The sequence below is a fragment of the Onychostoma macrolepis genome, chromosome 17 (genome assembly GCF_012432095.1).
Source record: "Onychostoma macrolepis isolate SWU-2019 chromosome 17, ASM1243209v1, whole genome shotgun sequence".
NCBI lineage: Eukaryota > Metazoa > Chordata > Actinopteri > Cypriniformes > Cyprinidae > Onychostoma > Onychostoma macrolepis.
The window spans coordinates 31,263,577-31,407,755 of record NC_081171.1 but is presented as its reverse complement, the minus strand read 5'-3'; the positions used below and the strand labels follow the sequence as shown (position 1 = coordinate 31,407,755).

General features: G+C 36.8%; 1 protein-coding gene across 2 annotated transcripts; it reads left to right on the top strand.

Annotated features, from left to right (window-relative positions):
* The first annotated feature begins 46,172 nt into the window (after positions 1-46,172).
* Positions 46,173-141,683, top strand: dph6 (diphthamine biosynthesis 6). 2 transcript variants are annotated; one of them, XM_058749613.1, is made up of 15 exons: positions 46,173-46,344; positions 46,441-46,532; positions 48,148-48,338; positions 61,689-61,762; positions 64,552-64,670; positions 73,944-74,005; positions 77,641-77,735; positions 77,857-77,950; positions 84,521-84,671; positions 85,781-85,906; positions 86,729-86,858; positions 91,269-91,443; positions 114,767-115,006; positions 131,565-131,931; positions 140,675-141,683. In XM_058749613.1, the coding sequence occupies exons 1-15, from the start codon at positions 46,322-46,324 to the stop codon at positions 140,776-140,778; spliced, it is 2,043 nt and encodes a 680-aa protein (XP_058605596.1). In that variant the 5' UTR covers positions 46,173-46,321; the 3' UTR covers positions 140,779-141,683. The 2 variants fall into 2 exon arrangements, with proteins under 2 accessions (XP_058605596.1, XP_058605597.1); XM_058749614.1 differs by lacking the exons at positions 46,173-46,344; positions 46,441-46,532; positions 61,689-61,762 and having other exon boundaries at positions 48,153-48,338.
* The last annotated feature ends 2,496 nt before the right edge of the window (positions 141,684-144,179 follow it).

Genomic DNA, 144,179 nt, shown 5'->3' with positions numbered 1-144,179 from the left:
TGCAGTTGCATTGATAATATTACTGAATATTAATAGAAACCCCAACTGAGCAATTCAAAGGCAACAGTGGCAAGAAATCCTAAAATCCAGCAGATGACAGAAATCGAGAGAAAAAAAAATGATTATCATTATATTATTATGAAGTGCATCAGTTTTAGATGTGCTGATCCAGAATGTTCGCCGGCTCTATATGTTCAGGAGTTTATAACACCCAAAATAATCTGAAAATAAAAAAAAGTAAATGCTAAATTTCATAAAGCAGACATGAATGCATGTAGTTGTGATGATTATAGGGGCCGCCCATGCACAGGAGTCAGAGCACATGGGGCCGGCGTGACCTGGGCCCTGCGTTCAGTCAGCTGTAAAATGAACCGCAGCCAGTCGCCTGCTGGTAATGAGAAGTGGCGTCTCGTTCAGCATCACCTCGGGAAAATCGCTTCTATAAATACCTTCTATAAATAAACAGTACCTTAGTTAGGCTCGTGCGACGCATTCTCAAAAGGTCATCTGCTGCCCATCTTTAAGTCAGTCGCTCTTCCTCGACCCGCTCACCTGGTCACGAGGCTGAAGCCCGTCTGTTTATTTCCCCGATCAATCAATGCATCGCAGCACACGGAGCTGCTCATGTACATGTCATCTGAGGCAGGCCGGATGCAGTGAAATCACCGCTGGGGGTGAAAAGCTTCTACGTGCTGTTAATTACTTCCCTAAAGGGTTGGCATGTACCCGACCTAGAGCCATATTTCATCATGTCAACACCCGTGAAACATGCCATAGCAGTTTAGGAACACAACAATGACTCGCTAGTAAAAGCACTGACCACGCACGACACATACATGTGAATCTCATATCTGAAATACACCATCAGCTGTCTTAAACAGCCAACAGAGACATTTTCACACGTTCAGAGCACAATAATGCACATAATTCTGCTGCTGCCTTCTGATTGGTCGGTTCAGTGTTCCAGTGGTGATCTACTGTCAGAAAACTTGGAATAATTAAGATTTTTAACTTCTGCTGAACAAGGCTGCATTTATTTAAGTAAAGAAAAAAAAATTATGTTAAACTGTAATTTATTCATAGCTGTATTTTCAGCATCATTACTCCAGTCTTCAGTGTCACATGATCCTTCAGAAATCATTCTAATATGCTGATTTGCTGCTCAAGAAACATTTCTGATTATTATCAGTGTTGAAAACAGTTGTGCTGCACAATATTTTTGTGGAAACCATGATTCGTTTTATTTTTCAGGATTCACAGATGAATAGAAAGTTCAAAAGAACAGCATTTATTTGAAATAGAAATCTACTGTAACATTATAAATGTCTTTCCTGGCATTTTTGATCAACTTAATGCATCCTTGATGAATAAAAGTATTAATTTCTTTTTTTATTTTATTTTACCATAAACCTTTGAATCATAGGTTCCGCAAAAACTGTTTTCAACATAAATGAAAGCACAGCAATAAATTGCATTTTATATTTTATATATTATTTTATTTTATTGTTATTTTAAATTACAATAATATTTCACAATGTTACTCTTTTTACTGTATTTAGACTACTGTAAATAAATGCACTCTTTTGATGAGCAGAGGGGGAAAAAAAACAATCTTATTTATTCCAAACTTCTGACCTGTATTGTAGTAACAGCTGGTCAGCAACACTTTTGTCCTTAAAATATATCTGTTTTATAACATCACTAAGGCTCTTGAGGTTGTGCTGTACTATTCACCATTCAGCACAGCCTCTTAGCACATAAGCGTAATACTACATATTTAGTATATAGTATTTTGGTGAGGTTTTGTTGAGTCAGGAATTATTTTGAAATGTCAAAGAATGTGACTATCAGCCCGTTTAGTGCAGTGTAAGTATAAACCTTGAGCATCACATGATTCGCCTCAGATTGAAATGTTGTCCAATCCCCCTGTGATTGCGGAACCGCTCACCTCTTGCCAATAGAATACATTTACCTCAGCTCTGCCACTCCGCTGCTGTGTTTTCCACATGCTTCGGCTCTCGAGGGCCGTGGGTAATACTCTGTAGTGGTCAGGCCCCCAGGGGCCCTGCTCCTGTTAACCCTCACCCCGACAACCTGATCCAATTAGCCTCATTTGACATGGATCTGCACGCTGAAATCGACACATCACAGAACGCTTATCAATTATTATTCACATTGATTATGCAGCCTGTTTCCGCTCAAGGGGAAGCTCGTATTGATTCGACAAAATTAGCCAGAACAAAAGGAGGGCAATTCAGCTAGACACCCACATCAGAGTGTGTTAATACAGCTAAAGGCTGAGAAATGCACGTGAGCATAATGAGCTAGCGCTGTGTTAAAGTGGGCTGAGTGAGTGCTTATGAAGGCTTGCTGAGGCCGGCCTGTCAAAGTTTGATCGGCCTGCGCCGCCGGTCTGTATCCCTGACCCGAAGCACGCGGTGTGTTTTGGATTCTGACCCACACCTGACTGGTTGACCCTCAGAATTTCTTCAGCGCTGTGCATCCTTGACCCTGTGGACCTTTTGGAAAATGAAATGCGATCACATCAAACGTCCAGGAAGATGGCTGAGCCGTGCTCCACAGGCTCTTGTTAGAATCTGGGAAAACTGTCTGTCTCCCACATGAAATATTTACACCTCACAAAACAGTAAATAAGTCATGAAAATAGAGAAGATGTACAACAGGAGAAGTGTAGATATTCGTACTGCTCAGTGATTCACCCACAGCCTGACGATCTGATGGAGCTGCAAATGACTGAATTACTCATATTTATTGTAGGACTAAATGTTGAGGTGACCGTGGCTGCATTCAGAATAACATACAAACATTCTGCTCATACTACACTCAAGAAGAGATTGGTGTAGAAACAATTTACACTCAGAATTTGCTAGTAAATTTCACAAACAATTACAAAGAAACAGCAAGTAACACATTGAATTAAATGTGAAACTCTGAAGTAGAAAAACTGAAATAGTATTTTCAATTGCCTAGCAACATTCTCAGAGCACCCTAGCAACAATTCAGGAAATTCTAGCAACCCCCTAGGGATTGCTCAAAGGACCCTAGTAACCACCTAGCAACACAATGGAAATTACTTGAAACATTCTAGCAACCACCTAGTAAACCACTCATCCTTGGAGCCTCTGAACAATAACCTGGAAACCATTCAGAACATTATTGCAACCACCTAGTAACACCCTGGCAACCACTCAGAACACACTAGCAACACTCTAGTAACCATTCAGAACACCCACCTAGTAACACCCTGGCAACTACTCAGAACACCCTAGCAACATTCTGGTAACCATTCAGAACAACCACCTAGCAACAACACCCTAGCAACACTCTAGTAACCATTCAGAGCACCCACCTAGCAACACCCTGGCAACCACTCAGTACACTCTAGCAACACCCTAGTAACCATTCAGAACACCCATCTAGTAACACCCTGGCAACCACTCAGAACACCCTTGCAGCACTCTAGTAACCTTTCAGAACACCCACCTAGCAACAACACCCTGGCAACACTCTAGTAACCATTCAGAGCACCCTCCTAGCAACACCCTGGCAATCACTCAGTACACTCTAGCAACACCCTAGTAACCATTCAGAACACCCACCTAGCAACACCCTGGTAACCACTCAGAAAACCACAGCAAAACACTCTAGTAATCATTCAGAACACCCACCTAGTAACACCTGACAACCACTCAAAACACCCTGGCAACACTCTAGTAACCATTCAGAGCACCCACCTAGCAACAACACCCTAGCAACACTCTAGTAACCATTCAGAGCACCCACCTAGCAACACCCTGGCAACCACTCAGAACACCCTGGCAACACTCTAGTAACCATTCAGAACACCCACCTAGCAACACCCTGGCAACCACTCAGTACACTCTAGCAACACCCTAGTAACCATTCAGAAGACCCACCTAGCAACACCCTGGCAACCATTCAGTACATTCTAGCAACACCCTAGCAACCAATCAGGACACCCTAGCAACACTCAAGTAACCATTCAGAACACCCACCTAGCAACACTCTGGCAACCATTACAGACCCCTAGAAACTGCCTAGTGACAACTGATTACACCCTGGAAACCCTTCAGAACACTTTTGCAAACTCATAGCAACCACCTAGCAACACCCTACTTCTGTAACAGAAGAAAAACATTTATAACCCACTCACTGTTTGATCAGAGTTTTTATCATTTATTAAAACAGACAATTATGAGCCATTGTAAAATATTGCTGTTGTTGCAGTTTCATTAAAGCTAGAAATCTCTCCACATTCACGGTAAATCACAGTACTTATCGCCTCTTTATTACATAAAGCATTGCTATATACACATGTTTATTTGTGAGATGGTGTAAGATGGGATGGGATGAGGTTGTATGACAGTGAAGCATGCTTCTGATTGTATTTGTCTCTAAAGCCAGTGTGCAGTATGCAGTATGTACTGGACAGTGAGCATCTAGGGTGTTTCTGTTTTCCATGTCGATTGGCTAGAGCTGATGGGTAATTCAGCTTAAAGACACATGCACCAGCGTCCCTATCTTTAGCCGAGTCTAGAGCAGTCATTGATAATTAGGGTTCTTTCTTTGATTCTCACAGAGAAAAAGCAAATGGATCCTCCTCCCCGAGCTTCCCATGGGCTTTCATCTTGCAGACGTCATTTTTTTGGGTCAGCGAGTTAATGCTAAAAATATGTCCTGCCAAGACCTCTCCATTTATCTGGGTGGGTGTTGAGTGTGATGCTCAGCGGGACTCTCCTCAGCGGCGGAAGCAGCACTTACTGCTGAAGTTAGGCATTATCTGAGCCTCAACGTTTCGCTGCACACTGCTGTGACTCCAGCACTAATTAGACAGCCATACTGCAAGCTGCCGTTCATCTCTGAGTACTCGTGACATTCTGTGACCTGGACACCTTCCCACTTGTGCTTCTCAATAGCAAAAGATTTTTGGCAGACTTGTACTAGTGCTGAGAGTAATGGGGTCAATGGTGTGTGTTGATGAGGAGAGTGTGCTGATACTGCATTGCATTCAGTGATCAGACACACCGGTTTCACCAGAAACAGTAATCTCACAGATAAACACTGAAGAGGAACTCAAGTCACATCTACAGACCAGAAGATCACAGAGTGCGGGACTCTTCAACACCAGCCAGGAACAAAACACTTAGCAACAATGCATGATATCCTATTAACCACCTAGCAACACCCTGGCAACCACTTGGAACAATCTAGCATCCACATAGCAACAATTCATAACACCCTAGCAACACCCTGGCAACCACTTGGAACACTCTAGCATCCACATAGCAACAATTCATAACACCCTAGCAACACACTGGCAACCACTTGGAACACTCTAGCATCCACATAGCAACAATTCATAACACCCTAGCAACACCCTGAAAACCTCTCAGAACATCCTAGTAAAACCCTGGCAACCATTCAGAACTATAATTATACTTTTTATAATATAATATAATTACACATTTTAATTTTATTAGTCACATTAGTAGATAAAGTTAAACTAAATTAAAATCAGAAATGTTTTCTTGGACACTTCCTGAAATAAAATAAGTAAAACTTATATTGTAAAATAAATAAAGTCATAAACTTATGATATAAAATAAAATATTTAAAAAATAAAGTTTCCAAGGCATCGTTTCACACTTTCATTTAGTTTAACTTGACGACCTAAAATAACTCAAAATAAAACTGAAATCAAAATAATAATAGCCATACAGACCTATTCAAAAATGAATAAAAATGACAAAAACACAATAAAATGACTAAACATACTAAGCTACTACTTTAAAATTTAAATTAAAGCATAAAATATAACAGGAAAATATAACAAAAAAAAATTTAAACTATTAATAAAAACTTCAATATTCTCTCAGTGACACTAAAGTAATACTGATTTCAGGTAACAATTTATTTATTTATTTATTTTATGGTTTCAGTGTTAGTTAACTATAATAACCCTGGCTGTGTGTTTAATTTAACCATTTCATACAGACTGCAAACTTACAAAGAGCAATTCTCTTAGAGCTGATCATAACTAGAAAAAAGTATATTGACTATAGAGATTTCCATGCATCTTAATTTCTTGTAAATCCCCTGTTTTTGGGAAGGTGACGGCGCAGGAGGAGGAGCGGGGACGGGGCGCGTCTCCTCTCTGACCCCTCCTGCTGCTGTTACCTTCGTCTTCTGGCCTATTAACAACTGTTTCTGGGGTTTTAATTACGCCCCCGTGATCCTCGTGTCATCGCTCTCCCGGGGGATGGCGTGTAATTACCAGCCACTACCCTCTCCTGTCACCGGCGTGACGATAATCACACCGTCTCCTCCAACATCTGTTCCCCGAGCGAGCGGCCGGAGCCTGTCAGACAAACATCCACCGACTGACCCCCATCAGACACACCTCAGCCTTCAGGACCGTTCTGCTCTGTCACGGTGTCAGCTGCAGAAAATCATCACCGCTTTTAGCACTGTATGAAATGCAACTCATCAGGGGTCCCTTGCATGCAACCCGAGAAGAACTTTTTTAAATATCAGCTTTAAAATGTGGATCTCTTGGATGATGTGGTGGAAAACGTCACCATAGATTCCATATAGTCTTTATAGAACTGATACAGTATGAACATTGTTGTTGCTGTTGTTAAATTATAAACAAAAAAATGTAAACAAAATTAATTAATAATACATTTGAACTGTAAAATGGGATAAAAGTATGTAACATGTATATATATATATATATATATATCTTCATAATCATAATAACAGTATTTTATTTTATTTCAGAACAACCATAAATTAAAACGGAAATATTTATGGCTGTCTTCATTTCTCTGCTTTTATTTTGGTGGAAATCTGCAAGAGCGAGACCTTAAAGGGATAGTTCCTCATTTTTGTCCCTCCACTGAAAGTCCACTCAACCAAAACTTTCAAGCTTCAAAAAGACATGGTAAAAGTAACGGTAAAAATAATTAAGCAGTTTAATCTGAGCCTTCTGAAGAGGCACAATCACCTTATTTTTAATTTCTCAAGCATTTAAGTTGAATGTTCATCTAATGTTTTTTAAATGTAATTTCTTGATTCAGAACATTCAGAGAACATTCAGTACAAAGGTTTCCATAATGTAATATTTAAAAAATAATAATAATTTAAACGAGAACATGCAGAGAACAATCAGAAATAATGTTTTCACAACTTAATGGGAAAGTTAGCAAAACATTCTGAGAACGTTTTTTGTTAGCTGTGAAACATCTATCCATCACCGGCTCCAGCACCAGCACCAGCACCAGCACCAGCACCAGCACCAGCACCGCTGCGGCAGAAAAGATTATAAAAACATCGAGGGAACATTGTTTTGAAATGTTTAGAATGTCCAGTGTTCTTGTTGAGGTTAGAAATGTATTTAAAACTTTTAAAAAGTTTCTTACAACACTCTACTAACTTTATTTTCACCCAATATCACACTCTTGAACATTTATTTTTTTAATATTAAAATATTCATATATTAAAATTTGATTATAACATTATTTAAAGTTCGCAAAAATGCTTCTTAGAACTTTCAAGTACAAAGAACATCATATAACACATTCCTAAAATGTACTCCAGAGTTGGGGAAAGTTACTGTACATTTAAAAGTAATGCATTACAATGTGCCGATTTCTCTCAACATGGGACAGGATAGGTGTCAATGAATGAATGGGAAAACAAAGTAACTTATTGGAAAAAAAGTAAAGTAAAGTATTAAAAAGTCAATTTAAATGTAATTTGTTACTTTACTAGTTACTTTAAAAAAGTAATCTGATTACATACCTTGCGTTACTTGTAATGCATTACCCCCAACACTGCTAAGAACGTTTTCTCTCAACCTCAAGAGAATGTATATCAAATATTAATAAAGTTATAAGAATGTTGCATAAACATAAGTTTAAGAATATTTTGTCCTAACATTTATATATAACTTTAAAAAAACATGCATAAGACCCTTCATGCATGTTATATGTGTAACCTCTTCAGAAAGTGTTTAATTACTGGTCTATTGACACACTTTCACAAACAATGGTGCAAACACGAACCTGTGCTGAATGTGAAGACAGAAAGCACAAAGCTCTTCCAGCATGTCATGCATCTCTGCTGCTGCATTTAAATGCACCGATCAGCATAACTCATATAGGATAACTGTCAATACACCTTTTGACTTATTCATGTCATATCAGTTTCATAACGCTCAACACATGTGATGCCTCGGTGACTGACAGCTCTCAATATACCGCGCTATCGATTTTGGTCAGAGTGTACTGGGATCGAAAGTTTTCCTTGCAAAATACAAAATAAATAAAGCCGGACAGCCGACCAAAAGAACAATATGTGCCGCTGATAAAAAATGCATGAGCTTTTGAAAAGTGTCAAAGTGCAGAAACTTTCAGAATTAAGAGAGCAAAACACGGGAAAGCCATTTGCGCTGAGAGTATGAAGACGCCGCTGCTTTACATAGATAGCACACTTTCACATTAACCCGTCCAGAGATGAAGTCCAGCGCTTCACACAGACTCATGATCTGCTAAAGGAGCCCGCTTTGAGATCTGCTTCAGGTGTGTTTGATGGGGGCTGGAACAGGAGCTTGTCAGGCTCAAGTGCTTTGGTGTCAGAAAGAGCAAGATTCACCAGGTTCATTCTTGCCTAGTTCTTGAGAAAGTCTTATTGAATGAATAGTTCAGCCAAAAATATTAATTTGTGGAAATTTGTTCACCCTCAGTTCATCCGAGATCAGGATGAGTGTGTTTCTTCATCAGGATTTGTAGAAATGTGTCTCTGCATCAGTGTCTCAGCAGTGGATGCTCTGCAGTGAATGGGTGCCATCAGAATGAGAGTCTGATAAAAACATCACAATAATCCACAGCACTCCAGTCCATCAGTTAACATCTGGAGAAGACAAAAGCTGAAACTAATCCAGCATTAAGACGTTTTTAACTCAAATAATCCATAATCCATTCCTCCAGTGAAAAAGTTGTCCTGAATCAGGAGAGAAATCTGCAGATCAAGCAGCGTTTACAAGACAAAACAGCTCTAAACAAATATGTGGCTGGATTTTTACGTGAGAGACAACAGCAAATGCACTTTTTAACTGGAGGAAGCGTTATTATGGATTATGGACTCTATGGATTATTTTAGCCAATTTTGCATTATCCAAAAGATTTAGAATAAATTATAGTATCACATTTGGTAACAACTGTGTAAACACTCAATGCACTATTTAGATAGTCAGCTTGCTGATGATTTTGAAGTTTCAGTCAAATAAATGCTGTGTAAATTACATACAATATGCACCTAATGGTTATATGTATATTTCGATATAATCTACATGACTGCAACAGCAAGGGAAAGCAATACATGACATCAGATCGTTTATATCTCAAATCAGAGCTTGATCTCAGTTGATATGTTTGTGACACTCAGATTCCTCCTTAAGGCTCTCAGACCATGATATCGTCTGTTTGCTGTTTTCTCAGCGTCGACCCGCGGCTGATAATCTCCATATATGTGCCTGCGTTCGGTCAGTTAACCGCACACACACACACACACACACACACACACACACACATGCTCAGACGAGGATTCAGTCATGAACTCCACAGGAAACTCCCACATCTAACTCTGGCCTCCGTCCATCGCAGACATGCCTCTCAAAGAGCCACTTGTCTCAGTTCATTCATTTCTCCTCTCAAACCTTTTTTCCTTCTAACAACTCGAGGCCAGATTTTCATGGGAAGTGAGGGCCTGAACGGCCAGCAGAAGACCAAATTAGGGAGTAATCAGCATCCAGATCTGTAGAGACTATAAATTCATTTCCCCTGTTTCAGTGATGAGACGCAGGAGCCGTCCAAAAAACTCCTTCCCAGAGCTCTGCTGTTTGGATTTCTGTGTGAACGCCGCAGCACGCTTCAGAAAACCAACACACAACCGGCCTCTGAGAAGCCGTCGAGAAACCCTGAGAAGAAACTTAAATGAGGAAAATCCTCTTGATCGAAGTGACAGGGACATCCAGGACATTTATATCATTCACAATGTTTTTCAGAGTCAAAGTGAGTTTTCTGAACACAGAAAGGAGGAATTCATTCCTCAAATCGCATGTTTTTCTTCACACAATAAAATGATTCATCTCTAATCAATAGCTAACAAAAATACGTTCCAAGAACTTTTAGTTATGAAAACATTTCTTTCTGAATGTTCAAAATGTGCAGTTTTTAAAATGTAAAAAATAATAATTTGACCAAACATTAAAGGAAAACATTGGAATGCTCTAGTAATGTTCAAATAATGTTACACGAACATCCAATTAAAACGTTTCAGTAAAACATTCTACAAACAATGTATGAATTGTTATTTCATGATGATGAGCTGCTGACTGCACATTATGTGTTTGTATTTGTGGCAGATATTCAAGTCAAGGTTAGTTCAACATTAATTTTCATACTTGAGAAGTCTAACTCTGTTTTATCTGCCTTGTCAACCTCTATATCCTATGAAAGTGTATTGGCTGTGGATGTGCATTCATTGGATTTATGTCTGCGTATGCTGTCTGTCAGTATTAACATATGAGAGATTTCACTTTAATTCCTTGGCACTTTGATAAAGTCGGGTTAATCTGGATTTTACTTGCATATAATCCGCAGTGTTAAATATTCTAGATTCTGCGAGCATCAGGAAATATCTCCCAGCTTATATGATGACAGAGTTAATAAGGTTTTGTGGTTCTATCTCTCCTGGAATTAATTCATTGCAGTAGCTGAAATATTCAATAACATTGATGTGATAGCAACCGTAGAGCAGTTCTCATGAACCCAGCTAACAAAAGTATGTTCTAAAAAACATTTTGCCAGCGTTCCCATTAAGTTATGAAAACGTTATGTTATTCAAAACACCAGATTAACGGAACATTAAGTGAACATTCCATTTTATGGGAATGTTACTTTTGAATTTTCTCTGAACATTCTGAAACAAGTCATAACATTAAAAAAAAAAAGCTGCCCAGCTAACAAAAACATGTTCTAATGTTATTTCTGAATGTAACAAATATTCAATTTTTAAAATGTTTTGATTTTGTTTTCCTGGAACATTCAATATTATCATTTTGCAAACATTATGAGAATGTTACCTTTGAATGTTCTCTGAGCATTCTCAAACAAGTAGAATTTCTACAGTTTTTTGCTGTAGAACACACATTTTCAAAACTTTGCCTCTTTTTTTTCCAAACTTTACACACAAATCCAAGAATCGCACATACAAAATGCAAAATGCCTCACATCTCTTGCAAACATATCAATTCCTGTTAGATTTTTGTGTTACAGAGAGAATTGTGTGTTGTGTTGTGAGTCAAAGGCTGAGAATCAGTGTCTGGTTTTGCAGATCTGGTGTGTGCTTCTGCTGTTAGAGTGTCAGCTTTCAGAAACTGTGTGACATGTAAAGATTTTGTGTGTAAGTAGATGAAAAAAACTGTTAAAATGTTTTTGTGCTATAATATTTTGAGACCAGATAACTCTGAAACATTCCATAAATGTTACTGCCAGAACGTTCTGAGAATATTGCTTGTTATCTGGGATGAATGTGTTCTCAGGCAGAGTTTGTTCAGGGTCGAGGGTGTTTGGGACGTCCTGCGTGTCATGAGTCCGTCACACCGCAGGACTCCAGCGCTGGACAGATGCTGTAACAAAGGTGTTGTTTACCTGCGTGTTTCATCCGAGCGCATTCTGCTGCTGTTGCACTCCTGCTGCGTCCGAGCCACAGTGTGTGTGTGTGTGTGTGTGTGTGTGAGGCCACGGGTCAGAGCCCAACAAGCTGTGCCGGCCGAGGGCTCACACCTGCTCACTGACTCATGAAGCACACACACACACACAAACTTCAGTCAGGATGTGCCTTTAAAATGTCTTTGAGGACTTCTGAAGCACGTCTGCTTATGAATAAACATCGAGCGCAGTAAACGTGATCTACTCGCGCCTTGTTCTTCAGAAGATAATCATTCAAGGTGAACATAATATGCTCTTTCATCATATTTACAGTGCAGTCCCAGTCCTCTCAGGTGTTTATTGATGCTTTTTTAAAACACATGTATCAGGTTTCTCATGTACAGCCATTACATGTGGATTAGAGCTGTGATTATGAAGCAAATATGCTGAATGCAGTATTTCAGGAAACTGCTTTTCCACTTTCTTTCATTCCAACTCAGTTCAGAAATGCAAAATAACATACAGTATAAAACAAATTAAATGTTTGTTTCTCATCAGATTACCAGAAACAGAGATTAGATATGGAAATTAAAATGCTTTTTATGTTACTGTTTCTGAAAGACTAACATCATAATAGTCTTTTTGACCACATGGTTTAGTACACTGTAAAAAACAAAACAAAAAAAACACACCTAATTAACGTAAAATGGTAAGATCTAAATTAACTGGTTCTATTGAAGTCAAAAAATATTAATATCACTTAATCAACCATAACACATTACATTCAAAACTAGTTTTTATGTGTTAAATCAGGTAGAAATGCCTCTTTAAGTTGAGAATTGCAGGATGCTACGTTCTACAGTGTACATATGAGTTCATATTTCATTATGTTTACATTCATATTAACATCAAGCACAAAGCAGAAGAACACTGACTATAAATATTGTGGTGTTATGATAATTTCTGGCTGTTATTGGACCTTTTGAGAATGTCGTTAGTTGTTCATTTTTGTTTTCTGTTTTAATGTTTGATTTATTACAAGACACACTGAACCAGAATTTAGTTATACATTCAAATTATTAGTAAATGAATTTTAACTTACTGTGTTGAGAGAAAGTATAAAGATTAGTTACCTTTCGAACAATAAGAAATTACACATTACCCTTTTAGACACAAATGGCACTTTTCACGAGACTGATCTTTCCAAGCATCTAAGATGTTTTGTTTTTTTATGCACAAAAATCAACTAAATCAACATTTGTTTCTTGTCTTCTGTGACAGACAGGAATCCAGCGGTTATGCCGGTCAGGGACTCTTACATACGTGCATTGTACTAAACACACTCGGTGTTCATGTCTTAAGAAGCTAAACTGATTCTTGACTGTCAGTTTTAGACTGATTCTGTCACTAGGCTCAGAGCGAGCATTTCCAGTTCATCAGCTACTCAAATATTATTGTGTGTGAACCAACCCTGCTGGCGCATTGGAAATACGTCAAAAACTGCAAAAACATACGTATACATGCATTCTGCAGTTTCCAGCTGAAATGAACACCATTAACAGTAAAACACCAACAACCTTTGGTTCCTTTTCACACAAATGATGATTACAGGGGCAGATTATTAATAAAATGAGCCTGGGTTGATAAAAACATGAATCCACCCTTCTGTAAAATCAACCCAATTAGGAAACTCTCCAGAAATGAGCAACTGAGCAAGTGGATGTGTTTTGCTCATTTCAAAGACACGCTAACAAAGCTCAAGTCAGATTTATTTCTATAGCGCTTTATACAATACAGATTGTTTCAAAGCAGCTTCACATTAAAACAGGAAAATGTTGCAAAATTCATCAATTTGATTCAAATTCGAAAAATTCAATTTTAATTTCAGCTGTAAAGCAGCTCTACAGAAGAAAATAGAGTCCTGATTCAGATCAATTCAGTTCAGTTCAGTATCTGTGCCAGTGTAGCAAAAACAATTAAACAATCTCGATTCATCTGCACAGTGACCTTAACCCTTTACGCAATATGATATCAATGAGGAAGAAATTATTTGTAATGTTTTTCTTGCTTAAAATTGGACACTATAGCAATATCAATAAACATTTTAATCATTTTAAATGTGTTGATTTATTAAAAGTTTGTTGCCTCAAGGCAACACTGTACCACAACGGACACATTGAAACATTTGACATTTTCATGCAGAAAAAAGAAATATATTTATTGAAAACATAAATTTCTTTAGTCAAACACTTGAACAACCAGATTTATCTAGTTTTTAATGTATTACACATCTCATATTTATTAAAAAGTAACATTTCATATCAGGCAACATTGTACCATCGTGGATCACAAATATAACCAATCCATCATATCAAGTTATTGTATCAAAGCATAACAAATAGTGTTGTTTTAAGGTAAAACATTATAAATCACCATAACCTTATCCTAATATGCACCTTATCTTTGCAAGCATGCACACAAACACACAAGGATCTGTATGTGCACAAACAAATGTTAAATCGGCACCTCACTGCTTGGGAAAGTTCAGATAGCAATTCCTCTCAACAGACAAATCATAATATGTGCAGATATAATACGTGATTTACGATTCTTATAAATGCATTACAAAATCAAGCAAAAATGCACATACATTTAGATAAGTCTGACTCTTTTCCTTACAAATATCATGCACTTGTGTTATAATCTAGTATGCCTGAGTGGCCTTATGCAATTCCATTATGATGCAATGTTGCCTTGAGGTAACAAACAGATTTTTGTTATTTCCTATGATACATTTGATAATATATTATGTAAAGTTTTTAAAAAATACTTACCAGTGAAGTTGACAAAATTGTATGCACAAAAACGGATGATAAATGCACTTTTCATTGAAGAAAATATGGATTCATGTGACGGGCACATGTCCTGAAAGTGGAAGCAAAGTGGACTCCTGTGGGTCATGTGACCATTTTTTTTTTTTTTTTGCATTGATTAGTATTTGAGTTATCCTACCCTGTGATAGCATTTATCAATTAAATGGGTGTCTCATTTTATTTAAAAAACCCTAAAATAGGCTATGCATAACCCTAAAACACAGTACCATACAGGGTTCAAGAGCTTTTTCTACCTGATTTTACTCAAAAAGGTTTTTGGTATAAAGTCATGTTGATTCAACAGTATTGCATGATATTTTAACTTCAATAAAAGTAGTTAATTTAGTTTCATTTTAGGTTACCATTTTTGTCAGCTCTACAGAAGATGATTGTGTTGCTATTCAGTTCAATTCAGTGTTCATTCAGTTCAGTTAAATAACAGCGTAGATGCTGCGCAGTTCATCTATTCTTAAACAAATTTGATTTTGCTGTAAAGCAGCTCTTTTCATTATTGCAATAGTGTCATTATTCAGATCAGCTCAGTTCAATGTTGATTCATTTCAATTTAATAACAGCATCAATGTTGCAACTTTCATTAGTTTTAAACCATTTCAATTCATCTGAACATTTACCTGCAAACAGTGTTTTCAGTCAGACTCAGGGCTGCTCGTGAGAGGAACTCCATCCCAGCTTACATTACTCATTTTAATACGTAAGTTTCACTTAAAGAAGTGGTTAATTGAGAGTCAGCATTGTCAACATTAATTGTATAAACTGAATTCTTGTCTTGTCTGCTTTACTAGTTGAGATTTTAAAGCTATATACATGAGGTTGTTGGCTGAGTGCTGATTGAATGATTAAGGCTACTGGTACTTGTCTGTATGCTTACATTATGTTTGCCTTTATATTGATATTATGTTATTAGTGATGCATTGTTGGTTATTTTGTCTGACAGTTGGATTGTGTATGTGTTTGAGTGAGCTGGTATTGACCTGTTGGTTCTAGCTATTGTATCATTTTTAAGCAGATGTTAATTTTTTTTTTTTTAGGAGTGGTGTACATTTTATAGGTATTTTGGAGAATGTATGTATTATGCATTGATTAATTGTTTTATATTTTAGGGTGACAATTTTACCATCAGTCAGATGCAAAATAGCTTTATATATATATATATATATATATATATATATATATATATATATATATATATATATATTATTGATGTGCATTGTCCCTGTCAAATAAACCTGAAATAAATAAATAATAAAATAAATAAACTGCCACCCTACACTGTAAAAAGTGAAAGTTGACTTAACTTAAAAAAATTTAGGAAACCCGTTGCCTTAAAATTATTAAGTACATAATAATAATTTGTTTTTAAAAAAGTTAAGTGAACTTGACAATTCAATAAATTTTTTTTTTTTTTAATTATCATTTACTTAAAATTTTTAAGGCAACAGGTTTCCTCAATTTTATTAAGTTAAGTCAACTTATCACTTTTTACAGTGTAAGGAGCTATTTTGGACTTAAAGTAATGTATTTAAATAGTATTTTTCACTTCAATAAAGCCAGATAATTTAGGAAGTGACATTTTAGGTTACCATTGTCAGCTTTAAAGTAGTTGTACAAACAGTGTTGGGGAGTAACTAGTAACATGTAACGGAATTATGTAATTTAATTACAAAATAAATGTAATTATAATCAGTTACCGAGGGGGGTAATTAGATTACAGTTACTTATGAAAATGAATTATTATTATATATATATATTTTTCATACACACACACACAGATTTAATTGATTTCTTTAATGAATTGCACGGACTGCTCTAAAATATGAAACACCAATGCTTCATGAGTTTAGGACACAGAATAGGAAGCAGGCTTATTCCATAACCGTTTAGATGCCAGTAACCTCAGAATGATCTTAAAGTATATCTGATTTTGTGGTGTCTGTGCTGTAAAATCAAATGATCATAATCTTGATTATAATTTTGTTAACCCTGCCTGGTTTACATGTTTGAAAATGATTAACAGTAGGAATTGAAAACATTAGAAATTTAGAAAAGTAATCAAAAAGTAATCAAATTTAATCAGTTACATTACTTTAATAATCTAATTGAAATAGTTGCACTACTTATTACATTTTAAATAGGGTCATTTTTAATCAGTAACCTATTACGTTTCCAAAGTAACCCTCCCAACACTGTGTACAAAAGACAATAGTGTTTTAATTCAGCTCGAGTCAATTCAAGTTTTGTTTTCATCTGATAGTGTCAGTGGAGTTAGATCCATATTACTGTATTTTAATGGCAATTTAAGCCCCAAAAGTACCATGGTAATGCCCTTTTACACGTGGCACCGTGGTGACAGCTTGTTTGGGTGACATACAGTAGTATCAGAGTGTATTTCTGCTGAAGCTGGGATGTTTCTCTGGCTACGGTGAGAGTTTGTCCTCATTGTTGGAGGGCGACTCTAGATGGACGGCAGACCGGCCTGCTCCCTAAGAGGTCAGCGATCCTCCTCGTGTGGGCGGAGGGAATAAACAGCAGGGGTCCGAGGAAGCGGGAGTCTGTCTGTCTCCCCCACCTTCACAACGCATCTCCTGTATTTATGCTTGGCCGCAGCTGATAGTTTTGGGTCAAGCGTGATGGGTTACTCTAAATAAACACACAGCACTAGTCAGGAGGAGCGGGTGCGTGTGATTAATCAGCGGGCAGATGCAGGGTGACTGTTTGTGTGTGTTCTCAGGTCCCTGCGCAGGGGACAGAATGAGGCCAGCGAGGACGGCGGCGACGCCGAGGTTTTGACCGGACCGAGCCAGAGCGCCGGCGGCCAGACGTGGCCATCCAAGTATGTAATGTACACATGTACTGTGTGTTGTTTTCTATTTTTGGCCAAAGGACAAAAGGGCCGCTGTTAATCATGCAAACAATCTTTGTTTCTGTCCATGTCATACATCAACGTGACACCGCTGACATATTAGCGTGTGCTGATAACAGTGTGTTTCTTAGATTCCATCAGCCCTGCTCCATGAACCGGAGAGTGGAGAAAATAACGTCCTCGCAATCCTCCGATCAGAGATTAAAGGAATATTTCAACCTAACATGACAATTCACTCTTCATTCGGTCTCATTTCTGCCGTCGTTCATCATGGAGACTCTGGCTGGATACAGGCTGTTTTGAGCCAATCACCTGAGCCGCGAATGTCACGTGACCAATGAGGAGAATGATGTCATGGTGACATCACAACAACACGCTTCACTTGTGACGTCACAGATTGAAGACTGGACCAATGGACTATTCACAGACTGCTTATTCACATGACACATTTCCACAGTTATTAAAGGGACAGCTCACCCAGGAATGAAAATACTGTCATCATTTACGCAAACAGTTGGTGGTAGCCATTGGCTTCCACTGTATTTTTTCCCCATACTATTAAAGTCAATGGCTACCATTAACTGTTCAGTTACCATGATTCTTCAAAATATCTTCCTTTATGTTCAACAGCAAAAAAGGACCTGATACAAGTTTGCAACAATATGAGGGCGAGTAAATGATGGAAATTAAAAGAATTTTCATATTTGGCTGAACTATCCCTCAAACATTGTAGATCTTATATTTTCATTTACACAAAATGTAATGTACATTTATAACACTATATTTTGGCATTACATTTCAGCAACACTGCTGCCATGTGAGTATTTCTAACACTGTTTTCCTCTTTTGTAAGGCAATAGAAACACTATTATGGATTATTATTTTTATAGCTATTCACAGCTATTGAAGTTTACCCAACCATGTGAAAAAGGGTCCACTGGAAACTACTACACACTTTAAAAGCCTCCGAAACACAAGGAATTTGTAGTTTGTAGTAATAAAATCCACAGAACCAGCCAGGGTCAGCTGGACTCTGCTAACTAGCCAAACTTTGCATCCCCTAATGAAAAATAAATATAGGCTACTAAAATATGTTTGAAAAACATTTATTTCATGCTAAGTATACTACAAATACATTTACATATTTATGTGCTTCATAAAAATACCCTGCAATTGTACTTTTAGTGTATTAAACTGTATACTTAATGTCTGCTAAACTGGAACAACTAATTTATTTTTTTTTATTATGCACTTTAATTGTGCTGAAGTAGTGCTAAAGTCCAACTAAAGATATGCTGAAGTGTATTTGATTGTGCTAAAGTGGAGCTATTGCAAGTATACTTCAGGTACACTTATCTTGCTTTTAAAGACTAATATTATTCAAAGATCATACAATCCTCATCAGTAGTGACATTAAAATGCATTTTAGGCATAAGGTCCTTGCACACTGAGTCCGAGATGTTCGTATGCGGTTTTTCATGTTTTTTTTTTTTTCCTATTCGTCATCCTTTCCTATCAAAATGCTTGCTACGGATGCAAAAACGCAGAAAATCGAACCTTATCCGAATTTATGATGGACGAAAATTTCTGACTCAGTGTGCAATGACCTTTAATATTAAGAAATGTGCATTGTGCACAAGTAGTACTCCAAATAAGTCTCGAGCGATATATCAGTAAAAATGTTAATAGATTTGAACTATACTTAGTATAAAATAAATGTTTTTTTTATATATATATATATATATTACTTTTGGTCCCACTTTATATTAGGTGGCCTTAACTAATGTACTTACATTTAAATTAATCATTTGGTACAATGCACTTATTGTGTACATACTGTACATGTGTTTACATTGTACTTATAATTTTAAAAATACCTATATGTAATTACATCTGTAATTAATTTATGTAATTACATTTAGAATTACACCTTAACCCACCCTTAAACTGATCTATATGTCCCTAACCTTACCCGTATCCCACCTCAGTAGCAGCAAATGTGTTTTGCAATACAATATGAACACAGTAAGTACATTGTACTTATTTTTTGATCTATTTTACTAGGGTCCATGACTCATGTTTACTAAGCCATGTGACACTCTTACCTCCATGGAACACAAAAGAAGAAATAGAAGAGTCAGTCTGGTTGTCATTTGTCATTAATAACATCATACACAACTGCTCGATGGCTAAATTCAGACACACACATGCATATATATATATATGAGCACTCTGTGAAGAGCATTTTGAGAATTTTTGCATGTTCAGCATTATAGCCAATCATAGACATGTCTGTTGAGCATGTCAATGTGAGTTCACAGAATTATCCACGCTCGTGGATTTCTTTGTTATAACCAACAAAGTATTAGCACAATGTTAATAAGATATGCATTGTTCAGAGTAAAAAGTTTTTTTTATTATTATTATAACAGGAGTTTTTGCAAGAGTGCAGAACTCAGTGAGTTTGCGCTAAACTCATATGATTGACATCTTCAGTGTTTATAAAGGGAGTGCATTTTGCTCCTGTTCTGTTTATAATCCATTCACAATTTGAATGAAAGTTTTATTTTTCATGCTGCTAACTACACACTGCAAAGTTTCAGGAGTGACAACTGTTTTTAAATGTGGGATTGTATCTGAAATCAGAATGATTGACATAATAACCACAATGCAAAATTTAAAAATAGATGCAATAGACCTCCCACCTCTTCTATAACATGCAATGTCTTTCTTTGATTTCATTGGCTCTTCAATGTTTACTTTAGTGAAACATGCTTTTTTAAGGCTACATTCTAACGTTTAATGCATTATTTACTTAACTATTGTTTTCTATTTGCAAATAGAAACTATTAAAATAAACTAGTTCCAATAGCATTTGCTATGGAAGTGAAATTGTTACCAGGAACCGTTAAATTATACCGGTATTGGCACAGACTACAGAAACATAGTTACACTTTATTTTAAGATGATGTTATTAGAGTATAATTACACTGTAATTAGTACTGAGTAATACTAATGAACTGCACGTGCTGACAATAGTTTTAAGGTTAGTTGTTTTCACTCTACTGTTAGCACTGGAGTAAGTACAGGCAACATGTGTAATTACATCACCTCAAAATAAAGTGTTACCTGAAGTTTTGGTAATGTGACAACACTAATTGCACATATTCAAACCTCACATGAGTTGTGAGCAGCAATGATGGTTATTTTTCCATCCGTTGATGACAGAACTATCCCATGACTGCAGAAGATGATTTTGAAGCCCGAGTTTGTCTTTAACCCGTCGTGGATGTGCGGGGGGCTGGTAAGCGGCTCGGTTTTCCGCTCTTCTTGGCTCTCCTGGTCTCTATCCCACATGAAGGGCAGCGTCCTTCACCCAGTGGCCCGATCGCCATGATTTATAGATCTGACTCTGGGTCTGGTCGGCGTCCGCCGCACACCTTGCCCCGCAGCAGCATCATCTCACCTGTCAGATCCACTCTGGCGCTGGACTCGGGGAAGGCTCTTCTGGAAGCCGGCCCTGGGCAACGCTGCCCTTATCCTCAGGCAAGGTGCTGGCCTGCGTCTGCCAAAAAGCTTATCCGTTCTGATCGCGGCAATAGGCTTCAACCTGAATGCCTAGAGGATCAGAGAGAGAGAATAAAGCGGAGCTGGCCGGCGAGTAAAGGGCTTCTGGGAGCGACCGCAGAGACGGCCGAGCTTTGCCTTGAGCGAGGGTTCAGGCAAAAACCAGCCCCTCCAAACCCTGCTGGCGTGAGAGACCACCGCAGGCACAACTTACCTGCGTGCATGTGTCAAAAGCACAGCTTCACGGCTCTGTGTTAGATCTGCAGACTGACCTCAGATCAGCCTCACAGTTACAGGTCAAAGCGCAGCCCAGCGGCTCTCAGACTCAAACTCACACTCAGATCTGATCCAGATCAGGGTTATGAGCGCACACTGAGAGAAGTCAAACAGCAGTTACATTCATTTCAAGTTTATATTGCTCTAATCAAAAATCATGGTTTACTTTTTAAACCAGTGTTGTTAAAAGCAAATAACACTCCCTCGGTTTTATCCTGATTAAAGCTTTAATACAGTACAGCAACCACACGCACGTCCATGTTTAACGCTTGTCATAGCTGTGTGAAAATAAGTGTATAAATGGAACATCTCATTGTTGGAGAGAGAGAGAGAGAGAGAGAGAGAGAGAGATGCAGAGCGTGTGCAGAGCAGGGGACGCGAGGAACAGGTTTGAGAACCGCTGCTTTAGAACATGATTTTGAAATTTGTGAATCCATTAGAATCATTAGAAGACAGAATCGCGATTCATATATGAATAGATTTTTACATGCACCCATAGATTTCTCTTCCTGTTCTCTAAAGCAGCGCAGCATGGCCCCGCCCCCTTTGTTGCATGTTACCGGAGGCGGGGTTTATCTGGGTCAGTGATGTAACGGACCCGGGAAGTAACTGGTTGTAGTCCCTTACCAGTCGTTTTTGTAGGCATTAAAATGCCAGAATTTTAAAGGACATATCTCCGTTTGCACTGAACTTTCAGCGCCGCAACTTTGCAGATATTGTTTATGCTCAAACAGCAACATTACACACTAACTAACGTTAAAAAAGTGAAATCGCAATCAACCACCCATTTAAAGATAATGTGTACCAAAAATCTTTGTCATATCTTTATGTTAACATACTTTAATGGCCTCTTGTTTTGGAGCTTTATTGCAGTCATCATCTTCTCATGGTGCAAACAGGAAATAAACTGCTTTGGTCATGTGACAATTTGCACCAACTATGTGACCCTGCACATATTTCATTGAGACCCTTTATTTATTTATTTTCCATTTTTTGAAGGAAGTGCACTAAAACACCAGTCAATAAGGTTTTAGAGCTTTAAATGAAAATTGGTTTTAATATTACTCAGTACTTAAATGTATAATTACACTGTAACAAGAACACCTTCAAATATAGTGTAACCAAATAAAAATAATAATTTTATTTAAATAGTGGTTTGTTACATACTGCAAAAGTTATTCTGGGTTTGGTACAATGTAAAAACATGTATGTACACAATAAGAGCATTGTATCAAATAAGGTCACCCTGGGTTTTATTTATTTACTTTTTATTTTGTTTATATTTTGTTATCTTTTTTAGTATGCATGCTATATTTTTAAAAAGACATCACAAAAAACATTAAGGTTTAAGGAGAGAATATACCCGTCTTTATATTAATTAAATTAAACTAAATTAAACGTTGACTAAAATCTAAAATGTTTGAGTTTTGTCATTATTAGTAGTATTTTATTTATATATTTTTTATTGTAAGAGAAAATTTGGTTATATTTTATTTTAAGGTGTCTTTGTTACAGTGTAATTATACATTAAAGTTCTGAGTAATATTCATTAACTACATGTACTTACTATATGGTTAGGGTTTGTCTTAGGGTAACTTGCATGTAATTATGCATAATTAATTGTTATTATAATAGTGAGTACATGTAACGTGTAGCAAGGGCACCTTAAAATAAAGTGTTACCTATAATTCTACTTTCATATTAGAGCTATTTGGCTTTTCTGTATGGTGGAAATTAGGTTGTAAAAAGCCCAATTGTTAAATATTATATTGACCTACATACCAAGTATCATTTTCACCCTGTTTAGCAACTGCTACTGCTGCTAACTTTGTCACTGGTCTGGTTGTACTGTGTCTGTTCTCTCCATACAGACGCATGATTACATCCAACATGCTGCATTTCAGGAATTAGTGTTGAACAGCCATATTTTAACTTGAATCTCATGTCACATTTTTGTTGTTATTGTACTGTTTGTGTTTGGGGAATAGAAAAAATTATGTAATGCAACATAGAAAATATAATAAATAATTAATTAAGCGTAATAAATACAGTGTTTAAATACGCTAATGATAAATATTCAGGCCCTGTATGCAATATTAATAAGGGACAATACATGAATACTTACACTGTATAATTTAATGTATTTATTTTGTATGTTTTTAATAGCTGTATAGTAACACAGAGCTGCTGTACACATTTGGATTTGAGAGCAAATGACAAAGTAAGAACACGACACGCTCAGGGAGGCTGGAGAAAGTAACTTATGTAACTAATGTAAATATCATCATATACAGTATGTCTAAAGGATGAAGACGTCACATAAATCATGTTAACAGTCTCAGCGTTCATTATTATAATGGCTGTAATCTTGGCAAGGCTTCCTGATTAGTTTCTATGTGGCGTTATGTTTGAAGTCAGAGCTCACTTGCACACAGCGGGGCTTTGGCTACAAAAACACAAATGTTTGCCAATACTGTATTTAACAATAACAAAATCACCTTATCAGTACATTATCAGCATGTCTTGTGGTTGGTCTGAATATTTGGGACACTTGTCCAATCAAACGAGAACAACTGCAAGTGAAAACTACAGAAGCTCTTTGTTATTATTCTCACTGTATTCAATCATGTTTATTAACTTTATGATATGCAATTTTCACAATATTAAACTACTGGTGTAATTTTCAGCCATAGATCAGCATCTTTGGACCTGATGGCTCCCGTAATGATAAATAATAATAATAATAATAATAATAATAAAAACTTTAGACCAACTTTAAAACATTACTCTAATTTGTTATGACCAAATTTATTAGCTTTTTTTCTCAAGTTATATTTATTTTTATTCAAATAAATCATTTAATTTTGATTGAATAATAAGTAAACAAGTAAAAAGATTATTTACTAGACCGTTTAATCAAGATATTTTCTTTAAACACAAGCCAAAATGTTACTCACTGTAGTTCAACATAATCATTTTTATTGTTTGATTGTTTCATTTTTTATTATAATTTTTAATTACTATGTTTATTTTTTATTTACTATTTATTTATTTATACAACTCAATTTAAACGAAAACAGTGCTGTCAACCCTAGTGAAAAATAAATATACTAAAACGTATTTGAAATACATTTATTTCATGCTAAGTATACTACAAATACATTTACATGTTTGTGTACTTAATAAAAATACCCTGCAATTGTACTTTTGATATACTAAAAGTCTGCTAATGTAAAAAAGTAGCCTGAACAAATCATGTTTAGTAGGAGAAGTCAGTTTAATTTTTTGTGTGAACTGAACAAAAATACTCTAAACGTGTCGCTAGCAAAAGTTGTTTTGTTTACCTTACTTAGATTCTCAAGTATTTGTTCACAACACATCCAAATGTTCTCCCAACTTTTCAAATTGAGTCATCTGAACAAACCATTTTACATTGAACAAAATTGCACAAGTTCCCAGCATGCATTGCAGCTTGAAAATATTTTATGTTAATTATTATTAAAATAGTATCATTGTTTTAAATTTTACTGGCTTAATTCATGCTGCTGCTGCTGCTGTCACTGTCAGGCAGCTGTCATGTGGATCAGAGTTCATATTTTTACTGATTTAATATTTGTTGATCCTCACAGTGGTTGAGAATCGTGTGCTGAGGTACTGTATATGTGCATCTCTTTACATCTTGCTTTATGCATTTGTGTATCAGCATAAATGTTTGGCTTTAGTTTTAAGAGGCAAATACTACCCATATTATGTAAAAGGCTTTGGAAATAAACAAAAGTCTAAAGGAAAGAGGATTGTTAAAAGAGATTAACGTTGCTAAATGCTAAAAAAACAGATCTTTTATCACTCAGTAGACTGACATTTATTCATTAGATGAACTAAAGTTTTTAAGTTGTCGGTTGCTAGTTGAGTTAACTTAACAAATTTACTGCGATAGCTTCCCTTATTTTTTTTGAGTTAGGTCAACTTTTTATTTATTTATTTTTTTACAGTGCTTTAATTATGCTGAAGTCCAGCTAAAGATATTCTGAAGTATATTTGATTGTGCTAAAGCGGAGCTATTGCAAGGGCTCTGCCCCGTCAGCTTTGTCTGTGTTGTCTTTGTTTATGTTTCTTTGTTTGTCTTGTGTCTTAACACATTTCTTTGTCTTTGTGTGTGTCTACCATGTGTTCCTGTGGTCCCACCTCCTTGTTTCCCTTGGTCAAGCCCTCTTGTTTAGCCCTTGTCTTGTCCTCGTTTCTTTTAACTGTGCTCACCTGACCCTCGTGTACTTTCCTCCACTTTATATTGTGCTGTTTTTCCTCTTGTGGGTGCGGGTTCGTCTTGTGCCTTAGAGACAGTTACTGACTTGCTGCTCTATATTCCAGTCGTGCCCTGTTATTGCATATCCTTGCTGCAGTTTTTGCTCTTGATTTTGCATCTCCTGATTTTTGGTTTTGCTTATATTTACTTGTAATATCATCTTTAGTTGTTCATCAGTCTTGTTTCTAGTCTTGAACTACTTGGATTTTATACTGTAGTTATTTCCTTTACTTTGTTTTTTGTTTATTTTGTTTTACTTTTTATTTTCTTGTTATTTTTTCCCCCCTTTTATTACATGTTGTTTCTACTTGTGTTGTTGTTGTTGTCGTGTGGTTTTGAGTGTGTTCTTGTGCTGTGTCTACCAGCCTGAGACTCCTGTCGGGTCCCCGAGGTACTCTGCCAACCAACCCTGGTGCTGAGAATCTATCTCTGATACTGGCCTGCTTTAAGTCCCTTCACTCTGATTGCACGCTCGTATCATTACTGCAGCTGCTGTGATTTAAAGTGCATTTGAAAATAATATTCAAAACACATGAATTTGAAAATGCGCGCTTGCATTATTCCTTAATTTGCGTGCGATATGAGCTCAGTTCGCTGGGTAATCGTTAGGATGTTCTAGTCACCATCACGCTGAACGCAGCACCATATGCCACCGATTGTAGCAAACGGCTCCGTATGGAGGTCAATATAAAAAAGCCGCGAGTGTTTAAAGCACCATTAATTTCTCCTCGCAGTTTTCTTCTTTCCTCATGCGCTGAAATGGCTTGGCACGCCGTCGGCTTCTTATCGTCATCACAGACACGGCAATCAGCTTCCATAATCACAGTTTTGCGTGGCGGAATGGAGCGGGGCCGCGGCCAGCAGCTGCTAATGCGGGCCTCTACGGGCCGGAGAGCAGCAGATGGGCGACCGCCGCTGCTGTCAATTACTGCAGGAATGCGCAGCGCTAATGAGAAGTACGGAAAAACAGCAAACAAGATTGCGATCTGCGATTGATTGCTCCCCACTGCTCGCTAAAACGCTCATGGGAAACTCCTGCTTCAGCGCCAAACAACACAGAGCGCACAGATCACTCCAAACCTACAGATCTGTGTTCTGTGTCATCTACTCAGTCATGTCATTCACATGATTGTAAAGAGCTTTGGGTGTACAGCAATACACAATGAAGCTCTATATAAATGCATCATTCATTCATTTCATAGAAACTAGACCGCAGAAATGTTTTCCACTTTACGCCAAAGTCAAAGAAAATCACTCAAAAACACATTTAAACACGTCTGTGAATGTGAAAGATCTCACCGCTGTCTTATAACTTCAGAAGATGTGGAACAAACTTCATTCACTGATGGAAAAGAACAGCCAAGACGCTTTGACAAATATCACAGTTTCACTGTTTCACAGAAGAAGGAAAATCGCATGGATGTTGAACAATATAACGATGAGAAAATGATGAGCAACTCTTCAAAAGATCAAATCATACACACACAAAAAAAAGAAAAAAACTTTGACCAACTCATATTTATGGTTTGGTTCAAATGTAATATTAATATTTATTCGCTTTGGATAAAAGCATCTGCTAAATGACTAAATGTAAGCGTAAATTTATTTCATATAATTTAATTTTAACCATATAAAATTATTTATAAGGTGATTTATTTACAGTTATTTGTAATTAATTAATTTAGAAATAATCAAAAAATATATATTTTAAATATTATTTTTATATATATTTTTTTTAATTTGCTCTTTTTTTATTTTATATAATGTTATTTCCCCATAAACAACAAACAAATATTAATGTCTATTGTGATGTCTTTTTCAAATATGCCTATGTTTTCTGTTATTTAAAAAAAAAAAAAAAAACAAACAGCAGGGAAATGAATAAAACCCAGAATAATTTATATATGTGTTCCCTCCAACTGTGTAAATATGTGAACTAGATCAACTTTTCTTGGAGGATGACAGGTGGCCATGCAGTTTTAAATGCTTCCCGTGAGCTAAACAAAGAATGTAGAAACAAAAGTCACCTCATCTAAATATTCACAATAAACACCCTTTCAACATGAAACCAAGAAATAAGACCTATACACTTTCACTGCTTCTCCCCACAGCTTCTCAAACATTTGTATACCCCAGGATACATCGCCCCTTTTATTAATGAGTGTTATTTGCTTTTAGACAAACTGAAGGAAATTACGGTTTAAACAGGAAACCATCATTTTGATTAGACCGATATAAAAATGCACTTTAATTAAATGGAATGGTCATTTGGCTTTTTTTCAGTGTGGTGCAGTGATACAGACACACGTCTGATGTGAGAGTGGCGTCCCGACCTGAGCTGAATCCGGTTTAAAATAGAGCCCTCCATGCATTCATAAATCCTGTCCTTCCTTTTCTCCGATTGTTCTTTGTCCGGCTATTGTAGATCTCTGAGAGAGGAGCCACCGGACTGATCTCAGTTCATCTGTTTCCTCAGGGACAAACCCAGACTCGTCAAGGGCCTGAGCGGTATTTCTGCAGCCCTGATACCAAAAGTTCAGTCTGAATAGAGTTCAGAAAAAATAAACATTAAAATAAACACAATTTATGGAAAAGAAAAAAGAAAAAAAAACTGACCTGAAGATGAAGAAGAAGAAAAAGGCTTGAGCAGCATGACTGATCAAACAACTCATTGATAACACGGATAATTGATTATTTGGTCCAGTCTTTCACACTTATTCATTCAGAGGGGCTTTTGACTTACAAATGAGGAACATCTCAAACTATTTGGATTAGGAGCAAACGATTTAATGCGTCTCAATTACAAGTTCAAAGTATAAACCAGCAGCAGGAGAACTTTAACCATTACATTCATTTAAAAAGTTACACATGCAAGGTCCTTAGATGACAAATATGTCAGTGTAAAAAGAGGTTTCACTGACTTTTTTTTTCAGTCCTGATCATAAGTACCAAAAACATTTTTAACCCTTTAAAGGCCAGTTTGTTTACACTGTTGCTCTTATGCAATATATAAATAAAGATTAGTTAATGATTAGCAATAACATGAATCTTGATTAAGATTCTTCTTAAGAAGTATTATTAATTTTTTCCGCAGTGTCTGATTGCAAAACAAAGAATCAGTCTCAAATTTCTCAGAGCACACATATAAACCACGCTCTGATAATCATAATCAGCAGAAAACATGAGAAAAGAGAGTATTTGCTCCAGAGGCCAAACCTCAGAAAATAGTGGAATCAGGTAGAAAACAGTAAAAATTGTAAAAACAAACAAACAAACAAATATATGTTAATGTCACTGTAGGTCGTTGCAGGGAGAACGCAGGAGGCACGGGTAATCTTAAACCGTCTTTACTGACGAAACACAAGGGAGAATCCAACATGGAAACAGGAGCAAACGCACAAACTCAATGAGTAGACCCGACAGGGGAGGAATGAACATACACTGGGTAATTAGGGAAACACAGGTGCATGAGATAATCATCAAACTAAACAAGGACAGGAACAAGACCAAATAAGGCAAGACAGGAACTGAAACACATAACAAAACAGGTCCAATCCTGACAGTTAAAGCCTTGCCACCAAAATAAAGGCCTATTAATAAATTAAGAACGCATGATTTTATGGTAAATATTGCTGGTTTAAATGGGGATATTTTTGTATTTAAGATCATGAAATAGATACCTGAAAGGAAAGGTAGAAGTTGAAAAATTAAAATTCCATTAAAAATACAAATTATGCTTTTTGCATTAACATAACCAAAATGATCAATCAGTCAATCAATCGATAATAAAAAAGACCAAAAACAAAAAGTTGCACAAGGACTGTTTTTGTCTAATCATTTATTTGGCAAATCTTTTGATTGATTTTCTTGATTGATTTGTCCACATATGAAGCATTAGTGAAGTGAATATTCCCGGATTAGACACAGAATCGTTTGGATGAGTCCTGAATCATTTCTATTAACACTAGCTGCAGTTAAACCGGTTTCCCCAAACCACCCAGAGACAAGTCACTTTCATCAAGCGCTTTCAGTCGGCGATGAGAGAGTGATCACGTCATTAATATCACAATTATCATGAGCTGCTTCACACGAGGCCTTTACTAAGCGTATATTTAATGTGCCTTATTAACAAATGAATCATCTTTGTGCAGAGAGCAGAGCTGCAAATGACCAGAACCACTTCATTAAATAGAAAGGAATTAAATGTTCTTTAAAGAAGAGTTTTTAGTAGGAGGTGAAATGAGCTGCTGCACTGATTGTTAAACTTCACTGCTGTATTATTGAGTTAATGGCACAGATAATTGACAGACACTCATAAGTGCTTAATAATGGCCATTTAACGCACTTCCATCCATTCGTTACACTAGAAGCGTCTCTGCTGCTCCTGATTTTGTTACTTTAAGAGCTATTTCTACTTGATTTAACCCCCCTTTGTTTGTATAAATTCATGTATCTTGATTCAGCAATATTAAAGAATATTTTTGACTTAAATAAAAACAATGAATTTAAATGTTACCATATTTATGTATGTATGTATGTATGTATATATGTATATATATATATATATATATATATGGTTACACTTTATTTTGAGGTGATATTGTTACAGTGTAATTACATTAGGATTTGTAGTAACACATTTTAGTGTCCTTGTAACATGTTACATGTTTGCTATAGTAAAAACAGTAAATTATGCATAATTATGTGCAGTAACCCTAAACCAAACACCAATGATGACTCTAACCTTATAGTAAGTGCATGTTGTTAATTTTACTCAGTACTTAACTGCATTGTAACAAGGTCACTGTAAAATAAAGTGTGACCATTTTGGGTTTAGGGTTAGTTGACTGTAATGCAAAATTTACACATAATGTGTAACTGTATAACTTTAAAATGAAGTGTTACTGTTTTTTTGGTTTTGTTTTTTTTGGAATCGAGGCTTTGAGGTTTGCAAATATAAATTGACTCTGTCAGTAAAAATATTGCTCGACAATCAACACAGAAAACACTGGGGTTTAAATAAGTAGGCACAAATGAGCAAACAAGACACAACTGCATTCAAAGACAGCATAATCAAGAGAAAAACTTGATAGATTTCAAAATAAAAGACATGAGCCAGAACACAGAAAACAGACTAAAAATATAACATATGAACTGGAAAAACTTCAAAACAATTTTCACTCAGAAATTGCTAGTAAATTTCCCAATTAATAGCAAAGAAAAGGCATGTAACACATTGAATTGAAAGTGACATTTTGAAGTAGAAAGACTGAAATAGTATTTTCTTGTAAAAGGTCATCTTGGCTGGTAACACTTTATTTTAAGGTGTCATAATACAGAATAATTACCTAATTAAGTTCGTAGTAGTAGCCACTGTACTTACATGAAATAAAATGTAACTTACCATGTAACTAAGTCATGGAACTGCCTGTACTTACAGTTTGTAATTATGTAGATGTAATAGGCAGCTAATGTTACACATATGTAACAGACCGAGTCTGTTACACAGCTACTTGTACACTTAAGTACAATCTTGATACACTTTATTTTAAGTAGCTTATGCCTGTGTAATTTTATGTAATTATAGTGTAATTAGAAAGGTATTACGTGTATTTAAGCTGTGTACTGGTGGGTTAAATCAAACTTAAATACAAGCTTATGTCTGTGTACTTACATTTATAATTACGTTGTATAAAGTCTGCAACACATGTAACAATCTTTTGGTTACATAAGTAGCAGTGTAACAGACTCGGTCCGTTACATATGTGTAACAGTAGCTGCCTATTATATGTGCATAATTTCAAACTGTAAGTGCATGCTGTTCCATAACTTAGTTACATGGTAAGTAACTTTTGTTTCATGTAAGTACAACAGCTACTACTAAGTACTTAATTAGGTAATTACTCTATGATACCTTAAAATAAAGTGTTACCTCTTTGCTTTATTTACAGCTTCATTTTTCATAGAGCTGAAATGGAGACTGGGCTGATATCTATAAAGCAGGTCTGGATTCATTCTAATCCGACACTTACAGTATTTCCCTCCATCACATTTGTGCGTTCATATCCCAGAGGTGAGAGTTTATTTTGTTTGACTGCTTCCCATCCGCTTCATCTGCCGTCTGGACGGATCGCATTAACTACAAGTGACATAAAGCCTCTTTCTGGAAAAGTTCAGACTGCTGAATGATTTTGCTTATTCACTCTGTGTTCTACAAATCCTTAAATAGAGACTAGGGACATGCGAGGTTATCATGTAAATATATACATGGTAATATTGATTAGAGTGTGAATGATTTTATAATATGTGAAGAAAAAGAGCATGGGGTGATACGAGAGACATGAACCAAAAATAATCACTCAACTGAGTCATTAAACACAAATAAATACAGCACATGACAGAACAGAGTCAGGGATCATTTCTTAAATCAACTTACTGTCTTAAAATGCAATGCTGATGCATTTACTCACCCTCGTGTTGATCTCATGTTGATTCTTTTGCTGAACACAGAAAAGATATATTAAAGAGTGTCGGTAACCAAAGAGTTGACGGTAGCCATTGACTTCCATAGTACAGAAAAAAATACTATGCAAGTCACTGGCTACCATCAACTTCTTTGGTTGAATATATTTGGGTGAATGGTCCCTTTAAGAACTGTAATTCACTTATAAGTGACTTTGGGCTTCTTGCTTATAAAATTAAGCAGTCATGCTTTCTTTCAGTGAGGCTTATCCAAAAGTCCAACCGTACACTGAAAATAATGGTAACATCTAAATGAACTGTTTTATAGGTGTCAAAAACCTAATTTAATATCACTGTTTCAACCAAAATACATTAATTTATACCAAGAAAACTAGTTAAATCAGGTATAAAAACCTCTTTAGGGCAACACGTGTTTCTTGAAATTTACTGTTGAAGGTGGTGAATTTGCTGCTTTGATATATGAGTCACTTGGACAACTTTTATGGTAAGATATTTCAATGCTATTTCCACGATCCTTTATTTGGAGTTCACTATCATTGCTCAGCCAAATAATGACGATGTTGACGCGAGACATCTGCACCACGTCTGAAATATCCCTGGTCTTGTTGAGTTTTAATAAACAGCCTGTGGAAGCTTGCGAGAGCGATCTTTACTGGCATGCGTCCATGAACCGGCCGTGAACCGGGGTGAGCCAGAGGCTAATGGCTGAGGTGTGGTGTTTATATACAGTATACGAGTGTGTGAGCATTAGAGGTAACACTTTAGAATACTGTTCCACCATTAATGAACTACACAAGAACACGAGTAATCCAATACAAGCAATCTAACTACTAGTATCTATCAAGAAACTCTGATTTAATGAATTAGTAAGTAATAGTGCTTAGTGGAATATGGTAGTTCACTATTGGCTAATAATCAGTAACTACTCTTTTTTCATACCTCCCCAAGAACTACTAAGAACAACTGTATACGGGTGCATAATAAATATGAATAATGCATAATGTATAATTAATTCTAAAGTGAAGGTTATGGTAACCCACTAATAATGACTCAAATATTACCAAATTCTTCAAAAGGAACTGCTGATTATTTGGATGAGTATTCTAAAGTGAATAACATGATAATGCTCTAGAAATGACTGAAATTATTGTAAGCTTTTGAGGTTTTTGTTAAGTACTGAATAGCAATTATTCAAGTGTTACTACATCCTTCTAAAGGAATTACTCATTATTTGGATCAGTATTCTAAAGTGAAGATCGTGATAACTCCCTAGTAACGACTGAAGTCATTGTAAACTTTTGAAGTTTTTGGTTAGTAATTCATTTAGCTAGATTTGGTAACACTTAAATCATTACTAGTTGGTTACCGTGACCTTCACTTTAAAATACTGATCCAAAAAAGTCATAATTTCTTCAGAAGAATGCAGTAACACTTAAGTCATTACTATCCAAAACCTTTCATCTCAAAAGCTTACAATGAAGTCAGTCAATATTAGAATACTGATCCAAGCAATCAGCAGTTCCTGATAATTACTAGTGGGTTACCATGATCTTCACTTTTGAATTAATTATACATTATGTACAATTCAAGTTAATTATAAACCTGTATACAGTAGTTCTTCAGGACATGTGTGTGTGTGTGTGGGGGGGGGGGGGGGTAGTTATTGATTAGCTAATGGTGAACTACCAGTCTCAACTGAGCACTATTACTTACTAAATCGTTAATTAGAATTTCTTGTCAGTAAAGAAAAAAAAAAAAAAAAAGGTTGACCAAACTTACAGGTTTACGGCAACCAGCTTCAGGAGATCTTTGAGTTTTCTCAACTTCTTATTTTCAGTTTGTACAACAAAAAGTTGAGAAAACTCAAAAATCTCCAGAAGCTGGTTGCCTTAACCTTTTAAGTTTTCTCAACTTTTGATTTTTTACAGTGTAGTAGTTACTAGAATGTCAATAGTGCATTAGTCATTTGTTCCTTTAAAGTTATTAATTATCGATGGAACAGTATTCTAAAGTGTTACCAGACAGATGACTGTAAATGGATGAGTGGTGCATCATGGGCTCAGGTGAGAACCGATCGTCGGAGAGCCATCGTTCACTCAGCAAACACATGGCCTTGTGCGCTCCCTCCTCCTTCTTTCATTTTCATTAGTTCTCCAGCGTGGCCTGAAAGCCCGGTTGGCCTGCGCGGAGGTGACAGCTGCGTAAATCACGCCGGTTTAGTGGAGCACCCTGCTTTTTATACACTTTAATCACAGAACTCCTACGGCAGGGGAGATTGGACCAGTGAATGGAATCCACCAATAAAACGAGCGGGCTGAGGATCCGCCGACGGGCCTCTCAGGGCAGAAAAGCATCGCCTTCTTCCTGACATACTGCTGGGACGGAGCGCTGCTGTTTTCTCTGCTCACAATCAATCGCTGCGGAGCAACAGGTCTGGGTCGTAAACTCTAGGTCACGTCCTGAGCAGTATACAGTTTCTCATATGAAGCGTAGCCGTTAATGCGTCGGCTAGAATTCACAGCGAGGCCTTGGGTTGTGTGTTTTTATGGTTCGTCACAGGTTGAGGTCTGCTTGAAATGACACACAGTATTTTTAAACGGTCACCACTTTAATCAAGTGCAGAGAGGAGTTGAGACAGAAACCGTCTGAAAGGATCGCATGGGTCTTTCTCTGCCGTTTATGACAGCCAGTTTTAGGAATGCTTATTTTTAATGTTTTTCAATGATTATGATTTTTCAAAGACATTTTCCTAACTCATGCACCCAAAGTGCCAGGGACAAAACCTAATGCTAAACTACTGCTATTTCATGTAATAATAATAAGAATAAGAATGTTATTGTTAATGGTTGCACTTACATGTACTTTACAGTGTTCTTACAGTGTACCTACCTAAGAAAGTACTGGTAATATAAGGTTACTACATGGGGTAGGGTTAGGTTTAGGGGTAGGTTCAGAGTTAGTACCTAGATATTACCCAGTTATTGTAATCACTATAATAAGTGCATAGTATGTACATGAGGAACAGGACTGTAAAATAAAGTGCTACCATGTTAGTATTAATATTCCAAATATTAAAATATTGTTGAAGAAGAATAGACCTCAGCAAAAAATAATATCACAGAGAAATTGCAACTGCAGTGATAAGAATGTAGGACGTACAATAGTTCAATAAACAAGACGTTAATACATAGTAACATTTTAGACAATATTGTCAGTCTGCATTTGCTCTGCCAATGAAAATAGTTCTAAATCCACAGTAAAACATCTGCAATATACAGTATTTCTGTTTCATTCATGAATCATCTTTCTTAAACAAATCAGTTGAGTTAATGATTCAGTGACTCACTCATTTCAATAAGTGAATTATTCAATGGCTCAATCATAAAGACAGTCATTTGTTTCATTGATAAATGAATATGATCTTTTGAACGAATGAGTTGAATGAATGATTCAATGACTGATCATAAAGACAGTCATTTTTATTTGTAAGGCTGCAACCTGCAATAAAAAGTCACTATAACCCCCCTATAACTAAAGCACGGACTGGCTAACAATGGCCTTAATTAACAAATTTATTAACAAACATAAATTTAAAATAAATAAATAAAAGCTACACACACACACACATACACACACACAAGCTTCCATAAAAGCTAAATTTAAGTAGAACAATTCTATATAACCCATTAAAATGTAATGATGATGAATGAGAGACAAATATATATATATATATATATATATATATATATATATATATATATCTTAATATAGCTACCATTCTTTATAACTAATAATAACAAAGACAAAATGTTCTACATTAAATGTTAAATTTATAATATGCATAGTTGATTGCTAAATTTAGGGGCTATGTGCGCTATACAGACTGATTTACAACACGTGAATTCAATTATTTATCCCCAAAGAAATAAAAGTGAAAAGGTCTCGGAGAGGTGTTTACAAATAACAATGGAAATGAAAGCACATGGAGTTGGCAGAGTGCGAGGGTCGTGGCGGGATGCGGATCTGTCACTCATGGTGCACTTCGGTGTCGGACAAACAAAAGAAGTGAGGAATATGTTAAGCGTTTAACGGCAGCGGTCACGGTGATGATGAGGCCAGCAGCAGTGATCGCGGCCGCGCCTCCTGTTTCTCACGCTCCGTGTGTCTGCTGGGCGGCGATCAAACGGGCAGAGCAGCGCTTTTCACGAGCGGAGATAGCTACTAGACGAATCATGTCATTTATTTAATTTTTTTGTCATAAGGTATCCTATTACTCCATTAATATATACTAGCATATATACTGTATATCAAGCGCTCCCTGAACGCAGTCTCTGGCTTACTGCCAGTCAAGCGCAAGCACGCTGCACCCGTGATAACGACCCTGATCTGATCATAAAGTCTTTCCGAGTCACAGGACTCAAGTCCAAGTCAAGTCTCGAGTCATTGCTGTCAAAGTCTAAGTCGAGTCTCAAGTCTTCTTCAGTTATGTCGAGTCGAGTCGAGTCGCAAGTCATCAAATTTGGGACTGAGTCTGAGTCAAGTCTCGAGTCATGTGACTCGAGTCCACGCCCCTGGTAAATGCATAGAGTTCAGTTTTTGGACAGTCCTCTGTTGGATCATTCCTCTGTTTTGAATTAAGTCTCTACTCCAAAAGTAATGTTGATGAGAAATTGAGTGACCTGTTTGCTCTGATGACCCTGGATCTGCGCTTGGGTTACATCTGAGCTGAAAAAGAGAAGCATGTGTGAGTTTTCATGCAAAAGAAACATTAGAGAGGAGACAGGCACGGCAAAAACATAGCGGAAAATTACAATTGTCAAAGGTACTGAGATTTTAGACAAGACAATGGGAAAGTGGAAATAACTGTTGTATTTTCAACACTCACATCTGGGCCGTGTTAGATCTTCAAGGCCAGAGTTTTGGATTCAAAAACATTAAAAGTTCAAATAAACAGTCACGTCCAGTATTTTAAGTGCCATTATAGCATTTAAGAGAGCGTTGTCTACGTTGTCTTTGTCTAGCACATCTTTTCAAAGGGTGCTGGTTCAGATAATAACTCTGATTGGGGGAAATAATGTTTCCCATGTGGCAGCTGCTTCTGAAGCAGTTCATGTACGTATGCTGGAGCTCAATTCTGAGAAAGACCCGGATGTGTGCGAGAAGTCAGTAATCATGTTCTGCTCTGGAATCGCTCTTCTCTTCATTGCCTTTGTGTTCTCTCTCTTCATGGTTTTAACAGATTTCTCTCATCCCCTGTGGAGGGAGTTTATCGAGTCTCTGTTGACTTGTGTGGAGAATCGGCCGTGGTTATAAACTACAGGACCACAATGGTTTCAGTAAACTACTTTTAAACGTTTGACAAGATACAAGCTACTGTTATGGAGCTGCATTTTAAAAACTACAGTTGCACTACTCTATATATACTGTGTGTGTGTGTGTGTGTGTGTGTGTGTGTGTGTGTGTGTGTGTGTGCGCGCATTTTTGTGAAAAGTCAGGACATAGATGTGTATAATAACAAAGGTATGACAGGTATTACAAGGAGAAGGTGACATCTCAGGACATTGACCCATGTCCCCACTTTTCAAAACGCTTATAAATCACTCAGAATGAGGTTTTTTGAGGAAAGTTGAAATGCACAGTCTCCTGTAAGGGGTAGGTTTAGGTGTAGGGTTGGTGTAGGACAATAGCACATACAGTAAGTACAGTATAACAACCATTACGCCTATGGAGAGTCCCCACTTTTCACAAAAACGAACATGCGTGTGTGTGTGTGTGTGTGTGTGTGTGTGTGTGAGTGAGTGTGTGTGTGTAAAACCCACAACAAATTCAATATGTTAAAGAAAAGACCAGAGCATAAACTAAGCAATATTACAGAGAGGTTGCTGTAGAATTAAGCAGGTAGGGCATACAATAGTTTAATATACAAGAATTCAGAATATCTTGTTTTGTTTTAATATTGTCACAATATCCAATTATTATTAATATTTAACTTAAACTGGAAAGGTTTCTGTGACATCTCGCAAAATCTCGGCTAAAAGTCTCAGGATTTATTTCCAGAACATGATGGGTGGTATTTGTGAGTGGTATTCGAGATATTTGCTGTTGGAATATTGATATATTGAGGTATTTGAGAGTAGATTTAGTGTGCATTAAGGGCATTGCGCTTTGGTGTTTTTAAGAGCTGGGACAGTCTGTGCCAAGACCATAAGTGTGAGTATTTGGACAGGCCCAGTGTTTTAAAACAAACAGGTTCAGTGATTGATTCAGCGACTCACTCACTCATTTAGCTCTGAATGAAACAGCATTTTAGAACAAATAGGTATAGTGATTAATTCAACAAAGGCAGTTATTTTGGGCCAGGTGCATAAACTTAGACAGTGTCTTAAGTGTCTAGCAGTAAGCCAAAGGGTAATCTGTATTATTTTTGGATTCAACTTTGGATCAGACTAATCTACACTTTTACATAACTGAATTATTTTTTTTTTTAAAAAGACTAGTCTTAAAGAAAAAAATTAGATGATAAACCTTCTATGCAACTGGCTCTTCATTTAAATTTGGCAGATGCTTTTATTTAAAGTGACTTACATTGTTTTATCAGTTCATACATTCCCTGGAAATCGAACCCACAATTATGGCATCGCTAATGCCATGATCTGCTGTTGAGCTACAAGAATATGATCATTTGTTTCACTCACAAATAAATCAGCGCTTTTGGTTGAATGCATGATTCGCTGACTCACTCATTAACGCCACCTACTGGTGTAAAGTTGTAACAACAGCCTCTAGACTCTATAAACTACAGTCACACTACACTGCAAAAGTACAGTAGTGGCTTTAGCCATGTTCTTAAATCTTCTACGATTAATAAACAAAAAATAAAATAAAAATGTGGTTCATATATCCACCGGCCGGACATTTCTCCACTTCACTGGAGAAAGTGTAACTGTTACACTCTTTCTCCAGTGTAATCTCATTCAGATTTCTTAAGAAGATTAAATCATGTGCAAATACCAAAGATCACTGGGATATGAGTGAAGGCTTGATTGCAGCCAAAGGCAGCTGGGACGCTAGTAGTCACGGGCCCCGACAGACGCATATGGGGCCCCGAATGCAGAACAGGTGCCTGTGATTAGAGCGTTCGATTACATCATCCCAGTCCATCCAGACGTACACAAACACGCTGACAACACACAAGCTGACTTGGCATCGAGTGGATGGGGGGGGATCCAAGAAAAGCAAAGCGGGCACACGAGAGGGCCGGGGCTTTTGTGTTTGCGGAGTGTCATACTTGATCACAGGAGAAACCTCTAACAGGCCCCGCCGCAGCTTTGAAGCTCGGGAAAGACCGCCTCTGTGGCTACCTCTGATGTCAGATCCAATATTCTGATTGCGAGCTATTTCCTGGATTAAGATTGTGTTTGTCGGGCAAGAAAGCAACCGTCCTCGGATTGTATATCAGAGAGCAGACGTCCTAATTACAACATCCCACTTCGCTTAGCGGCCTTGAAATGGATGGAGCTTTCTTATCCAGCGGCTGGATAAAATGAGTATTACGGTAACACAAACACAGGATCACCGCAGGAAAGCGATGCCAGTTATTTCCGGATGGTACAAGGTCAAGGCTGATTTTTAACAGGGTTTAATGTATTTGTGACACATTACATAACACTGATCTGCAACATTTAAGGGCTTTATTCACCTGAACCTGTCATCATTTACTAACTGGTATTTATAAAGGCAAAAACGGATGTTCTTGTGTATACGCCAGCTGAAGAGTCACAATATGCATTGCAGCTACTATGTGATAATTACTGTATGTCACTGAAATGTATTAATTATATATGATTTCCTGAAAAATTTATAAAAACAAATATGGAGTTGATGCACGTGTTCACATTGCACTTTTAAGATGAACTGCAATTTAGGAATTTAGGATCATCATCATTTAGGATAATTCTACGCACAGCTTTACAAGAGAAGCCACAAGTCTTCTGAAGTCATTTGATGCGTAGTTTGAAGAAATAGACCTAATTGCAGATGTTATTCACTGATAACATCTGACAACCCAGTTGTCTTCAAAAGTCAAACAGTGCATATGGACCACATCCCTTTAGATGAAACATCCCAACTTCAGTGTGATTCCAGCACAACCAAAGACATCAAATCAGGAGATATATAGAGAAGTCCTTATAGAAGAACCTCATCATGCACCATTGCATTAAATGCATTTCCACATGTTGATGAGACAGATACATACAGTACATACAATTGGTACAGTGTTTACCCCGAATTTAAAATTCTGTCATCATTTCTTCCCTCTCATGTCATTCTCCTATGATTTTATTTCTTCTGCACAGCACAAAATGATAAATATATGTTGTAAACAGTGAAGCTCAATGAAATCTTCAACCTTCATAAAACAAAAATTTCAGGGGCAAGAAACATTTGACTTTTTATTCTACTTTTAGGCTAAATGTAAATGTAGATGAAATCTCCTACTGGGCATCAAAACTAGATTTATAATGTTTGTAATATGTTTAATTATTTCTATATAATATTGTAATATTGCAATTTATTAATTTTTTTTTTTTTTTTTTGGAACATTGTAAAGTTCCTTGCTGATTTTTATTCAAATGTGACAGGCAACAAATAAAGATTTTCTTCTTAAACATAAATATATATATGGAGGGCAAATATATATTTTTAAATGTTTTTTAAAATTATATTTTTATTTTTAATTCCTATGTTTTGACATACCTATGTTTTTAATGTATTAATGCGTTTTCAAAAATATGTAAAAATGTATTGGTAGAAAATACACTCTTAAAAATAAAGGTCCTTTACTGGCATTGATGGTTCCATGAAGAACCTTTCCATTAGTCAAAAAGGTTCTTTCTAGAAGAAAAGGTTCTTTAGATTAATCAAATATTCTTCAAACTTATAAAATAATGGTTTTTTTTTAGTACTGTTCACTGAGAGATTCTTTGAGGAACCCGAAATGGTTCTTCACAAATAGGTTCAAAAAGCAGGGTTTGCAGCAATAAGAACCATTTTTGGTTCCCCAAAGAACCTTTGAGTGAATAGTTCTTTAAAAACATTATATTCTTAATGTGAAGAATATTTTATTTATTTATTGCCAAACACCTTAGTTGTTTGGAATTTGCTTTGGTGAGCACATCAACAATAATAGCAAACATTAAAATACAAACATAAATACATACACATACACAGCTATATACGAAGAGTTCAGATGCAAAAGCCTCTCAGTGCCATCTGAAATTTTCTTCTAAAATTAGCATTTTTATCAGGCTGCTATGTTTAGGTTCAGTAATTTTACTCTAATGGCAATATATAGGTCATTTTCTGTGCAATTAAAGTGAAATAACTGAACATAAATATAGGAGCCTGATAAAAATGCTCATTTTAGAAGAAAATTTCAGACGGCACTTAGAGGCGTTTGAATCTGAACTCTTCATATATCCTATCAATTATAAGGAGTGAAATACAGATGCATAGACACCAGAGGAATTAAGAGCATGAACAATCCTACAATAAGTGTTGTTCAAAAAACGTGTAGACTTAGTTTTAATTGCTCTAAGGTGTCTGCTTAAAGGAAGAGGCGTAAAGAGGTGTCTGGCTGGATGTAAGGGATCTTTCAGGATTGTTAAACCTTTTTTCTGCAAACGTGAGACATGGATCTCATCAATAGTGGGAAGATCACAACCAATAATTTTCGAAGCAACCCGAGTTATGTTATTAATCTGACTTCTCTGTTGAGCTGTGGAGCTACCAAACCACACTATAAGTGAAAAAGTCAGCATGCTTTCAATGACAGCTCTATAAAAACTGAACATACCAACTTTAGATACGCCAAACTTTTTAAGCTGTCTTAAGAAAAAAAGCCTTTGATGAGTTTTTTTGATAATGCCTCTTAGGTTGTCGTCCCACTTTAACGTTGCAGAGATGGTAGTCCCGTGAAACTTAAAACATTGAACATTTTCAATGTCCTGACCATTAATAGTCAATGGCAAAACGGCATTTGTCCTCCGTCTGAAATCAAACACCATTTCCTTTGTTTTTAGGACATTCAACTTCAAATTATGAGTGCAACTCCATTCAAACAGTCCTTCTATAGTCCGATTCCTTATTATTTGTTATTAAACCAATCAATGTAGTGTCATCTGCAAACTTAAAAATGTGCACTGATTTACAATGTGAAACACAATCATTAGTGTATACAGAGTACAATAATGGTGACAGTACACATCCTTGTGGAGCCCCACACAGATTGTCTTGAGACTTGAAAGTGTATTATTAATTTTAACTACTTGCGTTCTGTTCTGCAAAAAATCCAAAATCCAAAAAGCAAGGGAGTGTTGAATCCCCGATTGCTTTAACTTATCAAAAAGTTTAACTGGAATAATTGTATTAAATGCCAATTTATAGTCCACAAAAAGGACTCTGACATAAGTATTGGGGGCTTCAAGGTGTCGCAGAATTGAATGGATACACAGAGCCACAGCATTTTATTAATCTAAAGAACCTTTTTCCACTAAAGAACCGTTTGCCCAATGGATATGTTCCGTGGATGTTAAAGGTTCTTCATGGAACCATCGATGCCAATAAAGAACCTTTTTAACAGTGTATATTTACATATATATATTTGGATATATACACACATATATATATATATATATATATATATAATGTATTATTGAATTAGGTAACAATTCTAAACATTTCAGATTATTGTTTATTGAGATACATTGCGACGGGTGAATGTTTTAAAATGTAACAGCTGCTTTTCCAGTAAAGATCCAAAGTAAGTGCAGTGCATTGTGAGTGCAGCGTCCTGCCTAGTGTTTGAGGGCAAGATCCTGAGAGAAAGCGTGGAGAACACGGCCTGCCAAACGCTCAGGCTTTACTGCACCATGAGGATCTGTAAAGCAGAAGATGTACGACATCTGAACAGACAGATCTGCTGCGTGTTTGCGGCCGCAGGAAGAATTATGAGCTGAACTGATTCCTTCTGAAAGTCACAATCTGGATTTTGTGGTACTTTTGAGGCTGGGCAGACATCTGCCTTAAGTGCGGCTACAAATGCGCTCTCATTGCAGAGGAAATACTTGTCAGATGATGTAAATAGACTCGCAGTTATGACTCAATCATACTGTAAATCTGCAGGAAGCTGAAGTTATTCCTCGGAGAGTTCAGTCCGTCCTGGAGCTTGGAATGTGCTGCCATCAGGACGCCGCGCTTTTCCTCACAGAAGAGCCTAAATCAGGCCGTAATTCACAGCAGACACGCTTTTGGACATCTGTCGTGAGATGTAAAGAAGTGAATTGAAAAAGGCAAATAATAACTTTGTCAGGTCAGCGTGTATGATGGTGAAAATACTTCTATAAAACTGCGAAATTGCTCAAAGTGTAATTTAAGGAGCAATTTGTCCCTGCAACAAGACGAGCATGTCACCGCAAACAGAAGCTGTTTTGTTGTCCTCTTAAAAGAAGATGAATAGATGTGGAGCGCGGCGTCTGTGTGCTAAACCTTGACTGCCGCGACTCTGGACGTCTGTGTCATAATTTCACGGCTTCTTATTAAGTGCAAAGTTTTTGTGTCCTTGTGCGACTAAGATGAGTTTGTGTGTGTGTAAATCAGCTTTGAGATGCCCACAGTCTTTATAGAAAAGACCAAAGACGTCATTCAGTGCATCTGCGCTCCTATACACAGTGTTATTATCACTGACATGTAGCTTTTGTTGAAGGACAAATTTGGCCAGAAATGAAAATCTGCTGAAGATGTGTTCACCATCAGTTCATCTGAGATTAGGATGAGTGTGTTTCTTCATCAGGTTTGTAGAAATGTGTCTCTGCATCAGTGTCTCAGCAGTGGATGCTCTGCAGTGAATGGGTGCCGTCAGAATGAGAGTCCAAACAGCTGATAAAAACATCACAATAATCCACACCACTCCAGTCCATCAGTTAACATCTGGAGAAGACAAAAGCTGAAACTAATCCAGCATTAAGACGTTTTTAATGTCTAAAATATGAGTTCGTAATAACGCTTCCTCCAGTGAACAAGTGTTCTGGTGTGAATCAGGAGAGAAATCTGCAGATCAAGCAGCGTTTACAAGACAAAACAGCTCTAAACAAATATGTGGCTGGATTTTGATGCGGGAGACAACAGCAGATGCACTTTTTAAAAACATCTTAATGCTGGATTAGTTTGAGCTTTTGTCTTCTCCAGATGTTAACTGATGGACTGGAGTGGTGTGGATTATTGTGATGTTTTTATCAGACTCTCATTCTGACGGCACCCATTCACTGCAGAGCATCCATTGCTGAGACACTGATGCAGAGACACATTTCTACAAATCTGATGAAGAAACACACTCTTGGATCTATATCTTGGATGGTTTGTAGCACATTTTCAGCACATTTTCATTTCTGGATGAACTGTTCATTTAAAAACTGAAAAACAGTCTAGCTTTTGGGATCATTCCTTCAGCAAACTTCTGCTTGTGAATGCTGTATAGTAAATATTTTCTAAATCTCCTTTTGGACAAACCCAGTCTCACTTTAATTGTGCCGGATGGGTTTCACAAGGCACACGGTGAAATAAACAACTAGCGTACAGTAGCAGACGTGAGAAAGCAGAGGGCTGGGAAGATATCTCTGTCAGTTGTGTAAATTCAGAGGGAACGCGTTGCCTTTGGCCAGCTCAGGGGCACGAGGTGAGGAGAGCAACACAACCCCAACATCAACACACAGCAAACACAGCATGAAAGGTGTTTGTGTCGGAGTGCGATTCTCCCTCAGAGCAAAACATCACCAGACTCCAGCATCATCATCATCACGGTCAAAGCAGCTTCATCCACGATCATGCTGTGAGATCTCACTCATTTAAAACTAGCTACTTTATTCTCATATGAGTAGGCCAATGGTCTCTTTTGACCTCTGGTTTGATTATGTGCATCTGCATCATTTCCCACATGAAAAAAATACTATAGTGTTTTTGAACCATGCTAAAGTAAAGTGTATTGTACTGTAGCTATATTACAACACTTTGTTAATGTACTGCAGTATTAACTATAGAGAACTGATGAACTGTAATAAATGCTGCAGTAAACTGTAGTGTATTGTAGTATAATATACCCTAGTTACATTATAAAACCTAGTACAGTATTGGGTAAAGTAATTTGTTTATATTACTATAGTCGTTATATTACTACAGCAACTATAGAATTACCACAACAAATTAATTCAAGTACTTTACTATAGTATGGTTGAAAAACACTATTTACTATACTATAAATATAAATGACTATAATATTTTTTCATGTGGGTTAGTCTCATCGTTACAGTCTGATCAATCTTTTATTATGCACACATGAAACACTACACATGTAACTGACTTTCCTTTAATATCTTATACGCAACTCATTTTTATTGAGAACTTAAGTCCAAAAATGCATAAAAACACATTTTACTTATTTTATTTACATAAACTGAATCAATACAATTAATAAACAATGGCATAGGCTTACATTATTTAAAAAATAACTAAGCAGAGACACTGTCTCAGTGGTTCTCTTGTTTTTTTTTTTTTTTGTAATTTGACAAAATCTGAATAATTTACAAAAATGGGTTGTATGAACACTGTAAGACGATTTTTCTTCTAATAAAAAACAAAGAATAGCTACTAGAGTATGTTATGTTACAAGAAAATACCTTCCCAGTCATTCTACTTCAAAACTGTCACATTTAATTCAATATGTTGTTTATTTGTGTAATTTACTAGCAATTAATGAGGGAAAATTGTTTCAAAGCCATTTTTAAGTGAATGAATAAAGCTCTTCATTCAGTATGCAGCAGTGTGCTTGATTTTAGTTAACTGCGTTCATATAACAGCATGTGCTGCACTATAACAGATATTTAAGCAGAGTAGCCCGCGTGATGTTTGACAGGAGAGTTTTGTTTAGCGCTCAGTCAGAGCATTTCGCGCAGGCGGATCATCAGGCAGCCTCCTGTAGGGGTCCTTCAGAACCCGGAAGCGCGCCAGTGTTTACAGCCGAGTGGAAGAAACACGTGTGTGATGATCAGCAGCACAGACTGCGGTCACTGCGTTTGAGTGTGTGTGTGTGTGTGTGTGTGTGTGAGAGAGCAGCTGTGAAATAAACATCATGAGAGTTGTCGCGCTGATCAGGTAACATGACTGTGTTTATAACGACACTTGAATACGACGTAGACAGTTGTGCAGATATTGGAGCTGGTCAGTGATTGTTGTGTGTGTGTGTTTCAGTGGCGGTAAGGACAGCTGTTATAACATGCTGCAGTGTGTGTCTGCTGGTCACTCTATCGTGGCTCTCGCGAACCTCATGCCTCACACACATGGTGAGATCATAATTAGCACATAATAATAACAACACATGATCTGTTATTTCTTTTATTTGCCAGTGGAAGTGAGTGTCCTGCAGTATGACATGCGATAACTTCATCAAAAACTAGTTTTTAATCTCCTCCGGTAAAAACTGACCAGTTATTGACCCCAAAACTTTTGAATGGTTGTGTATAATGTGACACAAGGTTTCTATTACAAATAAATGCTGTTCTTTTAAACTTTTTATTCATCTGTGAATCCTGAAAAATAAAATATATCACGTTTTCCACAAAAATATTGTGCAGCACAACTGTGTTCAACATTGATAATAATCAGAAATGTTTGTTGAGCAGCAAATCAGCATATTATTATGATTTCTGAAGATCATGTGACACTGAAGACTGCAGTAATGATGCTGAAAATACAGCTGCGCATCACAGAAATAAATTACAGTTTAACACAGATTCACACAGAAAACAGCTGTTTTACACTGTAATAATATTAACTGTTTTTACCGTTGTGTCTCGCAATTCAGACTTTTTTCTCTTTTTTGATTATTTTTGTATACATTAATATGTTTAAAAAATGAATATCCACGTGACTTGTGTGAAGTCAGTGATTGTTCTGATGTTTTTCCAGTAACACATGCATTGTGTGTCAGTTCCAGATGAGCTGGACAGTTACATGTATCAGGCGGTGGGTCATCAGGCCGTCGATCTGTACGCCGAGGCCATGGATGTTCCCCTGTACAGGCGCACTATTGAGGGCTCCAGTCTGCACACGGAAGAGAATACAGCCAGACTGAAGGAGACGAGGTGGAGGATCTCTACCAGCTGCTCAAGCTTGTCAAGGTACACCAGTGTCTCGCTGTTAAATCAGGCATCGCTAGCGCTAGCACTCATACTGATCACACCTCCAGTGCTAAACATAACCAGAGAACCGCACTGCTGTAATGTCCAGCACGAATCATAAAACCCCTTGCAGTGGGTGCAATATGTGACCGTCCTGTTGAAGGATGTTTTGTAGCACGTCTGGCTCCTGACGATATATTGAGGTCTTATGAAGCGAAACGATCAGTCTGTGCAAGAAACTGAACAGTATTTATAGGTTACCACTGCATCTGTCTGAAAAAAAAAGTGATTGATTTATAGTTGATTTATAGTTATTTTCAAAGGTTTCTATTACAAATAAATGCTGTTCTTTTAAACTTTTTATTCATCTGTGAATCCTGAAAAATAAAATATATCACGTTTTCCACAAAAATATTGTGCAGCACAACTGTGTTCAACATTGATAATAATCAGAAATGTTTGTTGAGCAGCAAATCAGCATATTATTATGATTTCTGAAGATCATGTGACACTGAAGACTGCAGTAATGATGCTGAAAATACAGCTGCGCATCACAGAAATAAATTACAGTTTAACACAGATTCACACAGAAAACAGCTGTTTTACACTGTAATAATATTAACTGTTTTTACCGTTGTGTCTCGCAATTCAGACTTTTTTCTCTTTTTTGATTATTTTTGTATACATTAATATGTTTAAAAAATGAATATCCACGTGACTTGTGTGAAGTCAGTGATTGTTCTGATGTTTTTCCAGTAACACATGCATTGTGTGTCAGTTCCAGATGAGCTGGACAGTTACATGTATCAGACGGTGGGTCATCAGGCCGTCGATCTGTACGCCGAGGCCATGGATGTTCCCCTGTACAGGCGCACTATTGAGGGCTCCAGTCTGCACACGGGAAGAGAATACAGCCAGACTGAAGGAGACGAGGTGGAGGATCTCTACCAGCTGCTCAAGCTTGTCAAGGTACACCAGTGTCTCGCTGTTAAATCAGGCATCGCTAGCGCTAGCACTCATACTGATCACACCTCCAGTGCTAAACATAACCAGAGAACCGCACTGCTGTAATGTCCAGCACGAATCATAAAACCCCTTGCAGTGGGTGCAATATGTGACCGTCCTGTTGAAGGATGTTTTGTAGCACGTTTGGCTCCTGACGATATATTGAGGTCTTATGAAGCGAAACGATCAGTCTGTGCAAGAAACTGAACAGTATTTATAGGTTACCACTGCATCTGTCTGAAAAAAAAAAAGTGATTGATTTATAGTTGATTTATAGTTATTTTCAAAGCTTTCAATGTACTCTCATTATAAAAGAACTTCATTGTTGTTTATTTAATTTCTTTATTTAAAAGAATTAACCAAAATTAAAAATAATTATTTTCTGCACAGGAGAGACTTGGTGTTGTTTCGAAACAAAAGGAAATATATCGGTATCGGCAAAAATGAATTGGAAAAATATCGGATATTGGCAAAGATACAATATTGTGCATCCCTGCTCCAGACCATTGCCTGAGGCTCTGGATTACAGATAATAATGCTGTAAATAAAGTTCAGTTTTTTGCACAGACCGATCGCTTCACACAAGACCTCAATATATCGTCAGGAGCCACGGGATTAATTTTGTGTTGCCTGATGTACTTTTTGACTCTCAAAGTGCTGGTAGCCAGTGACTCCCGTGTCTGTCTGTTAGCTGCTGAGATCAGACGCCTGATGCCGCTCGCATCACTTCCTGTTGATGAGGGGAAATGAACAGAACGGCTTCAGGAGAGAGATTTCAGAGTCCCACATGTGTGTGTGAAGCCAGACAGCAGCATTTCCCCTTATTTTCTCACAAGAGTGCTGTCAAATATAAAGGGCTTGTTGTTTTGGGCTGGAGAAGGTTAGACTGGGAATTACAGGGAATTTAACGATTCTGGTTCTGATTTCAGACTCCTTTAGTTGTTTTGAGGCAGCAGAACTCAGTCATCGATTCTGACTATATAGCGCACTAAACAACACGCATCTTAAAGCGCTCATATCATGAGGAATCACAGTGTGAACTTTCAGCAACATCAAAAATGGAATGGAAATCAGTGCTGACTAAAACTGTTTGATTACCAGTGTTATTGAAAATGTCTTCCACTCTACAGGACCCTATGAAATCCATTTTATTTGTTCCCAGTTTTTTCTTGTTTTTAATTTTTCTTAATTCCTGAATTCAAACAACCAAAAAGCATGTGCAATTAATTGAAATCGTGAAACTATATATTTTAACAAAAGTATATTAAAAGTTTAACAAAAATAAATTTTTTAGGCCTCTTTTAAATGTTTTATTTTTTCCCAAATTCCATTTTAATGGTTAAAATAATTTTAATAATCAAAAAGCATGTCTAATCAATTGAATTCATACAACTATAACAACTTAATATTTTATTAATTTATACATAAAACGTAATTTTTAAAGAAATTCTGTATTGTCTGTTGTAATTATTCTGAATTTATGATTTAATACAAATTTATTATGAAAACAGTGGTAATCAAACATAAGCACAACACATTTAAAATTGAATTACATTAATTAAATGTAACATTTTTTAATTAAATTAAAATTTAATCGAATAAAATTTTTTATTCCTTTTATTTTTTTGGAAAAGTACTGCACAACAGAGCTTTTCAATTAAAATGTGGAAGAACAATTATATGATAGCCCTTAAAGTATGAGTAGTAGTTGTAGTAATAATAATAATAATAATAATAATAATTATTATTATTATTATTATTTTGAGAAGTACATTCTGCTGTACAATAGTAATATGTTTCTGTCACAGTTTCTTCAATTAAACTTTTATTTTGATGGGTTTTAGTGAAGAGCTTTGAGTTTTTTTACCCATAGTTTTTTTTTAGGGATGCATCGATCCGATTACTCAGTATCGGTATCGGCTCCGATACGGCCATTTTCTGCCGGATCAGGTATCGGTCAGACGAGACCGATCTAAATCCGATATTTGCGTATACTATTCCGTGTTATTGTTAAGCCCCATAAAAGGCACAAAAACACTATAAAGCACCATAAGGTTTCCGTGCACTGTATTTCAAGTATTCTGAATCCATTCCATAGTTTAATGTGAGGTACAGATGAATATTTAAGTCGAGTTCATGTAAACTCACTACACATTAATATCTCTTCTCTTTGTGCTTTGAACTTCTCTATGTGGAGCGCTGTGTGCTGTGACTCCGTGTCGCTTCAAGAGCATCATTCAGCACACGGGATGCACATAAGAGCTTTGTGCCGCTCTATTGATAGTTTTCACGTGACGTCACACCCTTACAGGAACACCCACCTGGAGGGCAAAATGAAGCTTTGCTCCACTGACCGCCAGCTATTTTTACGCAGTTTTCATTAAGTAGTAATGTAGTAAAACGCAGATATTAAAAGGCGAAATTCAGTAAACACCTTATTGATGATGTATATTTTGTACAGGAGAGCAGATGAAGCCACAATATAAATGCAATGTGCAAAGTTTCACGTTAAGTGGTTTCCCATAGAAAACCATTATAAGGAAAACACTGAACCGTCAAGCAGATTGCGTTCATATTCCGGCCTCATCTGCTTGCCTGTGTAAACTACGCGTCATTAATATGGTGAATACTGAATTTGATATTTTAATATTACCGTTTTAAATATATTAAGGCACTTTAAGTGTTTTTACAACATTTCGTTTAATGATTTAAATATTGCCGCGGGTGTCTAATATGGATTGCAAATGGCCAAAACTTGCATTTTGTTCACATACAGTGGGGCAAAAAGTATTTAGTCAGCCACCAATTGTGCAAGTTCTCCCACTTAAAAAGATGAGAGAGGCCTGTAATTTTCATCATAGGTATACCTCAACTATGAGAATTTATTGGCAAATTATGGTGGAAAATAAGTATTTGGTCACCTACAAAATTTCATCTCAATACTTTGTTATATACCCTTTGAAGTTACAGGTCTGTGAGAGCCAGAAATCTTGCTTGTTTGTAGGTGAGCAAATACTTATTTTACCAAGGAATTTACCAATTAATTCTTTAAAAATCCTACAATGTGATTTTCTGGATTTTTTTTCTCATTTTGTCTCTCATAGTTGAGGTATACCTATGATGAAAATTACAGGCCTCTCTCATCTTTTTAAGTGGGAGAACTTGCACAATTGGTGGCTGACTAAATACTTTTTGCCCCACTGTACCTTTGTTTTATTATTTTGAGAAGTGATCTAAATATTTGTGGCTGTGAAACAGATGGAAAATTGACAGGCTTGCCCTGCAGTTCTATGGATGTTTTTCTTATTATAATACTTTTGCGCAATGAAAGATTATTAATAGTCTTTCTTGTTCTGTCCTGTCTATCATATGTTGCTGCCTCCATTACTGTGCTATACATTTAAAAGAAATGTCTTTTAATTTTATAGTACGTATAAATACATTTACTTGTTTTTCATGAATGTATTTTACAACAATACAAAGAGCAATGTGTAACATTTTACCAGATTTAGTCCTTCACTTATTCATTTTTATTTGTTCCCCACTAAATAATGTTATTTCACTAAATGATTAGATTTTATATAATTGTGCACTCATGATTTTTCTAGAATAACCTCTGCTGCTGAATTATCCACTAACCTAGTTTATAATAGTATTTTTGTCATAGATTATGATTATATATTTTTTCATTTATTTTTCTTTAAAATGAAGTTGTCAATATTTAGTAGATTGTGTTTAACACACAAAACAGTGATGATCAGGTCAACACACTGAGGTATAGAAATTCTACATTGAGTATATATAAAAAAAAAAAAGGTATCGGTATCGGCCGATATTCAGAATTTTTGGTATCGGATTTGGAAAAAATGGTATCGGTGCATCCCTAGTTTTTATCAGATGAAACGGTGAGAGTTTGTGAAGTGACTCTCAGAGAAGCCTATTATACTGTAAATGGCTTTATGCGAGTAAATGATCTCATCCTCCACCCTTCGTCTCTAAACACCCCCGGGGTCAGAGGTCAGCAGGTCACAGGTTGTTTTATGAAGGTCTCAGTGCTCTGTGCTGCTGTAGAAGATCTGCCTCGTGTTGAAGGCTGACGTTTTAGAGTGGGTTATGATGACAGACGTCACGTTTGCATGTTGATTGCCACAGAAAACCCTCTGAGCTCCTCATTCAGTGCAGAAGGAGTGTTATTTGAGCTGCTGTAGTTGTAGGCAGATGAATCTGGGTTTGAGCTTGTTTCCACCTCGTAATGTTTACTAACAAAGTGACTTTATACACAACTTTTAAAAAAATAAGTTAATGCATTGAATTGATCAAAAGTGCTAATAAAGACATTTATAATGTTACAACAGATTTCTATTTCAGATCCTGAAAAATAAAATGCATCACGGTTTCCACAAAAATATTGTGCGGCACAACTGTGTTCAACATTGATAATAATCAGAAATGTTTCTTGAGCAGCAAATCAGCATATTAGAATGATTTCTGAAGATCATGTGACACTGAAGACTGGAGTAATGATGCTGAAAATACAGCTGCATCACAGAAATAAATTACAGTTTAACAGATAATCACACAGAAAACAGCTGCTTTAAATTGCAATAATATTTCACTGTTTTACTGTATTTTGATCAAATAAATGCAGCTTTAGTGGGCAGAAGAGACTTCTTTCAGAAACATTAAAAATCTTAATAATTCCATCTTTTAACCAGTATTGGTGTATGAACAGATGTGCTGTCAATGAAACTGTCATTTAAATGATCTGTAGACTTAAAAAAAAAAAAAAAAAAATTATATTGTTAGTTTTGCATCACATTCATCATACCATTAATCAAAGCAATAAATGCTATTATTTGTGCACAACCTAATTAATATTCACAAGGCTTCACGTTTTAAAACGTTTGATATCATTGAGGCTTGTTGATGTAATTTTTGCACAAACAAGGTTAGATTCATTCACACAGTCTTGTGTTAACATGCTTATTTGTTGATTTTGTCCTTTTCCATTGTTAATGTGATTTTTATTCTTATTATCAACATTATTGGACATATAGCATCGATGCATCTGGTAAAGCTTTAAGCTTCTCAAGTCTTTTCTTTTCCAGACATCACAGCCCAAGCTTCCAGCATCAGATCATAGGGAATGATGAATAAAAAGAGAAATCTTCATTTTGATAATGACAAAATTAGCAAATAGAAAGATTCTTTGTCTGGCCGAATGATTTCAGGATATCAGAAAGTTATTTTTTCTTGCATTTTGTAAAAGAGTGTGTGTCAGAAGACTGAGGTTTGATTTGGGTGTCAGGAATAGTGCGATAATGAGCTGTTAAATCTCTCGTAGCGCGGCGAGAGCGCTTTAGCATCAGAAGTGTGTTCTGTTTGGGAAGTGTGATGTTTTAAAAGATTCATCCAGCACTTTGACTTAATTAGATGTTATCTTTTGAGCAAATGACACTTGAACATAAAGGAGCGCTTGTGCTGTGTGTGTGAGTGTGTGTGTGTGTGTGTGATGGTGCAATAGTGCCATCTATAGCTGTACCTGCATGCAGCACATGTGAAGTTTCTCCTTCAGAAACCAGGAGAACGTTGTTTTCTTCAGTATTATAGTCAATAGAAGGGCTGTGTGTATGTATTGTGAGGATGTGCTGTAATTGTCTCAGGCTTTTGTGAGTGTACACTGCAAAAAAGGCTTATCTTACTTAGTATTTGTGTCTTGTTTTGTCTCAAAATATCTAACAATTCTTAAATTAAGATGCATTTACTAGATAAGCAAAATGACATAAGATATTTAGTCTTGTTCTTAGGGAGAAAAACTAAATGAAGTGCATGTTGCTTGAAACAAGTACAATTATCTGCCAGTTGGATATGTAAAATTATCTTGTTTTAAGAACATTTTATATCTAAATATCTCTTGTCGTTTTGCTTATTGTGCCATTTGTTCAGTCAAAATTTAGCTTTTTAATTCAAATATATTTTTTCATAAAATGCTTTCTGTTTCTCTCTCTAAGATGTTTTTGTTTACATGCTGCACGTTTATTTTACAGGCTTTAGCAATATTTCATAGGAGTGTAGTGATGCATCATCTCACGATATATTGCAGTACAAAATAAAAACAATATGTGTCATGCATAGTGACATTAGCATTTAAAGGTCACCAAAAATGAAAGTTTAGTTTGAATTTAGCTTCAAATATGGTGAACCCACAAAGTCACACAATTGAGCTTCAATGTTTAGTAATTATAATTAAATTAAAAATAAAATGCATAATAAAATACAGTAATTTAAACTTTTTAATTGTATGGGGAGTATTTTAGCACTAATCTTTATATATATTATATTATATATTATATAGCAATAACCCAGAAACATTTGAGATGTAATCGATTAGCACAAATCTTGTTTTATAGCACATCTCTGTATGGTGAAACCTCAGTATTTGTGATCTGGTTATTTTTAAGCTGAGGTGGGAAAATATGATTTCAAAAATTTCAGTGTTTTCAAATGAAAAGAAAAAATAATGCTGAAATTCTCATTAAATTTTCTTTCAAAGATGGCAGTGTTTATTAGTGGCCTCAATGTATGGAAATTAATGAACTGTTTTTGCATACTGACTATTTTTATTTATTGTTTTGGAAGAAATCCTTTTGTTTAGTTTTGTTTGGTTACAGCGATCAGCAGATATAATTCTGAGGGGTTTTGAGAATAATAGAACAGATGAAATCTTCACACATCAAAAACACAGCTTGTGTGCCAGCAGTCCTTTCAAGATCTGTGAAGAAAACAGTGAAGTTTAATGGCAGAAAACAGAAGACAAATATCGACGGCTCTGTTTGCAGCTCTGCTGTGAGACTGTGTGAAATATAATGATCTGTGAACAACAAAACATCACTCTCTTCTGCCTGTACTGTATGTGCACTGTACACACAACACATTCGCTACAGCAGGACATCAGACAGTACTTAAAACAATAATTACAGCGCTCTAATCTTAGTTGATTATTCTAAAAATAAATATAGAGTGCAACTACACGTACAAATACTCTTCTTTCTCTTACTATATATTTTTATATTTTCCACTTGCAATTTTAAAGTTATAGTACTTGTGTATTTTTTGTTATTTGTTGTTATAAGTTACATATCTATATAGTTTTTATTTCTCTACATTTCTTTTTGGTCTAGCTTGTCTTCTAATATAGCTTTCTAATAAACATCTTTATCTCACAATTGTGAGTTATAAACTTGTAATTCTGGGTTTGCATATCGCAATTTTGATTTCTTTCTTTCTTTTTTTTTTTTCTTTTTTCCAGAATTCTGAGTTTACACCTAACAATTCTTTTTTTCTGCCATAGAATATATATGTTTTTAAAATCCCTCAATTCTGCTTTGTTATCGCAGTTGTGAGTTCATATTTCACATTTAATAAATTGCAATTCTGAAAAAAGTACACATTTGCACATTTTTGCGAGTTTACGTCTCTATTCCTTGCATTTCAGTTTTGTTTTTTGTTTTTTTTGTAGTGGAAATAAGTTTCCTTTATTAAATTGTAAATCTTTCATCACATTTCCTTAATCTTTCATGTTGAAATTAACATTAACTATAATAAATGAAAGCTTAACTGATACTGTAAAGCATTACGTTCTGCAAGCATTACCCTGTTTTCCATTAAATATATATTATTGGTCTGTACTGCTTTAAATACAAGTAGACAACATTTTTATTCAGCATCCTCTCTTAAGAACTGGTTTAGTAAGAATTTACTAGAAATAGGTTTAGAATTTTTGTCATATGTGGTTGTGACCCTGGACCACAAAACCAGTCACAAGGGTCAATTTTTTTAAATTGAGATTTATACATCATCTGAAAGCTGAATAAATAATCTTTCCATTGATTTATGGTTTGTTAGGATCTGACAATATTTGTCTGAGATGCAACTATTTGAAAATCTGGAATCTGAGGGAGCAAAAAAACTAAATATTGAGAAAATCACCTTTAAAGTTGTCCAAATGAAGTTCTTAGCAATGCATATTACTAATCAAAAATTAAGTTTTGATATATTTACGGTAGGCAATTTACAAAACATCTTCATGGAACATGATCTTTACTTAATATCCTAATGATTTTTGGCATAAAAGAAAAATTGATAATTGTGACCCATACAATGCATTGCTGGCTATTGCTACAAATATACCTGTGCTGCTTATGACTGCTTCTGTGCTGCAGGGTCACATATGTAAATGTAAAATATCTTAATCTTAACTGCCGTGTTTTTCTTTTTGTTTGGCTTTATTTTCCTGTAACTATCGTATACTGCTGTGAAGAATTACTCTGTTTCTGTGCAGCCTTTGAGTCTGGCGTTTGAGACTGGAAGTGCGCATGAATAGTCATTGTGTTTGTGCAGGATGGGTATTTTCTCATGTCCTGAGATTCACCGAGCGCTCGATCACCTTCAGATGTTCAAGCGCTTGCTTCCGCCGGCGCGTGTCAGAATCACACAGCAATCAGAGGCGGAGCTAAGCTGCTCTTTAAGGATCCCCGCGGGCCCCGTGCTCCGGTATCGACAGCAGCAGACGAGCGTCCCGTGAGAGCGGGGTCCGACAGGCCCTCCAAACACACCTTTGTTTTCTCTCCTCCGCTCCAACTTTTATCCGGCGGCTTCAGAAGGCCGTGTCCGGCGAGCCGTGGGCGTCCAGGTGGATTTCTCCCGCCGCGAGGAACGGGGCTAAAATCAAACCGTCTCTGATTACTTCCACATTACTGCTGAAAAAGAACATAAAAAGAAATGGACACCTTTAAACCTGCTTAATACATAAATGATGACCCCTCGGGTCACTCCCAGGACGGCGGCGATCGATAGCGCAGCTAATAGAAGAGCGCTTTACCTGAGCGGGTTTGCAGCTGCAGAACGTCCTCATTAAATAACTCCAGCTCAAGCCACATTTATTTGATTACTGTCGACATGACATTTACATCACTGCGTCCTGCAGCAGGCTTCAGAAGTCAGCCTCGAATCAAACATTTGTTCTGCTTTTAGTATTTCCCTAGTTTTTGCATAGATAGTGCACGGGATTTGTTTTTGTGTTTTTAGTTTTTGACCTGGCTGGTCTTTGTTTCCAACGCACCTATCTATTGCCGTCAGGTTTGCGGAGGTTAATTGTTAATTGTATTTCCCTAGTAAAAAATAAGTATACTAAAATGTATTTGAAAGACATTTGTTTCATGCTAAGTATGCTACAAATACATGTGCATATTTATGTACTTAATAAAAACATGGTACATTTAAAGTCTGCTAAACTGGAACAACTAATGTTGTGCTTGATGCACTTTAATTGTGCTGAAGTCCAACTAAAGATACACTGAAGTGTATTTGATTGTGCTAAAGTGCAGCTATTGCAAGTATACTTCAGGTACACTTTAAATATCTTACATTTAAAGACTGATATTATTCAAAGATCATACGATCCTCATCAATAAAACACATTTTAGGCTTAATATTAATAAATGTGTATTGTGCACAAGTAGTACTCCAAATAAAGTTGAATTTATAATTTTTATATCAGTAAGTATCAAGCGATATGTCAGTAAATATATTAATATATATACTTAGTTTGAAATAAATGTATTTTAAATATATTACATTTTTACTAGGGTTTAAAGCAAAAACAAATAAAAATCTGTCATTATTTACTCAGCCTGTCGTTCCAAAACGATACCATTGAAGCGTCATTAATATTTTAAACTAGTTTTTATTTTTATATTTTTTGTTCTCATTGTAATATTACAGTTATAGTAATTAGATAGTGTTATTTATGTTTATTTTTTGTAAATATATCTTCATGAATTTGATAGTTTTTAAGTTATTTTAGTACTTTAACTTAACTAAAACTGAGAAATGTTGCCTTTCGAATGATAAAAATAAAATGTTTAAGTTTTAATGTATATCAATTAATTTTTATTTTATTTCAAGTAACAAAAATGTTTCTTTCTTTCTTTCTTTCTGGTTTTATTTTTAGTTGCAAACCTGTATGTTGTCATTTCCACAGAATCTTCATTCGGCTCTTTTCTGTCTGTATGGTTCATAGTGACCGTGAACGTCAAGCTCCAAATAAAACAAACCATCATATAATTCTGTGTGTGAGGAACAGAAGCTGATTATTCCCTGATAATCTGAAGCCCTCAGATCTTATTGTTCATTCTTCAGACACAGGTAGACATGTCCTGTTCAGTTATAATGTCTGTGAGATCCAGTGGTGTTCAGGGTGATATCTCTCTATATTTGTGGCATTGATGGGATTCCATCACTTCTCATGCTGTGATCTTTGGATTCATTTTTAGAGCACAATTACAGAAATCATGCTGTTTAAGGCTGCGCTAACATTCCTTTTAATGCAGGAGACCACAGGTGACTAAAAATTAACTAATAGACATCACCATACAAGTCCAGTTGATTAATCACAGTACAGCAGACAATCGTTTTGTATTACAAGTTTTCTGAAATTAGGTATGCACTAATTGGCATACATTTTCAACATAGAAATCAGAGATTGGGTAAAGCCAGATTCATAATTGTTGTTTGATTTTTATCAACATACTGTATTACACTTGAAAGTTTTTCCAGAGAGCATTTTTGAGTCAAATGTATAAATAATGTGTTTAATTGTGTTTTTAATACAGACACAAATAGATACACTGCAATAAAATAGACACTTACTTGTGTATTGTGTGTGTTTTCCTTCCACTAGTCTGAAAGAAGAGACATATTATGGAAGCAAAACAGACCAACTAACTAACTGAATTGTTAATCAGATCAAATTGTTGAGTCACATTTAATTGTTCTGAATTTGCTCTTAAAAAAAAAAAAAAAAAAAAAATTAATCAAAACCCAGTGAATTGAATTGATTCGTGCATGATGCACAGGCCTAACTGTTAACGAACAGTGACTTAATGTCATTCTCTTCTTGTGATTTCAGAAGAGGCTTGTATGTAATGCACAAGTCAGTTGAGTGTGCAGCGTGAAGATTCATCAGAAGTTCTTCTGTTTTTGTGGAACAAAATAACGGCACACTGGGTTTGATTTCATATTTACACGGCGTGAGGTTGCTGTTTGTTTGCCTCATGGGAACAGACTCAGATCATGTCAGATGTGTGTGTGTAAAGGCAGGACAAACACACACACAGTCCCAGTGCCAGATAAAGAGTGTAGCCTAAAGCTCTTGTAATTTGTTTGTATTTTCTGCCTAATGTAGTTTGCTCAATCTTGTTTAGTGCTGATGGAAAGCGATAGGCCTTATCTGGGTTTGCCAAAGGCACAAGCGTCTGACAGCGCTTGAGCGGCGTTCCAGCACTGACGCTGTGTTCATGTCTGAAGTTTGACCACCGGGATGAGCTGCACGCATGGCTCGGAGGTCCTCCAGATTCAGTGTTTGAGAGGATAATGTGCACGTACACGAGAGATATATATTGGGAATGTACCGATATAGCAGCCAATAATCGGTATTGGCTGATAAAAGCACTGTCTGACATCAGCCGATGGCTTTTATGAACAGCCGATGAACAGGGACGATTATATCCTGTCAATCAAAAGTGGGCAGAAAATACTGCAGCTCATACTGTGTGTAAATAAAATGTCTCTTGTGTAGAATTTAGGGCAGTTGAAGTTAACACAGTACGCATTAACATAATTTTGCTTATGCAAACAGCGCCATTAATGGTTCTGTTTGACCCGGTGAATCACCTATCCTCCTAAGACCCTGCGTCCTTGTATGAGGACGTTATATTTTAGTAAATTTCTCTGAGACGTTACATGCCACAGTTTTAAGTCTGGATGTCCTGTAAAGAGCACATTCAGGGCTTTTCAGGGATACCAAATGATTGGATGTTTCACCATGACCACTCCCTCTTCTTGGTCTTCAAATATGGCTGACATTAATTAAATGATCAAATGTAACACTTCTATGGAAATATGATAATATTTTGTAATTATCATTTAAATCGGACTAATTTTTCAACTGTTTGTCATGAATCAACATCTCAGGAAAATGTTATGGGGTTTTAAATCAAAATATGACTTTCTGTTATGAAACAGGACGTTGATTTCATACATGTCCTCAGTTGAGGACACCGGGACTAAAAGCATGTTTATTACGCATTTTGGAAGATGCAACAAATGAATAGGGAAAGAAAATATATTTCAATATTCCTATGAAATATTATAAATTATTATGAAAATCTTGTCAATTATTACTCCCATTATTACACTTCTTTTTTCATCACATGTTGCCCCAAAAACACATTAATATGCAAATTAGATACAGTTTATAGATACATGGTATATACTGGGAAAACCCGCTTGTGGCCATTTTACACACATTTTGCATAAAGAAAAATGGTATATCAAATCATTCTGATGTAACAGTTATGAATCATCTTTGGTATACAAAAATCCTGAAACCTAAAATGTATTGGTGATTTAAAAAAAAAAATCAATTGTTTTTGCCTATATATGTTCATTCATGTCTTTTTATTTTTTTTTTTTTTTGTTTTTAAATTGAGTCCCAGTGTCCTCTACTGAGGACATAGCATAACATATGAATGAAATATCATTTTCAAAAACAATTTAAAAAAAATTCTAATGCTCTAAACAGTGTAATGACATGAGAAAATATTATTTTCTTCCTAAAAAATTTTCTGGGTCTTAAGAGACTACAGTTCAAGCCAGGGTTGCCAGATCTGCCAGATCTTCACCAAACATTATTTATAGTGCCGCTCATCCAATAATCACAAAGAGCTTTTTGATAAGAAACAAAGCCTCAGCTCTCACATCTGTCCATTTTATCACAAAAATTCAGACAATAAATGCTGTTTTGATGCTCTTGAATGTGGTGTGACTTCAGTTCAAGCAGCAGCGGGAAGCACAAGTCTCTTCCACTTTACTATTAGTTATAGCACAAAATAAACATGAGTGAATTACAGAAAGTGGAAAAAAAAAATACCTTCCCGAAATGTGTCATGTCTCATGTAATCACCAGTGTTGGGAAGGTCACTTTGGAAATGTAATAGGATACAGATTGCAAGTTACCCTGTTTAAAATGTAATGTAATGCAACCAACTACATGAGAATGTGGAGTTGTGTTTGATTTGGTCACGGTGTTAATGTGTGTTAGTGTTTATTTATCACCATGTTGTCTGAGGCCAGTGGTATTTGTGTGACATTGACATGATATCACAGCGTTACTGGATCACTCTCTGCAATTTGAACCTGCAGCTTCTCATCTATCGTCTCAGATCTTTGATTTGCTTTCCTCTCGTTCTTCAGGAGAAGGAGCGTGTTGAGGCCGTGTCTGTTGGGGCCATTCTGTCTGACTACCAGAGAGTACGTGTGGAAAATGTGTAAGTGGACCCTCTTTCTCTCTTGTTTCTCCTTTCCCTTTCTCACACATGAAGGACACTTAATCGACTCCATTATGTCATTAGCACAACAATTAGCCAATTTACCAATGCCTTGTGTCTAGCATGTAGAACCGTGCATCATTTTGGATGAATAAATAATGAATAAATCAAATTCATAAATGCTAGTATGATCAGGAACTCTTGTATTTTGTAACTCTGTTTTTGCCATGAAGCTATCATCAGATGGATCATTTGTCTCTCTATTCTTCAAACTCAACTCACTGACTTAACCCAAAGTGTTTGAAGTGTACCTATAAAATAAACACATTTATAGAACATAATCAAAGTAAACCCATGTGTGTTTTAAATCTACCTTTGTTCAAAACCAAAATTTAGGGTCAGAAAGGTTTTTAATGTTTTTGAAAGAAATCTCTTCTGCTCATCTAAGCTGCATTTATTTGATCATAAATACAGTAAAAACAGTAAACCGCTGTTTTCTGTGTGAATATGTGTTAAAAAAATTTTTATTTATGTGATCAAAGCTGTATTTTCAGCATCATTACTCCAGTCTTCAGTGTCACATGATCTTCAGAAATTATTCTAATATGCTGATTTACTGCTCAAGAAACATTTCTGATTATTAGCAATGTTGAACACAGTTGTGCTGCACAATATTTTTGTGGAAACTGTGATACATTTTGTTTTTCAGGATTCACAGATGAATAGAAAGTTCAAAAGAACAGCATTTATTTGAAATAGAAATCTTTTGTGACATTATAAATGTCTTTACTGACACTTTTGATCAATTGAGTGCATCCTTGATGAATAAAAATATTAATTAAAAAAAGCTCAAACTTTTAAACAGCTGTGTAATTAATAATGAGATATGTCATGCTTTCATGCTCAAAGAATCTTGTTTTGTGAAAAATTTGAATGCATAATATTTGTAGAAGTGTCATTGAATGAAATTGCAATCGGCTGCTTCTTGAACACTGCTCTTGTCTTTCACTGGTCAGTCAAACAGAAAGTGCCGCCCCAAACTCCTACTATAGGTTGTTTCAGACATTTGCTCAAACAAATCAATGTTGTGAAAGTGTCACAGAGTTTCACTCTTTAGGATGTCAAACTACCAGTGACTCTGAACATTAGACGGACACCGCAAACTCTCTGAACATGCTGTGAATGTGTTTTTCACTTCGACACAGCTCAGTCTTGGTCTCTGCAGCCGTTTCTCCTTCAGCTCACTTGAGCTGTCAGTCAGCTATTGTTCCTCTGCTGATACCGCGGGGTAAATGGTGTAACCCCATCTGTATACCTGACAGCCCGTAATGCCGCGGGGCTCGACCGTATCGTGCTAATCGCCCTAATCACCCGAGTGCTCAGTTTGACCTGTGACGCTGGCATTGAGCGGACATACACCTGTGTCACATGAGCGCGGCGGTGGCGTTCTGCCAAGCCAGAGAGCGAGCGCTAATTTGTCTTTGAAGTGGTGTTGGAGTGCCGCCCTGTTTTCACTTCACATCCATCCATATCCTCTTCCACGCCTGTTAGTTTGCTTTGTATTCCTCTCAAAGGGCGTAGGTTTGCTTTTGACATTGTTGGGGACATAAGAGCAGAGCACAACATACAGTATGTGACCCTAGAGCACAAATCAGTCATAAGGGTCTTTTTTTTTAAAATTAAGATTTATACATCATATAAAAGCTGAATAAATAATCTTTCCATTGATGTATAGTTTGATACAACTGGAATCTGAGGGTGCAAAAATATCTAAATATTGAGAAAATCGTCTTTAAAGTTGTCCAAATGAAGTTCTTAGCAATGCATATTACTAATCAAAAATTAAGTTTTGACATATTTGCGGTAGGGAATTTACAAAATATCTTCATGGAACATGATCTTTACTTAATATCCTAATGATTTTTGGCATAAAAGAAAAATGTATAATTTTGACCTATACAATGTATTGTTGGCTATTGCTACAAATATACCTGTGCTGCTTATGACTGCTTTTGTGCTCCAGGGTCACATATTTATAATTTTGTAATTCATAAACAGAGTATTTTATGTTTGTAGGTTATGTTTTACAGATAATAATTACTCAAATTTAATTTTATGAACCAACATGAACCAACAAGACCCCCCACATGATTGTAAAGCGCTTTGGGTGTATAGCAATACACAATAAAAGCGCTATATAAATGCTTCATTCCTTCCTTCCTTCCAACAACATTACAGCAGCATCAGAGCGCTGGGTGTCTTAATCACGCATAACTTTATTTTAATATTAATCGAATTGGACCCAGGATGATTCTGAAAGAAAACTCTACTGTTGCTGTAGTAACGAAACTTTCATGCGCATCTGATTGATAGATAAACCGCACGCTCTTATGTTTTTATTTTGTGGATATTTCAGTTAACAGTTTACTTCGTACATTCAGTTAAAGACTGTCCGCGGCGATCCAGGACGCTGTTTCAAATCCGGCGCCACTGACATAGTTCACCATAAAATCACATTATATTTGTCCCAAATTATTGTTAATGTACATAATGTGTTTTCTAATGTATTTACTTTAACTTCTTAGGTAATATCAATGGTATGACATATTTAGATGCATCTGAAATGACAAAAACATGTACATATATTTAATTGTTTGATCAAAAAATTATTGCTAGGGACAATTTGGTAGTCACTGGATATTGGTTGGGACATGTCCCTAGCGTCCCCACTAATTCTACGCCTTTGATTTCTCTCATTTCTGTGCTTGACGCTGTGTCTCTCTCTGCAGGTGTGTGAGACTGCAGCTCCAGCCGCTGGCGTACCTGTGGCGTCGAGACCAGGCCGAGCTGCTCAGAGAGATCATATCAAGTGGCCTTCAAGCCCTCCTCATCAAAGTGGCAGCATACGGTGGGTGACGGGCAGGACTTGAGCAGTCCAGCCACCATTGAGGTTTTACAATGATCCTCTTCTTAGACTTCTGACCTTCAGGTGACACAGCTTTCCTGTAGCTCAAATAGTAGAGCATGGCGCTAGCAACGCCATAAAATGTAAAAACTGTAACTTGAATGCAATGTAAGTCGCTTTGGATAAAAGCATCTGCCAAATGCATAAATGTAAAATGTAAATACAGGGCTGAAACTAATGACGTTAAAGGGTTAATTCACCCAAAAATTAATTAATTACTCACCCTCATGTCGTTCCATCTTGTCGACCTTCGTTGAAGGTCTTGCAGGTTTAGAACGACACGAGGGTGAGTAAGTAATGACAGAATTTTCATTTTTGGGTGAACTATCCCTTTAAGTAGGTTAAGTGATTTGACCACCACCACATCCGTTTGAAACATCACCATGAAATCTCACAACCTGACTTGATTGTAACATTTCTGTAACATCACTATAACATCTCTGCAACATTACCGTAGCACCGTAATATCTCTGTAGGATCATTGTAACATAATTGTAACATCACTGTAACATCTTTGGAAAATCTCGGGAACATCAGTGTAACATTACTGTAACACACAGTGGCAAGCAGCAACATAATAAAAGACACCTATATGCAATAAGTAGCTAAATGTATTAATAACAGACCAGAACGCATCAGTATAATCGATATAACAGAGTGGATCATTTACGATTGTCAAGCACCGCCATCACCTGCACCATTATAGAATGTGTGCCCTAGACTGTGTATTTTACAGTGTCTTCAAACATGGCTTATCCAGTCAGGAAATATTAGTTTTTTAATTATGATCTGATAAAACATAAAGCTCTTATGACCTCTGTGTGGGTGAAGAAAGTTACCAAAAAAACCAGTGTCTACTCCTAATCAAATGATTCATGAAAAAGAGCAATGTTTCTTTCATCGTCATTATTCCTGTGTTTCATTCATGGTATTTTGCCCTACATTCTTTCAGCTGCAAAACTGCACTGAGCAATGCTAAATGTGACCCTGTCTTAACACACATTAACGATTTCCACTTTCTAAATCAACATCGGAGTGCTGTTTGCCCGCATCATTTTTAAAACTGAACATGAATGTCAAGACACATGCTGCACTGTCAAAAAAATCTGCTAAAATTGTACATTTAGTGGTGTAACTGGAGCAACACCCTTAAAATGACACCTTTGTACCTTATCTACTCCTAAAAGGTGCTTATTAGTACCTTGGAGTAGTAATATGTACGCTTAAGGTACTGCTATGAAGTAAATAATGTGCAAAGACCGCAAATGTATTTTTTTCCCTGAAAGTATGTTTATTTTGAAATGTGTTTGTGGTTTACTCTAATAGACTGTAGAGTGTTATAACCCAGTGTCTGTTTTACATGTAATGTTTATATTCAGTTTTAAAGCTTGAATGATTAGAATATAAATGTGGAGTTGTAAATCTTCTGTCCCTTTCTATTATTTGAAGGGTTTTAGATGAATTGGGATTACCTCTTGTTTTTTTTTTTTCTATCAAAATCCCTTTTTTCCAAATCCCATCCCGTGTCTTATCTGCGCTCTTCTAAATGTGTTTTTAAGCAGATAATTCGGTGTGTGAATATGAGCGATCACACCGTCTGTGTTTTAAACCCTTCACATGAGCTGCAGGAGACAGAAATACACTCGAGAGGATCTTTGTGTTTTTGTTGTTGTTGCTTGTTTAGACCGGCACACACCGGATCCGTGTGCGTATTGAAGGAATGTTAAATATCACCCGGCGTGGAAACGCTTGTCCAAATGAGCCCTGAGCGATCCGCCGGCACAGCTTACCTCCAAACCCCAACAGCAGCGCCGGCTCTTGACAAATCTTCCTCTAAAAGCAAATTCCCCACATGTCTGGAAGAGTGTAATTATGTGCGCACACTGAGCTGTGTGTTTTTCTGCTTGGCTACAGGTAGAAGGGAAGATGCTATCAGCTCTGGCTTTTCACCTGGCCTCAGGCGGCGGTAATTAGAAATTAGAGGGTTGGGATGGACTTACACTGCCGCGGGCCGTCGGGGAGCGCTGCAGTAATTGTGGCTTTCATGGGTTTCATGGGTCAGGGCCGCGAGCTGAGCTGCATGTGTGTGTTGGGTGACAGAGGTGTGTTGTACAGGTGGAAATACACGCACCTCAGAGGGCATGCAAAATAAATAAATAAAAATAACAGTTACAGTTACCTTTGTATTTCTACCAAACAGCCACTGTAGATGTATAGATTTAAAATACTTAATGCAAAATTATTTTCTATGCACTAAACGCACAATGTTTACCTACTTTATATTCATACTAAAACATTATAATATGTTACAGGTAATACCCTGGACCAAAAAAAAACAGTAATAAGTCACAATTTTTCAAAATTGAGATCTGTACATCATCTGAAAGCTGAATAAATAAGCATTGATGTATGGTTTGTTAGGATCGGACAATATTTGGCTGTTTGAAACTATTTGAAAATCTGGAATCTGAGGGTGCAAAAAAATCTAAATATTGAGAAAATCACCTTTAAAGTTGTTCAAATGAAGTTCTTAGCAATGCATATTACTAATCAAAAATTAAGTTTGATATATTTATGGTGGACAATTACAAAATATCTTCATGGAACATGATCTTTACTTAATATCCTAATGATTTTTGGCATAAAAGAAAAATTTATAATTGTGACCCATACAATGTATTGTTGGCTATTGCTACAAATATACCTGTGCTGCTTATGACTGCTTTTGTGCTGCAGCGTCACAAATATGAAAAATACAGAAATTTAGTGAACATTTTTGAACGGCACAAACAAAAAAAAATCATTGTGAGGTAACAATAAGGTTCAGTTCATTACCAGTAGTTAATGCACTGCGTCCTAAAATAACAATAAAGATTTATTTTGCAGCAATAATTAATCTGGGTAAATGTTAATTTATGAATATTCTATAATTCATATTATCTCATGCTTGTTCAAAGTACAAGATTTACAATGTTAAAAATGTAGAAATGAACAAATTGTTTTTAACTTAAACTCACTGTAAATGGTTTCCCATTGTGTATTTATCATGGTGCCCACGCATCTGGCATCTGCTCACTCGTCACCGGCGATGAGCGGCAGATATAAATTATAATCCTGTAATAACACTCGAAGGAGGATTGTGGGTAATCACCGGGTTGACAGAAGACATTCAGATCACTTTAAAGGAGGAGATCTGTTGTTACGAGACAGCTGCCCACACAACACGCAAAGTTGAAGTCGAAGAAAATCTCTTCCTGACATTTGTGCCAACAAGTTTCTCTCTGTAGTCGTATCAGAAACCGGAGCAGAACTTCTCGGCGATCGCTCGCCACCTCTGTGCAGCCGAGCAAAAATAATTGGCTGGTAAATACGGCAGCGTCAGATATTCATGTAATTAGTTAATTGGTTGATTTGTGTGGGTGAGGATGGCCAGTGTTGTTTCCAGTTAATTGGATGACAGTTCCAGTGGAAATTGGCATGTGTGAAGTTGAAAGGTCTGTTTATAGTGTTGCTGCTTTCCTTTTTTAATGCCTGCTTTATAAATTTATTTTCTGCAATTATACAGACTCTCTCGGCGTGAACTTTTCCACTCAAATTGTTGGCATTATATTCTTATTATTTAAATGCACACAACCCTTTCCTAAATGTGTTTTAGTATTTTTAGAGGCATGTGCAAATCTTGATGGTAATCTGCTAGTGCAGCATTTCTCAACGGGGCATTCAGAGAATATCAGGGGGCGCTGGATGGAAGCGGTATTTCTCTTGTATAGTACTCATACAGGAATCACACCAAAAAGGCCATCCGAGATCAGGATGAGTGTGTTTCTTCATCAGGTTTGTAGAAATGTGTCTCTGCATCAGTGTCTCAGCAATGGATGCTCTGCAGTGAATGGGTGCCGTCAGAATGAGTCCAAACAGCTGATAAAAACATCACAATAATCCACAGCACTCCAGTCCATCAGTTAACATCTGGAGAAGACAAAAGCTCAAACAAATCCAGCAATTTAAATCCTTAAATTGGCTTTAGTCCTGTTGCACTCTAATTACAATTTGCTGTTGGTGTTTATGGGACAAAGAGCAATAAGATTTTGAGATTGGTGCATTTAAGAGTAACAGTAAAGTCACACATTCCCAGCTTGATTCTAAAGCGATCAATCACACGCCAAACGAGTCTGTGTGTTTCATTATGAGCCGATCCAGATCCACAGCCCTACAGGATCTCAGTCAGTGTCTTCATAAACGTTCATAAGTGTCATTATAAATGGATTTATACTCTACAAAAACATCGTAAGTCAGTCATTCATTGAGCAGAAGTGTTGTATTCGGTTTAATGTGCTTAATGTTTTTATTACTGCGTTTATGTTTTCAATATTCAGGTTATAAGACTGTCAGTTTTAACAGGCAGTGATAAACATCAGATGAGGTTATAATTGCAGCTTCATTCCATTCATTGGATAAAAAGATTAAATCTCCGTCGTGTCTGCTGAATTGTATTCGTGGTACGGCTATTATTCCTCACACAGCTGTTGAATTTCAGATAAGAGCTCGAACAAATTTTCCGATCTCTCTTAATCTCACCATCTCGTGTGTGTTCGTGCACACTCTCTCCTTCCTAAGCTCTCGCTCACACGCTCACAGATCAGGTGATAGCACGCCGCTATTGTTTTGCTCTGGTCTTTGAGAGCATTGTTCAAAGGATAGACTGGCTCACCTTCCAGCACGAGATGCTTATTTCATCCATTCTAAAGCTAAAATGTTCCCCAACATGAATCCAATTTTCCTGGCGTTCCTCTCTGAAGGCAGGGATTAAAGGCGAGCTGTCAGTCTGTGCTCCTCAGATCCGGAGAACCGTCACCGGTCTGATGCTCTCAGCGCCTCGCGCCGCTATCTAGAATCTGTGCGCTTTAATTCACCTCTGCGCTCAGTAGCAGATTTGATTCACATTAAGCAAGTAGGCAGGGCATTGGATCTTTGACTGTTTAATGATGCTGTTTGTGATACTGGAGTCTCATTGATAAGGGCTGAAAGGTGAGGATTGCTCAGATGAGACTGATACTGAGCTCTCTCAAACTTTAGTTCACTCAGGACTGCAAGGTCCTGGAGGGGCAGTCATTTTTCTCTTTTATTATTTATGTAATTATAATCTAGCGTCTAATAATGTAAACAATTTCCAACCCGAATGACTTGCCGCCTTCTGTGAAACCCAAAAGGAGAATTTTTTTTTAGAACATCCCAGTTGCTCTTTTCTATACAGTGACAGTGTATTTCAGTCCTTGAACATTTTACTTTTATGTTCCACAGAAACACAAAAACAGGAGGACGAGTAAGCAATTATCTGTCCCTTTAAACTTGACATATTAATCAGTGTATATTAAGCTTTCTGAAATGTTATGTTTAAATATGGAAATGCCGCATTATCTAATTCAGTATGCACTCATTTGCATACATTTCCAGAACAGATATCTGAACATTGCATGAAGCCAGGCTTAAAATTCTTGTTTGGTTTTGTTAACATATTAGAGTTTTTCCAGAGGAGATTTTGAATTTCTTTTTTTAACACGCTAGAGAAACAATACTTTTTCATCTTGTTTTTAGGAGTATAATTTTGAATATAAATCAGTGTGAATGATATATGAACAAACCTCTCTGTAAAATCCTTCAGAAAATAGTTAGGAACAAAACTGTAAAGTTTGGTGTGTGCAAATGCTGCTGAAGTGGAGAAACAAACTCTTTAAAGATTGATTGGATTGAATTAAAATCTTTTGAGGCAAATAGATAAAGTGCAATAGAATAAACACTTAAATGTGCATTTTGGATGTTTTCTTTCCACTAGTCTGAAAGAAGACATGTTATTGAAGCAAAACGGACCAAGCTCAAAATTGACTAATGCATGAAAGCACACTGGCTTTGCCTGCAGTGTCTTAATGTATCAGACTAAAGAAGCGCGTATGGAAAGAAACCCTTCACATCTTTGGCAGTATTGTAAGAACTTGTGACCTAAAAAGAATTTGCTCTAATTTGAAGCTCATGAAATCTAATGCAAAACTTGAAAATCCATTTGTGCCCAGTTCACTGGCTTGGAAGTTGACTGGATTGAATTTCAGTTTTATAGGATAATAATGAGTTAAAGACTTTTTGCAGGCATATCGCTCCTTGGGGCTCTGCTTGGACTCTGCTTGTCTAAAGGGCAGCGAGGATGGACGTGCAGGCAGATGAATGGAGCTTGGAGTGGGCTTATTTGTGTTTAATGTGCCATAAGGGGCTGAGGTAATTAGCTTTAGGTCAGGTAGTAAAACAGGTGCAGATGAATGAACATCGTGCAGCTCATGTAAATGAGAGCGCATGACTGCGGCTAGTCTTGACTGTCTGAATATTTTAGGCCAGCATGGGCATAGTTGGTCCAGATCTGCTGTATTCACTTGGTTTCAGATGTTCAGTATGTCAGCAATGGCACAGAAATCTTTAACTGCTACAATGACGATAAACAATACAGTGATAAATACAAGGGCTGTCAAGCGTTTAAAATGTTTAATCTAATAAATTATGTGATGTGCCGATTAATTAACCAAGTTAATCGCAAATTAACTGCACATCAATTTTGGCTGAAAAATTACCCCCAAAAGATCATTTAAAGACATTGTGTTAGATGATAAAAGCATTGAATAGACATTACAGAAAGTAGCTTTGGAAACAAATATTTTGATTCAGCATTGCATAAATAATGATAATAAATGGTTATTAAAGTTTTTTAAATGTAAATTGAAATAAGAAATGATTTTTTTTAAATAAAATGAAACTAAATGTGCCAGTAGGTGGCAGCAAGACACTGAGTCATTGAATAATATATTTAACCAATCCATTCAAACAACTGATTTGTTCAAAATGAAGCAAGTGACTGTCTTTATGAATGAGTCACGGAATCATTGATTCACCTGATTCATTCAAAACCGTGGATTCATTCAGTAAAACACCGCTGTGTGTTGCTTGGAGACTCACAACAGTTTTGCGTTGTCCTGCAACGTGTTCGTCAGCAACTGCATCAATGTAAGATGACATACAGGTCTGGGCAGGTGCATTGTTTTTTCCATAATTAATCGAATTAAATAAATACCAACATTGTGATTATGCTTTTGCCCTGATTCAGGTTCACTGTACGCTGATTTGCTTCATAGGGAACTAGGGAGCGGAAGAGACACACCCAGATATATGATACAGCTTTTTTTATTTTATTTGCATATATTCTTCTTGCATCCAAGCTATCAAATTATGCTGTGCTTCATCCTTTATTTAAAATCAAGACATTAATAAACATATTATAAAACAGACTCCCTCTTAGCAGTTTGAAATCAATCATTAGAATTTGTTTAAAAGGCATGCCTAATTAAAAAGGATATTTAAATAGGATTGAATTTTAATGGTGTTCTCCCTGTTACCTTTGTGTGGGGTTAACATGAGAGGAGAGGAGATTAGATATTCTCACACTAATTATGAGCGGTGTTCCCCAGGGGCGGGTAATGGGGCCGCTCTCGTTCTCATTGATCCCCTGCAGATCAGTGGCATCCAAATGCAGCTCGCCGCTCCAGAATGCTAGTCTGAAAACACACCGTCTAAAGTTCAGCTTCCCCTCAGGGCTTGTGGTTTGGACCCTTGACCTCTGAGGTTAGGCAGGAAGAAACAAGACTTTCACCACACGGCGGTCTGCTCTAGCGGTAGGCGCCAATCATGAGAGGCAGGGAAAATATGGGTTTGTGTTATGTTGGGTTGTTGTGGTTTGTAGTGAGAAGTGGTAAGAGTTTAACCCCATGATAGACTGGAGATGTTTGTACAAGGGTTGTAGTATTTTGCAGGGGTTGGCCACTTTATGGCACTTTCCACAAACAGGGTACATATTGATTTTATAGTATATTTTTAAAACCAATAAAGGTGCGAGTCCTCTGTTCTGTTGCAGAGTTTCCCAAAATTATTTGTGAGAGAACTAAAATTTAAAAAATTAAATAAATATAAAATAAAAACAATCAAAATATAATATTAAAAAATATGAAATATTTGTTCACCTTCATGTTATGACATCAGCGAACTGTGAACATGCAAATGTGTTGTTAAATGATTGAAATATTAACCTAAAATGTCATTTCAAGTAAATATTGTGCCTCAAAAGGTGTTTGGCTGAAAAAACCCAAAGGAATCCCTGATCTACTGATTCATCATTTTGCAGTGTCATCATTTTGTAGAATAGATAGTCAGTTCATTGTATAACATATTTTAATGAACAAAAAATCATTAAAATAATCTTCAGCACTGGCCCACTTTTTGCATGCAGCTCTGTTTCTGACCCTTATGACTGGTTTTGTGGTCCAGGGTCACATATAGCATATATTGCTTTTCTGTACATGAATTTAATGCATGTATTTTTCTTTAATTGGTGGGAAATTTAAGTTTATCAGGAACCTCAAATATTTGGTTTAAGCTACTAATATTTTATACATTTTATGTATATATTGGCATACTTCTGTCTCGTAAGACAATGCAATTTTCTCCATGGGGTCTTTTATTTTATGTATAAATCTTATATATTTACTGCATTTAGTCGTTTCTCAAATTTTGGTATTACATACTACATTTTGGTAACTGCAGATGTTTAAAATAAACCATCTAATATAATCTTAAGCTTAGCCATAGTTTGCTTGAGGTTGAAGATCATTTTCTGAAGGATCAGCAGCTTCTTACAGTGATCACTGGCTAAAAAAAAAAAAAACCCAGCATGGTAGGAAAGCATATTACTCTACTTATGGAAAGTTCCTTATGTGTTTGAGTTTGAGTCTGTCCCGTGGATGCTCTGTGTTTGATTATGTTTGTTTGTTGATTATGTCTGTGTGTTGTTGATATTGGCAGCATGATTTAATTCCTGTGTTGTGCCAGGAGGGCGGCGCTCAGCGGAGCTGTGGTTTCTGAGCAGTAGGTCATGATATGAATAGCCCGTGTGTTTGTTTATGAAGGATGGATATGAAGACTTGTTTACAGAAAGAGGCAGATCATAACCAGGTGGAAGTGCGTGATGCTCATGTGAACCTCTGTTTTGTTCATGATGCATTTCTAATGACATGCTGAGCTCTTTTCAGACAGATGCATGTTGACCTGCAGCTCTCAGAGGAGCGCAGATGCTGAAGCTCTGTGTACACGAGTCACTGATCGGCTCTTGTGTTGTGTGTCTGGCAGGCCTGGATCCAGAGAGACATTTAGGAAAATCCCTGGCGGAGATGGAACCGTATCTGCACGAGGTCAGAGACACACAAACACTTCTGTCAGAAATTAAACCAACTTCAGCTGCTTCTGCTTCAGCTTTCAGCTCAAGTGTTTCATTAAGACAAGCTGTTTTGACATTTCTTCTGAATCATCGTTATGTTGTTCTTTTAGATTTAGTCCATTATTGAAAACAATCAAATGAGATGCAACACCTTTGTATAGGACTTTATTTATTTGGTCATTCTGTGTCAACTCAACCAGAGGTCCCCGGCTCAAATTTTTGATTTTGCTAATATTTATTCTGAAGAAAGATAAACATGTATAGTGATGAAAGCCAAAATATTAAATGTCATGGATGAATATTTACTGAGAAATCCACTATTTTGTAGTGGGGGGGTCAAAATGGCAATTTTCACCTGAGTTTCAGAGCCAAATTACAGGTGTGTAAAAATTACTTCTGAAAGATTGCAGCATCATAATGTTATTTTCACACAGAGATTGTTAGGTCTATTAGTAAAATCTCTTGAATTTAGCAATCGTTGTTGCATTATGTGCCAATGGTGACCATTCAACAATGGGGGAAAAAGAAAAACTCAAGTTTTTTCTCCAAAGTTTGCAGGCCTGTAACTCAAAAAGTAATAAAGATATCTTTATGCTCTTTTAGATATTGGGTCTTAACAAACATCTCTTTTGGTATCCTCATTTTTGAGACCCTATATGGTTCACTTCCAGAGATAATGGAATTTCAATATGGCTCTAGGAGTAAATCGATATATATTTCCACATTTTCTGTGGTCAAAAACCAAATGTGGGTCACTTTGCAAAAATATGATGATTCTTTTATTTTAAAAAGTGAGGAATCAGAATCAGCATGAGCTTTTATTGCCAGGTATGTTTACACATACGAGGAATTTGTTTTCGTGACAGAAGCTTCCACAGTGCAACAGAATGACGGTGACGGAAGAAAAAACACAGATAATAAAAAGAAGAATTAAAAAACATAACAAGTAAATAAGGAATAAAAATATACAAAGTGACAATTGTATGTACAGGTATATAACAATAGACAGTTGTATGTACAGATATATTATGTGCAAATTGAAATGTAGACTAAGTATGTGTGTTAGATAAATAAGTGTATAAATAGTGTGTGTTCCACAATTATTGTCAGGTGTTCATGAGATGGATTGTCTGAGGGAAGAAACGGTTCCTGTGCTGGTCGTTCTGGTGCTCAGAGCTCTGTAGCGTCGACCATACAGCAGCAGCTCAAAGAGGGAGTGTGCTGGATGTGAGGGTCCAGAGTGATTTTGCCAGTCCTTTTGCTCACTCTGGATGAGTACAGTTCTTGGAGAGTGGGGAGGGTTGTACCAATGATTCGCTCAGCAGTCCAAACTACCTTCCGTAGTCTTCTGAGGTCAGATTTGGTAGCTGAGCTGAACCAGACAGTTATTGAAGTGCAGAGGACGGATTCAATGATGGCGGAGTAGAACTGTTTCAGCAGCTCCTGTGGCAGGTTGAACTTCCTCAGCTGGCGAAGGAAGTACAACCTCTGCTGGGCCTTTTTAACAATGGAGTCTATGTGATTGTCCCACTTCAGGTCCTGAGAAATTGTGGTGCCCAGGAATCTGAATGACTCCACTGCAGTCACAGTTCTGTTCATGATGGTGAGTGGGGGGAGAGCAGGTGGGTTTCTCCTGAAGTCCACGATCATCTCCACTGTTTTGAGCGTGTTGAGCTCCAGGTTGTTAAGACTGCACCAGACAGCCTTGAAGAAAAAAAGGAATGTCTGAAGAACAAATAATGTTGAAACTAGAAATGTATCTCGTTTCCTTCTGTCAAAACAACTGCATTGAACACACCTGTCTGAGTGCCATAAGTATTCTTTTTCCAAAGTTTGTGTACATCACAATTGTGTGATATCACAATATAATTTTAGATTCTAGTTCTTAATAAACTTTTCTTTTGGAATCTTTATTTTCAAGGCCCTGTATCATTCAGTCCCAGAGATATGGGGACCTCAATGAGGCTCCATATTCAGACTGTTATAATATAATACCCATTTTCAGTGGTTGAAAACCAAATCTTGATCACTTTGTATACAGCCGATACTTATTGTATTTAATGAACAATGTTAGAAGAATAAATTATGTTGAAACTAGAATTGGTTCTTTTTCCCCTCTATCAAAACAATATGCACAGACATACCTGACAAAACTTCAGACATTTCTCATTTCTCAGACATTCATACTTTTTGCAAGGTGACCCACATTTGTTTTTTGACCACTGAAAATGTGTACAATTTAACGATTTACTCCTAGAGCCACATTAAAATTCCAATATCTCTGGAACTGAACCATATAGGGCCTTAAAAATTAAGATGCCAAAAGAGATGTTTGTTAAGACCCAACATCTAAAAGGGCGTTAAGATATATTAAATACTTTTTGAGTTACAGGCCTGCAAACTTTGGAGAAAAAACTTGAAATGTGCTGTTTCCCCATTTTTGAATGGTCACCATTGGCACATAATGCAACAAAGATTGCTAAATTCAACAGATTTTACTAATAGACCTAACAATCTCTGTGTAAAAATAACATTATGATGCTGACATTTTTCTTAAGTCAATTTTACCCCCCTGTAATTTGGCTCTGAATCTCAAGTGAAAATTGCCATTTTGACCCCCCACTACAAAATAGTGGATTTCTCAGTAAATATTCATCTATGAAATTTAATATTTTGGCTTTCATCACTATACATGTTTATCTTTCTTCAGAATAAATATTAGCAAAATCTAAAATTTGAGCCAGGGACCTCTGGTTGAGTTGCCATGGAATGACCCTATTGCAAATTTACATGTTTTTTAATATACTGTTTTGTCTCTTTTTTTGCCCACCAAGGTTGCATTTATTTGACTAAAAAAACAAAACGGGAAAAAAAAAACAGTAATATTAAGAATATATTTATATATTTTTAAATCTGAATATCTGTTAAACTGTAATTTATTTCTGTGATGCAGCGCTGAATTTTCAGCATCATTACTCCAGACTTCAGTGTCACATGATCTTCAGAAATCATTTCAATGTTTTCATATCAATGTTGAACACAGTTGTGCTGCACAATATTTTTGTGGAAACTGATGCATTTTATTTTTCAGGATTCACAGATGAATAGAAAGTTCAAAAGAACAGCATTTATTTGAAATAGAAATCTTCTGAACATTATAAATTTAACAATTTAATGCGTCCTTGATGAATAAAAGTATTCATTTATTTTCTTTGTTTCAACTGTTTTCAACATTGATAATAATCAGAAATGTTTCTTGAGCAGCAAATCAGCATATTAGAATGATTTCTGAAGATCATGTGACACTGAAGACTGGAGTAATGATGCTGAAAATACAGATTTGATCAAATATTCACATAGAAAACAGATCATTTAAATCGCTATTCATATTTCACAATATTAATGTTTTACTGTATTTTTGATTAAATAAATACAACCTTGTTGAGCTGGAGAAATGTCTTTCAAAAACATAAAATCTTAAGTTTTATTGCGGGTAGTGTATATAAACATTTGATATTAATGTGTAGCAAAAAATAACTACACTACATAATTAATAAAAATAATAACTACAGTGTTCCTGTTATATGAATGTGTTACTGTTAATGGCAGCTTTCAGAGAAGTATGGAGTTCATATCTGTGGAGAAGGGGGCGAGTATGAGACCTTCACCATTGACTGCCCGCTCTTCAAGAAGAAGATCGTCATGTAAGTAACAAACACAACACCAGTGTGAGTTGATAATATGTGTGTGAACAGAAAGAATGCAGACAGAAGTGATGGTTGTGGAGGAGAAGCGCCGAAGTGTCGTTCTGCGTTTGTGTTTCAGTGACTCGATGGAGACTATCATCCACTCGGCCGATGCCTTCGCTCCTGTTGGATACCTGCGCTTCACACGCATGCACACGGAGGACAAGAGAGAAGTACGATTCCACTTAAAGACTTGTACACATTTCATTTGTCCCTGAGGTCCACTGCTCGTATGTGAATGAGCTCATGGTTGTGATGACAGAACGAGTGGCATTTTGCAGTATAGTTTCGGTAAATGCTCTTTTTGTGCTGAAGATGTATGGAGGACCAAACCTGCAGAAATTATAAATAAATAAACTGAAAATAAATAAAGGAATAATTTCCTTGTTAAAACAAATACAAATAACTTTTAAATTAAGTCGTAAACTTACTTTTGCATTACTTTTCCGTCTTTATTTAGTATGTTTTTTATTCTTTCATTTATTATGTTTTAGATTTAACATTCGAATGTGGCAAAATTTAAATATGGAAATAAATACATGTGGAAATAAATATAAAAATAAATGAATGTATAAATAAATGTACAGATAAATAAAAATAAATTAAATAATAAAAAATAAAGGTAAAAAGTTAAAAAATAAATACAGAAAATAATTAATAAAGGAAACTAAACAATGATGATTTATTATTCTCTGAATATTACAGTATGTCACATATGAAGACAAATGCTTTTATTTGCATTTCCTGGGAATCCAACCCTCCAAATTTATATTACTAGCACCATACTCAAGTTTTTGAGCTGCAACATGGTTTCCCAAATTTTTGTCAGACAAACACATTAGAAATGAAATATTTACTTAAAATACCCTAATCTAAAGTTAATATTTCAATAATTTAACAACACATTTGCATGTTCTCTGATGTCGGTAATGGTCACATGACATGCAGATAAACACAGGAAATATCTAATCCTTTTTTTTGTTTGTTTTTTTGTAAATGTTTTATGGTAAAATGGAGAAAAAAAAAAAATTTTTTCAATGCTTTTGCGTTCTCTAACGAAACCTTTGCATTCCCCTGAGAAACTTTGCGTTCACTCACAAAACTTTTGTGATGGAAATAATATGAGAAAAAAATACTTCAATGCTTTTGCGAGTGAATGCAGTTTCTCTGTGAAATGCTGTGCTTTTGTGAGAGAATTTTTCCTTCTGTCTCTCAAATGATTTTCCATCACCGTGTCCCCTTAGGTCTTCTGTATATGTATATCAAAATAAAACGCTTACTAAAAAACAATGCACAACTACACAACTTGGCCAGAAAATTATATGGTGATCATTTTGGCTCATATTGCTGTTTGAACTGATAATATTGCATTTCATTTTATATGAAAATGTCATTGCTACTGCTGAGACATGCAGACACAAAAACGATGCATTGTTTTTAGTATGTCATCATTAGCACTTCTACTGCCTACACAGAAATCCTGTGAGCGGTTGATGTAGTCTGTTAAGTGGCAGACTGCAGGGCACACAACACACTCATTCACAGCCTCTCTTCCAGTCCTCTTCTCTTTTTGTCCCCTCACGTAGGCGACTTTGACATCTGCAATATTCACCCATGCCTGAAAGCAGGCCTGCCTTAACAAACATGTCTGGTCACATTATCCAGTGTGTGCTCAGGTACGCTGGGCAGCAGTGATAGCGAGAGGAAGTGAAGGGAAGGTTATTTGTGTGGTTCTGTGTGACTTTGTGTTGAGGGTTTCCTCTAAGCACATCTATCACTGTTGTTTTAATGTCCTTAAGGAAGTGGGCGCTGTTCATGCTGACATGCTGCCATATTTCTCCCCTTGTGCTCTGCATTTCTGTGGGTTCATCGCAGTTTGTCTCATGCATCAGAATTGATGTTCAACACAATTGCTCATGTTATAATGCGGCATGAACCTGCTCCGTTCATTCGCATATTTTGGAAGCCCATTTTTGCCGCATGATAAACAAATGGTAAGTCATAATTATGACACAAGTCATTATGAGATAAAAAGTCCAGATTATGAGCTACTAAGTCATAAATATGAGAAAAGGTCACAGTTATGACAAAAATATATTCAACCCGAATTCCGGAAATGTTGGGACGCTTTTTAAAATTTGAATAAAATGAAAACTAAAAGAATTTCAAATCACATGAGCCAATATTTTATTCACAATAGAACATGGATAACATAACAAATGTTTAAACTGATAAATTTTACAATATTATGCACAAAATGAGCTCAATTCAAAGGCGTCTGGGCATCAAGGTTATGAGCTTCTGGAGTTTCGGTGTCGGAATTTGGTTCCATTCTTGCCTGATATAGGTTTCCAGCTGCTGAAGAGTTCGTGGTCATCTTTGACATATTTTTAGTTTAATGATGCGCCAAATGTTGTCTATAGGTGAAAGATCTGGACTGCAGGCAGGCAATTCAGCACCTGGACTCTTCTAATACGAAGCCATGCTGTTGTAATAGCTGCAGTAGGTGGTTTTGCACTGTCCTGCTGAAATACACACTGAAATACACAGTCAAGCCTTTTTACTAAATAAATCTACACAAGTTGCGCTTCATGTCATATCTAGCCTAATGGTGTGTTGAGATATTTAATATGAAAATAAATGTAGCCTAATTTGGTTATGTCTTTTTTCCTATTTAACCATAATCATGATATTGTAACTGCCGTGTCTTGCTCACTTTTCCGTGAACAGCCGCGTATAAAGTTTCGTTTCGTTTTAGTTTTTCAAGTATTTTGACATTTTTATTTTATTTCAGTTTACGAAAAAAAAATTTCATCAATCGTTTTCGTCTTAGTTTTCGTTTACGAAAATAACCTTGGTCTGGAGGGGAGCATATGTTGCTCTAAAACCTTTACATACCTTTCAGCATTCATAGTGCCTTCCAAAACATGCAAGCTGCCCATGCCGTATGCACTTATGCACCCCCATACCATCAGAGATGCTGGCTTTTGAACTGAACGCTGATAACACGCTGGAAGGTCTCCCTCCTCTTTAGCCCGGAGGACACAGCGTCTGTGATTTCCAACAAGAATGTCAAATTTGGACTCGTCTGACCGTAGAACACTTAACACTTTGAAACAGTCCATTTTAAATGAGCCTTGGCCTACAGGACACGACAGCGCTTCTGGACCATGTTCACATATGGCTTCCTTTTTGCATGATAGAGCTTTAGTTGGCATCTGCAGATGGCACGCCGGATTGTGTTTGCCGACAGTGGTTTCTGGAAGTATTCCTGGGCCCATTTAGTAATGACAATGACAGAATCATGCCGATGAGTGATGCAGTGTCGTCATTCCACAATCTTTTTACGCACTCTTTCACATATTGCAGAGCCTCTTGCCCATCTTTACTTCTGAGAGACTCTGCCCTCCCTTTTATAGCTAATCATGTTACAGACCTGATGTCAATTAACTTAATTAGTTGCTAGATGTTCTCCCAACTGAATCTTTTCAAAATGTCTCACTTTTCAGCCCTTTGTTGCCCACGTGCCAACTTTTTTTAGACTTAAATTTTTATCCCATAATGACTTAACATCTCATAATTTGTCTTTTGATCTCATAATTATGACTTAGTATCATTTTAACTTCAATCTCATAATTATGGCTTAGTATCTCAATTTAGAATTTTTATTTCATAATCATGGTTTATCCCAAATAAATTTTTTATCTCAATGACTTATCTCATAATTTGACTTTTGATCTCAATTATAATTTAATATCATAATTTCAACTTTGTCTCATAATTATGCCAATTTGTTCCCATATTTCTCCTCTCATGCTCTGCACCTGTGTGTTTATCACAGTTTGCCGCATGCTGCAGGGCTGCATCAGAAATGTTCAACACAATGTGCATGTCATAATGCAGCATGTGAACGGCACTGATTGATGTTACAGCAGCGTTTAGTCGCAGTATTAAAGCAATTCTGTCAATATTTCCATAAGCCTGTTTTCATTACTGACAAGTTTAAAAAAAATACAAAAATAACACCATAATAGTATCATACCAGTAGTCCAGAGTAATCCATCTCATGTCTTCCTAGTGTTCTGGAGTCATGTGATAGATTCATGTGAGGAACAGACTGAAATCTAAGACCATATTCACTGAAGTGAATCAGACTGATACACAGTAGCTGCTGAATGAGAAGACAGCAGCAGAATTATGTGCTTCATAACGTGCATTTGATTGATATGATGAGTAGGGATGTAACGATTCACTCAACTCACGATTCGATTCATGATTTCAATTTCAGGATTTGATTTTCCCTCGATTTTTTTTTAACAAAATTGAGATTGAAGACATTATACAGTAAATGCAAAGGTGTCCTTTTATTAGGCTATTGCTGCATGTTTCTTTGTGAAATTGAAATAATTTTTAAAACAAACCCCAAATCAAATAAGCAGGTTACACAAATAAAAGAAATCTCTTCATATAAACAAACTAAGGCTTTGCCTGTGCTCTTTCCATTTAAAATGACAGGCAACCATTGCATTTTAATCACGATCCAATCAAAGATGCAACATGAATGCAGCATGAGCAGTTTTTAATCTAAATTAGACTATAATTTCGAAATTTGAAGCAAAAACAGTCTGACTTTAGTTTTGTGAAACTGTACTACATAAAAGTACAGTATGTATGAAACAGCAGACGATCTGAATGAGACGCAGATTCACTCTCTGCCAGCAGATGGCGCTTATGAACAGCAATGATACAGTGTTTCCTTGGTTACCGCTGTAAACAAAGCAGTGCTGCGCTTATGAACACAACTTTAATATGCATCGTTCAGAGGCAAGATGAAAAGAAAATACCACGTTTTCTAAAGACAGTCAGTTCCCTCAGAGATACATTCATATAAACTCCTACTCCAATTGTATCACGATTTGTTTGGAATCTCAACCAATTTGGTTAATTTTTTAATTGATTTTCAAACGGCATCCCTAATGGTGAGGTTGCATTGTGGGATTTGTCCTCGCTCCTCATGTGTAGTTTGGAGACGAGCTGTATGTGTGTTTTGGGTCACGCCGTGTCCGCAGTCTCAGCTGCTGGCTCTGTGCAGTGCCGTGTTTGTTTATGCGTGTGTTCTGCTGTGTGTTGGTGGAGGATCAGGGCTTCGAGGGGATGAAAACACATCGCCCAAGAAGGCAACTCCCACAGCCATGCGGCCTTCAGCGCACCCCGCCGCGTCCTCACCCCACAGTGCAGGGAAACTCCTGCCCCGCTCCGCTAGAGAAGCTCCCACACGCAGCAGTCCAAAGGACTCTCCGTCACGCTGACAGATCCGCGCTGACATGGGCTCTGGAGGAAAGTGCTCCGGCAGCGAGAGGACGCCGGGGGGGGGGCGGCGTTTGCCCTGAATTAATGCTGTTCCTCCTCTGCACTCGCTGCACAGACACACTGGAGGATAATTAATTTAATTATCATACGGCCAACTGCAGATGACAGCAGGACATTAAAGAGATCTGAAATATTTATTAAAAATGTGCTGTAATCAGGTGGTGTGTGTGCCGTTTAAGGGGGTCTTCTTGCTCATCACAAATGTTACTGTGAGAAAAACAAATAAGAAAGTCTTGCCAAAACCCCCTGAGCGTGACCCCAATGACACCTGAAAACACGTGTACAGTATCAGAATAAACCTTGTCCTGTAATTCACAGACATATAGAAGCCCAGTCCTGCAGCATGATGAAAACAGATATGCTTTGCAAAACCATAATTGTGAAAAAGGAATTTTGGGATAAAAAGTGAAGAGAAAAAATGTCTTCATGTCATCATGTAGTAACTCATATTTTTTACTTTTTGTCTCATAATTATGAAAACCATGTTATCATTTTGAGAACAGGTGTCTCAAGCATTATGACTTGGTATCTCATCATTTTGACTTTTTACCTACTTTTTACCTTATGATCTTATCATTTTGACATGTTTCAGAATTATCACTTGACAACTCATAATTGTGATGTTTCATCTCATAATTATGTCTTAGTATCATAACTTTGACACTTGTTTCATAATTATAACAGTATCTGATAATTACAACTTGTCTCATAATTATGACTTGGCATCATAATTGAGTCAGTTTATCTCATAATTGTGACTTTTTTTAATTTCATGGCTTAGTATCTCATAATTGCATGTGTCAATTTTTACACTGACAGGTATCTCATAATTTTTTTTAAACCTTATTAACATCTCATAGTTGAGATAGTGAGTTAATATCTCATAAATTATGACTTATCTCATGATTGTGACTCGGTATCTCATGATTTCGTATGTTATAGTTTAGACTTTTTTCCTGTTGCTAGAATAGTTGTTTTGTACACTGTAATGGATTATAAGATACAGGTACTTTTTTTTTTTTTTTACGATTTCTTCTCCAATCAATGTCCCCATCATTATTTAGGTACTAAAAAGTGATAACTATTATCTCAGAATTATGACACAACTTTTTAAATCATAATTTTTTACTTTTTAATCTTATAATTATTACATAGTATCTCATAATTTAGCTTTTTTTCATCTTAAAATCAACACTTATGTGATAATTATGAATTCATGTTTTGTTTTTTTTCTTATGTGGCAGAAATGTGCTTCCATAGTGACATGATCATCATATTCATTTATTTTGTGGAGTATCAGCCTGCAGGTTCACTGATCAAGCGTGTGAGAGTCGGTGTGTTTTCAGGGGTGTTTGTGATTTATTCTCCTGCAGGGCTCCGGAGGGCGGCCGCTGCCTCTCAGTAGATGTCCTTGCCAGAACGCCATTGACAGGATGACAGAAGAGCTGGAATATGCTGATAAAACTCCAGACGTCCAGGGAGGATGTCCATCAAACGCTGAGCGCAGTTGTCAGTCGGAACCGGGTGAGATGTGTGTGTGTGTGTGTGTTCTGGTATAAAGCACATCATATTGTCTGCTTGCAGCATAACTGTTACTTCACTGATATTCTTTCAGAACTGTATTGGTGCATCGAACACCAAAACAAAAGAAGCATGGTACCACTATAGTTTTGTTGAGGAAAATATCATATTTATGGCTGGAGACGCTGATCCTCAGACCAGTGAATAGACGCACCATAGAGCTGCAGTGTTTTACCAGTTCATGCTCTGATCATATAATTGTGCGTCTTTAACAAAATAAAAAGACAGACCAAAAGCACTCACTGACTCCATCACGTTTCCACTTGGCTCTGTTGGAAACGGCCCTGGGTAATACTGTGTTTCTGGGCATGAACCATGTGTTTTGGATATTGCCATAGTTAATTCCATGGTGTTTAGATATCATATAGTATATTTCTGTATTATTTTAATAATTCAGTACCATGATATTGTCCAGGCCAGTGCTCGTTTTTAAATCCAGGGTCCACACTGACACAACAGTATTTGAAGGCCCTCTCCCTGAGACGGCTCTGGTTCATCTGCTGTAATGACAATTTACAGTGGATAATTGTTTAATAATTTATTATTATTATTATTAAATAGTAATCATTTATTTAAAAAAATTATAACAATTTTATGCAACTGGCCCCTGATTATAAATATTTTAGACCTTGGAAGTTTAAATTAAAACTGTATATTTATTATAAAAATGCCAGTGGAGGAATATTTTACTAATTTCCATGAAGTCTAGAAATCACACTTTTAAAATGAATCTTCCTGGTATGTCAGTTGTTGATAGGGTGATCAACACAGCAAATATCTTTTTGTTTTGGATTATTTTAGTGCTTGTTTGTCTTATTTTAAATGATGTCCGGTAGTGTTTTAGCAGTGGTGCTGTAATTAATGTGATGGCATAGACCCTTTCTCAGAGGAGTAGCATCATCTCCCGTTCACCCCTGAGCCCTTGATTGGTTGATTTTGCAATTGTAGTTGATATCAGCTCTGTATCACAGTACTCATTACTCATTACTCGTTTGTAATGTCAAGCACTAGATGTTGACGTGTGTGTGTGTGTGTGTGTGTGTGTGTTAAAGGTTGTCTGCCGTCACACTCGTCCAGGAGTTCAGCGGGTTTCCAGTGGATATCCGGTCTAACAGCGCTTCAGTCCGAGCACCCAGACGTCCAGAGCCAAACCCGGCATGTCTTCACACTCCTGCAAAGTAGGAAAATTGCTCTCTTTTCTCTCTTTCTGGGAGATCACAGCATATACGCGTGCGTTCGGTGTCGTCTCAGATGTAGTGTGCTGTGTTTACCCTGACGACTGTGAAGAAATAATGAAGAACGTCGATCGCTGCTTCTGGCCACTCGTGTGCAGTTCAGCCCATCAAACGCTGACGGCAAATAGGCCTCTGTTCCAAACACGCTTTCATTTTCCCTCTTGTTGTGCTGGCAAAACGCACTTTTAAGAGGTACGGCGGGGCTCTTTATTCGGCGGCCGCTCTTTTCTTCACACGGCTTGTTTAGATGGGACTCCGTCCGTCACGGCGAAGCACCGACGACGACAGACGCTTCAAATTAAAGCCGGAGAACGAAAGCGCTGCTCTGGCCGTTTCTATCGCCCGCAGAACTTTTAAAGAGAGCGGCCTGTAAAAGCAAAGAGAAAAATCTTAAGCAAGAGCGGCTGGAGATGAAAAGCATATTTAATGTTTTTCATCTTACTTCGCCAAACAGCCTTCACAGCGCTCAGACAATATTAAACAAGTTAATATTTAATGAGCGGCTTTCTTGTGCGCTGAAACGCAAACGCCTGCGAAGGAAAAACAAACTTGACGTCGTGTGAAATTCTAATGTGGTGCAGCGCTGCTGCGGTTCCTCCATTGTGCGTGTTTTTAACAGACTGTGTTCATGTCGTGTGTTTATGCCGGTTTGAGCCTGAGGTGAGAGTGGAGGATCCTTAGAAGTTCAGCCGTAAACTTTTCTAATGAGATACGAGCAGCTCTTTGTTTAATTGACGGTGTGTGTGTGTGTGTGTGTATTGGCAGGACAGCTGCAGGAGAAAGGCCTGCTGATGAAGCACGTGCTCCTGGTTCATCTCTACGTGAGCGACATGGAGAACTTCAGTCAGATCAACTCCGTCTACCGCACCTACTTCACCCACAATCCTCCAGCCAGGTAAACAATGCCTTTAAACAGGGAATTCACTGCTGTGAAGATGAGCTTTTAATGAAATGTGTCTGTCCATGCAGTAGAAAGGTGATAAAAATGCACATGACTTACTGGATAAGAATTTTAGGTAACACTTTACTTGAAGCCGTTATATGTAATGCATTATAAAAGAATTTGAATGCACTTGACAAATTAGGCTTTGTAATGCACATTATGTATGATCTCGTAAGTAACAGTTATAACTAGGGATGCACGATATTGGATTTTTGCCGATAATTTTCAACTCATTTTGCCGATAGCCGATGCAGATACAGATATATGCAGATATATTTCCTTTTGTTTGGAAACAACACCAAGTCTCTCCTGTGCAGAGATTTTAAACAAATTATTTTTAATTTTGGTTCGTTTTTAAAAAAAACTTATTTGTTAGAATTAAATAAACAATAATGAAGTTCTTTTATAATGAGAGTACATTGAAAATAAAACTATGAAATAGCTTTGAAAATAACTATAAATCAGTCACTTTTTTTTTTTCAGCCAGGGTTCATTAAAGGAGGGCATACCATATGTCACATATTACAATATAATAGGCCTATTATTGGGGGGGACAGATTGGTATTTTTCCAATTTTGGGGGGGACACGTCGCCCCCAAAGTATATGGTGGTTACGCCTATGGTTGAATCTATTGCGCACTGGACGCATCATTCTGTCCATGCATCCTCAGTTTAAATGCAGCAATCAAAAACAGTGAGTCTAATCACTATTCCGGCAAAAATCGGTTCAGTAATGAGCCACACTGCTGACTTGATCTTATCGCTAGCACACCCTGAGCACATGTGAGTTATTCGTCTTATCGGAGACATAACAGCATAATTGTACATATCGGGCCGATGCTTACATTTTAAGCCATTATCGGCCAATTCCGATATCGTTACGATAATATTGTGCATCCCTATTTATAACACATTATGCACTGTTGCATTTTTAGAAAGTATGAAGCATTAAAAAAACAACAAGCAACCAATTTCAGATGCAACAAGGAATCTTCAAATATTATAATGCATTCAAACTTTGGTTACAATTATTTATAAAAAAAAAATAATGTATCACAGCGTACATTATGAATACCTTTATAATGCATTATGCATAAAGACTTCAAGTAAAGTTCTACCATTTTTTTTTTTTTTTTTTACAATTTATACCTGATAAAATATTTCAGAGTTTGAAATTTTTGGTAAAAATGCCTATTGAGTTACAACATTGTAACTTTTCTAATGAGATACGTAAATCAACATTATACATATATATTAGTGCTGTCAAACGATTAATCCAAAATAATCCAAAATAGAAGTTTTTGTTTACGTAATATATGTATGTGTACTGTGTATATTTGTAATGTGTATATAAATACACACACATGCATGTATATATTTAATAAAAATGTTATGTTTATATATTAAATATATTTATATATAATATAAAATATAAGAATATAAATATATAAATGTATATACATGTAAATATTTTGAAAATTTATACTGTATGTGTGTGTATTTATATATACATAGTAAATATACACAGTACACATATTACGTAAACAGAAACTTTTATTTTGGATCTTGTTCGTCGATGCGATCGTTTGACAGCACTAAATAAAATATATATATATATATATATATGTGTGTGTGTGTGTGTGTGTGTGTATATATATATATATATATATATATATATATACAGTCATGGCCAAAAATATCGGCACTCTTGGTAAATATGATCAAAGAAGGCTGTGAAAATTAATCTGCATTGTTAATCCTTTTGATCTTCTATTTAAAAAATTCACAAAAATCTAACCTTTCATTGGATAATAAGAATTTAAAATGGGGGGAAATATCATTATAAAATAAATGTTTTATTTATATATATATATATATATATATATATATATATATATATATTTATGCAACAGTTCTTTCTGGTCCTTGAATCTGATTGGCTGATAAGAGTGTTGATATTAGAGTCCAACAGAACTCCAACAGCCATTTTCCCGTTTGTATCGCTCCACTTGCCGAAGTTGCTGTGTTTATCATAGCAAGTGTCATGGCGGATGCCCAAATCCACTATAATTTTGAAAATAATACTGCTTTGTGTCACTGAATGTAGTTTTAAGAGCATTTTAGGCGAGAATGTACTTGTTTGGACTTCAAATATGCGGTTTGTTAATAAAGATAACGTCTATTTGAAAATTTGCTACAGAGCGTCAGCGGCCGTTCAGCGCTCATAAACCTGCGGAGAGAGCGCCTCACCGCGGCCAGATCTTCTGGAATTTACCGCTGGCTCTGATGTCTCTATAGTGGTTAAACATAAGATATAATTCATTTTGGGTAAATCTAATGGGCAGTCTTTGGTCTCATTAATCTATTATTTGTTCCAGAGCAAATAGTTTTGGCAAAATCTCATAATTTTTATGTAACTTCAATGCTGTATATCAGAGCACTGCCTTTGTACTTCTAACTGAATTGCCTAGCAACTTTTATGATGGCTGTTGTTGTTTGTTAAATATTATTATTATTATTCAAGTAATGTTTTATATAAATAATAGTAGTATTTAGTATTAGGAAACTGTGTGTGTGTGTTTGTGATGGTGATTTTAGTTACATTGTTCTGCCATTAGATGGTGACAAGAGACTGTTTTTACGAGTCAGCAGTGAAGTCAGCATTGAAAAATACAAAAGCGCAATTTTGAGCAAAGAAGTTATTTTTTCTTTCAAAAAGCTTGTATGCAGCCAACAAATGTACCGAGTAGCGCAGTCATCAGAAATCACCCTTAACAGATGAAAGGATAGTACAACAAAGATATCGCTTTCCTCAGCGGACATTCAAACTATTGTTTTATTGTGAATATGAGATTGATCTGAAGAATGAATGCTGCATCAGATGCAGGTAATCACGATCGCTCAGTCAATCTGTCTCTCATAAAATTCTACTATACATAATACGCCGCTTTTACTACAGTAATACAATAAGCTTTTAATGAAGCAACTCAACGTTCCTTCGTTACTAGTTCTAAAGTAACATTTTGGAATTAATAACGGAGGCTTGGGCTCAGCTGTTAAACTGTCAACTTTAGATTCGAATCCGTGGCGGAAGGAAGTAGTTCACACAAAAGAGAGCTTTTAAAGACCCTCTGTTGTTATTTTTTATGTACCGTATTGACCTGAATATTAGACGACCCTGATTATAAGACAACCCCCCCTTTTTCAAGATGTACCTTTTGGAAAAGGCTTTTTGAAAACCAAATCTTGTTTTATTAAGATTTTTTTTTTTTCTTAAATTATTTTCATTTTGCATTTTTTCCCCCCTATTTTAATTTTTGTTTTGAATATATGGTAAATACTGGTAAAATGTACCAACAATCACATTTAAAATATACACTTTTTGATATACCATAAAAATAACAGATAGCCCATCTGATTTATATAACAATTAGGCTATCCATCTCATAGTAGCCTACCAAAATATCATTATCAGTGAAAGTGAAATCTTATTGTAGCCTTCAAATCTGGGTAGGCTACTGTCTTACATTTTAAAATCACTTACAGAGGAAGTTTGTTCCCATCAGGCTAACATGGCAGTCACGACTCGTGCCGCTGTAAGCTTTTCTTTTTCTTTTGAGTTCACTCGCGATCTTCTAATATTATTACAAAACACATTACATTACGTATTTCTTGGCACACTCGTTTTATGTGTATTTGGCGCCACCTATTGTTGTGGGTGTGTTATTGACATGTCAAAGTCTGGACCCTGAATATAAGACAACCGCGTTTTTTCAGAAGTCATTCCAAGAAAAAAACATCGTCTTATATTCGGATCAATATGGTATTTACCCACTCATGCCATCAAAATGTTGTATAAATGCAATATCATACACGTAGATGTGAGATATGGCTGTATATCGGCATGCTGTGATTACCTACGGCCGAATCACAGCCGTGCCGATATACATATATATAAACCTTGCTACTTGTACTGCATTAGGCTAACCGAGACTTGTCAAAGCACAAAGCAAGTCTCGGTAATTAACAAAAGTACAAAAACTTTAAAATAAAAAATAAAACATGTTTTTGCCATTTTTATGAGTTATTTTTCTTGATATCTATATTTTTATTAATTTTTATTTCAGTTTTAATTTGTTATTTTAGTACATCAAGTTTAACTGAATTAAAATTAGAAATTTTAATAAAAGAAGTCAAAAATATTTTTTAAATATTTTATTTCACTTAACTTGGTTCACTTAAGTAACTTGGTTTTGATTGCTTCTATTGTCATCATTTGTAAGTTGCTTTGAATAAAAGCGTCTGCTAGATGACTAAATCTGGTTGCAAACTGATCAGAAGCTGTGTTATTGTGTAATGCAGGGTCTGTGTCCAGCTGTGGCTCCCGGTCTCTCAGCAGCTGCGGATGGACGTTCTGCTTCATGACAGGACGGCGGCCTGCGAGGAGGACGCTTTTCCTCAGAGAGACACGCTTCACGTCCAGAGTCTGTCCCACTGGGCACCGGCCAACATCGGGCCCTACAGTCAAGCCGTGCAGGTACAGTGAGCGCTCCTTCATTTGCATTTGTTTGGGGTAACACATTACAAGTAAACGTAACAACTTTTAAGTAACTGGTAAAATAATGCATTACTTTTTAATTTATAAGGAAATATCTGAGTCACTTTTTCAAATAAGTAACCTCAAATAAGCCTGTTACTTTGTTTCCATGTATTGACTTATGGCTCTGGTGTTGCCATGTTGAGAGAAATCAGGAGTAAGTGCAGAGCGTTGTGTGTGAACATGATCTTACTGTAGCTCTAGACTAAATATCAACATGTGTTTACTCATCTCACCTGCACAAAAAAAGACTCTGTATTCCTCACAATCAATAAAAACAGTCAAATGCAAACTCAGAATATTATACAAACCTGCAATAATTAAATATGTTAAATAAGACAAATATAATTTATGTATTTAATCCCATTTTTATAAACCAATGTTTTTGCTACTGACCTTCGATGATCCAATTCAACCATACTAAGCAAAAATTACACATTTGTGCTTCATTTTTGTTATTGCTGAATAGTGTTGAACTTTCTTCTCCTGCGTCATATTCTTCATGTGATTAGTTTGAGCGGCGTCCTCTACTGTACAGACGTGAATCTACATGTCCTTCAGTCTGAGGCCTATTCATTTCACTTTTGTTGTGAAAGGGCTTTTACATTTGTAAAAGAAGAACTTTTTATATTAAAAAGAAACAAGCAAGCCCTGCCCATATTTAAAAATTTACTCAAAAGTAACGTAACACATTACTTTCCATAACAAGTAACTAAGTAATGTAATTAGTTACTTTTTTAGGGAGTAATGAAATATTGTAATGCGTTACTTTTAAAAGTAACTTTCCCCAACACTGTTCATTTGTCCTTTACAGAGACGATTGGTACGATTGCAGCGGCTGCGATCGCTCTATATGTTAATCTGTGTTGAATTAGCACACAGCGAGCGTAATATCATAAATTCAACAGCTCAATCATGAGTAAATGCACTTCCACAGCCCATCACACATGACAGCCTGGCCTGCATGTTACATTTGCTAAATTGGAGCGCTGTAGACAGTTCCCCATATTGATATAATTACCCCCTCGCTGTGCCCCCTGCCTCGCGCTCGTGATGAGAAACGCTTCTGCTGATGGCGTTTGTGCCACACAGACAGCTACCTTTCCCAGGAATAATCACTGATTCATGCCTATATTTAATTTAGAGGAGGGAATAGCTGAAGTTAGCCAGTGCACTTTGGGGCGTCTTCATTATTGTTGCGTCTCCTTGCCTTTTTTTTTGCGCCACTGCTTTGAGATCAGTGGTCATATGCATCAAATCATGGCATATGAGTCAGAAAATCAGTGCTAATTTAGTAACATTAAGACTCTTCTGAAGCTTTGATTAATATTTTGGATTTCGTTTTTATATATATATATATTTTTTATTATTTTTAAGTTTTAGTAATTGGCAAAATTACCAGAATTTTAAAGTAAAAAATAAAACACGTTTTTGCCATTTTTATTAGTTATTTTTCTTGATATATCTATATTTTTTATTAATTATTATTATTATTTTATTAGATATTTTAGTACATCAAGTTTAACTAAATTAAAATTTTAATAAAATAAGTTCAAAATAATATATATTTTTTTACATTTTATTTTATTTCACTTAAAGGTGCCATAGAATGGAAAACTGTATTTACCTTGGCATAGTTGAATAATAAGAGTTCTGTACATGGAAATGACATACCGTGAGCCTCAAACACCATTGTTTCCTCCTCCTTATGTAAATCTCGTAAATAAAAAAGAACATAACACCGACTGTGATGTAACAGTCGGGATCACTAATAGTTACGTCCCCAGTATTTGCATAAACCCGCCCATGTTCTATGCCAGACGCCAGCCGAATCATCAGAAGCTATGCAGGTATTGTGAAGAAACAAGCGAGGACAACAGCGAAAATGGCAGATCATGGAAATAAATGTTATGTTTCAGGCTGTGCAGGGGATGTGAAGTGCAGGGATGGGTTGGTGTCTGTATTCAGAAAGGCACGGAAAGCAAATAACGAGTTCTAATAAAATAACGCGAGCCACTAAAGGGACATGGTTAGCTCCTTGCTAGCGGTAGCAGTACATACGATTTGACTTACCACATAAACAGAGTAAGGAGAGATGACTGAGGATGATGGCGAATGATTTACAGATCCTGAGCACCACTGACAAGCATCTGATCTAGTAAAATGTGTGGTAAGTACTGCCGCTCCATAGTATAAACAGAGTTTGTGCGATCGCGAATCTCCAAAGTGAAAGTGAAAGTAAAAAGTGATAGTGCATTCGAAAGCAGTATTGAAATATATATTTTCCTCCCTGTGTTTCTTCCTGCTGTGAGCTGATGAAATGAGCCGCACTGTGAAACAGCCAATCAGAGCAGAGCTCAACATTATTATTCATGACCCTTCCAAATAAGCCAATAACAGACCATTTAATTCTAGGGAGAAATCCTAGGGATGTAAATGCACACAGCATTTTTGCCCTTACCTAAGCCACATACCTTCTATGTAGATATCAGAGAACAATTTAAAATATTGTATCAATGCATTCTATGGCACCTTTAAATTTTATCTCAAGTAACTTTTTATGTTTTTATAATTTTAGTTAACTCTAAATAAATAATAGCTACAAATATATACAAATATAAATGTAAATAAAAATATATATAATATTAAATATTCTTAACCTATTCATATATATAATATATATGTGTGTGTGTGTGTGTGTGTGTGTGTGTGTGTGTGTGTGTTTAAATGTGTATATATAACTTAATTTTAAATTCTGAATTGTCTTTTTAGTTGTTTATGTTGTTCTTTACTGAATATAATTTAATAAAATTAAATTGTAATGGCCAAACCTTTAGTGTGCAGCTGTGTTACTGCAAGAAACATTATCTTCTTAAAATGTTTTTCTTTCATTTTCGGTGAAATTTAAGTTTGGCCCCAAACTAGCTAGGCCAGACCGAGTCAGGTTATGGTTAACTTTTAACCCAGGTTTTCAAAAATGAATTTATTTAATAATAATTCTCAATTAATATTGCTAGAAAAAGGTTTTAAACTGGGTATTAAACTCATTTGAAGAGATTTGATCTAAATCAAATGTAAATTTATTTAATAAAAATTCTTAATTTTTTTAAACTCATGAAAATATTTTAATGTATATAAAATTGAATTTTAATGTAATTTTCTGAAGGTTCAGCCACTTCTTTGTCAAATGTGTGTAAAACATCAAACGTATTTCATTATCAGGGAGTGTTCTTTGTCTAATTGCCGAGAGCGTGTTGATTCTGTTGTGTAATGTGAAGGATCCTTATCAGATTTGATTTACCAAATTCGTTAACCTTTGCGTTCGCGTAGCTTCAGGCCCTGAGCGCCGTCATTTAGATGAAATTAAACGCTCTGTGTGTTTTTTGTTTTCTCAGTTTCACCCTTGATTAGCTCGCGCGGCGAGGTCACGTTTAGCATAATAGTCCCTGTGTCCTTAATGAGGAATTCTGGACGTGTGACAGATTCTCCTCTGCCTTGAGATATGTCTCGCCAGATCTCGTGATCCTGTTATTTTGATGTTTATGCAAATCACAATTTATCATTAAGATTGTAGCGTAACATATTTACGTCCAGCAGACATCTAAACATATTTTATTGGACTGTCCCGCTTTTAATGTATGTAGAAAACTCTTTTATGAAGTGAACTCCCTTAAAGAGTTATGTAGTATAATTTTGCCAGAAAAAGTTTTAGAATTTTTATCATATGTGACCTAGGACCACAAAACCAGTCAATTTTTCGAAAGCTTTCCATTGATGTATGGTTTGTTAGGATCTGACAATATTTGGCTGTTTGAAACTATTTGAAAATCTGGAATCTGAGGGTGCAAAAAAATCTAAATATTGAGAAAATCACCTTTAAAGTTGTTCAAATGAAGTTCTTAGCAATGCATATTACTAATCAAAAATGAAGTTTTGATATATTTACGGTAGGAAATTTACAAAATATCTTCATGGAACATGATCTTTACTTAATATCCTAATGATTTTTGGCATAAATAGAAATAGATAATTTTGACCCATACAATGTATTGTTGGCTATTGCTACAAATATACCTGTGCTGCTTATGACTGCTTTTGTGCTGCAGGCTCACATGTTAATGTAAAAAATCTTGTGTTTGTTTGTTTGCTGGCTTTTATTGCATTTGTTATACTTGTATTTTTAAAATAGTTTTTGTCATGAAAATAGCCTAAGATGCTGACATGGCATTAAATAAATATACTACTACTACTACTACTATCCAGCAGACGTCTGAGGTTGCCAGAACTAATGAGCTATGATCGAATGATATTTGGCGTTACATTAGGACGAATATTTTACACCTTGCTAATATCGCGAGTCTTCCGGCGTAAGCTCTCAAACATATTTCCAAGAGAAGGGGAGAAAAAAAAATCAATTTTCTCTCATAACAGACGATTAAGCTTGTGTGTTGGCAGATGGTTGGAATTGACCCTTCATTAACCAAAGTCGTCGTTAACAGCAGGAGTTGTAAATCGTGCGTCGCCGCACACCTTGGTGATTTAATGTTTCCTGTTCCCTAAAATCCCTTCAGGAGCGCCAGCGATCGTAATGGAATGGAATCCGTAAGCAAACAGAAGAGCTGTGTTAAATCACGATCCACACGCTACCCTGAGACCTGGCAACCGCCGCACGCTTTAATAATCCAATTTAACATCCGCCTGCATCATGTAGTCCTGTTAGTCCCAGTTTTGGGAATACGCCCACTCCGTCGGGAGGGTCGCTTTATTCCTTGCGCGGCCTCGCAATTGGATTTGCATTGGGAAAAATCTCATTCTGACGCCCACAATTACCGTCGAAGAGAACCTCTGCTGCGGGAACATTTCAATAATCTTCTTAAAGCGGGCGAAACGATTGAAACAATGAGGCCGGATTCTCCCGCATGGCGCTCAGGAATGAATGTGGCCACACAGCTGCTCCTGCCGCTCAGATAACGAACACTCCTCTGATTAACAGGAACTCGTGTAATTAGAGGCCGGATGCTTTCATTTCTGATTCACACTCGGTCAGAAGTCTGGAATCATTGAAGTCTCTTCTGCTCACTGAGGCTGCATTTATTTGATCAAGAATACAGTAAAAACAGTGAAATATTATTACAGTTTCAAATAGCTGTTTAAAATAGCTTGTCATTTTAATTAGTTATCATTTTTTCTTGGTATGGATATATTTTTATTCATTATTGTTTCAGTTTTAATTTTAGTTATTTTAGTACATCAAGTTAAACTAAATTAAAATGAGATTTGTAAAATATTTTATATGTTTATATATATATATATATATATATATATATATATATATATATATATATAATTTTTTTTTTTTACGGTTTTAGTTTTACTTAACTATATTAACCCTGCCAAGAAGACACTTTAAAGTTAAAAATAAATATTAAGTATTGAATAAATATGAAAAAAAATATTCTTAACAGAATCTTAATTTATTTATTTATCTGAAGGGTCTTTTTAGATGCATATACTGTTCTTCGTTGCATTTAATTATTCTGATAAGCTGTAATTTATTTCTGTGATGCGCAGCTGTATTTTCAGCATCATTACTGCAGTCTTCAGTGTCACATGATCTTCAGAAATCATAATAATACGCTGATTTACTGCTCAACAAACATTTCTGATGAAAACACTTGTGCTGCCCAATGTTTTTGTGAAAATTGTTCAAAAGTTTGGTTAAATTAGAAAAAAACTAAAAAGTTTAATTGATCAAGGATGCATTAAATTGATCAAAAGTGACAATAAAGACATTTATAATGTGACAAAATATTTCTATTTCAAATAAATGCTGTTCTTTTGATCTTTCTATTCATCTGTGAATCCTGAAAAATAAAATGCGTCACAGTTTCAACAAAAATATTGAGCAGCACAACTGTGTTCAACATTGATAATAATCAGAAATGTTTGTTGAGCAGTAAATCAGCATATTATTATGATTTCTGAAGATCATGTGACACTGAAGACTGCAGTAATGATGCTGAAAATACAGCTTTGATCTCAGAAATAAATTACAGTTTAACACATTCACACAGAAAACAGCTGTTTTACACTGTAAGAATATTTCACATTTGTACAGTATTTTTGATCAAAGAAACACAGCCTTGGTGAGCAGAAGAGAATTCTTTCATTTAAAAAAAAAAATCACAATTCTTCCAAACTTTTGTCTGGTGTGTGTCGTGGCGATCACAAGCTCGTGTGTGTAGATGTGTTGTGTGTGGAAGCAGCTTCAATTAGCAGATGCAGTTAATGAGGCTCGCTGGGCAGGAGGTGCGTTATGTACAGATTAATTAGAACATTTACGTTAGTTAGTAACGCAGCTAAACGAGCGGCGTCTCTGAGGAGGAGCTCGTCAGCGCCCGCGGTGATCTCCCTTCGCCATAATCTATTAAAGCACCGCTTTTATCTCACCTTGCCCTTGTCAAATTTTATGGATTTTTTCATAAACACTGCCTATACTTCATAAATGTCTCAATTTTCTAGTCTATTAACATTACTTCAGAAGCAGTTGATAAAAGAGGCAGGCAAGCATGAAATAATGCCCCAGTAATATGCAGCGCTGCAGGCTAGAGCAGTAGGGCGCGAGCCGGCGCTCAAACAATGCTAGGATGCTATCAGCTCTAATAAAAGAGCCAGCGATCACTTACCGCCAGAGAGAGACGGGCGAGACGGGGGCGGCGGGGCTCGCGCACCAATTGAGCTGAAGAAAAATGAGCTCTTCTGCTGTCCTGCTTTCATCCGCCCCACCAGAGCAGCGTTCACCATCACCGACCGCACGCTTCCTCATCAGATCCACCGAGATACACCAGTCATGTCTGATAGTCTTCAATATATAAGCTTCATACGCTTTAGAATAAATGCGCTTTCCATTGATGTATGGTTTGTTAGGATCGGACAATATTTGGCTGAGATGCAACTATTTGAAAATCTGGAATCTGAGGGTGCAAAAAAATCAAAATATTGAGAAAATCACCTTTAAAGTTGTTCAAATGAAGCTCTTAGCAATGCATATTACTAATCAAAAATGAAGTTTTGATATATTTACGGTAGGAAATGTACTAAATATCTTAATGGAACATGATCTTTACTTAATATCCTAATGATTTTTGGCATAAAAGAAAAATCATAATTTTTATAATTTTGACCCATACAATGTATTGTTGGCTATTACTACAAATATACCTGTGCTGCTTATGACTGCTTTTGTGCTCCAGGCTCATATATTGTGAATAAAACAGAAGCTACATGAACAAATGCATCTGAAACTAAATGTTGTTGCAAACACAAGACATTTAATGCTAGTAGAATAATATTATAAATCTAGCTACAAATAACCAAGGCATTCTTTAAACACTAAATGAACACATGGAAGAAGGATTTTAAACGGTTCATATAATGTATCATTTCTTATTTTAATGTATCATTTCTTATTACTAATACATAAATATTGTTTTTATTTTTCAAAAACATTTATATGTACTATTTTAACAATACCTAGAAAAGCAAATATCTTTTTTTTATGATATTTAATGTTTCTTAATATTGTCTGTAAATACAATTGAAACTACATGAACAAATGTGTCTGAAACAAAAACAAAATTAATTTAGCACATGCTTTTATCCAAGGCGACTTACAATTGGGGAAACAAAAAAATAGTTTAAAACACAAAAAATGAATGCTAGTAGAATAATACTATAAATCTGTAGCTACAAATAGGTGTTTTAAACACTAAATCAATATATGGAAGAATGTAATTGAATCTTTTAACATTTTATTAAATTGCTTCATAGTACTTATTGATATTATTGTTTTGTTAATTTTATATTTAGTAATTACATGCACCAATGCAAAAAACCTATAAAAAAATAAATAAAATCAGTATAATATTCAGTATATTTCTTAATATTGTCTGTAAATAAAATGCAAATTGCATGACTAAATGATCAATTACAGGATCATTATATATATAAATATATATATATATATATATGATCAATACTAAATGAACACATGGATAAATGATATTTAAACATTTGATTGAATTATTACACAGTGCATATATATTGATATTATTGTTTTATGTTATGCATTTAAAAGTTATGTTATTTAAAAGTTATATAAGAATAGCTAGTAAAAACATCAGTATTGACCTGCATTTAATCTGCGCTGAACTGAATTTGGTTGTAATTAGTGAGTCAGGAACGAGTGAAAAATTAACGACTTGAAAATAAGCACCACAGCAACTAAATCAGAGTATATGCAGGCCGCATTTGACCCTAAAACATTTTAATTGATTTAAAATGCCATGTATGGACCTAACATTTGGAGTTGATGATTCAGATGAATCAGAGTTTTGAATCAGTCCATTGAATCAGTTCAAAAGAACTGATTTGTCCAAATGAATCGAACTCTGTGTGCTGTTTGACTACAGAGGTCTAAACGGCCCAAATGACTCATTCTGCAGACAATCAGCCCAATAAATATCACTGCCAGAAAACTGGATTTAATTGCAAGAAAAAAAAAAATATATATATATTTAATACATTTATTTAAATGTACCCATATGAATGAAGCAGTAAGAGCAGAACATGTAGAAATGGAGAGCGTGAAGCCCTGCTGTTTGTGAGGATGAATCCGGCCTGCAGCCGAGCATGATGGGTAATGGGTTGTTCAGTGATGGTGAGGCGGCTGTGAGCACCGGATCCGTCCGAGCGAATCCGATCCGCCTCTGACTGGCTCTTCATCTGTTACTGGTGCCTGACCGTTTTCTTCATGTCTGTCCACAAACACACCAGCGCTGTTATATTCAGCGTATCGCTTCCTCCGTTTCATTTCAAAAAAGCCTGCAGCATCTTCACTTTTATGCAGATTCTTATTTTGAGTCTGCGTGATTCTCACAAAAACACATCCAAATCTCGTGCCCTCTCAACATTTAAAAGAAACATTATATTTTACCTGAAGTCAAGCATGTTTGTAGGATTTAGGATTCACAATATTTTGATGCCAATTAACCAAAAAATATAAGAATAAGAATAAATTAAATTGTACCATGATATATTCATAATTTGCTTAATAATATATTATTTTCTGCATAGAATGATCATTTTTCTCATTAATATAATTCTGTAATTTTAAGGTATAATGTTTGTAATATGTTTTGTAATCTTTTTTAAAATTGGAATACATTAAATACCTTCATATGTATACAAATAATTTATATGCAATATATATGCAAAATCTAAATAATATTTCAATATTTTGAAATATTAATGTAATGCAGTAATTTTACCATAAAATGTTTGTAATATGTAATGATTTTACATTTAAATCCCAATAAATTACGATACCATGATATATAAATAACTTGCCATCATTATAATATTTTATTATTTTCTGCTTAAAATTAGACTTGTTAATCTAATGCAGTCATTTTACAGTAAAATGTTTGTAATATGCCGTATTTTTTATTTAAATCATAATACATTAAATTATAACATGATATAATGTGTGTGTGTGTATACATAATTTGCTATATGTCATCATCTGCATGAATTCTCGTTTTTTTTTTTCAGTAAAATGTAATGTTTTTGCATTTAAATGAGAATGCATGAAATAATAGCCTGATATGTGAATGTTTGTTCAGCGCTGCAGTGCCGAATGCATGTGAATGTGAAGTGTGGCAGGATCACGTGTGGCGTTGGATTGCTCATCACAGGCGTGTGGCATGTTTTTAAATCTAAACCGGTGAAAACAGCACAGTATCTGCAGACAAACACACATTCTGTGCACGTGCATGGGGTGGATTTTGAATTGCATTCTGCAGATGGAAGGTGCACATATAAAAACGGAATAATAAATGCTATATTTGAAGACCAGCGAGCGCTGTCCGGTTTCATCACGTCCAGAGCCCATTACTATGGTAACGAGGGTCTATTCCTGTACGCCGGCGTCTGACGGGACAGACATTGACAATCAGAGAGCCGCGGGTCAGAGCGCTGTCCGAGGACGGCCGTCACCTTCCTCTTCGTTTATTAGGGAGATGCTGCATTTAACGGCTGCAGCTGAAGTCAATGGCTCATTGATATTAATGTTTATGTTCCGTTTACTTTTAGCCACTCTCGTAGTCATTAATTTCTCATCTTGGGCCTCGTTAGAGTTGCACCTTTTAACCCAGCTCATTCATTTTTCATTAGCCGTTGTTCCGCAGATATAAACGTGTTGTAGATGAATAAAAGACAAAGGTCTGTTTGGAGCTGCAGCTTCTTCACTCTTATGCAGATTCATTATTCATATTTCAGCATCTTACAAAAACATGCCTGCTTCACAAATGTAAAAGAAAAATTAGCCTGTTTTAGACCCCTTAAAATTTAGATCCCATTTTATCATTTTTTCAGTATTATTTTAATGCCAATTAACTGAAATGCAAAAAACAACTCATCATTGTTTTTTGTAATTTTTTATTCTTTTCAGTAGTCCAACCATTAAAAGATGTGTGTTAATGTAATACAGTAATTTTTGCAATTAAATGTTTACATTTAAATCAGAATAAATTAAATAATACCTTAATATCTTAATAATTTGCTATCTAAATAATATATAATTTTTTGCGTTAGAGCAAGACTTTTGATTTAGATTTAATTGTCACCAAAATGCAAAATTGTCACCAAAATGTCTCAATACAAAAAAAGTGTAATGATCCTAAAATAGAATTAATTTTCTTTATGAAAACTGAATGTGCCACATTTAGATATCATTTTATCATTTTCATGCCTATTAACAGAAGACAACCCCCGCATCACTGTTGTTCATAAATGTTATTATTATTTTCATTAAAGATTCCTTTTAGATTCCCGTTAATGAAATACAGTAAATGTTTGTAATGGAATACATTTTAAATCTGAATAAATTAAATAATGTAGAAAATATAGAAAAAAATTTGCTCAATAATATATCATTCTTTTTTGATATATTTTAGTAATAAAATATAATTAAAATACAAAATTGAATTAATTTTCTTTATTAGAATATATTTGCATGACTCGACAGGTTTTGTGTGCTTATGACTATCCATCCATATGTAACAAAGTATAAATAGCATTTGACAAAAAATGTGTACTGTAATAAAAAAAAAAAAAAACTCTAATAAAAGGGTTTGAATGTTAACCTGGCATAAATAGTTGAGATGTTTTAATAGAAAACACTCCAGAAGCTCATATATTGAAATGAAACTCTGAGCTGCTGGTCAAATAAAACACAGATGTAAAAGCCTGTGAAGGTAATAAAAGCGCGGTGATAGTTGATAATGAGGATGATGTGGTGTGTGTAGTTCTCTGGTGTTAATGAGCAGCGCTTGGCTGCGTTTCCTGAAGTCATACTGCCATCTCTTGAGCAGATCTCACACTGCAGGTGTGTGTGTGTGTGTGTGTGTGTGATGTGACACGGCCTGACATCAGCCGCGGGTCTGGAGCAGAGACCCTCACAAACCGGACCAGACCCCATCAGATCCGGCGAGAGACGCCCGGGCATTAGGCAGATTAGCGGGAGAGCACATAATGCGGGATGATGGAGTTTGTCATCATTTGCATTGTCCTGGAAAGATGCTGTTTGATAGAGCGGCGCGTGGCGGGCCCTGGCATGTCCTGCGGGCAGGTCGCGGGGTTTTGTGGGATGTGCATCAGTCGAAAAAACCTCACAACCAATTTGTCACAGACGCAGAGGTCGAGAGCCATGACTTTCCCTCCTCTTCCTCGCTGACAGAACGCTCTCTGACGGCCGCTCGCGTGATTTGGACAGATATGATCAGATGTCTGAATATTTCAGCTTCTGAACATTGTTGGTTTCAAACAGATAATATAAAATAACTGTGTTGTGTTGTGTTGTGTGATTCTCCAGTCTCACCATGTCTTATTTCAGTATCATTGAGATGCTGTTGTAGTTTTTGTTAATTTTTTAAATTTTTATTTTCATATTTTCTGCATACATTTTTTTTTTTATCTTTATTTCAGTTTTAGCTATTTTAGTACATTAGGTTAAACTAAGTGATAGAAAATTATAGCATAATTTGCTATTTGAATAATATATCTTTTTTTTTTTTTTTGCTTTACTTTAATGAGAATTATATTTTTATCATCCCATTAGAGAGATTTGGGGGCAAAATGTGTTTGATTGTCATTAATATGTTGCAATGCAAAAACCGTTTAATGTTTCTAAAATATAATTAATTTTCTTTATAAAAATATAAATGAATGTGCCACATTTAGATCCCATTTTAACATTATGACTTTTCATGCCGGTTAACCAAATGCAAAATACAAAAAAAAAATTTAAAATAAAAACAAAACAAATTTTTTGTAAATGGTTTCATTAATTTCATAAAAGATTCCTGTAAGATTCTAGTAGATTTAATGCACTAAAATGTTTGTAATGCAATATTTTTTTTAATATTTATATTTAAATAAAAAAACAACAATAGCATGATACCATACATGAATAATACCAATAATACCATATATAAATAATTTGCTCAAAAACATATGCTTATTTATTTGTTTGTTTGCATTTTGGTTTGTTACCTTAATGAGAATAAGACATTTTATCAATATATATATAAAAAAAGGACCATTTAATTTTTTTTTTAAAGATTAATTTTTATTTTTTGTCAGTTAACATTTATTTTTTTGTTTAAACTGTAATAACCCTGCCGTGACCTTGCTTGCACTTGTTTTAGCCGACAGATAGAGAGGAATAACCAGCATAAAGCTGACAGGAGCTGATGTGACAGCGTCTGTGGGCATGCTGGGTCAGACAGACACACACACGCTCCTCTCACACACTTCAATTACACGCAGAATTTCATATTTTGGTTTCTGAATCCAGTTTCCTTTGGTGGATCTGTTTATAGCAGCGCTGGAGTAACGCTGATCTCCTGTGAGGTGATGAGGGCTGGAGCTTCTCCTGAGCGTTTGTGTTTGTGAGGTGCTTCATCGCCAGCTTCTCATCACCAACATAAGAGCTGAAGCTGGAAGAGCTCTTCACAAAACTAAAACAAGCCAAATCCCATCTGCACAGCTCTGGATTACTTGATCATGATTGGTCAATAGCTGCATTCTAGACTACTGTTCAAAAGTTTGGGATCAGTTTTTTTTTTTTTCTTAATTGAAAGAAATCAATACTTCACATATTTATTTAGTATAAATTTAATTGTAATTTAGTATTAAATTGTTAATTTTAATTTAGTTTTTATTTAATTTTAATGTTGTATTAAAATATAAATTTTGTAAAAAAAAAAAAAAATATATATATATATATATATATATATTAATTTTAGTAATATTATTTTAATATCTTTTTAGTAGTATAAATCCCTTTTTGAAATATGTTTATAAAGACATTTATAATGTGACAAAAGACTTCTATTTCAAATAAAGGCTGTTCTTTTGAATTTTCTATTCATCTGTGAATCCTGAAAAATAAAATGTATGACGGTTTCCACAAAAATATTGAGCAGCACAACTGTTTTCAACATTGATAATAATCAGAAATGTTTATTGAGCTGCAAATCAGCATATTAGAATGATTTCTGAAGGATCGTGTGACACAGAATTTTTACTGTATTTTTGACCAAATAAATGCAGCCTTGGTGAGCAGTAAAGATTTTACTGGTCCCAGACTTTTGACCAGTAGTATATTTGTCAAACTAGTCTCAGTGATTTATTCTGTCACTCACGTCACTCTCTTTCTTCTCACACTTTAAAATCATGTACACACTAAACAATATATTTTTAGTTATTTGCTCCTAAACAGCCGTGTTATTTTGGGAATGTGATGGAAATGGCCTGGAATCGTAAAGAGAAAGCGGTCAGCAAAGTTGCAATTGAGCAGCATCATCACACACGTGTGTCTGAAGTGTTGCGTGTACAGTAACGCACGATGCTGTGTTTGTGTGGAGCCGGAGCGTCTCTATATGTGAGCCGTTCCTCAGCGTGATCAATTATGCATGAAGATCCATTTGGGATGTGAGTCCATTAGCATACCTGATGGTGTGTCCTTGACCGGAGCCACCGAGTTTGACTGTTCGTCAATAGCAGGTCACTTTCCCCGGCACGGCTCGTCTTCTGGCAGGAGCTCGCATCTTTAAGGTCACCTCCACTGCCAGCGCTCATAAAACAAACAAACAAGATCCGGGACCTCCGAGATTTCACTCGCAGACCATTAAAATGCCGGCCATGTGTCGCGGGACGCCGGAGGAGGAACATTTACACACGTGTTTCCTTCAGAGCTTACACAGAATCGTCGGCTTCTGGAGAAACTGTGTGTTGAGCCGTGAAATAAAGCTTGAGAATGCATTGGGAAATGACGCCGGGTCTGAAAGTTGCGCTTTCCTGAAGAGTTAAACGAAATGCGGCAGCGTAGTTTGACCCCTATGAATATTAATCGTCTCCCTCGGCTCTATTAAAAATGCATGGGCCGTTGTAGTTGTTGATCAGATTTTGGATGCCCATGCAAATTGGCCTGTCTTCCTTGTCAGCGGCACGGATGAATAATGTAGTTGTGTTGTATATTCAGGGACACACCATTGACAGTCAATTAACAAGTTTGATTGGTGTGTGAACTCCTTCTTTTGAACTGTTAATTTTATGTAAATAGTATTCCCCAGATCTCTTCCTGGCAGGGTAACCTGAGCGAGCCTCTTAATAATTGATCGCACCGCACCTGTTTTTTATTTTTAAATATTATAATAGCCGAGAGGTCTGGCTTTTGATATTCAAATGCACAGATCGCGGGCCGGTGGAGGCGAGAGGGCTTGTGAAGGCCGAGCTGTTAGAAGATCCGATGCCGAAGCTCTGATGCCGCTTGATGGCTCATAACTGAAACGCCAATGCCGATTTGTCGTGGAGGCGCAGACGATCCCAAATAACGCTTGCAGGTAAATGATGCGCTGATTGATCGGCCGTTTGAAGGCCGCGAGCTTCCGCCCGTCCCGGTAATTTGTAGCGGCCCGGGCACGAATGAAGGTTCATCAAAGCTGACAGGTGAAGCCAGGAGCCGGGAATCATGAGAAATCCGTATGATTATGGAAATGGATGTGACTCTTTCCTCCCTGCAGCAAACACTGTTTGTTGATCTGCTGTTTCCCAGGCTCATCTTGTAAAATGCTGATTTTGTTCAGAGAAGAAAGAGCAGCAGATGAATTTCCAAACGTCATCACGCTTTCTAAGATTCTGATCCTTCAGTTTAGTTCTGCTGCGTGAGCATCAGTTTGGCCGTATTTGTTTTGACTCGATATGCACAGACTAGTTTGTCTCAACACAAAATAGCAGGAGGTGATGGGAGTTTGGTTTGACGAGGTTCTCCAGTGCACTGAACTCTATGGAGCATCAAATAATTAATGTGCCAAGGATATTATAGTCAACTAAAACTGAAACCACCAAAAGAAAGTGTTGTTACTTGATATAAAATAATTGTAAACTAAAATAAAATAAATGGCTTATTTCAGCTAGTTTCTTATGCAACATTTCTGTTTTTCATTTAGTTACAAAATTAACTAAACATAAAAAAGAAATAAAAATGAATTAAAAAACATTTAAAGCTGCAGTCCGTAACTTTTTTTGGTTAAAAATGATCCAAAATCTATATTTGAGCAAGTACATAACCAGCCAGTGTTCAAAACTATCGCCTTACTTTAGCCCAATTTTAGCTTTTAATAATGTTTTCTAATTTGAGTTGTACTGTACGGGTAGGTTTTCGCGGGAAAATCGAGCATGGCACTGCGTCATTAAGTCACGTCTGTAAACCTAAAGAAGTCCCGGCTACTAGGCTATCACATGTGAGGATCCTGCAGGTGGTGGATCGTTTATAGCCTTTTCTCACAGCAGATGGAATAATTAAATTTATCATTTAAATGGCGGATTGTAATCCAGAAAGGATTATGTGTTTAGGAAACACATGTGAATGAAATTAAATTATATTCCAGTTTTAAATGTGCTTCTGATTACAGATAGCCTGGGATTACACAAGATTTGTATTTTAAAGAGAACCAGTTCGAAGGGAGCACAGTTTGCTTTTTGGGTTAAAATAATTTCTTGGTATGAAATGCGAATGGTATGATAATTAGAGATTAGAATGTACAGAAATTGAAATCTACACGCTAATACACACTATACTCATAGTCACGTAATGCTTATTTGTTATTTGTTATTTCTTATTTGGGTCATATATTCCAAGACGTAGGCTAGAATCTGTGATTCCTGAGTACAGTATCCACACCGGCGCAGTGACTGACTGTCACACATTCACCTCAAAACATTAGATTCATCTGCGCTGGAGCCGTGCCAGAACACCGGATCACAACCCCGCGCACGGAAGATAATTCCGTACAGAGGTTCCAGGTTTTCAAACAGAGATGGCGACAAAGAGGCAAAACTTACAGACTGCAGCTTTAAGAGAAGCTAACAAAAAGGACAAAAACTAAAAACAAACTTGAAAACAGAAAATATAAAAATAAAATTTAATTGGAAACATTTCTTAAAGGTGCCATAGAATGCATTGATACAATATTTTAAATTGTTCTCTGATATCTACATAGAAGGTATGTGGCTTAGGTAAAGGCAAAGATTTTCCAGAAATGGTTTTATGTGTGCATTTACAACCCTAGGATTTCTCCCTAGAAGGTCTGTTATTGGCTTATTTGGAAGGGTCATGAATAATAATGTTGAGCTCTGCTCTGATTGGCTGTTTCTCATTTCAGTAGCTTACAGGAAGGAAACACAGGGAGAAAAATATATATTTAAATACTCTCACTCGCAATTATATCATCGGGTAATTATACTGTATATAAAATGCGGGTATCAGGGAGCCGATATTAATATGCGGGGCACTGAAACTGCTTTCAAAAACTTTTTACTTTCACTTTCACTTTCGAGATTCGCGATCGCACAAACTCTTGTTTATACTATGGAGCGGCAGTACTTACCACACATTTTACAAGATCAGGGCGTAACTATTAATGATCCCGACTGTAACGTCACAGTCGGTGTTATTTTCTGATTCGACTATTTTTCAGTGGTCTTTTTTCACAAGATTTACATAAAGAGGAGGAAACAATGGTGTTTGAGGCTCACGGTATGTCATTTCCATGTACAGAACTCTTATTATTCAACTATGCCAAGGTAAATACAGTTTTCCATTCTATGGCACCTTTAATTTAATCTATTTTAACTTACTAAAAATAAAACTGAAATAAAAGGTAAAAATGATAGACATTGAAAAAATGTCAAAACACAAGATTACTAAAACTTGAAAATGGAAAATATGAAATTGGAAACATAATTTTTGTCTAGTTTATCTTGATGTATTAAAATAATTAAACCGACATAAAAATAAATAAAAACTAGAGAAACTTAAAAAAAAAAAAAAGACAAAAACACAACAAAATGACTAAAATTCTAAAACAGCAAATATAAAAATATAGTTGAAAAATAGTTGAAATCATTTCTCATTTCATCTAATTTTAGTTTAAATTTATGTACCTAAAAGCCTAAAACTGAAATAAAAAATAATAAAAAACTATAGACATAAATAAATAAATAAATAAATACATACAAATGACAAAAACACAACAAAATGACTTAAAAACTTTAAAATAGAAAATGTAAAAAGAAAAACTCATTGGAAATATTTAGTGTTTTCATCTACTTTAACTTGATATTCCAAAAAAACTAAAACTAAATTTGAAGTAAAAACATTTAGAATGACATTAAAAAAAAATTTTAAACTACAAAATGACTAAAACTTTAAAGCTTGAAATATTAACTTGTATATACAGTATAAACAAATTCAAAGTAAAATGTGAATTAAAATGACAAAAATAACAAAATTACTAAAATGTGAATACGGAGAATATAAAAACTCTAACTAAATGCTAACAAAAGCTATAATAGCATCTCAGTGATACTAAAACTACACTGAAGTGCACATTATATGATTACACAGTGAAAACAAAATGAAGACTATTCCTGTGCGTATGTACAGTAGTTTTTAGAACAAACCCATGTTTCCATTCTAAACTCATTTCTAGCTTTCTTGCTGCCCACCAACCGCCAGAAATCACCCTTCTGTGACGCCGTCTGCATGTAGAGGTCAAGCAGCCGGTGCAATGCAGACTGGTCATGTGTGCTCTGGCCAGGGCTTTAGAGTAGCTCTGGTAATCTGGTTAAATGCAGTATCTGCGCATGCATGCTAATTGGCTCTAAAGCTGCGTTTGACAGTATGTACCAATTGATCGAGTCAGCTGTGATCGCAGCAGAGGTCACCGTCCTCGCTCTAAACACTTTACCAGAGCTTCAATTAACACCTGATCACCTACGGCCCGTTTGATCGGTGGAGACCTGACCTCTCCAGCACGCCGCACTCCTGCATATCTGATGCCGCTCGCCTCGTGTATTTTTAGCTGTAGGATTAAGCAGAGTCTTCAGAAGAGAGTTTGACTGTGGATTCTCAGCTAATTATCAGCTTGTTATGAATGCGTAGGAGCTGCACATTTGCGTGTGCTTTCATCGCTGGTGTGAAACGGGAACTCAAGGTGATAAAATAACAATGAAGGTGTAGCGTGTTAATTGATGCTCTGCTGTTCAAACACAAATGCTTTAATAATGTTAATGAATTGCACCTTTTTTGATGTAAGACTGACATTTGGGTGAAATGATTGCTGTTTTATTATTTATGGCAGTTTCCACCTATAGGCTACAAATTAGGGCTTGAAACTTTTTCTTTTACACTAAATGGTTAGTGATTTCAGATGCTGAACCTTCAAGAAAGTCTTAGAAAGTCAAACTAAATTAAGTCTTTTTAATTGTACAAATGCTTTATAATAAAATTATGAATATTATACAGAATATTATGTAAGCTATTAGTTTCTTTTTATCTTTTATTGGTTTTGCATTATTATTTTCTAATAGTGAACAATATGTTCAAATATTAAATAAATGTATCAAAATATAAAATGGGTTATAGGCTTGCAGATTTATCCGACATGAAGCTGTTATTCAGTAGCAGTTAAATATTCTGTTTGTAGTTATTGGTTAACTTGTATTTCCAATAAAATGCAGAAAATATTAGTTCAAATATAATTTGGAATAATGCGATTTGTGCTAAAACTGAGAAAATTAAACAACATATTTGATGTTTCTCAGTAAGCTGCTTTAGATAATAGCGTCTGCTAAATAAATGTACAGTTAATGTTAATTCTCACTCATGCTGTAGAAATTCTCCAATTTTTTGTTTTGCAGGGAAAAAAATCTCATGATAACAGGACTGCATGCAAAATGTGAGAAATTGCACAATATTATTTATTTATTTATATTCTTATATAATAAATTGACAGTCGTTTCAAATATGATTATCAAAATTAATCATTTTAATTTTTAGATACAGACAATAAATATAAGAAACTTGCACATCTGAAAAAAGCAGGCATATTAGAGGACAACTATATGATAAACAGAGCAGATGAAGTTCTGTGCACTACCCAGAAACATGCAGTATATTTAATGCAGTATTTTTGTCATCCAAAAATCGAACATTCAAAAAATAACAAACAAACACAAATACCAGATCAACTTCCCAGAAAACACTAGATACCACAGAAATAAATTCGTAGATGCCTCATTAGCAACTGTTTCTGTGGACCGAGATACGTAAGCCATCCACCATTTTTGGAACGGTCTGTGAACCTTTAAGCGCGTTGACCGTGTGCGTCTACAACAGCAAGTTATACGTTTGTATATCTTTGAATACTCGTTGATAATTATGGTGAATGACGTCAAGTTGACCGTTCCAAAATGACAGATGCGTCAACGGATCTGGAGCGGTCGAATCAGGAAAAGTGTTTTTTTTTTTTTTTCGGTGATGTCCCAGTGTCATGTTTTCTCTCGATTAAAGGAAAGTGAAGTCATCAGTGTGTTGTTTGGACTCTTTCGTCATGTTGAAGTGATGCCAGAAGCACTGCTGGCATGGGTCAGGTCTATAATTGTTTCAGATGATGGAGGGATTGTTTTAGAATCACACTCATGTAGATCTGTGACTCCTCATGGCTAATAATTCTTATTTAGAGAATTCTCATTTATTTTTCGTTTTCCACTGTTTATCCGGGACTGGTTTGCGGTGGCAGCAGGCTCTAAATAAGGATACTCATTTTCCTGGCCACATCTCCCAGCTCATCCTGGGGTATCCCAAGCCGTTCCCAGGCCAAGAGAGAGTGCGAACACAGCTTTCACACTGGTTTTAACGAGACCGGATAGCACGCATTAGTGTACCGGGCACCCCATACTCGCAGAACGCCCCCCACAAGCAATCACGTCATAGGCTTTCTCCAAATCTACAAAGCACATGTAGATTGGATAAGCAAACTCCCATACCCCCTCCGGTATTCTTGCCAGGGTAAAATTCTAGTTCACTGTTCCTTGTCTGGGATTGAATCTGTATTGTTCCTCCTCCAGTTGAGGTTTGAGAGAAGGTTAGATTCTCCTTTACAGTACTCTGGCATAGACTTTCCCAGGCAACACACCCTTCGGTCAACTTTTTTAAAAATGGGAACCACCACACCTTTCTGCCAATCACCAGGCACTGACCCAGATTCCTATGCGATGTTGAACAAGCAGCCCAACTTCATCCTGGGCCTTCAACATCTCGGGAAGAAAGTGACTTCCACCAGGGAAATGGGCCAGAATTCCCCCAAGTCATCCAACCCTGCTTCAGCTTGTGAGGGTATGTCCTGCAGCACTCTTTTCACCTCCAGAATACATCAACAGGCGAGGTCAGCAAGTCCCCGTCCTGCCTTAAGCCTTGAATACACTATGCAATTTATGCTGAACGCTAGTTGCTGAAAGTCAGAGCCAGTCTGCAGATTTGAGTTGACAGATTCCATAGAAAATCGCATAGTGTATGATAGTCACGACTCCGATTTGTTAGCTTCAGACTTTGATTCCATCCAGTCGGAGGATATCAAACATGTTTGACATTTTCAGACGATTTTAGAACACACATTATTTTCATTTGTCATGCATCTCCTAGCAACAAGGCACACGTTTCTTTTGTTTGAGTTTGTTGTGATGGGAACAACAAGTCTAGTAGTGTGTGATCCTGAGTCGTGTAGTGTATGACGTTCAGTTTTCCTCTGTCACTATTTACAAAATCGGTAAGTGTATGACGCCTAGTGTTTTAAAAATCTGTTCAGATTTTAAAAGTCATGTAGTGTATTCCAGGTTTCAGAACAGCCTGGACCAGTCTATGGTTTCTCCACCTCAGTCGTCTGGTGGTTTGCCAGAACCTTTTTGAGGCCGACTAAAAGTCCTTCTCCATGGCTTGCCTAGTCTCCTCCCACACCAGAGTTTTTTCTTCCCTGACCACTGTGGCTGTGGTCCCTCATGCCTGCCATTACCTGACATCAAATTGTCCTATAAGTCAACCAAATTCAAAAGGCCTCCTTCTTCTGACTGAGGGCCTCCCTCACCGCTTTCCCCAAGCGTGTTCTTGGGTTGCCACCTTAACAGGCAACCTTCCAGCCACAGCTCACAGCAGCCGGAACAGGGCCCTCTCTGAGTCCATGCCCCCAGCCTTCCCCTAGAAGTAAGGAAAAGCTTCTCCGGAGGTGGAAGTTGAAAATCTTCTGGACAGGATCCTCAACCAGACGTTCCCAGTTGACCCTCACTATACGGGTTTCCGGGGTCTGTCCAGCATGCTCCCCCACCATCTTATCCAACTGGTGATCAATTGACAGCTCTGCTCCTGTCTTTACACAAGTGTCCAGAACATATGGCCACAGGCTTGATGAAACGACTGTGAAGTCAATCAGAGACCTCTGGCTCAAGTGGTCTGGTACCAAGTACACTTATGAACCACCTTATATTCAAACATGTTATGGCTAATCCATGCTGAGCACGTAAGTCCAATAACAAAACGCCACTCTGGTTCAGATCAGGTTATACCCCTTCCAAGACTCAACCTAGGACCTCCAAGAAGGTTGGATACTCTGCACTAAGGCTGCATTTACACTGCATGGTTCAAGTGACCCAAATCAGATTTTTAACATGCATTTGAAAGAGCAACATACTTCTTGGCCAACAAAATACCACATTTAATAACATGTTTTTACTCAAAACTCACTTAGCAATGCATTATAAATATAGCATTGCATTATAAATATACTTTATTATAATACAAATTATAATAAGAACTCAAACAAACCATATGTTGTCGTAGTCATGCATCAGTCACGTTGAATCAATGAAAGCAGTTTCTTCTGCAGGGCATATTTGAAGTTTCAGCGCGAGACAGTGTTGCAAATGAATTTTCAGAGAAAGTTGCTAAAGGAAGGTCGTTTTGTTGCTATATGACGTTGTGATGTCATTTTGCGATGACGTCATTGCGTAATCACGACGCAAAATTGTCACAACATCAAATCTCAGCAAAAAATATATTTTGTGTATGTTAATTTAGATTTAGTTAATTTATGCTACACTTTAAGAAAAGTCTGTAAAAACAGGGCACAATCTACTATGTTAATATGAAAGAATTTTACATATTGGTTTTTTACCTGCATTTTAAATTACGTATTGTGTTTATGGGTTACAGGGTTTCAATGGTTAATGCATAATGTCCTTGAAAATTACTAGTATCCTTTCCATTTTTCTTACAGCTGCTAACTCAGTATTCATGTGATGTGTGTACTGCTAGGCATCTTTATCTTTAGTTGGATGGAAAATGTGTGCCTTTTTATTGTCTGAGTCACTTAACAAAAGTTGCTAAAAGTTTCCAAATATATTTAAAAATTGCTAAATTTGTTACTAGGTGCTTTTGGAAGAAAAAGTTGCTAGGGTAGTCTGAAAAGTTGCAAAATTTAGCTAATTTTCTGGCCTTCGGATGGAGGTTTACTACTGATCACAGAACCGTGCTTCACTGACAAGCTGCGCATAAAGAAATCACAGCTTTTGCCTATTGGGGAATGCGATTTAATTTTCAATAATCGTGCAGCCCTACTTACTGTTTTCAATATCAATTTAATATTTTTCAAATCAATTAAATTTTAATAATTTACATTAATTCTTTGATTAACAATGTTCATTAAGGTGTTGTGTGTCTCCTGTAATTAAATGTTTGAATGGTTTATCTCTGAGTTGTTGTGTGTGCAGATCTAACACGCGGTTTAACTCATTGTGTGTGTCTCAGGTGCGGGATGCGGTGTTCTGCGCGGGACAGATCGCTCTGGTGCCCTGCTCCATGCAGCTGGTGAACGGGCCGGTGGCTCTCCAGGCTCGGCTCTGCTTCAGTCACATGGAGAAGGTTCTGTATGCGATGGACTCCAAACTCACGCTGGCTCACGTCCTGCAGGCGCACATTTACATCACCCACCGTGAACACGCCACGGCCGTCACCAAAGCCTGGAACACGAAACTACAGGATATCCAGGTGAGTCAGTCATTGCTTAACAGCCCATAAACTCTAAAAAGTGGCCAGTGTTGAGACATTTTTGCAGAGACCCACAGTTGAATCTCATTGAGAAATACTGTCCTACTGTTCCCAACATACTCAACAACAGTTTTCTTGTTTTTTGTCAACAGGAAATGTTTTTTGAAAAAAGGTGCATAATAATTATGTATGATATTAAAAAACATTTATTTTTTATGCAGTATATGATACTTTATGATAATATTTGATACTAAAAATACATGAATACAGTATGGAAAATAGGAATACTGCATAGAAAATAAGGTTTTTTTTTTTTGCAAAACAATCCTTTAGTGATGAACTATTCAAGCAAAAACATGAATATCTTTGTCAGTAATCTTGTTTTCCAGTAAAAAAAAAATCTAAACATCCTTAAATCATGATACATTTGCTTGAGGTGCATATTGAAAATATGAAGTCTTGTTTTTTTGGTTTTTTTTTTAAATGAATAAAAATGTGTTTATAATTAAAACATCACTATATATCTGTCTGTGGGGTTGAAAATTTGTTTTGCCTTTGAATTTAGTTGATTTTTCTGAGTCCATTGGCAGATCTTTTTTCTTTACATCTTGAGACCCTATTGACATATTGTGTTTTCAATTTAACTTCTTCCTTAAATTTTCTTTACTTGGTCTTAACAAGGTCTTAAAACCCTTCAATTTACCTTCATAAACCTGCAGAAATCCTGCTTTTACAAACCAGAGAGCTTTTATGTTGGCGGGAAAACACATGAAGCCCTTCTCTAATCTTCTCTGGAATCTCCAGATTTATAAACAGTTCTCATCACACGTGTGTGAAGACAGTGTATGTTGTGTTTTTAAGTGCATTTTCTACCATTCTTTCTTAAGTAGGGCTGCAACGATTCCTCGATTCTATTCGAGTATTCAATTTTAAAATCCTCGATTGCATTTTGCCCATGTTGAGTAATCGACAAAATACCGGAAGTGGCGCATTCCACATTTTAAACCCATTTATCATAACAAAGCATAATGCTATTAAGAATTCACAAACGCTACTATTCAATTAAATAAATATATGCGATGCAGGTTTAATATATGAGCTTTAATTATTTACATGTGTGTAGGTTACGTACATGCATCTCAGAGCGGCTCCGTTCACAGTAAATGCTGCTCCGCACAAACTGTTATCATTTAACGTTAAATGTGTGGAGCGACCCAAACTCTATCTCTGCATGTTGTTGTGAGTTTGGGTTTATTATAACGTTCATCTCGGAACGCAACGTGCACCATTTCATCAGATTTGTAATGTAAATCATTTATAAATCTAAGCAAACACAGAAGAATACATCAATATCTTTCTCAATATGCTGTTTATAGCGATTTCAAAATAAAAGTTTAAACCCTGACTTTAAATGTTTTGATGTCCGCATATTCAAGAAATTACAGTGTCTGTAGCTTTTCTGTCATAAAGAAATAGCCATATATTAAAGATTAAGTGGACATTTTATGTTGTTGAGTCAGTATTAAACATGGATTAGATCGCTCAGTAAAGTGTAAAACATTCGTCAGGCCATTGGCGCCCTCTGCAATCATTTGTTATAATTTGTAATGAACTTTAGCTCTATTGTTTATAATACATTATGTATTTTAACAGTTTTGTTCAATAAAACCATATGAGTACTTGCTTTTGACACTTTATTTGAACTAATTATTATTGCCTCATTGCTATTCTATTTTAAGTCATTTTAAAGGCTATTGTTCACGTAGGTCTATTTTATTTTATATATAAAAAAATTATTATTATTACTCGTCAGAATAATCGACAGATTACTCGATTACCAAAATAATAGTTAGTGACAGTGCTATTCTTAAGTGACAAATGTTACATGCGTTTTACGAAACTGTGAAACCTCAGCCGTGGTGCTGCCTGATGCCAAACGAGATCTGATGTGATGAAGCTCACACACTTCATCAGATTCAGCGACTAGTTCCTGTCAGACTGATGTAAACCAGAGCAAAGACTGGCGTTCAGCAGATCCATCAGACGGTGTGTGAAGTGTGTCGTCTGAGCCCGAGACTAATATTATCTTAATCCTTTTATTAACGTGTTTGCTTTGTGATAGTTGTAATTATTTTCTCTTGCTGTCTGTATTGTTTCATTATTTTATGTTTATTTAAGAGACCTCGATTAGGGAAAAGCAATTAATCCCCGAGACCTCCGGACCCTTCATGAATCTGACATTTAAATGCAAATGAAGGCTCTCCCTGGTGAAATCGTCTCTAAAGTGTCGCTGTGTTAAACGCGAGCCGATCTGGAGCTGCTGAGCGCTCATGAAAACTTGATGTTGTGAGAACGGTGCGTGTCTTTAATGATATGGGCAGATGTCTTCCTCAGAATCCCCTGATTCACTCCTCTGAACCCTGGGAGCGGCTGACTCTGATCTGCTGCGCCGTATGGCTCACGAGATCTGTTCCAGACGCTCTTATTGATCAGCTCACAATCATGGTGATTATTGAGAGTTCAGATATCACAAACCAACTCCTGCTCAGATACATGCACTAAATGTACAAATGTGTTGGAATGGTGTGATAATGCTCACCAAGGCTGCGTTTATTTGACAGTGAAATAGTATTACAATTTAAAGCAACTGTTGTCTATGTGAATATATTGTACAACCCGAATTCTGTATATGTTGGGACGTTTTTTTAAATTTGAATAAAATGAAAACTAAAAGAATTTCAAATCACATGAGCCAATATTTTATTCACAATAGAACATGGATAACATAACAAATGTTTAAAATGAGAAATTTTACAATTTTATGCACAAAAATGAGCTCATTTCATATTTGATGTCTGCTACAGATCTCAAAATAGTTGTGACGGGGGCATGTTTACCATGGTGTAGCATCTCCTCTTTTTTTCCCAAAACAGTTTGAAGGCGTCTGGGCATCAAGGTTATGAGCTTCTGGAGTTTTGGTGTTGGAGTTTGGTCCCATTCTTGCCTGATATAGGTTTCCAGCTGCTGAAGAGTTCGTGGTCGTCTTTGACGTATTTTTAGTTTAATGATGCGCCAAATGTTGTCTATAGGTGAAAGATCTGGACTGCAGGCAGGCAATTCAGCCCCTGGACTCCTCTACTACGAAGCCATGCTGTTGTAATAGCTGCAGTATGTGGTTTTGCATTGTCCTGCTGAAATACACAAGGCCTTCCCTAAAATAGACTTTGTCTGGAGGGGAGCATATGTTGCTCTAAAACCTTTATATACCTTTCAGCATTCATAGTGCCTTCCAAAACATGCAACACGCTGGAAGGTCTCCCTCCTCTTTAGCCCGAAGGACACCGTAGAACACTTTTCCACTTTGAAACAGTCCATTTTAAATGAGCCTTGGCCCACAGGACACGATTGTGAATAAAATATTGGCTCATGTGATTTGAAAGTCTTTTAGTTTTCATTTTATTCAAATTTAAAAAACGTCCTAACATTTCTGGAATTTGAGTTATAAAAGGTAATTTATTCCTGTGATCAAAGCTGAATTTTCAACAGCCATTACTCTAGTTTTTAATACTTTTATTCATGAAGGACTCATTAAATTAATCAAAAGTAAGGGTAAAGACATGTATGATCTTCCAAAAGATTTCTGATGCAAATAAATGATGCTCTTTTGAACTTCTTATTCATCAAAGAATCCTGAAAAATAAAATGTATCACAGTTTCCACAAAACATTTATGATATTTTCTACACAAATATTTTAAAGAAGTCTCTTCTGCTCACCAAGGCTGCATTTATTTGATCAAAAATACAATTAAAAATTGTGAAATATTATTACAATCTAAAACAGCCATTTTCTATGTGAGTATTTGTTAAAATGTAATTTATTTCTGTGATGCGCAGCTGTATTTTCAGCATCATTCCTCCAGTCTTCAGTGTCACATGATCTTCAGAAATCATTCTAATATGCTGATTTGCTGCTCAACAAACATTTCTGATTATTATCAATGCTGAAAACATTTGAAAACTGTGATACATTTCATTTTTCATGATTCATAGATGAATAGGAAGTTCAAAAGAACAGCATTTATTTGAAACAAATCTTTTCTAATATTATAAATGTCTTTGCTGTCACTTTTGATCAATTCCTTGATGAGTAAAAGTATTGTACACATGCACAATAACAATGAAAATCCAGTGAGATTAACGTGAATTACAAATGGTAACTTTCTGGATTTCTAAAATCCAGAAACTCTGAGAAGGGTTTTTCATTTAAAGTAACTGTGAAGAGAATTTAGTGGTTTTATGTGCTGAAAATGTGATAAACCATCACAATGCAAAAAATCATAATGATCCTAGAAAGGGCTGAAATGTGAGCTCATCAGATGGAGCCGTTGAGCAGAGGTGATTGATGCAAGTCTCGTCTGTGTGTTGGCGCCGGTGCGTGTGTGTGATTATTCGATCTGCTCTGTTTGATCCCATGTTCGCCGTGGACGGGCTTTTCCCCGCGGTGAGGATTTCACACGGCACCGGCGCTCATTTCAGCTGAATGTCATGAGAATATATCCATGCAACAAAAGAGACACAGAGTTCATGATTAAAACCAGCATACAGGCAAATACTCAAGACAGAGAGACCCAACGTTAAAGTTTAAGCATCAGTTATATTGACGAGCCACTGATCTGAATCCTGGCAGGACGTTGGGCTTCAGTGTTTCACATGTGAAGAGCTGTTTTGCTTCACATTATGATCTGATGTGTGTATGCAACACATGTGACTAAACTAATCACACGCAGAATCGCAGATGACTGACGCGCTGTCAGAAGTGATGTCTCATGTGAAAGTTTGCACACCTGAACTGCAGTTACTTTAAAGGGGTCACGAACTGAGAAACCAAAATTCCCTTTAGAGTTCCTTGTATTATAAAACCATCCTGTAAATTTCAGAACTCAAAACTACCTACCCATCTCCACCCCTAAACCTACCAATCTCCACCCCCTGGATGTGGATCCAACCCCGCCCCCTGGATCTTTGTTCTGCAGTGAAGGGCTACTGGATTCTAAAGCACTGAAATGACTGCCTGTTTAGCCCCACCCACCAATTCTACAGCACTGCCTGTTTAGCCCCGCCCACAGATTCTACAGCACTGCCTTTTTAGCCCCGCCCACCAATTCTACAGCACGGCCTGTTTAGCCCCGCCCACAGATTCTACTGCACTGCCTGTTTAGCCCCGCCCACAAATTCTACTGCACTGCCTGTTTAGCCCCACCCTGTTTCTAAAGCACTGACATGACTGCTTGTTTAGCCCCAACCACCGATTCTATATCGCTGCCTGTTTAGCCCCACCCACCGATTCTATAGCTCTGCCTGTTTAGCCCCACCCACCGATTCTATATCGCTGCCTGTTTAGCCCCACCCACCGATTCTATATCGCTGCCTGTTTAGCCCCACACACCGATTCTACAGCACTGCCTTTTTAGCCCCACCCACTGTTTCTACAGCACTGACATGACTGCCTGTTTAGCCCCAACCACTGATTCTATATCGCTGCCTTTTTAGCCCTGCCCACCGATTCTACAGCAGTCTGTTTAGCCCCACCCACTGATTCTATATCGCTGCTTGTTTAGCCCCACCCACCGATTCTATATCGCTGCTTGTTTAGCCCCACCCACCGATTCTATATCGCTGCCTGTTTAGCCCCGCCCACCAATTCTACAGCACTGTCTGTTTTGCCCCGCCCAACGATTCTTGCATGTAGTGTTTACGACAGAGGTGAATGCGCAGGTCAACACACAAACCAAACAATAAAGATGCTCTGAAGACAACAAGAAGCTGTGTAGTGCCAAGTTGTGGAAATACAGTGTTTGCGTTGCCTTCGTTCCGATCCCAACATTAGGAAAGAGTAGATTAACTTTATTTTTAATGAACCACGTCGGTAAGAACTCTGACTTTTGTTCACTTCATTTTACCACGTATTCATTTAGCACAATTCGATGTGGGATTTTCAGAAAGATTGAAACTAAAAGACGATGCTGTGTGACTATATTGGATCCAACAGTAATGTCGCAACTCAAGTGTGAGTAACTGTTTTTATTACGTGATCACTATTGCTTTGTCTGTTAAACAGATTGTTTGATATGTACTGAGTATTTATGTGTCTTAAACCTAAATCACAGCAGCGTCCATCTGTGAAGGACGTAGACTGTCAATCATACACAACCATTAGCCAGTCATAGCAGTGGTGTTTACTTCCGAGTCTACAATCCGCCACGCCTGTTCAAACAGAGCGTTCTGATGAGGGGGTTAAAAACAGGATAGAAAATAGCCTATTACTTCAAAATTATGATGTTTTTTGATAACATTATAAGTGGACCTCAGAACAGTACAAAATAAAAAACAGAAGCAGTTCATGACCCCTTTAATGCAAGCGCAGCACTGATGCTGTAGCAGTGTGTAGTGTGATATAACAGGACACTAGTGTGACAGGAATATTAATAAAAGCATTTGCTGCTCCATCGCTTATTTACACTCTTGTTTGTAGCTGTAATGATGAGTCAACGGAGTGAGGATCCATTTGCAGCTTTTAATAAACGGTAGACACAGTTGTACAGGCGTGGTCGATCAACAGTAAACAGGGTTATCAGAGGCAGAGTAATTATACAGGCGAATGATCGGGGCAGGCAGCAAGCAGAGTAAACAACGGTCCACACAACAGAGCAAGAGGGTCAAAGGCAGGCGGCATACAATCCAAAAACGAGAGAAACAGTCCAGGGTCAAACACAGTAATCCAATAGAGGAGATAGTAATGCTCAGAAATGTCAGCCGGGGCAAAACAAGACTTTGTGAAGAGTGAGTGTGAGACAGGGGCTTAAAGGGATAGTTCACCCAAAAATGAAAATTAGCCAAAGATTTACTAGACCCTCAGGTCTGATATTCCTCTTTCAGATGAACACATTCGGAGTTATATTCAACATTGTCCTGTCTGTTCCAATCTGTATAATTGCAGTGAACGGTGCCCCTGTTTCTGAATCTGAAAAAAAAATTCCCAACCATCGCAAAACTACTCCACACGACTCCGGGGTGTTAATAAAGGACCCAAATCCTTTTTGGGTGAACTATTCCTTTAAATAGTTCCGGTAACAAGCTGCAGGTGAGCTGGTAATCAGTGTCAGGTACAGGGTGATGGGAAATGGAGTTTAGAGGGAAAAGTCAATACTCAGGTGATGGCGACCTCTGGTGAAGATCAGGGTATGAGGCAATGCCGTTTATATCGATATACAGTTGTTTGATACGAGCGCATCTGAAAAGTATAGCGGAGGACACAAACTCAGCCGTTGCGGAGAAAGTGCACAATCCAATTTGTTCTAAACATGTGATAAGCTTTATATCAAGGGTTTTTAAAAAAGAGAGATTATAGTATAGTTTCATAATGGCTCTGACTGAAAGGCTGCGAGTGCCGCTGACAGAGACTCTACTTGAGCTGTTTAATGTGTTTGAGATGTGCTGTTTTTACAGGTATATTCTCCATCTGTAAAGGTTAGAAAGTCATGGAAATATTTCCATTTTGCTGTCAGGAGTGCATGAGCCTTCTTCTTCACTAATCTCCGCTAAACTTCACAGACTTCAGTGAACGAGCGCCGCTGTGCACATGCGCACCAAACAGACAGAGCTCAATGAAATAGGAGTGCAATAATATTTGTAGTTGGACAATGTGGCATATGTAGAATTTTAAACCTACAAGTAAGTGTATTTTTATGATGGCACTAACTGTAAAGTGACTGTAACGGGTAATCAAAATAGCCTAATACAAGTCTGTGCTTTTGTTCTTATTTATTTTCATTTTTAGTTTAGTGAATTTAACTTCTGCTTTAAAAGTATTATTTTTGTTTTTAGGTTGTAATGTTAGAATGAAATGTGATTTTGACCATTTTTGCACATATAGGCTATATAGGCTTACATTGTTACATTCACTTTATTAGTTTTCATAGCCTTTAATATGTATTGTTTCGTTGGACAACATTTGGCGGTATGTAAAATATATATTAAATACAGATTTAAAAAAAAATCCAGATACAAAAACGAAAATACAGAGATATGTACCGTATATCGCAAATCGCCCCAAAAAATACAGAGATATGAATTTTTGCCCATATCGCCCAGTCCTATTACAAGGTCAAAACATTACTAAAAAAATGTAACAAAGCACGAATTGTTCACAGTAATATCTATAACATGTATTTAGAAAATAGAGATACTTTTAGACAGATTCCATGAGATAAACAATTTGTGAGTATCCTTTGAGCAATGCATTAATGACATGAATAATGTCGTGAATAATGTTGTGTTAAAGTGTGTGTGTGTGTGTGTGTGTGTGTGTTGATGCTGGCTGTCAGCAGTGATGTCTAATGAGCAGTGATCTCTCCTGTGTGCTCTCACATCATTGACATGCTGCTGGATTTGTGCGCTCAAGTGATATGATGGAAATGCTTTCTTTAGATGAACGATAAACCAGTCGTCACGTTTACCAGTGGCTTCACCACGCATCTAACAATCAGAGTGCTAGTTAAAGGAGATGGAGCTGCTGAAGTGGAAGAAGCCGTAATAGAAACACGGCCGTGTGCTTGTGCCTGGTGCCGGAGCGTTCATAATGTCTGTAATGGGGTGTGTGATGGAGTTTGCAGGGTTAATTGGCGGCTGAGCAGATGTGTTGTTTGTGGAGAGCGTTTAACTTCAGATCAATCAAAATAAAACCTGCTCACTCCTCTCATGCTCAGAACTTCATGAAGTTTTTGAAGTTGCGTATGAACTCTCTCACTCAGGTGCTGTAGTTATCACAATACAATACAATAATTAATATTAATAGAAATTTTAATATTGATCAGTTTTATTCTACAGTATATATTTGTTCTACATTATATATTTGTTCTGTTAAGAAATGTAAATATTGGTAAATTTTGTTCTATTAAGAAATGTAAATATTAGTAATTTTATTTAGTTCTATTAAAGGGGTGGTTTACTGCGATTTCACTTTTTTCATTTTAAATAGTGTGTAATGTTGCTGTTGGTGCATGAACAGTATCTGCAAAGTTGCTTCGCTGAAAGTTCAATGTAAGCGGAGATATCGTATAAAATCAGGAAGTTTAATGCCTACAAAAACGACTCATATGGGACTACAACGAGATACTTCCCGGGTTGCATACGTAACAAACCCATAAATTTGCATCAGCCCCTCCCTCCGGAACATGCCAAAGAGGGGGCAAGGCCATGTTCTGCGGCTTTGTCGAAGAGGAAGAGTTATAGTGGAGAGTTGTAGCCATGCCGTCGAAACGGTGTTATTTTCACCCAGCTGTCAGGTCTTCTGTGTTCGGGCTTCCTACGGACGCTGTAGTTTGTCAACAATGGTTAAAATTTATGTTTGATTATGTTCCTGACAATTACAATCCTAATTTAGCTCTCTGTGCTGCACATTTTACGGAAGACAGCTTCCAGAGTTCAATGCCGGATTCACACAGAAACTGTTACTAAAACATGGAGCGGTTCCAACTTTAAAACCAGAGGCAGCAGTTGTAGGGCCACAACCTGTGAGTAAGATTTCATAATTTTAAATGTATTTGTATGTATAATTTCAGACGTAATGTTTTAGTTTTATCAAGGACGTAAACAAATGCCAACGCTGGCTTTAGTAGCCAGTTAGTTAAATGCTATTTCGTGTGTCTTTGACAAACGCGTACAAACATTTTGGACCCGAATTTGTAATTATGTACTAATTTTGTAAATGTATTTTCCATGTATACTTTATGACGTAATTTTTCGATTTGATCAAGACCGTAAACACAAGCCAACGCTGTTTGGTTTTAGTAGCCAGTTAGTTCGATGCTATTTTGTGTGTATAAGACAAACGTGTACAAACTTCAAAAAATTATATGTAATCACAACAGCAAACTTCATTCAGAAACGTTTGTAAGAGCCGTGTTTATGAAGTTCTGCTTGACTCTCTTCATTACCGCTTTCTGGGTCTGATTCTGGCTCAAACTGATACGGCAATATTGACACCATTATTTACATTTGACCGGAGCACATGCAGCTCTCGCCCGTAAAGGTGATGGGCGTGAAGTTTCCGGACAATGTGCAGTACGCAGTTTAGCCAATCACAACACACCGGCCCAACTAACCAATCTGAGCCCATCGCCTGTTTCTGAGGGAGTGGTTTCAGAGAATCAGGAAGTCAACCGGTCGTTCAAATGACAGAGGAGAAAGTGACTTACGATAAAGGTGAAATATATGAAAAATAAGGCGTTTTTTAACAAACGAAACACGAAGACATGTGATATTGCACCCCATAAACACAATCAAGCAAAGAAAAAAAGCAGTAAACCACCCTTTTAAGAAATGAGCAATATCGCACGAGTCAGCCGTAGGTAATCACAGCGTGCCGATATACAGCCATATCTCACGTCTACTCGTGTGATATTGCGTTTATACAACAGTTCGACATCATGAGTGTGTAAATAAATCAGGAACAACAACGTAGTGTCTTTAAAAGCCCTCTTTTGTACAGAACTACTTTCTTCCGCCACGGATTCAAATCTAAAGTTCACAGTTTAACAGCTGATCCCCAGCCTCCGTTACTAATTCCAAAACGTCACTTTAGAACTACAACCTCAATTCCAGAGAAGTTGGGACATTTTGTAAAATGCAATAAAATCAAGAATCTGTGATTTGTTCATTCTCTTTAACTTTTATTTAATTGACAAAAGTACAAAGAACAGATTTCCAAAGTTTTCACTGACCAACGTAAATGTATCTTGTAAATATGAACAAATTTTGTTTTTGATGGCTGCAACACATTCCAAAAAAGGCAAAATAAAAGTGAAAAGGTTATAGAATATCCACGTTAAACTGTTTTGAAACTGTTCACAGTAAGCAGATGAACTGGCAATAGGTCAAGGTATCATGTTTGGGTAAAAAAGGAGCATCTCAGTCTTTGCAAGCAAAGCTGGATCGTGGCTCATCACTTTGTGCCAAATTTCACAACAGAAGTGTCAAACAAATCAAAAATCACATTTCGCAATGCAAAATTGCAAAGTACCATACATAATATTGTGAAAATATTCAGGGAATCCAGAGAAATCACAGTACATGTAGGGCAAGGCAGGAAGCCTCAGCTGAATGTGCATGACCTTTGAGCTCTCAGATGGCATTGCATAAGAAGCCATCATGCTGCGGTGTTAAATATAGCCACATGGGCTCAGGAGTACTTCAGAAAACCACTGTCATTTACTACAGTCTACTGCTGCATCAAGAAATGCAACTTGAATATCTGTTACTCTAGGAGAAAGCTATACATCAATTCTATGCAGCGATGCTGCCGGGTTCTCTGGGCCAGAGCTCATCTCAGATAGTCAAAAAGACAGTGGAAATGTGTGCTGTACTCAGATGAGTCCACATTTCAACTTGTTTCTGGGAAAAATAGATTTCGAGTTCTCAGTCCCAAAGTCCAAAGGGACCATCCAGACTTTCATTAGCAAAAGAAGTAAAAGCAAACGTCTGTCATGGTATATAGGTATATAAGTGCATCAGAGCAAACAGCATGAGTGACTGGAATATGTGTGAAGGTACCATTGGCATGGAGGCATATACTGGGATTGTACAGAGAAATATACTGGCATCATGATGATGTCTTTCATGGAAAGTCCATGGTTATTAGATCAAGGCAATGCCAGCTCTCATTCTGCATGTGCTACAACAGCGTGGTTTCGTAGAGACAGGGTGAATGTGTTAAACTGGCCTGCCTGCAGTCCAGATCTGACTCCTATTGAAAATGTATGACCAGTCACAAAAAGGAGAATCAGACAATGACAATCACAGACTGCTGAGCTTCTGAAGTCTTATATCAAGTGAGACTGGACAAAAATTTTGCTTGCAAAACCTTAACAATTAGAATCCTCAATTCCCAAACAATGAAACATTGTAATTAAAATGTTGACGTGACACAGGGTTAAACATGCCTCTTTCCCAACATTTTTGGAGTGTGTTGCAACCATCAAAATTTGTTCATATTTACAAAATACATTTACGTTGGTCAGTGAAACCTTTGGAAATCTTTTCTTTGTACTTTTGTCAATTAAATAAAAATGAAAGAGAATGAACAAATCACAGATTCTTGATTTTATTGCATTTTACAAAATGTCCCAACTTCTCTGGAATTGGGGTTGTAGTAACGAAGGAATGTTGAGTTGCTGTATTAAAAGCTTATTGTATTATTATCGTAAAAGCAGTGTATTATGTATAGTAGAGTATTATGAGAAAGAGATGGACTGAGCGAGTGTGATTACCTGCATCTGATACAGTATTCATTCTTCAGCTCAATCTCATATTCACAATAAAACATTAGTCCTAATGTCCGCTGAGAAAAGTGGTATGTTTGTCGTACTCTCCTTTCATCTGTTAAGGGTGCTTTCCATTGACAGCGCTGCTCAGTGCATTTGTTGGTTGCATCTTGCAAGCTGTTGTTCAAAGTAAAAATAACTTATTTTTGCGTCTTTTTCAATATAAAAGTCTTTACTGCTAAGAAATTTAAATATGGGTCAGAAATGTAAATATTGATCAAAGATTTAAATGTTGGTTTTGTTTTATTAAGAAATTTAGATGTTGGTTGGTTTTATTCTATTAAGAAATTTCATTACTGGTCAGAAATTCAAATATTAGACAGTTTTGTGCTATTAAGAAATGTAAATATTGGTCATATTTAATGTTGATAGGTTCTTTTTAGAGTTTTTACCATTGGTCAGTTCACTTCAAAGTGAGAATAAGCGATTCTCAAAAAGTATAATTGAAAATATGATTAGGCCTAAAGCGCAACAGAAAGTGTAAATCAATGCTTGAAATGAAGCAGGAGTTTCACACTCGATGAGCGTCTGATAATGATGTATTTGCTTTTGACGTCTTGTCACACTGAAACTTTGCTGTGAGAATGTGTAGGTGTTTGCGGAACAGCTTGTGCAGTGATTGTGTTGAGTGGTAGAGCTCTGGTCCTGCTGTATCTCAGGCGTCGGCCCGCCGCACAGAGCTGCTGCAGCAGAGCGTCCCGCTGGGAGGAAATGTAGAGGAAGCGCCTGAGCATCCCGAGCCATCAGCACCCCGCTGAGCGCTGACTTTACACCGCTTCCTTATTATGGTGTTTACTGTTCCACCTCCTCCCAGACTCCTGCGGGCGAGAGACGCGCTGAGAACAGGACAGCAGAGAAACATCAGATTCTCCACTGGACAAATCACTGCAGATAAGCCTGAAAATAAGCTAAAATAGCTCCCAATCAAGAGGATAGTATCACATTTCTTATTTTAAGTTGTTATTCTTGGGAATCCTGGATATGTGAAGCAATCTTAAAAGTGATTTCTGGACCTATAAAAAGTCATGGAAATTAACAAAATCTTAAAAGGTCACAGACTATTCTGTAATTAATATACATTTTTCTAGTTATGTCAAGTTCTATAATATTTTTTTATCAAGAAGAAATTTCATAAATTCTGGAATTACAAAATTACAATTTTTATTTCTCTTTATTGTATGTAATTATTTTAACGTATTTCTAATTATTTGTTTTATTTTAATATACTGTACCTATTTTATTTAATGTATACATTATATAATATATAATGGTGAAAACAGTTGTGCAACTTCTTATTTTGTGGAAAATGTGATGCTAAAAAAAAAAAAGTGGTTAAGTAAGTTTTTTTTATATTACAAAAGTAGAAATTAATACTTTCATTCATCAAAAGTGACAGTAAAGACATTTACAATGTTACAGTAGATTTCTATTTCAAATAAATGCTGTTCTTTTGAACTTTATATTCATCTGTGAAAATGTTCAACATTGATAATAATCAGAAATGTTTGTTGAGCAGTAAATCAGTATATTAGAATAATTTCTGAAGATCATGTGCCACTGAAGACTGGAGTAATCACAGAAATCGATTACATTTTAACAGATATTCACATAGAAAACAGATTAAATTGCAAAAATATTATACAATTTTAACTATTTTTGATCAAATAAATGCAGCTTTGGTGATCAGAAAAAACACTGAAAAATCTTAATTTCAAACTTTGGACCGGTAGTGTGATCTGGATGGGATTACGGTTTCAAATGACGTGAGGCATGAATGTACCTGAGCTAGAGTTTTGGGCTGGTGTTGACCCGTGAAGGTGGTCCACCGATACGTTTGAGCTCCACGCTGAGGAGCTGGATGTCAAGGGCTGTGAGGTTGGCCTCTAAAGCCACTAAACGAGACCCTCCGGATCCCAGCACAGCCTTATTACGGCCCCCGAGGGCCATTAACAGCCTCCCGTTCATTACGGCACCTTGCCGCTGTTAAGTGCTAATCTTTGGCGTATTAAAGCGCGCTCGTTACAGACGTCTGAGTGAACGCTTTACACACTGCTTAAAGCTGCTATTGTTTACTCGTGGCCGCGCTGGAAAGTGGTTCGATGTTGATCCGCAATCAGCGGTGGCTGCTTTAATCTGGATGTAAGTGCAGCGTTCGCCCGGCGGGTCACGAGCAGAACACGGCCTGGAATTGGGAGAAAAGGCTCTCCGCGCCACCTCTGATTTATTCGCCGTCTGCTTTCGAGTGAATTTCAAAATAAAGTGTATGTAACCCGTCATTATTCTGCTGTGCTCGAGTGGGATGTGAGTGGATGAAAATTGATCCAGCCAATTGAAAAGGGGGTTAAGTGTTTTTGCCCTTATCGACGGCCCAACAAAGCGGCTGTTGTATAAAACACTCATTTGTCCCCCATTAGCAGATGAGACAGTGTTATTTGAGGGCCGCATTGTGCCGCTCTCGAGTTTGAGAGGCGATAATGGCCCGTGCGCAGACGCCAGCCGAGAATAAAGATTTTAACACTGCAGAGGAGGAGGAGGATGATGATGAAGAAGACATTTAAAGCCATCACTGCCGGTCTCCAGTGTGGTGAAATGGTGTAAAATGATCTGGAATCAATCGCGCCGCGTGTCTTTGTTGTGGCTCGGTCACGCGAGTTTTGAGGGTTCAGATGATCTTTATTCAACTGCTCTGCTCTTTGCTGGTCTTGGCTGGTTTAAGCTGGTTTAGAAACCAGCTCAAATGTTTCATCAGCATGCATTGGCTCCGCAAGCCTTTACTTCGCACTGCTTGTTTTGTAACTTCAAGCAACCTGGTAACACTTTCTACAGGCTTTCTGCGGGTCTTAATTCACCCTTCCACAAAATAAGGCCCGAAATGTGTTGGTAACACATTACTTGTAGCATTTATATATAATGCATTATAAAATGTTAATGCATTACAAAATATTTTAATGCATTAATTAATTCACCTTATAATGCATTGTATAATCTCACGAATAATTGTAACCAGAGTTATTATAAATTATAAAACTTTGCTATTCATTGCTACATCTTTAGAAAGTACAATGCTTTTAAACAAACAAACCTTCAGATATTATAATGCATTTTAAATTTGGTTACAACAATTATTCATGAAAAAAGGCATTGCAACATGCATTACAAATACCTTTATGCATTATATCACCACTTAAATCAGAGCAGAAACTCTTAAATTCATAAAGTCAGCAGCTCTCTGTGTGTAGTTTCAAAGCAGAGGCAGCCTGTGTATATCTACTGCTGTAGGGCCAGTTTTACTAACCAGCGCAAACCGTCTTTTGGTGTTAAAATAGTGCTGTCAGGTTTTACTAAAGATGCGCAGTCACGAATTAGCGCTGAAAAGGCGTGGACACAGTTATTTTTGCGCCTGACCATATTGAATATGCATTTGTAGGAGTTTCCCTTTCAGACGCAAAAGTTATGTGAGGAGAGTATTCAAATGAATTATGCAACGCGTTTTACTAACGTTTGCGCTCGTCAAATTACTGACATTTGTGCCATTATTTAACGCCCAAAAAAAGCATGTCTTAAACTATTTTGCGCTTGAAATGGCTGCAATTGTTGTTGCTGGAGGAGTCACACAGAGAACAGAGAGCTCGTGGTAGAAGGGACAGGAGTTTTTCCACACGTATTAATTTATTTTGAATGCCAGAAGAACACATTATCCGAGCATATCGTTTGCCAAGCCATGTTATTTTTAATGTGCTTCAGAAAATAAAAGACGACTTGGATTCCTCAGAGTCGCGCAATACCAGCTCCATCAAAACTTCTAGCTAACCTTCATTTTTTGGCCTCCGGTTCTTTTCAACGTGTGGCTTCTTTATTTCTTTATTCTTTATTTGCGACTACGCTAATTTGCACTGTGCTTGGTATATTGCGATGGTCGATATGTAATTGAGATGCATCTGTGTTCTTTAATTTGTGTATTGTTAGTAAATCACCCGCAGAAATTTCCACGCCCATCGGCGCTGTTTTGGAATTGCGCTCTTGCTCTTTTCACTAATTTGCCCTGTTTAGTAAAACTGACCCATAGTGTTTTGTTTTGTTGAACAGCTGAACATCCTGATGAATGAAAGACATTTACAATCTTGTGTGCATCTGTTCATTGCTCTGGTTGCAGTGCATTGTCTCTGTCTCTTCTCAGGAGGAGTGTGCCGGAGCGGCGCCGGTGGAGAGCAGCATTGCGGTCGTGCCATCTTTGCCCAGAGGAGCAGCGGTGGAGCTGCATGTCACGGCTGTGCAGGACTGTCCCGCAGACAGATCGCCTCATCTCTCCGTCTCAGAGATCCCGGGGTGCAGCGTTGAGTGCCGTCTGCTGCAGTCCAGCTGCGCTCGATACGCCTCTCTGTCTCTCTCCGTGAGTTTGAGCGATCCTCCCGCCGCGGCCGAGACCGTCACCGATCAGCTGCTGTCTTCATACCAGAGCGCTCTTCACAAGACCAGTCTCTCTGCGCTGTGTGCCAGAGTTTTCTATAAGAGCCACGACTCGCTCGTCACTCAGATCGCCACAGGTACGCTTCAGCTCCACAATCTAGGACTGCTAGTAATGTTTGGTCACTCATAAAGGAATAGTTCAGCAAAAAATGAAAATGTGTTCACCGTCAGTTCATCCGAGATCAGGATGAGTTTGTTTCTTCATCAGGTTTGTAGAAATGTGTCTCTGCATCAGTGTCTCAGCAATGGATGCTCTGCAGTGAATGGGTGCCGTCAGAATGAGTCCAAACAGCTGATAAAAACATCACAATAATCCACACCACTCCAGTCCATCAGTTAACATCTGGAGAAGACAAAAGCTGGAACTAATCCAGCGTTAAGACGTTTTTAACTAAAATACATAGAGTCTATAATCCATAATAACGCTTCCTGCAGTGAACAAGTGTTCTGGTGTGAATCAGGAGAGAAATCTGCAGATCAAGCAGCGTTTACAAGACAAAACAGCTCTGAACAAATATGTGGCTGGATTTTGATGTGAGAGACAACAGCAGATGCACTTTTTCACTGAGGAAGCGTTATTATGGATTATGGACTCGGATTTTAGCTGGAAGAGACAGTTAATTATGTCTCAATGTATCATATGTGATGCATATCACACCCGTCACTGTACACACACACAGATTCATTCAAACGTGATTCCTTCAAAAAGACTGATTCACTCAGGAACAAAACACTGCACAACAGTCCTATTCAGTTATTTTTAATGCCAAAATAGGAAAAGGGAGTTATTAGCTTCTTGATTATTGAACTGTTGTATAAATCAATATCACATCTTGCAGTCATGCAGATAATGGGAGAAAACCGCACTCTTTCTCAGCCTCTCTCAGCTTTAACATTTGGGTCCCGAATTCACAGAACATTTTTATTAAATTATTATTGACTGCTATTTTCTTGTTATTTTCTATTAATATTGAGTGTTTCCCATATAAGAATGTTCTTATCTTTTTTCTTAAAGGGATCCCTGGCTATTAAGACTTGTATGGCTTAATATAACGTACATTATGTCTCTTACTGAAATATGTAGCAGAAAACACATTAAAGATTTGTGTTATTTTAAAAATCATATCGTTTTATACATATTTTGAACTATGGGGGGGCACCATTTTTCTGATGATGTAAAATGGTTGCACTCGGTGAGCTACTAGCGCTATCTGATGCTATTTTTACCACAACACAACTCGGAATAGACAACTCGGAAAATAAAATACTGATATGATGACCACCGCTACTGAAAGAGCTCACAGGTGGCGATGGATATAAGTATAGGTTTAAACCAAATGCTGTACCATCGATTTTTCCCCACAAGGAGTGTAAACGCCCCGGATCTCGAGGGAAATCCGCTGAGAAACTCCTCCAGCGGCCGCGCATCCACATGTTTACATCTAACAGATGGCATCTAGCGTTTCTCGTCTCAGCCGTTTGCAAGCTCTTTCAGTAGCTGTGGTCTACTAAAAGACTCAAAGGCATCAGGGCTAAAGTGGAGAGAACAAAGAAGCGGGTCTTCAGGAAGTTTTATTCGTCACAGGCATCTTCCCGTTCTTTTCTCCTTTTCTTATCGCTAGGAAAGCAGTGAAGTCTTACATTACATCGCTTCTTTTGTTGCCCTTCGACTGAAAATTACAACCAAAAGCCTCACAATGTGGTATCGTGTCAGTATTTTATTTTCTGAGTTGTGTTGTGGTAAAAAGCGCCAGTAGCTCACTGAGTGCAACCATTTGACGTCATCGACGCAGAATGTACTGTGCACGTAAAATAATGGCGCCCCCCATAGTCCAAAAACGATGTCGATTTTTCAAATAACATACATTTTCATGGGTTTGTTACTACATATTTAAATAAGAGACATCATTTACGTTATATTAAGCTATACATGTCTTAATACCCGGGGATCCCTTTAAGATTGTTTTAAAGACAAAACTTGAGAAGAATTTTAATTACCGAAACAAATGTTCTTAAAAATCATCGAAAAATAACCTCTTCAAGTTAACTTTCAACTTGTCTGAAATCCCCAAAAGTAGGATGGTGAACGAATTTATTGTTTCAAATATTAAACATCACAACAAAACACCACCTATGTATACAGCATATAACAAATATTACTATTACTAGCAATGTAAACAGTGATCTGACATGATTATGGCATGATGTGCTTCCTGCTTTTTCATTTCATTTTTAGCAGCATTCACAGGAGGTTCTTCAGAAGATATATGAGAACATCTTAAGAATTTCACTTCTTATAAACCTCTTAGATTTTTTTGTTTGTTTTGCTTCACAAAATTTCTTAACATCTTTAAGCTGATTTTTCATGAATCCCTGAAATTCTTCCTGTTGTTCCAAAGCTGTAGGATTCGTTCTGTGAAGTGATTTTGGAGAATATCCTGGCTGCTCTTTTGCATCAAATGAACTGAAGTTGTCAAAATGACACAAAATCGTTCATATGACTATAATATGCTTTATATTCCAAATCTTCTGAAGTCATTCATATAGTTTTGTGTGAGGCTGAAAATGTAACTACACTTCTATAGTAGTGTTTGCAGAGCTCCAATGCTAAGATCATATTGAGATATTAAGATCAGTGTTTTGCAGTCCGCTGAGAGTCCGAGCGATTTCATATTTACAGGACGTTTCTTGAGGACACTTGCAGTCGTTCATCAGTCTGACATGCGTGATGTTTTGAATGCAGGCCTCGCTGTTACTTATTACAGGAAATGAAATTATAGAGTGAGGCGCGGAATAGAAATGAGTCGTCCCGTCTGAGCGTCTGCCGTCTGTCGGTTTGTTTGTCTTGAAGATGACGTGAAGCCAGTACAGAAGTCAGTCTGAATGCACTCTTACAGGAGCATCGCGTCTGCTGACGGGGTTTTCTCAGGCCTGGTTTGATATCAGACGGTCTCAGAAGTGGGATCGAGTCTGGAGCGGTTTTCCATTGGCTTTCTTCTACCTCCCGAAGTTTGTTTTCACATCAGATACGTTAAGAGACATCAGTGTCAGTGATAAAGTGATTAGCATGAAGTCTGGTCCACATTGCAGTTTATTCTGACCATGAACGGCTGCATCTGAGAATGATGATATAGAATATTAGACTGTAAAATCAGCAGTAGAATTGAAGAAATGATTGGCAGAAATGACCCTGTGGACAAGAGTTATGGCTCATTTATAGTCATTATTTGGTTATTACTTACAGTATAGTTTTAGATAATTTATTTTTTAAAAACTTTAAAACTTAACTTTTATTTTAGCTATTTGCCAAGGCATCCTTTTGTATCTCCATTTAAAGTGATGTACTAAAATAACTCAAAAGTTAACACACACATATGTTAGTATATGTATTTATATATATATATATGCAAAATTATTGAAACTTTTTAACTAATTAAACTATATAGTCGTTTAAAAATAATAATACAATTCACAAAAACATAATTGCTAAAACATTAAAATAAAATAAAAAGTGTTAAAATGAATTTAAACAAAATGTAAACATAAAAATTGATTCAAATTATTACTGACTATAATAGTTTCTCAGTAATACTAAAATAACACTGTTTTGGACTGCTTGTTGTGACTGAATACGGATGTAACTCGTTCATCTATTCAGGTTGATCTGATTAAATGTCCCGAGTTTAGGGTGTTTATTACGTTATCATTCAGAAGGCATCTAAATTCCTTGTGTTCTATTATAGATAATGCTACAGAAACTGAAAGCATTTAAATGTTTTGAGACAGAAGCACTTCTGAACTGTGTGAGTTATGATTGATGCATTAATAACCACACACTATTATTACACATTATCTGTGTTAGAGTTCTTCATCTTCTCATGTGAAGGTTTCTGTTTCTGAGGCATGCGTTCATATGCTGTAGCATATGTTCAGACGTGTTTATGGAGCTGTCAGTCGTCTCGATGGCCTCGGAGAGCGCCCAGAGCCGCTTCACGGGTCACAGCCCCACCATATCAGAGGAGAGATGAAGACTTCTGCCCTCCAACCCTTCTGCTTGGACGGGACAGTTGAGCATGAAAACACAGATCTGTTGGCTTCATGCAAGTCTGAATCTCCTCTCGTATCGCCTGACAGATGAGTGTTTGGCTTCCGGACATTTGGACGCATCTCAGAGAACCACTGCAGAAGGTGTCTGTGGTCTGACGCGCTTCAGAAATCAAGCTGATGTTCCTCAGCAGAAATGAACATGTTTACATGCACATCAGTCGATAGCTACCAGAAATCAGTTCATTGAGATAACCTGTTTAAACAGTTCACATGCAACCAGTAACCTGGAAACACAAGAAAGCAGTTCTGTTCCTGTGTATTCCTCTCTGATGTGTTGTGACGTTGTTAAAGCATCAAGCCTCACGTCTGAAATAATAGTCAGGAAAACTTTTTCTTTTCTTTTTTTTCTTTTTTTTTTTAATGGAACAGTTTATTGAACCTTTAGACAAAATCTAAAAAGTTTGCATATGTGCCTTTGTTGAGTATCACATTTGATCCATCAGGCTTTCATGGCTCACATAGTCTGATATAGCAAGAAAATGGAGAAAAAACAGCTTGGTTTTATTCAGAAACTCAAACTGAGCAAAAATATGCATTGTAATGTAAATCAGTGAGATCTTTATAACAGTGCAGCAGATTCTGACGTAAATATCAGCGGTCGCTCTATATCTCCAGTAATATGTCTCAGTCAGATGAGACTGAAATGATCCAAACATATAATGCAATGCTGGTTGAGAGATCCTCAGAAGATGTGAGATGAAGATCATTCCTCCGCTGAGGAACAGTGAAAGTAAAGCTTCTGGAAAGATCCTGATGATCAGATTTGAGACGCACTGATTTTTCTAGAAAATGATTGATGGAGAATCAAGTAAAGCTGAGCTGCTTCAGTCCAGTAAGTGTTCATCTGGAAACATGACTGCAGTTATTCTGACGTTTACTTGATCAAAATCAGTCAAGATTTGACAGAAAAAACACACGAGAAGCAGCAGCTGAAGCTGGACGCTTCTACAATTACACTAAAAGAGCTTTTACTGGATAAACAACTCTAAACTATCAACCAGAGACAGAAGACATGCAGCAGATTGAGAGAGAAACAGGCTTAACAGCAAAGTTTTGATCCTGTTGATCATTTAAAAGCCTTAGAAATGTATGCATGAATGAATCTACAGTAAGAATGCTTTATCACATGCAGACTTCAGTAAGCGGACTGAATGCAGGTTTATATGCCGGGTGAAGTCAGGGTAATGAGCAAAATCAGTTTATGCATTAGAAAACAGGTTAACGCGTTTACATGACCAAACGTGTTGTCAGCTTAAGCAGAATCGGTTTATAAATATGTATGTAAAGGCACTCAAGGTCTGAATATTATGAGCAATTACACAGGTTTAGTGGTTAATGTTACTGACCCACAGGCTGTGTTTGGAAAACATGAACCTGTCAGAAACTCACTGCAGGATTCTACACATCTTTATTGGTGCTTCTTTCTGCTTTTCTTTATTATTATTTAATGTGCACATAAATAAATCTGTCATGGAAGCAAGTTTTTACTGTAGCTGCTATTTAAATCTTCATATTTCAACAACAAATTGGAGTAGAAACAAGATTTTAGATGCAATTTAAATGCTTAGATGGAAAGCATTTTGATTATTAAATAAATTAGATTAATTAATTACACAACCATGAATCTTGAAAAACAAATCTGCTGATTTGCAAAAAAGGCCAAATATTACCTAATTTGTTGATTCAGAGTTCAAAATTATAAATAAAAACATTCCATCAAGTACATCGAGTTTTATAAATTTTTTATGTTTTTATGCAATAACAAAGCAAAGTCCTCCAAATGTATCATTTAACTTACAATCTACAATCAAGTGGAAAATGTGATAAAATACTCCATTTCATGTCAAAGAACTTTAAATAAACTTTTATTTAAGCTTTTATCCCAAAAAAATCAGTTTGGATGCATGCAGTAAAAATAGAAAGCTGCGGGATCATGTTTGCATTTTCTTCTGTTATTGGTCACAATTCTACTTAAAATCAGGATCAGGCATAAGATAATGTCATACACATGAAATGGGCTGAGAATTGATTGAATAGTTGTAATCTGGCTGAGATGTGTTTGTGGCAGTTTTTCTGCTGATTAATGGAAAATGCATGATTCTTCACCTTACAGATGCTGGTTGAAAGCAAAACTGATATAATATGCACATGTTTAGTGAGAAAGTGGCATGCTGTGGCAAACAGACAGCTCCCCAGAATTAGTGAGAAACAAGTATAGGATTTTATTCAGCAAATATGATGCAGGACCGTGTTATTGAAGTTTATTTTCAGTTTGAAAAATGGATGTAGATTTTGCTTTAATGGTAAAAAATTCCTATGACTGGAAAAGTGTTAATGGATGTTTTTTTTCCATCATTACGAACTCAAACCGGGGCCTTTAAAGCGGCAGCAGCAGCAGCAGCGTCTCATGAAAGGCGGACATGAATGCAGCGTTTGATGGCGATGAAGGTGACCGTGTCTCTAATATAATGTGCTCTCCTCAGACAGCGCTGTTGATCTCCTGTTGAAAGTCCAACGGCCCGGAGAGAACCGCAGGCCTCCGTAAAACACAGAGGAAAGCTGCTTTTCATTCACACTGGTTAATTACTCGCCGTGCGATCTGCGACGTGCTGTGTGTGTGTTCCTAATGAAAGAGCCTGATGACTATCAAAAGAGATTTCACCTTTCCATCGCAGCTTCCCTTCGTTTGTCTGATGGTCTTGTTCGTTTTTGTGCTTCACACAGACTGCGCACTGACCTCAGTATCCCAGCGCTGCGGTGCACTCGGGCTAATTGGAGTTAAAGTCATTTACTCACCTTCATGTTGTTCTTGGTTAATTGTTGAAACATGAAGCACGATAAGATAAGAAGATAAACGAGAGGTTTCTGTTCCTCCTCCTGTCCAGGGAGCATAAAAGACTATAAATGCATCATAAAATGAATCGAGCGCTTTAATTGAAGTCTCATGCCATCACTTTATATGATGAACAGGTTTAGTCATTTATTCACAAATAAACACATGCATGCAGCGCATCACACAAACACTGCTGTGTTTACCGTACGTGTATGTATGCGTGTTGTTAAATCTGCTCAGCGTAGTGATCATATCTCATCAGATTTAGATTGAGCGATTCATTTGGATTTGTCAGAAAATAAACCTCATTCAAAGGGAAAACTAGCTGATTTTTCTGACCCCACTGAATGATATATATTCTTGTTTTAAGCATAAATGCATTTACTTTAGCTATATTTCTCAGAAAACAAGACTTAGTATTCATCTTCATTGTGCATCTGAAGTAAATCTCTGTTGTTACCAACATAGGTTCAAGAAAACAGCATTGCGTGGTTGAACTACAGCTTATAAGCAGAGTTTATCGTTAGAATATGACGTGTGGAGTTAAACAGATCATGCACCTGAGCAAAACAAGCAGCTAACATGCAGTACCTTCTATGGTTCTCCTTCTGTACATATATAGCAATGTTGGTAACACTTCAGTTTAGGGACCAATTCTCATGCTTTTCAATAAAAATGTCAGCAAATTTGACATGCAATTGTATGCCGCAGTGGAACGGGAAAAACCGCAAGCTTATGAGACGCCAGATGAGCTTCTTTTACTTCGAGCGCCGTTTCATGTGCGAGATGCTGCAAGGACAAACACGGCCGTCAAGCACATGTTTACATAGAAAAAAAGCAGAAAGCTGTGCAGAACTATTACTGTATGTCTGCTATTTAAAGTCTGACAGACTGAAAGCTGCTGCTGTTTTACTGATACTGTTAATAATCATTCACTACTGAACATCTGCATTTCAGCTGTGGATTATTTAGCATTTTTCTTATATTATTTCTGAATGTATTTTAGAGAGGTTTGGGTTGCACTTTATTTTACAGTGTCCTTGTTACAGTGTAATTACACATTCAAGTACTGAGAAATATTAATTAACTACATGTACTTACTATAGGGTGGGGGTTTAGGGTCGGTTACACACTAGCTTCTCTAATCTTTTTCTATTCTATCTGTTTTCTTTTTATTTATTATATAATTATTTGCTCTGTGTTAATCTGAGATGTGTTATAGCACGTGCGTATCGTTGCTCTTTTGTTGATTTAGTTTGCGTCTGTCGTCCTCATCCGTAAGTCACTTTGGATGAAAGCATCTGCTAAATGACTGAATGTAAATGTATTAACTGTGTTTCCAGGTGTGCATGAGATTGTACAATGCATTATAATGTGCATTACAAGGCATAATTAATGCTTTTGCAAAGTATTATTCATAAAGGCTTTAAGTAAAGTGTTAGTGAACTTTCTTGAACCAGATGATGAATAAAGAGAATGGTACTTGAACCACGTCTATCTAGTTAAACGTTAAAAAATCAAAACCTTGAAACGTGAACCGGTCAGATCGGTCAAGTGTTTAGAGCAGCTGTAATGGTGGCGTGTTGTGGGTTGTTCCCGGGCGTCCTGAAGTGCTATACGGGCGTATCAGGTGACCGCTGGTCATTCTCCTGCGCTTGCAGACCTTCCCGATCAATTCTTCTGCAGATTCTACAAGCTGTTAATCTGCTGCAAATGGCTAACTAAAGATTTTCTGCTCCTCTGTGTATACAGCGGTGTGTTTGGAAGCGCTGACCATATGTCTGCGCTCAGAGCCACAAGCTGTCGAGGGTAACTGAAGTGTGTGTGTGTTCTGGGCCGGATGGAGTGTGAAGCGTGACCCTGTGCTCTCGTGTCTGTAGGGTTGGAGCGTCTGGATCGCTGCGGTGCTGCTGTGGCTCTGGTTCCTGTGGAAGATCTGCCGGATCGGTGTGTCCTCCGCGTCTCCTGCTGGCTCAGTGTGTAGCAGACAGATCGTTGATCTGGAGTTCTGCTGTTGCTGGTCTCCAGCTCAGGTCACCTGCGGTCTGTGATGCTCTTTGTGTTTTCAAATGTATGCATATTTGTGTGTTTGTTAAAGGGTTCCTTCACCCAAATGATGGTTCTGTCATTCATGTCATTCCAGACCTTTCGTTCTTGAACACAAACACACATTGCACATGCTTCTCTTCTCCCTTCAGTCAAATTGTATCGCAGGTTTAGTTTGTTTGTCTCCAGCTAAAGCAGTTTTGTTAGTGAAACAGCTTGTAAACAATGTCATGCAATGTCACATTTTCCTCACGAAAGACATGTAATGTCCATAAACTCAATAGATAGAAAAAAATTAGTTTAGAGAGGAGCATTTTAATAAATTACTACTGCTGTCAAACATCCAAAATAAAAGTTTTTGTTTACATAATGTGTGTACTGTGTCTATTTATTGTGTATATATAAATACACACACATAACGCATATATTTTGAAAATATTTACATGCATTTATATTCATACAATTTATATCATATATAAATATATTTAAAATATAAACGTAACATTTTTCTTAAATGTATACATGCATGTGTGTGTATTTATATATACATAATAAATATACACAGTACACACACATATATTATGTAAACAAAAACTTTTATTTTGGATGCATTTGACAGCACTATAAATTACATATTCAAATATTACAAATAGTCATTATTTTTACTGAACCTGTTAGTGATGTTTTATTTAATGCATGTTTGAATAAATCTGTCATGAAATCAAGTTTTTTACAGCAAGTGAAACCTAAGTACTGTACACAATTTGAATATACGTTTTTATATATAACTTATGTGCATATTTAAATGTATACAGCTCCATTTTTATGCTTTTTTTATTATTTGAAATAAATGTGAATAATTGATTATTCAAAAGTTTGATTTGGGTTTTAGTTTTCAGCTAAATGAAAACTTTAATTTTGGTAAATATTAATTTCAGTGCATGACTTGATTGTACGGCTCGTGCTGTATTAGTTTTGTGAGAGAATCAGACTGAACTGAAAATCTGCAAGCTGTGTTTTCACACACATGTATTTAAATGTTTATTTCGATCAGTTATGGAACATGAGAAACATCACTGATCTCTGAAAACACAAAAGTTTGAAAATATGAATGAGATTTTAGAGTTTGGCTGAGAGGAAGATCGAGTGAAAACCCTGTAGGATCTGTTCCTCGCACAAAACTACCATATAACTGATGATTCATATAGACTACACCACACTTCTGAGTTCTTTGTCAGTTTTGTTTTGGAGTTTGGCAGACGGCGACTCTTGATTCTTCAGTAATATGTGCAGTGGTTTGAGTGTGTGTGTGTGTGTGTGTGTGTGTGTGTGTGAGTGAATGAAGCTGTGCTGTGAAGCTCAGAGTGTTGTGTGATGGTCATCTGCAGACATTAATGCACCTCTGACGATCCCGAGAGAGTCTGGTCTGATCTACACACTGTGTGTGTGTGTGTGTGTGTGTGTGTGTGTGTGTGTGTGTGTGTGTGTGTGTGTACCTATTTTTCTATTCAGGTGGGGACTTAAACCTGAATACACACAGACTCATGGGGACTCGTGTCACGGGTAAACAAGCTAGTAAATCATGCAGAATGAAGTTTTTTGAAAATCTAAAAATGCCTGTAGTCTCCTGTAAGGGGTAGGTTTAGGTGTAGAGTTGGTGTAGGACAATAGCACATACAGTAAGTACAGTATAAAAACCATTACGCCTATGGAGAGTCCCCACAAGGATAGCAAACCAGACGTGTGTGTGTGTGTGTGTGTGTGTGTGTGTGTGTGTGTGTGTGTGTGTGTGTGAGAGTGAGTGAGTGTCTGGGTGTGTGTGCGCGTGTGTGTGTGTGTGTGTGTGTGTGTGTGTGTGTGTGAGAGAGTGAGTGAGTGTCTGGGTGTGTGTGCGTGTGTGTGTGTGTGTGTGTGTGAGAGTGAGTGAGTGTCTGGGTGTGTGTGTGTGTGTGTGTGTGTGTGTGTGTGTGTGAGAGTGAGTGAGTGTCTGGGTGTGTGTGCGTGTGTGTGTGTGTGTGTGTGTGTGTGTGAGAGTGAGTGAGTGTCTGGGTGTGTGTGTGTGTGTGTGTGTGTGTGTGTGTGTGTGTGAGTGTGTGTCTGGGTGTGTGTGTGTGTGAGTGAGTGAGTGTCTGGGTATGTGTGTGTGTGTGAGAGTGAGTGAGTGTCTGGGTATGTGTGTGTGTGTGTGTGTGTGTGTGTGTGTGTGAGAGTGAGTGAGTGTGTGTATGGGTGTGTGTGTGTGTGTGTGTGTGTGTGTGTGTGTGTGTGTGTGTGTGTGTGTGTGTGTGTGTGCGTGTGTATGACGCACGTTCTACAGTGCTGTGTTTGTGAAGGTGTCTGTCTGCAGCTGTCTCACACACTCAGACACACACACAGCAGCTGCGGCCTCATGGGAGCGGCACACCCTCATTTCTGTGTGTTTGGATCATCCCTGAACGTGATTTGATTGATGTGTTTATTCATTTGACCCACATGTAGCATATGAATGTTGTGTGCGTTTGTACTGGTATTTTCTACGACGTTATAGTAAATACCAGTAACATAACAAAATCCCCTACAACTGGGAAATTTGCAGGAAATTTGGACCTTGTGGGGACTTTTTTTTTTTTTTTGGTCCTCACGAGGAAGCTTATAAATCACACAGAATGAAGTGTGTTTTGAGAATGTAAAAATGCCTGTAGTTTAGTGTGAGGGGTAGGTTTAGGTGTAGAGTTTGGGGAAGGAGACAGAAAATACAGTTTGTACAGTAAAAAAAACCATTAGGCCTATGGAATCAACCCACAAGAAATTGAAAGAGTGTGTGTGTGTGTTCAGTGGAGTGTGTCGCCCTCTTGTGGCTGCTGTGTGGAAATGGCACAAGTTTGAAGATTCTATATGTACAGTAAGGATCAAATATGTTCATTTGCATATGTTTGTCAGTTTTAATCGCTTGTTTTCCGCACTAATGTGTGTACGATGGCGTATGGATCTGCTGCAGGGAAAAGCTGAGCAGTTTGTTAGTAATTGTGCTCCTGTCTGTGTCTCCTGAATCAGCTCATATTGTCAGCTCATTTCAGGGTGTAATATGTGATTGTTAATGAGAACAGAGAAGCTCGTCAGATGTTGTCAGGTATAAATGAGTCGTGCTGTGATGTAAACGATATACACAGATCAGCCTGACAGCAGCTGTAATCACAGCGGACATGAAATCAGGAGTTTCACAACTTCAAAACTAGCCCCGTGTCAGAAGCACATGAGCTGCAGATAGTCAGACCAACATTTCTTTATTCTAATTAGACTTTATTTATTAGAGACCCAGCTAGCGTAATCGTAAAAGTGGGAATTAATAGTTTTTAGACG

What these genes read in the sequence shown, in the direction of transcription:
- dph6 (XM_058749613.1), top strand. Translation starts at nt 46,322, where the DNA reads ATGAGAGTTGTCGCGCTGATCAG. An exon ending in TTCAAGAAGAAGATCGTCAT is followed by an intron (nt 77,736 to 77,856) that starts GTAAGTAACAAA and finishes TTTGTGTTTCAG; the next exon opens with TGACTCGATGGAGACTATCA. An exon ending in ACCCACAATCCTCCAGCCAG is followed by an intron (nt 86,859 to 91,268) that starts GTAAACAATGCC and finishes TGTGTAATGCAG; the next exon opens with GGTCTGTGTCCAGCTGTGGC.